This window comes from Lepisosteus platostomus, chromosome 1 (assembly GCF_059453375.1).
Source record: "Lepisosteus platostomus isolate fLepPlt1 chromosome 1, fLepPlt1.hap1, whole genome shotgun sequence".
Classification (NCBI taxonomy): Eukaryota; Metazoa; Chordata; class Actinopteri; order Semionotiformes; family Lepisosteidae; genus Lepisosteus; species Lepisosteus platostomus.
The window spans coordinates 72,683,639-72,827,817 of NC_142611.1; the positions used below are offsets into that span (position 1 = coordinate 72,683,639).

At 37.9% G+C, this 144,179-nt stretch overlaps 4 protein-coding genes across 18 annotated transcripts in view; 3 read left to right on the forward strand and 1 right to left on the reverse strand.

The window, feature by feature from the left end:
* The first annotated feature begins 4,442 nt into the window (after window positions 1-4,442).
* On the forward strand, window positions 4,443-107,188 carry prom1a (prominin 1a). 14 transcript variants are annotated; one of them, XM_088636912.1, is made up of 31 exons: window positions 4,443-4,610; window positions 24,714-25,449; window positions 60,525-60,583; window positions 61,216-61,242; window positions 63,521-63,726; window positions 81,253-81,373; window positions 82,334-82,397; window positions 83,374-83,463; window positions 85,133-85,156; window positions 86,340-86,557; window positions 86,825-86,899; window positions 87,925-87,988; window positions 89,772-89,931; window positions 90,201-90,353; window positions 91,266-91,389; window positions 93,188-93,291; window positions 94,243-94,327; window positions 94,635-94,781; window positions 95,392-95,463; window positions 95,892-95,984; window positions 96,772-96,789; window positions 97,287-97,340; window positions 99,103-99,183; window positions 99,280-99,348; window positions 99,500-99,589; window positions 100,699-100,814; window positions 101,924-101,947; window positions 102,443-102,511; window positions 103,621-103,721; window positions 105,317-105,356; window positions 105,459-107,188. In XM_088636912.1, exons 2-29 carry the CDS (start codon window positions 25,227-25,229, stop codon window positions 103,688-103,690), a joined length of 2,700 nt encoding a protein of 899 aa, XP_088493038.1. In that variant the 5' UTR covers window positions 4,443-4,610; window positions 24,714-25,226; the 3' UTR covers window positions 103,691-103,721; window positions 105,317-105,356; window positions 105,459-107,188. The 14 variants fall into 14 exon arrangements, with proteins under 14 accessions (XP_088493038.1, XP_088493048.1, XP_088493067.1 ...); XM_088636922.1 differs by lacking the exon at window positions 96,772-96,789; XM_088636941.1 differs by lacking the exon at window positions 61,216-61,242.
* Window positions 107,189-109,076: 1,888 nt separating this feature from the next.
* On the forward strand, window positions 109,077-110,914 carry fgfbp2a (fibroblast growth factor binding protein 2a). Its single transcript, XM_088637067.1, has 2 exons — window positions 109,077-109,749; window positions 110,239-110,914. Exon 1 carries the CDS (start codon window positions 109,148-109,150, stop codon window positions 109,739-109,741), a length of 594 nt encoding a protein of 197 aa, XP_088493193.1. The 5' UTR covers window positions 109,077-109,147; the 3' UTR covers window positions 109,742-109,749; window positions 110,239-110,914.
* A 2,598-nt stretch (window positions 110,915-113,512) lies between these two features.
* Window positions 113,513-116,148, forward strand: fgfbp1a (fibroblast growth factor binding protein 1a). Of its 2 annotated transcripts, none has more exons than XM_088637054.1 (2): window positions 113,513-113,660; window positions 115,086-116,148. In XM_088637054.1, exon 2 carries the CDS (start codon window positions 115,113-115,115, stop codon window positions 115,821-115,823), a length of 711 nt encoding a protein of 236 aa, XP_088493180.1. In that variant the 5' UTR covers window positions 113,513-113,660; window positions 115,086-115,112; the 3' UTR covers window positions 115,824-116,148. The 2 variants fall into 2 exon arrangements, with proteins under 2 accessions (XP_088493180.1, XP_088493172.1); XM_088637046.1 differs by lacking the exon at window positions 113,513-113,660 and adding an exon at window positions 114,515-114,689.
* Window positions 116,149-136,586: 20,438 nt separating this feature from the next.
* anxa5a (annexin A5a) overlaps window positions 136,587-144,179 on the reverse strand; it is a 24,198-nt gene continuing 16,605 nt past the window's right edge. The window contains exons 7-13 of the mRNA XM_088637083.1: window positions 143,479-143,558; window positions 143,320-143,370; window positions 140,286-140,379; window positions 139,566-139,661; window positions 138,714-138,772; window positions 137,622-137,744; window positions 136,587-137,098 (exon numbers count right to left, since the gene is read on the reverse strand). Coding sequence (XP_088493209.1) covers window positions 137,036-137,098; window positions 137,622-137,744; window positions 138,714-138,772; window positions 139,566-139,661; window positions 140,286-140,379; window positions 143,320-143,370; window positions 143,479-143,558 — 566 coding nt within the window. The 3' untranslated portion in view covers window positions 136,587-137,035. The remainder of the gene's footprint in view (window positions 137,099-137,621; window positions 137,745-138,713; window positions 138,773-139,565; window positions 139,662-140,285; window positions 140,380-143,319; window positions 143,371-143,478; window positions 143,559-144,179) is intronic.

Genomic DNA, 144,179 nt, shown 5'->3' on the forward strand with positions numbered 1-144,179 from the left:
TCTTGCAGATACTGTACTTCAGCCCTGAAAGAGCAGGATTAGAGATGGTTTACAAGGGTGATAACAAACGGTCTTTACTTCCTTTCCCCTCTTATAAATCTAGGATGTTTGCAAGAGAGATTTTTCCTTAATCAGGAACATCTGCTTGTGAGTCAACCTGAAAGTATCTGGTTCTGGGAAACTACGTCACTTATGTGGGTTTTATGATATTTTCTGTTAGAAAGCATTTCCATTTTAGTGAATTATTTTTGTACTCTTATATGAAAAAGGGATATAAAGACCTACTAGAAAGAATGAATAATGTTGCCATACCACAGTGAAAAGACAATCACAAAGATCAGCCATAAACTAATATATTTTAATATCCTGAGCAAAGCTGAAATGAATAGTTAGGTGTGTATATTATTACTTCTAAAACTATATTAGTGGTTTATAAATCCACTAATTTCTGTCATTAAACAAACTGAATTAGATTTTGATTCATTATAGACCATAGTTTCACAGCAGACTAGAGTCTGGTCTTTGGGGTTGACGCTGTAGTTTTATCATAGGTTCACAACAACTGTTCCAAGCTAAAATAATAAAGATAACCATTTGTGTACTGAATGTTCAGTGAGGTAGAAGATCCTGAGTCATCAAAATGCCCAAAGTAATTTGGATTTAATAAGCTAAAGAGAAACACGGTACATTTAAAAGTTCCACAGTCCATCTTTTTGCTGACAACCATTTTATTTAAAATCCTCCGGTGACATCACACTTGAAAGAAAGGGGAAAAATAATATAACACTCAAACCACAGGCTTTCAGGATTGGATTATTGGTTAGAAACCTATGTGTGTGTTTATACTGCATTACATTTCCATGCAGACATTTATTTTAGCTGTGTAGTATGGTGGTATAGCCTTTATTTCCTTCTGGACTGTTTTAAGTTAACTATCTGGCTTTTGTAAATGGAGAAGGTATTTTTTTTAAAAGAGTATGGTTTTGGATGTGAGTTTCTTTATTGTTTTTTTTTCTTCATTTTAAGGATGTAGGTTATTAGGAGAAAACGTTTTAACACAGAAGTCAGAGCATGGTATGAAACCAGAATACAGAATGTTAGTAATTAGGTTAGGTACAGTATAATGGTAATTGGGCAGCATAGTGGTGGGTTTAATTCCTGGAGTATCCAAAGAGATACTGGTAGGTTAAATAGCTTCTGTTAAATTGGCCCTGGTGTGAGTGTGGGTGTTTTTGTGCCTGTGTGTGCCCTGCGATGGACTGGCTTCCCGTTCAGGGTATACCCTGCCTTGCCCCCATTGCTTGCTGGGATAACCTCTGGCTCCTCCTTGACCCCGTGGATAAAGAGTTTAGAAAACCATGATTCGGAAGGGTGGATGTTGGTAATTACTACAGGACGCGAACAGCTGTGAATCTTCACGCTGCTGCTCAAGTACTGTTCTTGTTCTTGTGCAATCTGTAACCTCATGCTCAACTTTGGGCTTCCCAAGTTTTCTTCTGGATTGTGAGCAGTTCTGAGTTTTACTGCAAAACACTTCCTTACGTGCCTCCACGCTGGTTACTGGGGACAGAGGAGGGTAAAGTTACTAAAAAAAAAAAGTTTGAAATGTAAAGTTACCATTTAATCGAAAAGAGGTCTGGTTGTCATGGTGATAGACGTATCCTTGGAACTCCAAGCCAAGATTATTTCTCCTTGGCAGACTGACCCCCCCCCACCCCCCCTCCCCTCACAGGGCACCAGGGAGACCTCTCACACACTTTGCTCTAGGACTTCACAGCAGTCTTCTGCTTCCAGTGATACTGTCGTATCTACCATGTTGGCCATTGTTATAAAAAAAAGGTTAAACAAGACAGTATTTTAATTACGGAATACTTTTTTCAAGATAAAAGTGAAAATGGGTTGGTTTGAATTCTGTTGCATTGGCGCAATATATTTGAGTTAAATGAGGAAAAACAGATTTATTCAAATTACCTTTCCCAAGGTTTGAATGCCAGGTCAGGCATCCCGTGGGCTGAACACAATATATCAGAAGGTTCATTACTTTGTGATTTGCACTGTAGACAGCGGTGTATTTCAATTGTTTAACTGCCCTTGGAAAAAGAAGTGTTTCTCCATTTTGTGTAAACAGAGCCAAGTTTGTGTAGGGGAACTTTGTCTCCAATACCCTCCTTGGACTGACTACACAATCGTTGCCATGGTGCTGCCTGAGCTGTTTTCATAGCTTGCTATTAAGAGGTGGCAGGATGGAGAGCATTTGGACAAAAGACTGCCTTTTCCATAAATCTCAGGAAGTAGTAAATGACAAATATATTAGCTTGTTGAGCAATAGGAGAGATACTGGTAAAAAAAAATAAAGATGATCTAACCACTTGGAAATGCAAATTAGATGAATACTGCAATTTAAAAGACTCTAACCCTATTTTAGATCAGTTTCCGCTGGAATGCCTTATGCTTATGGATTAACTTCATATTACTTTGTCAGACTAAAACAAAAGATGTTCAAAAAGACAAAACAGGGAGGCTTCGTTTGTGAATATACTGTAGTCTTCCCTCAGTTTATGTAAGGTTGTTCAGAGTCACATTACGAGTGACCTAAGAGGTATCAGTAATGGTTTCTGACCATTAGTTAGAAATGATCAAACCTCCAGGGTTATAACTAATGAAGGCACAAATATAGCCAAATTCCATTCATTGATGATCTAAGACTGAAACAGGACAAGACTCACAAAGACAAAGTGCTTTAAGGATCAACAAATGAATAATCCATTCAACCTTGTGCTCTAAAATCCCCAGAATCATGCACTCACTTTCAGCCTGGGCTCTGGCTGTAAGGTTGCTTTTTATTAGAAAGCTTTTAAAGTAGCTTAAATAGTCTCACAAATGAAACTGGATTTAGTGTACTTTTGAAGCAGTGCTTTGCCTTCTGGCTTTGTAATGTGCTCAAATCTTGATTGATGAGGCATTGGGAAGCCCAGGGAAATTACATACTACAATCCTCTAAAAAAGCAGAAACCATCCAGTTCACTTTATCATTATTATTCTGAGTCTTGTCACTCCTTTTCTGGGGACTATAAATGTCACTTTTCTTAAGCGAACACGCAGCCCCTGGATTGTAAGTGTTTCGTCTGTTTTAAAGTTAAATTAATATCCAGTAAGACTCACTCCTATGCTAATAATAATAATAATAATAATAATAATAATAATAATAATAATTTTCTACTTCAAAGGCGGTAATATTTTCAGCAAATGGGTGGAACAACGGCAAGCCGATGTTCTGTAAATAGATTGATTTAGCATCCCTTAAAGAGCAGGAATCTAAAGTTATATAGTATTGAGTCAGTTATCAAAAAGCCCCATTTTCTTAATTTGTTTTTGTTTTGCATTGTTTGTATTTTTCATTAAAAATAATGAGGAAATCCCAGGTAAACTAGTCATTTGGCATGACCCTCGCAAAGGTAACCCGAAGGTGTAGATTCCTCTGATGTTTGGAATGCAACAGAAAAGCAGAATAATGAAAATCCCCGGTCAGCCTTAATAGAAATTTAAAATTGTCACAGACTGATGAGATAGTAACCAACCCAGCAGTCTTAAGGAAGAACTCATGAATTAAGACTATAACGAGGCAGTGATCTGCAATAAGATTAAGTGTTGTGGCAGAGGTGTGCCACCGAAATTAAAATCACACTTTTTTTAAAATTACCCTACTCGCTTGATTCCGTTGCAAACGTAAAAACGATGAAGACCATTCCAGGAACACCTTTTCGATCAGACAGATGAAATTAATTATATGTATATATCATTCATGAATATACTAGGATGTCATTTTAGTTTGTGAGGTTATACTGCCTGTATTGCTGTGCCGATATATCGTTTGTCTTGAAAAATCCTTCATCATGCGGTTTTTTCTTCTTTAGCCTTTCTGTTATGAGATATGGTGCTCCGTGTGTCGATGAGACTGCAGTTTCGCTAACTTTGTATTAAGCGCTCTACGAACTTGTGCCAGATGTATTACCGTTCAGGTCTGGGTTACCTTCTTGGAGCAGCATGAAGTGAACAAAACAAACCTGAAAACTTTGTGGACCTTCTGCAGTTAAAAACGAATGAAGTAGGTGTTTGTTCTGGGGCTAGTGCTACTGTGCTACATACTGTATACACAGACCATTTTAGAGTTTAATAGCTTTCTTAACGTCCTACACCCTAAATATCAAATAAAAATATTGTCACAGATAATTAAAGATAATAATGGGATAGAGTGGTTTAAAAATGTGTATGATTCAGTTGCATGAGGACTCCTGGCCACAAAAACCCTACACAGCTATCACAGCGGCAATCTGCTTTGTACGTTTCCCAGCGCTTCCCGAGGGGATTTAAAACTGCTGCAGGTGGCAATACGGAGCTCGGTTTCTGAATAATACAGGAGGTCTCTGACGCAGACGACGTTTATTGGCTGCGAGACGGAGAAATGGTTGAGTATTCCGTGCAGTTTGTGAAATTAACAAATCAGACGATGTCAACACTCGTGCTCTGTGTTTGTGGAAGTGGAGCTCTTGGGTCAGTAGTTTTTGTATAAAAAGAACCACGCAGGAGATCCGAGTGGTATTGAAATCAAGGTAGGCGAGCCCTCTTCACTGTGGCAAAACATTATTGATAAAGTAGTTTAAACGCTGTGATTTCTCTTGAGTTCGAAGCTTTTACCTAGGAAATGCAACAACAATTCTTGTGAAAGCAATTACTTTTTTTTTGTTTAGAGGCGAGGGAAATAAGGGTCTTGAGATTTCTCCTTAAAATTACGGTTTCAGTAAATGATGCTCATGCAGTTCACATATCAGGAAAACAACGATATAACAAATTCAATTCGCTTTGGGATTACTCTTTGTAAAATGAATTCGCCTTTAATGCATTAAACAGGTGTTGACTTCGGGCTAATTATAACAGATGGTACAGTATATACTCAGTATTTGTCACGGGAGGAGCTTTTCACCGATGAGAGAGTGCTTTTTTCCCCCATGTGCATATTGTTTTCTGGCACTGAGGTCGGTAGCGCTATTTGAATGCTAAAATAGCGTGGCTTCACGATATATCCTGGTAGTTTGATTTAGTAAAGTTTAGAACATTGAACACGTTTTTCGATATGAACATGCGAACATGCACAAGTTGTTTTTCCCCTCCTGCGGTACATTTAGCTGTAGTTAGCGGAAAGGTGGAGTTGTTTCGCCTTGTTTGATTAAAAAAAAAAACACGTTGTCACGCTACGTGTGAATGCACCAGTCGTGTACTTTTGTATGCAGTCAGTGTACATCTTGTCAGTACAGTGTTTGGGTTTGCTGGAGCGCTGTGCCTGTTTAATTTTTGGTGGCTTCGCAGCTTTGAGCACAGTTATGAATCCTCAATTCTCTTTGATTCATCTAATTGTTTTCAAATGTTTTCCAGTTTTTACGAATGGAATTTGTAATTCCTATCATCCCTGTACCAAATTCCGATTTCAAGAAGTACCCACATTGAGTTATGCTGCCTGCATTGTAACCAATTGAACCTGTGGAAAAAATACACTTGTATTGCGGGAGTATTTGATACATATAATTGTATATAATTTCCACCGGTCTGTTCCGGATAGATTCATCACATTTTTAGAGTATTGAGTGAGAAATAAGTTGATGGAAGGGTATTGTCTGTGCTGAAGTTGGTGGGAAAACAGAACTTTGACTTTTGATATTTCTGAAACTGAATGCAAGAGTCTAAACCAAGCAAGCAGATTAGTTAAAGACACCCTTTGGCATGGATGATTCAGAGCTCAGCTGGAACACAAACGTGAAGACCCAGCAGTCTACCAGAAACAGGATTCAGATCCACCCAGTCACAGTCTTTTGAACCACTGAAATATCAATCCTAAATTTTCACATTTCCCTATTAAATAATTATCAAAGTAAAGTGATCATTTGTTTCGAGAGGACAGTGTTGATTCTGAAGGTGGTGCCCTATCTCACACTGTGCAGGGCAAGATGAGAGCACTGGTTCATTCCCAGCTGCTTATCTGGACTACAGTGGTGCAATCCCTGTGACAGTTTCCCAGACTGCATTCTTCTATTTAATCCTGTTTATCCAAATAGGAAAAGGTGTATTATGAATGAGCTGTCGGTTTCCTTTTCCTTGCAACCTTTCAGAAGGGATAATATACCCCACAAAATCTAAAAGCTGTTCTGCTAATACTATACAGTATGTGTATTTTCCAGAGTTAACGTGTATATTTTGTGAACCTGCCTGTTTATGTGGATATAGTATTTTGTTTTTCATAAATCAGTTAAAATTATTCTGTTACAAAAAGCAAGTGGTTGAATCTGTATTAAGTTTTACATTATATTGTATGAAATCGAATGATGTGCTTTATATGCAGAGAGGCAGCAAAAATAATAATTAATTAATAATAATTGCTTACACTTATATAGCGCTTTTCTGGACACTCCACTCAAAGCGCTTTACAGGTAATGGGGACTCCCCTCCACCACCACCAATGTGCAGCATCCACCTGGATGATGCGACGGCAGCCATAGTGCGCCAGAACGCTCACCACACATCAGATATCAGTGGGGAGGAGAGCAGAGTAATGTAGCCAATTCATAGAGGGGGATTATTAGGAGGCCATGATTAGTAAGGGCCAATTGGAAATTTTGGCCAGGACACCGGGGTTACACCCCTACTCTTTTCGAGAAGCGCCCTGGGATTTTTAATGACCACAGAGAGTCAGGACCTCGGTTTTACGTCTCATCCGAAGGACGGCGCCTGTTTACAGTATAGTGTCCCCGTCACTATACTGGGGCATTAGGACCCACATGGACCGCAGGGTGAGCGCCCCCCGCTGGCCCCACTAACACCTCTTCCAGCAGCAACTTTAGTTTTTCCCAGGAGGTCTCCCATCCAGGTACTGACCAGGCTCACACCTGCTTAGCTTCAGTGGATTGCCAGTTGTGAGTTGCAGGGTGATATGGCTGCTGGCCAAAATGCAATGAGTTAACATGGGAACCAATATCTTCTGTATTTTTAATGCCTGTTAGAAAAGTAAGAAGTTCCACTTTAAAAGAGAAGGTGCTTTTAAGAAACAGGACAGTGCTGGAGAAGCCCCTAGTTAATCTGTATTGGTTTAATCACTCATTCCTTTGTTGTTTCTTTTCTTTGTTAAACTTTTTATTCTGTGCGATACCATGTCAGTATTACATCTATGAATTCTGTTTTAATTTACTCCAAACAATAGCTTTAGGCTGTTGAATGGTATTGGTGTCTTTTTATTTTCCTTGGCGTTAAGGACAAGCTTGATTCAGTGTGTTTTTAAAATGTTGCAAGGCTGTAATTGATTGAAAATTGCTGTGGTTGCAAGGTGGAAAAACTCCACAATTCCACTGTTTTCCCTGCCAAGCCATTAGGATTGAGGGACATTGATGTTGTCTGTTTTCATACTGGAAGATACTTGTGCCTGGTGGGCATAACAAACTATGTAATCTCTTGCTAAAGGAATCCAACTGATCATCTTTTTTTCTGTATTCCTGTAGATAGTCAGTCTAAAGACAACACAAGCTGTTTTGTCTTGATTTCCGAGTGTAAAATCAGAGGGTGAGGGGTAGAGCTAGTTACGTCATTTGAGAAAATACTATTCCCATCAGTCTAGAACAGCACTCCCCTTTTCTGTAAAACACAGATTTTTTATGCATTTTTTTTTGTTCAGTAAACATGGTAGATTGTTGATCCATGGGACCATTACAGTGAAGAGCTCATTGAATCCCTTCCTCCCGATCAACATCTCTTTTTATAAATATGATAAAACCAGCCAGTCTTTCACATTAAGAGCATACTGTATTTACGTCCCATTTCTATTTTGATAAATTAAGGTTGGAATATTGAGGTTAGATTAAGGGTTAGGTTAAGTTTGGGGTAGTATTGGGGTTAAATTTAGGTTTAGGTGGTGTTACAGTCAGAATTATGTTGGTTTAGTTAAGAGTTAGGAGTAGGTTAAGAGTAAAGTTTGGTCTAGAGTTAAGGTTAACAGTTAGGCAGGCTAGGGTATTGACTGTTGAAGTTATTGCAAAACATTAGAGATTGTTTTTGTGCTTTTTACCCTGAGGCAGCCAATCTAAAAATCTCCCCTTAAGTAAATTGGACAATTATTAAGGTCAAGGTCTCAACATTTAAAATCAGATAATAGTAGCTGATAGATATTAAAATGCAACTTAATATAGTCTAGTCTAGTTAAGATAAGATCACTTTATTGACCCTATACAATTTCTTGTATTAGGGAATTTGTCTTTTCACATACCCCAACTTGCTCTCCATGAGACACGCAGACAGGGAGAGAAGCTATGGGTCAGAGTGCAGGGTCAGCCATTGTACAGCACCCCTGGAGCAGTTGGAGTTAAGGGCCTTGCTCAGGGGCCCAACGCTGTGGGATTCCTCTGCCAGCCGCGGGATATGAACCAGGAACCTTCCAGCGTCAGGCTCAGATCCTGCAGGGGATTTAACTGTAAATTCATACCTTCCTCTGACCAATTATTGCTTTCTCTGTATATATCTATATCAGGTTGATTTTTGCTGTGATTGTTTGATGATTTGGTGTAAACGTGTGATAATGAAATGATATCCCTCCTGTATTATTGTAGGGACATTCCACGCTGCTGCAGAAGTGCAAGTTTCCCTACATTTTTGTAATCGCTGTCTTTGGAAATCTTACTATCAAGGATAACTAAATAATTCATGACTTGCAAAATTGATCCAATTAGCTCATTATTTCAAAATCTTATATTTTCATGCGTTTGTTTGCATGTGCTTAAATTTTAGATGTATAACTGCATTCTTCTGGCTAATCTAACAGTGAGGGAATATTTAGAGCCATTCTCATGTTAGTTTCATACCGTGTTGTCTGCTGAAGGAAAGCAGGTGTTTCTTTCAGTTTGTCACCTTCCCTTTACAGTCCTAAAATAACTCCCAGAACTGTAGTTTAATTTCCATGGATCTTATTCAAATCAGTGTATTTTTGTGAGGGATTGGGCAGTTCGGGCTTAACTGGGGCTTTGTCTAAAGCTGTAATTGTTCAGCTCTCTGAACTTTATGCTGCATTCTTATACAAATACCCATTTCTGAATACCATCTCTGAATGCTCACAGCAGTGATTCCTTCCTGGGTGCTTGCCGGTTCTTTGAAAAATGCTTATTTTTCCAGCAGGTGGCATTTGGGAGCTAATGATATTTCCCATTTGCTAAGAACATGAGAGATTACAAATGAGAGGAGGCCATCTAGCCTGTTTGGAAGGTAGTAGTTAATTAATCCAAGCATTTCATCCGGTTGTTTCCTGTAAGATGCCAGGGTATTGGATTCAGCAACACGGCTGGGCAGCTTGTTCCAACTCCCACAACCCTTAGGGCAGGGGTTCACAATCTGGTCCTGGAGTCCCAGACACCTGCTGGTTTTTGTACCAGACAAGCTCTCGGTTACATAACCAAAGTATTAATTGACATAATAATAGAATTAATAGGAACTGTTTGTTTTTAGCTCTTAAATTGGTTTGACATTACTTTTTAATGATTACAATTGTGATTTCATTTTACTTACGAAATGCCAGTATTCCAACCAGGCCACTCATTAGTTCAGTTAAGGCTTTGATTAGATGCTTCAGATGGACAGGATTGAAAACCCGTATATGTGTATGTGTGGGAGCTTCCTCGGGTTATGGAAGTGCCTTCTGTTTTTGAATGCACTTCCACGTATGTTCCATGTGTTTGCAGGTTACACTGTTTATCCTAATGAAATTAATTACGTTGACTTTGTCAATGTTTTTGAGGACTTGTACATGAATCGGTTCTCCCATAGTCTTCTCAGTTCAAGATTAAAATGGTTTCCTTTTTGTAGCCTATCCGTGTCAATGACAGACATTGCTTACGCCCGTGAATGTATCTTGTTTCTCTTCCTTGACATGTTTCCAGTGCTGCAATATTTTTTCCATTACATGGTGACCAGACTTATAGACAGCATTCAAGATAAGGCCTAAGTAGTGATTTTTTTATGTAACATTCTTTGATTGAAATTCTGTGCTTTTAACTGTATGGTCTAGAATTTTGTTTGCCTTTGTAGTTGCTTCCCCACATTGATGATGTAAGTGAAGTGTTAACACTTACGTCTTTTTCTCAAGTCTCTTCCAGCTCTGCGTTTCCCGTTTCGTTTTATTATAATAATAATAATAATAATAATAATAAAACTTTATTTTATATAGCGCCTTTAAAGGTGGCTTCTCAAACTACTTTTGTAGTTAATGTTTCTGCTGCATGATTTATGAGAAGTGTATTCTTCTCTAATTAGGTCCTCCCTGGGTGTCTGTGTGCACTGACCTGTGAGAATAACCATCTCAAGGCCTACTTGTTTTTGTTTTCGTGTTGCCTTTGTGCTTTATTTGGTTGTGGTACCTCTGTGTGTACTTGCTTCTTTGTCCATTCCCTTTGCTGAGAGCTGAAAACACTGCCTCCTTCATGTACACAGGCTTTGGTCAGTTCAGACAGAGTCTACTTTCTGAAATAAGGGCTCAAGATAGGAAAGAGTGAACTTTGACCAAACCTGATGGTCGTTCACTAGATTTGTTACAGGCACTGTGGAACGTGGGGGAACAAAGATTTGAAGATTGTGCGCCCCTCTCATCAGCTATTTCTCGGTATGTTATCTTCAACTACGTAACAGTGCTCTTGCACTCTTTTTGCTCTGTGTTCAGTAGCTCATTCAAACAGCTGCAGTAGCTGAAGCGCGTCGGCCATTTCCACTCTAACCACTACTGAGATCAGATATACTGTACTGCATCATAATGTAATAATAATGTAATAATAATAATGTACTGCATCAGACGACTTCTTTGTTATGCCTGGGTGAAACATCACAACGTCAGCTGTCTTATTTTAAGGGGGTGGTCAGACATGTAACAGACTGTGTTCCATCTTGCACACGCTTGAGTGGTGCCCTCTCTGTATATAGCATGTAGGTTTGTTTTATGCTCAGTTTGTTGCCTTTTAAGAAGAGGCACTGCCATGTTTGTAGGGTTGTCACACAGAAGGAGCTATAAATCTACAGCAGTGGGACCTCGCTGTAATTTTCTTGTCACTTTTGACTTTTGTCCAGTTTTCAGTGGAGTAATGGCAAATGAACAGCCTCTCTTTTGCCTGGCTGTTATTGTTAATTGTAGTGTAGTTAATTGTGAATGTCTTTTGATGTGGCACTTTGTACCTTACCAGGCTCCCAGTGTGATCCGGTCTAGTCAGACGTGTTATAACTTTTACAATGAACTTCTTTTCTCTCAGTTCCTGCCTAAGATTTGAATACACAGCCTTCCAGTTAGTGGTCGGGCATCCTGACCATTGCTTCACACTGAGGAGCATATCATTCATCAGATAAGATCCGGTATTAGGCAGACCCTTACTGTATTAACCATTCCAGATTTTTGTTTCGTTACGTGGGAAATTAGTTTATTTAAAATGTACATCCTGCAGTTACACTTCTTGTTCAAGTTGTAAAATAATGTTGGGAATTTCAGCCTTTTTAAATTGAAGTAATGCATAAATCCTGTGATTTATAATAATAATAATATAATAATAATAAACTTTATTTTATAATAGCGCCTTTAAAGGTGGCTTCTCAAAGCGCTTTACAGGATGACAACAAACAATAAAAAGAAGAATACGCAAGATAAAATACAGTTACAATATATAGAGGAGACCGTGGATGGTGGTACTAAGAAAAGCAGAGGGGTGAAGAATGGAACCAGTTAAGTAAAGGACCGATTTAAATGTGTTAGTCTTATTATTTGCATTTTCTGGTTCATTTCCTGTGTGTTTCTGCTTGATCCTCTGTTTGTTGCTTCTGCCTAATTAATTACTGTGCAAACTATTCGCTCCACAGAAAAGCTTCATCCTCTAGCTGTGCAATCGCTAACGGGCATGCAACGACAGGGATATAAAAAAAATCCACAAAGGCAAATTCTTGGTTAGATGTATTTAGGATTTGAGTTTAGGTTTTCTTTCTCGATGATGTAAATGCATGGGTTTGAAGCTTTATCCCATTACTTCTGCTCTCTTGCTTTGAAATATCACTAATAATTACACCAGTGGTGGCTGATTTGGATCTACAAGCACGTAGCTTCTCATTGTGGAAGAAGGGATGTACAGTATGGCCGCTAAGCATTTACTCCGTCTTCGCCTGGCCTGTCTGTGTTTTGCTAATTTTTCTTGTATTCTGATTCAGTCCCTTGAAGTGCAGAGCAGCTCTCTGCCATCAAGTGTTATTTGCCTGTTAGTCAGAGCTGCTGCTGTTATTGCTGCTATTCATGCTGTTTAAGCTTACAGAAAGACCACGGCATCTGCCCAAAACGCACCAGAAATGGCTTATATTTGCGGGAATCTGGAACAAGCTACCCAGCCATGTTATGGGAAACAAGGCCAGGGTATCATCTTCAACAAGTGGCTGGATGAGATGCTCAGATCAATTAGTAAAGGTGAAAAAAGATCTGACATGATTTTCTTGATTTCAGCCTTTAAATCAACAAAAGCTGAAATTTCAGTAAGGATGTGTAGATGTTGGATATCCACTGTTAAGAAGCTGGGTGTTTTATTAGTGTGATCTGAATGCTGCTCAAGCCCTTCTATGCTGTACTGTAGTCAGTGGCCCACTCAGGATTTGGATCCACATCTGTCCTGTTAAAACCTATTTGAATTACTAGCTTAATCTTCCTTTTGCAATCATAACATTGAATTGGGTGTAAGATGAAAATTTCTTCTGGTCCGTTGTTCTCATCCAGTATAAATGAAAGAGGCTGATGAGATCTTTACTCTGGTAGAAATCTTGTACAGGATCACACAAGCCCCTATAAGATCCTGCAGGATCTTTACAGTATCCTGCTGAAGTCAGCACCCATTTCAAATGGACGTATCGGCATTAACATCACTGGCATAATTAACTGGGGTGTTTTGACTTTGTTTTTTCTGTTTCCCCTCAACCCTGAGGTTTACGCAATGGAGAACTCCTCCATGCTTACTTCCTGTTTGTTGCTGCCGAAAATTTAAAGACTATGGTTAAAATGTGGCAACAGCTTAAATGTTGCAATAACCATGCTGTAAAGATTTGTTTTAAAGACTATTGCAGGGAACTTTAACAGGTGGATGCAGTGCACCAACTTCAACATTGATCACACTTTTCCTACTTACTGTATCTTTAAGCTTGTTTAATAAGAAATGAGCATGCTTCTTTCTTGAATGCTTTGTTATATCAAGTGCTGTTCACTTCTGATCCCTGAGGGCTGCAGCCCACATGGTTTTATAGGATACTTGTAATCCTCAATGAGTCAAGACCTACAGCCAGTGGTAATATAGACCATCGAAGTGAGCAGTTGAGTCAAATGAAGTCTTAAGGAGTCCTGGGATGGGAATCTGAAGATCAGGAGCCCTCCAGGACCAGAAGTGAATATCGGAGTTCTGTAATATTTTTTTTGTCTCTGGTGGGATACTGAATCGGACTGCATACTGAAATCTTTCAATACATGGAAGAAGGGAAGGGACCAGTATTTTTCTTCATTCTACAAATGAAAGTTCTGTGTGAGGGTTTAGCTGTGCCAGATTTTGTATTTGTCTTCCTTTTCTTTATTTTACAATCATTTTTGTTTAATCTGAGAGAATGATCTTTGTTTGCTTTTTTCCCCTATACTTGAAATTTCATTATGAACTAGACTCCCTTTTGATTTATAATTCCATTCTGCTTTATGATACTCAGCCATTCCATGGGTGTCTATGCAATTAATGTCCAGTGCCTATAGAAAGTCTACACCCTCCTTTGACTTTTTCACATTTTATTGTTACAGCATGGAACCATGATGTATTTAACTGAGGCTTTTTGCCACTCATCAACACAAAGTAATCTATGATGTCAAAGTAGTAACATGTCTGGATTTTTTTTAAAAATAATTAAAAATAAAAAACAGAAAATGCTTGAATCCATACATATTCACCCCCTTGCTTTGACACACCTAAATTAACTCTGAAGTAACCAACTCTCTTCTCCAAGTCACCTGACTGGAGTCCACCTGTTTGCAGTTGAGGTGTTTCCCATAATTTCAGAATAAATACACCCGTGTCAGGGAGCTTCCCCACTTAGCGCATTTCCAAGGAATTTTAATTAATTTGGTAAAATGTCTGGATTTTTTAACTTTGAGATTATGGACTACTTTGTGTTAATGAGTGGCAAAAATTGTCAGTTAAATACGTTATGGTTTCATGCTGTAGCACAATAAAATGTGCAAAAGTCCAAGGGGGGCGTAGACTTTCTTTAGGCACTATATATCTTAGAATTTAAGGGCAAAACAAAAGGATTGGATTTGTAAATCTTTGTAAATCCCTTTAATAGCTAGTACTATTCATCGTCGGAATTCAAATTTCCTGGGTCAGTGGAACGGGGGGGCACAATAGCGCAGTGGTTGGCATCACAGCGCTGGGGCCCTGGGTTCAGTTCCCTACCTGGTGTGCTGTCTGTGTCGAGTTTGTGTGTTCTCCCCGTGTTTGTGTGGGTTTGCTTCAGTTGCTCCCGTTTCCTCCTGAAGTCCAAAAACATGCTGGCAGGTTAATTGGCTTCTGGGAAAACTGGCCCTGGTGTGAGTGTGTGTGTTTGTGTCTGTCTGCTTCTTATACATGATCCTTTGTAGTTCAAGGAGGTGGCGGTGTCAGCATGCGCAGGCTGCAAAGGAACAAGTCAAGGTTTATTCGTCTTCCCGAAGCCTTCTTCGGTGTCAACCACACCCGAAGAAGGCTCCACAGCCGAAACATTGTGCTTCTTTTCTTTTCAGCATGGAATAAACCTTTTACTTGTTCCTGTAGATGCTAGCATGTGAAACTTGTCCGTAGTACCGTTCCTTGTGTATGCTGTGCATGGTCTGTTGTATGAACCATGTAACATGGGTTGGGTGTGTCCAGGTGTGGCTGAGTTTTGGATACCCTCTTTGTTTATGCCTAGAATAGGAGACAGGAGTGCTCCTTGCTCATACTGTACCTGCTTTGAGGTCTTGTGAAAAGACCACAATTGTGGTCTTCTGCAACACTTTCAGTACTGAATTAAGTTTCTGCTTTCCCTAGAAGGAGACAGTATAACCAACCTTCTCTTTCAGTATTTTACATCAAATCTTGATTAAATCTTGTGAAGGTTGACTTCAGTATTAAGTAATATACTGTATTTCTTCTTTATTCTTTTATGCTATGTTCCTTACAATTGGAGGATGTTTTTTAACTTAAAAACTCTATATTACGTTTAAGATCTCCCTTATCAATTATTTCAGCTTTTAATGATTTTTTAAACTTTCCAATAATGAACGAAGACCCTTTTCCCTCTACACTTGCTTACAGAGTATGTCTTCCACTGCATACTAAGCAGTAGGTAATGTACCTGGGACCAAACAGGGAGAGGAATGTGCTACACAGACACAGCAGCTGTGAATTTTTTCTCTCCTGTCAGCAAGAAATAAGGATCAGACTGCCATATCTTGGATTGTTCAATTAGTGATGATTTTTCTTTTTTGTTGTGGTTAAAATACTTATAGCCAATATAAAGTCAGAGGTGCTTAAGGCTTGAAAGTGACATTTGTAAAGTGAAAATAGTGGCAGCAAATATTATTCCCTTTTTCCATTCTCTGTCTGAGCATTGTCCAAAGTCACAGTGAGGCAGAACAGATGTGCAATAACTAATACTGACAATTTTTAAAGTGAAGTTTAATGAAATCATTTCCATTGGCTGGGCAAAGCTGAGTTTGTAGATCTAAAAGTCCCAAACTGAATAAACAAGGATGATAAAAAAAATGAATTACAAGGAACACATTGTACTATCGCTTGAAATGGTGAAAATGAGGAATTAAAATAAAGCTTCGTAATCTTTGCGACAACCTATCTGAAACGTAAAGTGTGTGATTTATAATTTGCCATCAGCAGGAGTTCAACTGTGGGTCACAATGTACAACTGTGACACAAGCACTGCGCCTAGACAAGCAATCCCCTATTCATTGGTCTGTGAGCTCTAGATGTCACATGTCATTTCAACTCATTCCACAAATGTTCAGTGCTGGTCAGCATAATGGTCACATGCTCATCAAAACCTTTGTTTCGGGAGCAGCATTAGGGCATTTGTTGTCCTGCAACATCAGCATGAACCCACAAGAAGGGCTGTGGGGTCAAATGACTCAATCAGTGGAGCATCCAGATGTCAGGTTGCTATCAATCGCTACAAATGGAGTTAGATAGCAAATACACTTTGATCTTGGTAAGGTGCTATGACTCAGGGTCTCCCAGATCAATGCCCATCATTGAGAGATTGGATTTGGATGTAACCTCTTTCCAGGTTTGAAATTGCTGGCTGTTAGCATTCCAGGCAGAGTGACAGTGCATTTTCTTACTCCTACCTCCAACATGACGATGTGGGTTTTCTTCCCTTGCTAAGCAAGGCATGTTGTTCCCTTTCAGTATTTTTCTTGATTTCGTTTTTACCGTACTTGATATTCACCTGGGTAAATCATCCCTCATTAATGAGGTGTCGTATGGTAAGTAATTGATGATCAGTTAATCAAAATGACCCCAAAATCATAATCAATAAGCACAGTTTGTGGAATCTAGTTCTCTAAATGCATGCTTGTGTAAATGAGTGATACATGAGTTTGATAAAATTCAAGTAGGTACCGGCGTCAGCATGCATAGGCTGCTTAGGAACAAGTAGAGGTTTATTCTATGCTATTCCATTCTTCTTCAAGGCTCCACAGTCAAAACAGTTTCTTTTCTTCTCTTTTCCGCATGGAATATACCTTTACTTGTTCCTCTACATTAGTTTGATGTCCATTGTTTTGCAATTAGTTTCCTATATCAGAATAAGAGCCTGTGTTCATACCTTTACACATCTTAACTCATTTTATGATGTGCAGCTGAACAAAGCCTTTTTATTATACAGAGTCTCGATGATCAACAAATTATTGCCCAAGGTCTTTTTCCAGGATGCTTCCCGACACAAATGATAGTCTGTAATCCTGGTATCCAAGTGTGTGTGCACCCAAGAGTGCGACAGACAGGTTCCAATGAATACCCAGGAGTGTTATTACTCACTCACTGTGGCAGCTAATCAATTCCTATTGAACCTGGAGTGATCCAGGTTGGATAGAAATAGTAACAAGCTTTAAGTATGATTAAGAGTAAGAAAAAAGGAAGATGTGCACCTAGGCTTTCACTCTTAAAAGGTTTGCATTAATAAGATATTCTTCTGAACACCATTGAAACTTCTAATAAGGGACTGAAATGAATTATTTTCAGATCTCAGCCCACATGGAAGAAGTTTCAAATGCTTTCCAAAACTGGAGCTTTGGGGTCAGAGTGCAGGGTCAACCATTTATACGGCGTCCCGCAGTTGGGGTGAAGGGCCTTGCTCAGGGGCCCAACGGAGTAGGGTTCCTCTGCCAGCCACAGAGTACGAAACGGCAACCTTCCAGCCACAGGCGCAGATCGTTAACCACAGAGCCACCACACCGCCCCATGTACATATTCTGGGAGAATAGCAACCTTAGAACCTTAGACCCTGTTGTAAGCTCTTTCGAGAACAAGACCAAAGCCACGTGTCCTAGGTTACTGAAACACCAAAGGAAGGTATAAGTCAGGTCTTCTCATCTAGTGGTAGTCACCACACCAACACTTAAATGGCTATGTCCCCTGAAAACATGGCCAGGTTAATGTGATAATTAACACAGTGCTTACCAAGCTGAATTCAAGATAGCGGTGAGGTTGACTAGATGAGTTTATTAGATATTAAATAATACAAACAAAAGGCTTATGGAAAGAGATGAGGAACTTTTACTTCTCAAATAGTATTAATAAACTCAAATTCTAAAGGCATCACATTACATTAAATCCTTAAGAAGATAAACATTTTACACTATCCCTATCTAGCATTGAACCCAAGCACAAAGTAAATACAGACCATTTCTTTAGGAAGTGTTCCTATTGCTTACAGTATGTCTTGGATAACGGGGAAAATAAGCATCACCTGATCCGTGTGGATTTAAGGCGAGAGTGCTGTGACCCTGCTCAGGAGCTGATCCAGCATTGCCCTTGCAGCGCAAGTACTATAGATGGGCTGCTGGGTGGAGAGTGAGGGCTATCAAACTTTGCTTCCCTGATCCAGTTGAGCTCTTTGCTACTTCTCCTTGGTACTTGAGGTCCAGTCCTCTTGGGCCTAACGTCTTCCAAATATTCACAGGCCTGACTTCCAAATTGTGGCTCTTGGCTTGTCTGCCAAAATTCTGGTTACCCCCATTCAAACCTGAGATTTGCATATCTCCCCTTCAGGAATTTTTGTTGCTTCTATCAGGAGAGACAGGATAAAATGGCCAGTGTTTGACAACTCATTCAGAAGACGTTAATACACACAAGTTTGATCATTGGATTTCTGACCTATTCATGTTTTGCCCACTCATTTGATACCAAACAAGCATGGCCCACTTCTTCCTGAAATAATTATGATGCCTTATATTGGATTTAAATCAAATATTTTCAGCTTACCCATTTGTAAGGGAATGAAGTATGTGATGTGGCATCACATCCAGTACTTCATGCAGTCTTTTATCAATAAGGAATGAAGGATGCAATTTTATTGTCTCAGAATTCTGATTTGCTACAGTATACCAGCAATGGGGGGGCTTGTATTCATTTGGTTTTCCAAACCTGGACCCTCAATCAATGTGGATGGATCAGAATAATCCATTTTCTAAATCCGAAATCCTTTCACTAATGCTTGTTGCAATCAGAATTCTGACCGTTTAATCGGTTTTATTACAAATTACATATTTAATTTAAGACCAAACAAGTTATATCTATGGACATTTGCTTGGCTATCCCTTGTTGGATTGTGGTTTAATGCGGTATGTTGTGTATATTTTGAGTATAGCCATGTGATTTTTTTCATTTTTATACCAGAAGACGTTCGTGTCTGTGCAAGTCTTCTCTCATTGAGAGAGAGGTTCACAGTTCTTCCAGACTTTGTGGCACCACAAGGAATATCAATGCCCCATTATTCTGACATGTTGCAAGTGCAAAAGTCCAGATTTCCAGAACTCTTTGGTTAAAAATTCTTTGAATAATGTAAAATATAAAAGAGCTCACTTTTAATTTCCATTTGTCACCCTGGGTTTTTGCACTTGACGTATTCTGTGGGGTTATCTGCTTCTCATCTATAAGGCTTTTATTAAGCCTTTATACACAAGTGCCACTCTGGCTTTCTTAAGATGGGATCCTTATGATCAGTAGGCCCCTTACTACCAAAGAGATCATCTAGACGGCATGGCTTCCATTTGTTTGTAACCATTCCTAAGCACAGTTTTTTTTAAATCTTCTATTGGATAAGTGCAAAACACTTTTGGAAATGCCTCTAGAAATGTATAGAGGAGAGATCTGTGCATAGTAATGTGCCAAACATAAATGGTAAGAATTAATCTTGGCATTAAACTTATGGAGGGATTATTTTTATCCTCTGATGCTTTGCATGAATAGTTTCATAATGTATTCATGGACATGAAGACTGTTGCAAATTGCCATGATGCAAGAATCCAACAGGTAGAGCTAGAATACTGATTTAGTTTGAAAATTGTTTTTATTATATCCAAAATGCATAAAAAACAGCAGTCTATGTACTAAACTAGGGTAATGTCTTTGTACCTGAATAATTCTTACTTTAATAATGTAAATCCTTGGGGCTGGTTGAGCTTTGCTGCCATGTGCATTTGGTTATGCTACTCCATGTCAAGTTCAAAGCAACCTTTGAGGAGTTTGAAACTCCTCAAAAGCTAAATGTTAAACTACTTAAGTCATAACACATTGCATACACGTGTGAATAACATATTCTTAGGTTTCTGGAAGCATTGAAGGGTTTGTGAAACAGAAAAAAACACCTGCATTTAAGAGGTCATTCGTGTACGTATTCTGTCATTATTTAATCCATTTTGTGTAGCTATGGGTGTTTTATTTGATTTTATTTTCCCAGATTTTCATATTTTCCTCTGTTTTATATCTGGTATCTCTGTCTGAAAGATGCCTTGAGGCTGAAAGGAGGAGAAGGGGAGATTTGTCATATCGGCTGGTTTGCCTCGCCTCCACACCTCCTTACAGTCTCTTCAGAGCCCACGATGCAGAGCTTGTTGTACTGGGCATAAATGAGAGTTGTAATTAGGGCTGGACGATATGGCCTAAAATGTGTATCACGGTATACTTTTAATTTGGGACGGTAACATTATCACAATATAGAATTTCAATAATTTCAATAGAACATGCTTTAACAGGCGTACAAGACTTGGATATTGGATACTTGGATATGTTTTTATTGCCTGGATTTAACTATTAGTTTATGATTAACTGTTGGTTGGCTACTGTTGTTCTTTTAGTATTTTTGAAATTTCACATTGAACTGCAGTAGTGTGTAATGACCTTCCACCGCTGGCTTTTCTTGTCAATAGGGCAACAACTAGTTAATGACTCAGGCAGCAATGTTGTGGCTTTTCTTTTCACACCGACACTAGAACTGCTTGATTTGGAGCACATTCTTGTACTTTCCTCATACTCGCATACATGTTTCGTCTATAGGTGATAGAAGAGGTTGCTGGCTAAAATTGTTGCCCGACATAGTTTGCAGATAACTGTTTTCTGCTCGTGGTCTCTCTTTTTCCAAACAACCGATGAAGCACCCTTCTTTTCACCAATTTCGTCGCTTGTTCCCGTCTCACTAACGATGCCTTTCTCCATTTCTCCGTGTATTTGTGTTTGCGGAAGGGCACACCGAACACGTGCGTTTGTTTTCACGGAAAAGGGAAGAGACGCCCGCGTGTTTTTATTGGCCGCAATGACCTCAGATGTGTCATAAACCGGACGTCTTAACCACCGAAGGTCAATAATCCTGAACCTATCAGATTTCCAAATATCGGCAAGATTAACATTTTCAGAATTATATAATTGGAGTTTAAATACGGCAGAATTTTAAACTATGACGGGTCAAAAGTAAACATTTCCAAACCTCGTTTTGCGACAATGCTGGCGGTGCAATCTGTGTAAACATCAAAATCTATTCTCTACCGGTATAAATGGTATGACCAAATCCATACCGTGGCACTTATTTCTACCAGTCTATACTGGTTATACTGCCCACCCCTAGTTGCAATAAGAGTGTAGAGTTCTTACTGTACCCATTACGTAAGTCTAAACAAAGAATATTGCAGAGAATATAATGAGTTCAGGAATGGGAAGGAAAGCATAAGTACGACATTTTTAATATTTTTAATAGGTATGAAGCATTTCATAGTGTTACCCCATTAAGTTAGAGTTTCATAAGAGATAAGTTCACTTTATTGGCCATATACAGTTTCTTGTGTTGGGAATTTGTCTTTTCACACACCCCAACTTACTCTCCATGAGACACACAGATAGGATTCCTCTGCCGGCCGCGGGATTTGAACCGCCAGCCTTCCAGCCACAGATGCGGATCCTTAGCAACAGGGCCAAAAGCCTTTATGGGAGTGAGGTAATTGTCCATTCTCTAACCACTTTATCCAGCACAGGGTGGAGGGGGAATCAGAGCCAATCCCAGCTTACGATGCGTGGGAGGTGGGGTACATCCTGGACTAGTCCATTGCAGGGCAGACACACTCACACCAGGATCGGTTTTCCCAGAAACCGGTTCACCTACCAGAATGTCTTAAGGCTGTTGGTGGAAACCCGTTTCATGGGTGATCACTGTGCCATCGTGCTGCACATTGATCAGTGGTCATACTTGTTAAATCGCATTCTTGCATGTGTGGCTTGATTCAATTCGCAGTTTTTCTAATATTGCATGTTAGTACATATTCCCTGCCCACCTGAAGTTCCCACACATAAGCTAAGCTCAGTTAACAATGCAGTTGTGTGGCAGTAGGCATAAGTATTGTAGGCTAAGCTCAGTTCATTTCATCACAGGAAACCTGCGGTGAAGAGCAAGTTCCTGGAGACTGCTGAAATACAATCTCGTACAGTAGGGGAAACATGCATTTGTCAGATGAACTAGAAATTGGCAAAATATCTATGAAGCTTTTTATTTTCCTGCCGTATTTAGTTTCATTTTCATGTGCTAAAAGGTTAAGCAGAGAAATCGGAGAAGCTGCTGATTTTTCCCTTTCCTCGTTATCAACAGGGACACAATCTGATTTTCTGCCGCAGCAGTGAAATGGTTTTGTACTGTATCCATCTTGCATAAATGAATATCATTTCGGGCATGAAATTTTAAAGTTTTCTTCCATGCAGCACAGTGTAGTAATGAATCCCGATATCTGTTTCTATTAGACTTTGATTAGTTTTAAGTCGGGCAGAAATGACATCATAGCACCTTGAAGGTCAGTAATACTGTACTTCATGGATGATGATGAATTCATTTTATACTTTGTTTTAAGTGTTTAACTACCTCCACGCTCCCTTCAGTCAGCAGTTCACATTGTCCAAGCATTGCTGACTCGCCCCTGGTCTGTGTTTGTAGCAGATGATGCCCCTCCATCGATGTTGACCAGAATTTCATCAACCCATCCACGTGCCGCTGGAGAGCGGCGGGCATCGTTCAGTCAGGGTCTTGTGCTTTCCACATGGCTCAACCCCTGTCACGTCCCAGGCGTCTGACAGCTAGGGGGCACGATGCTTATCAGGGCCATTCCAGGGTTTAGCTAGGCACTGTTATCCTTCTTCTGCTGAGCACCAGCCATCTCTGTGACTCAGCAGGATGACCTGGGAGGATTGTTAGACTGCCGTGATGCTTCTGGGAGGCTGGTCATCACAGCCGGGCTTTTTAAAGCTTGTTTTCCAGCTATAGAAGGGTGTTAGCTGTTGTCGTCAAGTGCCAGCTTTTAAAAAAAAAAATCCATATTGTTCCTATTCAGGTGGGTGCTGCACATTGGTGGTGGTGGAGGAGAGTCCCCATTACCTCTAAAGAGCTTTGAGTGGCAATTATTATAATAATTATTATTGTTTCAGCTTAGTTCCATTTAAGCAAAGGTGAATACTTCACCTAATGCTGTGGTCTTGAGACCCCCGACTTATAACAAATTCTATGTCACTTTCCCATTAATCAACAACTACTAGGTCCAGGGAAAACTCACCAGCACTCTTTGGTGTCCAAACGCTGATAACCTTCCCCACCCCACCCTTTTATGGTTTAAATTGAGGCCTTACAGGGTTTAACAGGGTCAATTAGCGCTCTGGTCCAGCCGAATTAACTTCCAACCATCAGCAAAAGAGTCGAAAAATGCAACTCGAGCCCAGAATATAGGACAAAAACAAAAGCCCATAACAGACCCCCCTCCACAGTTTAACCCATATGTTGTCACACTGTGCAGCCCTCACCTTAATGTACAGCACTGGTTTTTGATTATTGCTTTTAGTTCAGAAATCTTGTTTAATGTCTTGCTTGAACTTTTTACTTTTACATTTCAAAGTACCGGTGTTGAGGATCTCTTTGTGCCAAGAGAACTTTTCACATTTGCATAAGGGTTAAGCTTCTGTTTTATAACTTAGATTCAGGTCCGTGGCATGTTGAAGTTCTTAGTCGCTAAAAATGGCCTTTTTGTTTACTTACAATTGTGTTTATTTTACATGGTGTAGCATCTAAAGTACAGTAAACCCTGGTTTAAGTGGACTTTGGATTTAACAGACATTTGCAAAAAGTAGGACTTTTAAAAGTTCTGTCTGTAAAATGAAAAACAGCAGAGTAAAAGCTCTGTAAAATGCAGAAAAGCTAAAAATGAATACTACAGAGGTTTAAAATTCAGGTATATCATTGGTGCCCTGTAGTTATAGGTCAATTGATTATAATGGGTGTGCTTTAACAAACATGATACAATGTATTTTTACCATAAATATAAATGAAATAAAGTGCTTCATTATTTATTCTAAAAGCACAGGCACAATTTTCATTGTGCAATATTTGGCAATAACAGACACCCTTTTACCCTATTAGTCCATCAAGCTTTTTACAGTCATAAAATCATAATGGAATAAAACTTAAGAACATCAAAATATCAAACCAGCTTGAAATATAAAATATTGTTCCAATATAAACGTGTTTTCCAAGATTCTAACATCTTAAGTAATATGGCATAGAGGCTGTACTTGTGCACAGAGCTGGGGTCCCCACTCCTAGTCCTGCAGGGACACCTGAGTCAATCACCTGCTGGTCCTGGACAGTCAGGGGGGACACCACACTGATTTTTATTTATTCTTATGTTTGACATAGAAGTGAAATAGTTTAAAAGTTTAATGCCCCTGTAAAATAACATTACTAGAGCAATAATTACTGCATGGTAGTGATGCCATGGATTTAACTAGACTGAGGGGAGCTGTAGAAATTCTAGCTATCCTGTCCAGGTATTGAAATGTTGTTACACATTATATTGTATTTTATATTGTTTTGCCCTATTGAAATGAAACATAAATCTGAAGCTACTTAAATATCCAATGTACTTTCAAAGTTAATTTCTTAAAGCACAGAAAGTGTGTGCACTCTTCTTAAACTGCATTTAAGAAGTACATAATTTGTCATTTCTTTTGTATAAGCTAACATTCTCCTAGCACACACGGACACTTGAAGTGCTATTTAAAACCTAATAAGTTCTCTGCCTTGGTGTATTTCAGGCTTCCTGCTTCCTATCTCCGATCTTTCCAGCAGGAGGAGTGCTTCTCACTGGAGCAGCTGCTTCCTGTCGCTGCTGAAGATGGTGCATTGGCTCTGTTCTGTTCCCGGCTACTACAGCAGTTCGCTTGTCATCTAGAGCTGAAGAGAGCGCGAGCACACACACACATACGCACACACACATACGCACACACACGCGCGCACACGCACACTCGCCAGCACACATCCTCTCAGCACTCACAGATAGGCACTCTGGGACCGTCAAGCCAAGAGCTGAAGAGGAATAGCATCTGTATCTCAAGCCTACAAGCACCTAACCTGGGAGAGATGTTTACAATGAATTCATCCCAGGAGTCAAGGACTTAAAGTTTACATGCAGCCCTGTCTGTTCTTCAGAGCTGTTTTCCGAGGAAAAAAAACATACAGATCAGCAAGGTTTTTTTTTTCAGCCTGAAAAATACTCTTTTCCTTTTTTTTCCCCCTTTCTCTCCTTTTTTGCCTGCATACAGACAGTCATGATTGGAAAAGCGGGTCTGCTGCTTCTCATGTTCTGGGGCTATACTGTGTCTGAATCCCAAGGTTCCAAGCAAATATCGCAACCGGGAACTTTGGATTTTGGGTTTGTTCCCTCTGGAGTTTACGATACCCATGCATATTATGAACCTGGAGCTATAGGAATTCTTTATCATATGGTGCATGCCTTTCTATATGTGGTGCAGCCCAATCCATTCCCTCAAGGTAAGATTTGTTCATTTTAATTCATTAGTCTTATTTCTGCTGTGATCTGTACATTTTTGCTAAATATCTGCAGGTAAGTGGACTCGTGAGTTACAGAAGCAGAGCTCATTTCTGCCTTTGTGCTGGCCAGAAAGAATAAGGGAGTGTGCTTAATTAGAATTCACAGAAAACGGTAAATATTCAGGCTGTGGTTGTGGCACGAATAGAGAAGCATTTAATTTATCTATTGATTTCAGCATTACCCATCTTGCGCATTATTAGGTAAGAGCCAATGTTAATTTTAAAATCCTATTATAAAACTGCATCCGTATTGCCAAACGGATCCAAGTTTTAAAAAGAAAATTGTACAGTTGAAATCAATCTAAAATATTGACGAAAGAAGGCAATTAGCTCATAATCTATTATTCTGCTTGTAAAGTGTTTGGCTCTTGTGGAAAAATGTTTGAAACCATTTCATTATTATGCCTGGCAGATGGCGGGAATTAAGAAAGCGCATTTAAATGCTAACTAAACACTTTTTCTGTTATGACTGCTATTCATTCTGTGGTTGTTGGATTCAGTGACAGAATGCAGAAGTTGGATTCAGGAAACTACTAACGAAGTTTTTATTTTTTGCATGTGTACGTTTTGGGTTTGTTGTTTTTAAACAAGGGAGGGGAATTTAAGGTCGTGTGGGAGGTGAGAGACGTACAATAAGATTGGCTTTAAGTCTGTGCCATTTTGGGGCTCATAATCAATTAGAAAATCTCGAGATTAGGTGTGGTTTTCTGAGTCACCTGCTTAATTGGGTAATCCTGTAATCTCAAGTGCCATATGTTGCGGTGTTTCTGTTTTCCGGTCAGAGCTCCACATTGCTGTGGAAAACAATGTTTGTCTATAGAATATAGTAACAGCTGTAAAATATGTTTAGGAATTAACATGCAGGGATGAGACTTAAATCAACTGCTTCTTTTCCTTTTGATTAATACAGACCAAGAAATAGATCATTGTTCTATGTAAGATGTTTTTTTTTGTCTTTGCCTGTTTCCTTAAATCAAAGATGGAATGAACAATTATTAATAATTGATCATGCATTAGATATTTTGTGATCCAAAGCGAGTTTGATGGTTTAAAGCAAATCCACTGTTTCTCTGTACTGAGAGTCTGATTTAGTGTTTTAGAATTTACACTGATTCACTCCCACCTCATACTGTACATTGTTTTTCAGCACTGGATTTTTGTACTCCCGAGGCCTCGGTTGCTTCTGCAGTAGCTCTGATTAAATGGGACAACAAACAGCATGCAGAAAGAAAAAAACGTAGCTTAAAATAATCCGTCTGGTATCCCTCTATTAGAAGAGACATGATCAATTTGAAAGACTTCCTCGTCTGCCACATAACGCACAAGGCATTAGAGAAGACTTTTCTAACCCTCCTCCTGGAGAGCCCTGGTCCAGCAGGTTCAATCTCACGCTGAAGTCTTTGAACGCTTTGTGATCATTTAACAAGCTACTTGCATATTAAGTCATTTAGACATAATTTTCAACAGAAAATCAGCCATTAAGGACTAGTTCCTCTAATGTAGCCCTTTGCCCGCTTAATTCATTGAAAACTTTCTGGTTTATAGGATGTTCAGAAACAGGTGATCCAGCATGAAAGAGTATAAGACTTGAATGGTTTTGAGTTCTCCAGAAACAGGGCTGCGTTTCTGAGTTTTGTGTAGCCTCAGTGATATGGGAACAAGGGGGCTGACGCATCAATATTCATCACTGATTTAACACATACATATCACCTCTGCCTCTTTATAGAATGAGTGATTATAATCTTTTTGTTTAGTCTGTAAAATGATTTACTTTGTCTCAAAGACTTTGTCTCTCATTAGTTTGAAACAATGCACAAAGAAATAAGATTGGACATTATTTTAAAGATGTGAAAATAGGACTTATAAAAACTTAATTCACACAAAATGCAAAATGCCTAAAAAGACCTGTAGAGAAATTAATTAACAGTAAAAAGATGTTCAGAGAACTATGGAAGATTAAAGCGAAGCATCACGTATGTGTAATTGGCGTTTTGTTGTAGAGATCTAATCCTCATGTACATCAGATATACTGTAAGAAAAATATTGCATAAATTATGAGCTGTTGTACATATACAGTTTTATTTTTCTATCCATTTAATCTTTATGGAGTAGGGATATCTTCAGTATGCAGATGTTAAATACAGTACTATAATTTAAGTCATTTAGGCTATGTGAGATCTCTGTCCAATAAATTCTTGTGAATTGGGACCTACTGTATTTTATACAGTATATTGGTAGAGTCACATACAGTCAGACTCGTTTATTTTTTTGTTCCAATCTCCACCTTCTCCTAGTATTTGCTGAGTGCGATCTCTTTACTTGTGTGTTTAATCCTCAAATTAGTTAACATCTGGTGTACTGTGCAGCATCATAAACTGGAGGAGATTCTGGAATATAGCAGTTTTTTTTTATAGCAGTGACTATTTCTCACTATTTTCACAGAATGGTATGTTTCGCTGTGTGTGAACGTATTAGAGGAAATCTTGGTCATCTCCATTAGTGACCAGGCGGCGACGTTCCTTCTTAAAGAGAAACGGTTGAAATATCCATATTCAACTATAAATCCTGTTAGAACCAGGTGTGAAATTGTAAAAAATACAGTATATTGGTGAATTTTATGATGGATGATGGTATTTCCAAATTGCCATTTGTAACTTATTTTCATTTTTAAAGCTACTGTATATAGACTATATAAAAAGCTACTGTATTTATATTTTTTCATGATTGAAAACTGCTATCAGGGTTTGGGAAGCTGAGTTTGTGTTTTGAGTGCCTTCATATCCATTTTAAAGTGCACCTTGAAACATTCTATAGAATCTTACAGTGTTCTTCGGGGAAAATATTATTCCGAATTCTTATAGTGAAGGCACAAAAATGGGTTAATCCCATGTAGGGAAACTGGAAAGAGTAAAATTTTTTAACAGTAGATCCTTCCTTAGGTGAGTACAGCATTTCATCACCAAAATTAAATAATAAATAATAAGCATTACAGAGGCACTCAAATGGCGTTTGACTCAACTTTTCACAAAACTTCAGTAAAGTGCCTTTGTTTCATGAGCACAGCCTGCCAGTTACAGTATGTTAGGGATTTTACTGTTGGTAACAGCTGATAACTGATGGATTTACAGCATAGCTCCCTTAGACTTTTTAATGTTGCTAGTTCATTATCTTTTTGTTATTCTTCTGTTTGGATATGACCATAGAAATCTTAGTGTGCCATCATTAATATTGGCAGGATTTCCTTATAAAGGTTTTCTCCCTGCTGTGTTCAGAAAGCCCACTTAAAAATGATAAAAATGATAAAAGCCATTATTATGAGAATACTTCTACAGTGCTTCCTTAATCTCTCTGGAAACAGTACTTAAAACAATTTATTCTTGCTTCATCTTTGTCCTTCTTATTTTTCTATGAAGAAATGCAACAGTGATGAGGTACCCTACAACATATAAATGTGTGTGTGTGTATATATATATTGAAATAGTATACTATGCATACCAATATTTTTTGTCTCATGGATTTAATAATTTCTTGTAAAATTAGGTATTATATTCCCTAAAAATCCCTACGCTGTACAAAAAGTCTAGTGTTGAGTTAATTCTTCTTTGACAATGTGTGATTCTTACAGAATTAGATGCAATAATGTAGGCTAGTGCACATATTATGGCTAACTAGACAGACAAATAAATGAATCCTCTTAAACATTGTGTCATTGCCAGTCATATGTCATTTAGGATTAGTTATTGCTAAAGGTAGAAATTAGAATGAGTTTCTTTATCAATGGTTAGATAGTACTTGTTTATTTGACCCCTGACAAATCCTGGGTATCCTGATCAAAGACAAATGTAAAAGACAGTGTAAAACACAATGTACTCATACTGGAATGCTTAATTTTGACATGTACTGTATCACTACTGAAGACTGTGGATCCAAACAATGTGGGTGAAATACTGTGGAGCAAAACTGTTCTATGCCCGATGTAAAAAGTGATCGCTAAATTTCACAAGAATACAGGATGACTTTTTTTGCTTTTAAGAGCTGTAGGTTAAGCCATCTTATGCTGAACCTAAAAAAGCCCCAACTAATTGCACACTTTATGTACATTTTTTTAGAAAAATACAGGTTAACCCTGATGCTTTTGAAAGTTGCAGAAGTACTAAATTGCCTTATAGTATGAGTTGATCAGATACAGGTAAAGAGGTGGTTTAACCATCCTCTCAATTAAATGTGTTGATAAAAAGAAAAGCCAGAAAGGAACAGATATGTTCTGCTTGTCATGAGTAAAATATCTTCCTCCCATCAGCAAGACGCTGGAGCAAGATCTCAGGCAGGCTAGACAGCAGTGGAGCCAAGGTCTTTTAACTGATGAATCAGGCATTTGTGTTGCACAGGACCAGACCTGAGCTCTATTGATTATTAGAGGGATGATTAATGGCTGAGGGAACTAAGACACTGAATCTTCTATCTGATCCAAAGCCAACATCAGATCAGCATGATGAATTTCCATATGTCATATCTGTTCAGTAAAATGACAGTACACCTGTTACAAAACAGAGTGGCATTTTTCTCAAAACGTGAACATATTGCCATTGTGAGGAGGCTTTGATGTTCTGTATTCTCAAGTGTTCTAAATATTTTAGTTATATATCTGCTGTGCTTTTCAAATATTCATTCGCTTGCTCACTAAATGAATTTTCATGCATCTATTCAGAGCTCTGGCATGTTGAAATTATTGTCCTCTAGACAGAAAGAAACTGTCCAGTTTGCCAAAAGCACCTTTGTGTGCTTCTATGAATAAATAAATAAATCACCTACTTGATTGAAAGACTGTGTTTCCAAAAATAGCTAATCTTTCATGTACAAAGGTCTTGGATTCATCGAATCTGTGACCTGCTTGCCAGTTCAAGATGACAAATTATTGTAGTTTTCCCACAGAGATGAAGTTAAAAGCCTCAGCAAGCAACAGGCCACAGACAAGAGTCTGCACTCTAGCAACCCACAGATAAGTGAACAGGCTGAAGGTTTAATTAAAAGTGAGTTCAATATTATGTGCCTGATATGCATTGTTTTGTAAATGTTTCGGGCATCCACGTGACTCAGCCAGCAAAGGCTCTTGGAAGGAGTTCAGACTGAGCCCGGTAGCCCAGACTGAGTCATTGATTGATACCTGGGATGTATCGGTTACTGACTTTTGCAGCTGAGAGTTCCCTGGTGCCTGTTATCTCACAGTATTGTTAGCGCGAGCTACATCTTCCGGTTACTGCTCGATTAGCTCTGGACATTCTCGAACAGGATGTGCATGGAAAGATCTTATATCTCTCTTACAGAGCAGATTTTAAATGAATGCATAATATTAATATATTGCTGATTTCAAGTTTGGCACTTCTATAAAAAAATTGGCATCACCATATTTGTAAAAATCTGCAACCCTTTCTGTCACACCAAGAGTAACTCTGCCTACAGTTCTAGGTTTGTTAATGAGGCACAATGCAGTAGATCAAACAGGAGAATGTACTTCTACAGAAGGAATTCAAATAAGAGTTGATTGGCTTGCTGTGATGTGCAGCTTATAAAGCACAAACAGTTTTCAATCCTCTATCACCGCATTTTTAAGAAAAATCTCATCCATAGTTAAGTTGTTCTCTCTGTGCAGGAGGCTAGGTTTTTCAGAGTTCAGAGTTTTTATTTTCAGTAACATACTTGGGAATGGTGTAAATTTTAGTTGGAGTAATTTTAGGGTGTGCTACTGTATTAATATATTTTGCCAACTGTTTTTTGACAGTTTAAAAATCAATCTGTTGTACAGATTTGAAGGTGAAACAAAGTAACCTTGTTTTGTAGTATTCTTCTTTCTTTGAGAAACAGAATCGGGTCAGCAACATTTTAAAATATTGAACGATCAAATACAAAACCGGAACAGTTCAAGTACTGGATTTTACCAATTTTAATCATCCAAATTAGGCAAAGCAAGCAAATGCACATGCTTATGTTTATCAGAACAATTCTGATGGTCCTCTTTTGTGGGCTTTAACCCACAAGTTGTCAGATTACTGAACTCTACCCCTACCACAGGCTCACACTGATTTGTTTTTAAGTTGTATGTTATTTAACTCGTGGTTGCTACTGCTGTTCCATGTTTGTTTTTGGTGTTTCCTTAACGTCTTTGTATTGGAGCATACATGCAAATAAGCATTTAATTGCACTTGTGCATATGACAATAAACTGAACTGAATCTGAAACCGTGTGTGTTATTGGAGAAAAGCAATTGGCAAAAGGCATTGGCAAAAAAAAAACAACTGAAGAAATGTTTCAGATTTTACTTCTGAAGAAAAGTGTTTCTGTGAGCTATTCTCATTCTGAAGGCATATCCTTCAGTTCTTGCATCGGTGATACATCAAGGTTTAAAGTCTGAGCAAGACATTGTTTGGATTGGGTCATGCAGAGGAGCCAGTTCATCCGAGAACATCAGGACCACTTTAAGAAACTGCCTTAAATCGCTTATCGCAGTGGCACTCCAATACATGCTTTAGAGAGTTCATTCCAAAATAATTTATTCACAAATGAATCTGAATAAATCTCGGGGGGGTTCTCTATTATGAAGGCTATTATCTGTGGGATGCAAAGATGAATTATTATTTAGGTATATTTCTCATTTAGGTGTGCTGAAGTCTTCTAAAGACATTTTCAGAAGAGAAAATGTCTGCCTGCAAGGTGTGGATCTCTTTCATTTTGCGTTTAACATTGATAAAATATAGAAATGATTAAAGTGAAGAGCGAGACAGGAATGATGCAACTTTCATTGAGGAATTGCTGACCTCGGAAGGCAAATTTCTGCCCTGAAAGTCCAGAGAGTGAATTCAGCTGTGACACTATAAAATCTTCATTTTATTTGATTTGCCCAAGGATATTAGAGAGTCACCTTCTCTAAACTCCTTCAAATCCAGACTCAAAACCCTCCTTTTCAGAAAAGCCTTTACTTAACTGGTTCCATTCTTCACCCCTCTGCTCTTCTTAATACCATCTTCCACGGTCTCCTCTATTGTTATTGTTGTATTGCTGTAATTATAATTGTGTCCTGTCTTGTGAAATTTTCTTATTTATTGTTGTAGTCTTCTTATTTATTGTTATTGTCATCCTGTAAAGCGCTTTGAGAAGCCACCTTTAAAGGCGCTATATAAAATAAAGTTTATTATTATTATTATTATTATTATTATTATTATTATTATTATTATTATTATTTGCCAGATTTCTGTTTGGGGGGAACATGCATGAGAGGTTAGAGGGGGTTTTGAAGAAGGAAGCAGAACTACTCTTAAAATAAAAGACCTATTTTTAGAAGAACTCATTCCTTCCTAAAGTTATGGATTTGATTTCTCTGGAGAAATTTCTCTGGACCAAACCCTGGGAAAGAGGCTAGGATCCTGATGGAATTCATGTTATGTAACCATGACCTTTATTACCCAGTCAGCATGGATCTAAAAACAATGGTGATCATTAGGATCTCATCTGCTAGTAATACATGATTGCATTACCATTGGTGGTTTAAAACCGGACTCCTTCCTTAAATTTAACCTGTACTGATTTGTAGTTTTAATTCCCACACAACTTACTTCCTAACATTAAATACCTCTTAAATAATGCTGCAGTGTTTTGGTTATAAATACTTGGACAAAAAGAGCTTATTGATGGGTCAGAAATGTGTTGTTAAATGTCAACTGAAACTTAAAAAAAACGATGTAGTGCCTCCAGATGACTGTGTGAAAATCAGCTTCTCACAATTATCTTTCCAGTTGCATCCAGCAAAGCCTAATGTTGCAGAGTGAATTAGGCAGGTTTTCGAGAAGCCTCAGAACATGCTCCATATTGTTACAACTATTAAAAGTGACTATGGACGTGCATTTAAGAATCTAGATACAATAGATAACACCTGGCTTGTGTCAACATTTCCTGTTCTCCTGAGTTTCAAAGCACAGAGATGTTTGCTGAGAAGCAGGGGTGCGAGATTCAGTTATCAAAGCAATCTGGAGTTTACCTTGGTTAATTAACTTATGGATAAATCATTAAGACTGTCACCAGCAGTCTAGGAAGATAGCAGAAAACAGGCAGAGAAGGAGGGAAAGAGAGGAGGAAGCGATAGGGAAGATAAGGGACAAGTGAGAGCTTCTTGTTCCTGATCATCCAGAAAGACCAGATTTAAGTATTTGAACCTCATTAAGAGACCTTACTATTAATTATTAATATATTAATAATTAATATATTGATTAATAAATAGTATATTAATTACTATTAATAACATAAATACCATTTTGTTATTTTTTAGGAACTTTGATTTCTTGTATAGCCTCTGTTAAAAAAATGGCCTCTTCTGATTAGTTTGTAAATATTTCCAATAGGAAGATAGGTTCCTGTTCATTTTGTACCATCTAGGTTTACATAAAGATCTAACCATAGGTCGTATTCTGTTTGGTTTAGATGAAGGCAGCTTTGTCTCTTAATTTGGCCTTTGTAGGTGTTCTATAAGAGGTTGAATGCTTGGTGGCAGTCTGGGTTTTTCTGGGTGGTCAGGACGACCTAGGGCTCTTGGATGCCTTGAAGGTGAATTTGTAAACAGTGTAACTTGTAAGTTGTATAACCAAGTGAGCCTAAATTATTACTCTTTTCATCTAAGCTGTACCAGAGAACAAATGACTTGTGTGCCTCTAATTATACCAAACACTGTGTGCCTCTAATTATACCAGACACTCAGGTATATTCTTGGCAAAATGATTTACAAGTTGGGTATGATTAAGTCATTGATATATTGATTAACCCAGGTTGTTTTCACATATTCACCATTTTTGTAAACCCCTATTTTAACTACCATTCCCCCTTAACACACCTGAAAGATTTCCTCTCTATATTCACATATGTTAGGGGACTGAGGAATCTTATAAAACATTTACCATGTCAGATGAGTTGTGGTGTAGGTTAGATGATCAAAGTAGATTGCTATACCATGTGGGATCTGTTTTAAATTTGGGCACACTAAGAACAGAAGTCTCCAGGAAATTGAAGCTGAAGTGATAGTCCCACTAGGGGATTTGTCAGCCTCCTGAGGGATGATCTAAACCACTCCGGTCTATTTCAGAAAATCAGCTTCTGCTTTCACATTGGAGTCTGCGTAGTGTGGTTGAAAAACTGCTAACGGGGATGTAGACTTATCAATATATAGAATAATTTTTGGTTTGTTTTGTATAAGTTTACATTTGATGTACATAATTGCTTTGTTTGACCAAGTGTGCCTGAGTTATTACTCATTTCATCAAAGCTGTGCCAAAGAACAAACAATTCATGTTAATAATTACTGTTATTAACTGGGCTAACCCTTCTAACCAAAGTGACTTGCAGAGGTTATAATTACTTTTTCTATACACATTTTAGTACTAGTTTTTTACAGTTAAGGTTAAGATAAAGGACTGAGATCTAATGCATTTAAATGTACAAATACCGGTGACTCTAATGTATTTGAATTGGCAAATTCAACAGCGATACATTCACTACAAGAACTAAATACACATTGAACATATATTTCCTATATTAATTGCCTTTCTAAAATTTAAAGACTCAAAAACCACAAGATTTTAGATAATTGAGTGGTCTGCACAAATTCTAATACACTGTAATTTATCAATAATTTGGATCAAGACGTATGTCAAGTTAAAATAAAGGGAGTGTGAGAGACTGTGTACATACGCAGTAATTAGGGCTAATATTTAGTGTATTTCAGAGCAGGGAAACAGATTACTTAGTGATCCAACATTGCTTAGAGGCAGGTAACAGATGATCAAAGGGGTATTCTGGTGAATTACTCAGGTCAATTAACTTTGGACTAACAACTATCTTTGGAGTGTTCATCAGTCTTGGAACACAGCCTCAAAAGACAGAAAGGGAAAATAAGGAAAGAGAAGGAGGACAGGGAAGCAGATAAGGAAATGCAGAGAGAAGAAGAAACGGCATCACCCTCCTCTTCCTCAAAGCTTCTACCCTTGTTCTGATCAGCCTTTGAGACAAGATTCTGGCTCAGTCATTTGAACCTTTATACTAGGGAGTTTACTGTCCTATTTCCTTTATAGTAGAGTTCTCTGACTAAAATGTTCTCCTAATTTTGGCACTCCATTTTTAGAATAGAGATTGATCTAGTACCAAGTCATATTCTTTTATTTAGGACTCAGAGTTTTGTGCTCTTTTTGGCCTGTTTAGGTGTTTATTGGTGTTACAGATTACAGGGCTAGCATTCTGGCTTTCTGGGTCTGTAGAACATAGACCTAGATATATGTATATACAGTCGGGTGTGTGTTCTGTAGTTTTAATGTTCAGTGGTCCTGTCCACATTTGTCTCTGGTTTTATTATTCTTTCACCAGAGTTGTGCCAGAGAATATAAAGAACGTGCATGCCATTACTTGCTCATTTTAAATTATTGACCTAATCTAAGATGTTTTCTGAAATCAACTGCTGTTGAACAAGTAAATTTGAATGATCTGAATGCGCATTATTTCATAGGTGTTAATCTTGATTAATAGGAATTGCCATTTTTCCAACTGTTCATGAAGAATAGGGTGGATACAGATTTTGTTAATGAACAACATCTTAAAGTGCATTCTAAATGGCTTTTGAAGCATTTCCAGGATTTTAAATACAAGTGCAAATGCATGCAGCTGGAACACAGAGCGAAATGCTGACAGCTACACATCTGCCACCTTGAGATTTATCATGTGTGACCACTCCTCCCATTCTCTCTAATGTCTTATCCTACTGTAGGAAAACAAAGTTAACAGCCATTTTTTCACAGAAGACAATGCTTTTTGTTAATAATAAATATGCTTATTACTAATTTATGTGGCTTACGCTTTTATCCTGAACAACTTTATCATGCGCTGATTATAGCTAGGTATTTCAACTGAAGCGATTTGAATGAAGTACCATACTCAAGGTCACAGCAAGAGAGCACTGCTGGGATTTAAACCCACAATCTTCATACCAGCCAAGAGCCCTAACCTCTGTTCCGCACCACTGTCTTAGCTGTCTATTAATAAAGTGTAACGTTTGTTTAGAATGAAACATATGAAGCTAGGCTGTTGTAACTGGTGAATCTTGTGACGTACGACTAAATTTAAACGCCATGTTAATATACAAAATAGGCTAAAATATTTTGATGCTCAAGCTCTGTAGTTGTTAAGTAATTTTAATAACTGAGGCATTATTCATTTGTATAACCACTGTGCACAGACCACTTGTGCATTAGCCTTTTTTTAAAGAAATAACTTTAGTTTTTTATTTTAAGGCCATCTAAATGGTGTGTTATGAGGTAATAAATAGTGCAGTAATGCATATCCTATATCTTACAACTCTTGAGGCCACAGGACCGAGTTTTATTTGTCTCAGTAATGTGCTTGATATATAGGTCAGTCTTGCAAATCTGAACAAGCATCTGCCCGCATATAAAGGTGCCAATGGATGGGATTTTGGGAAGCAATTGCATACTAGCACATTTGGCATCGTTATTGCTAATTTGCACCAAGCTGTGGCTGTGCTCTCTTGGACTAGACAGTGTAATTACTGATGAAGTTTAGATCTGCTTTGATATGAAGGAGGTGTCACTTTAGCATAGGGGCCTTTGCACTCAAAGAGCCTCAGCCTGGACACAGACATGTCATTGAATTGTATTAACCTCAAAGGTGTTAGAAGGTAAAAAGACCATTTGTGGGGGACAGGTAAAAAAAAAGTTTCCTTTTGCAGCAGGATGTGTGTCCACTATCATTTCCAAATGAAGTAATTTTTAGTTTTCCCTATTGTATCTGATGTAGGGCGAAGGATGGATAAGAGTTTTTTACGGATGGGTAGGAGTATCATATTTCTAGCCGTTTCTGTGTGTCATTGTCGCTGTGGTAACCAGGTGTTAGCCCCACTAAGCTGATGTTAATCTGGGATTCATTTGCCAGCTTGATGTGCACAGCAAATCTTCAGCTTTGCAAACGCAGCCTCCTGCTGTTCAACTTGACCCACCGGTAGAAGTAAACAAGCAGAACGAGAGACTCTCTCCCTTGATAATGTTTTCCCCTTTTTAAAAATAACTGCAGTTAAAGATGTTTTCTGAAATGCTCACTCTCTCTAGTGGAACTCTGTAATCTGTAAATTCCATATTTGTAAAGCCACAGTTTGAATGGAACTCATATCCTTCCATTTTACTGAAACTTGCTACAGGAAAAACACTTACGACTTTATTCATTCACTTCACTTTTAAAGAAAAATGGTTTAGTAACCGTTTTTCCTTGTAGTTCACAACTGGGACTTTTACACCTCAAGAAAAATTGAGAATTGTAGAATTTTAGCACCCCAAATCCTCTGAAGGAAACCCAATTTGTGCTTCCAGAACTTTTCAGTATGAGGCAGAACAACTTTTAAAAATATTGATTGAACTAAAACATTCATTAGAGGATACTGAGTGAATACATTTTTTTAAAGAGGTGAAAACTGTGTGGCAGTCTGATTTAATAATTTCAAAACTGACTACAGGAATTATGTAAAGGTCATATCCTAGTTGACCTTGCAGAGAGAATTTTGACAAAAATGAGCTGAACACAGGTATAGAACACAAGGATTGCAGACTAAATGTTGGTGTCAATGGTGGCATGAATAATATGAAGGGCAGTGAGTCTTAACTGTCATAGTGGTTCAACTAAATCCCATTTGATCGTGATGAATCGGTTTAGTCGCGTAAGTCTCAACTCTACGTAAAAATACTTTGGTATATAGATTAGGGTACAAACTTATTAGGAACAGGGTGCAGTGGCTTGCACATAGAGGAGGCTCCCTGTCTTTTATTAATAATGATGAAACAATGGTAATATTTGATCCTGAAACCAAAGAAAAAGCTTTGGAGTATGCCTTCAATCCCAGGGCACTTGCCTTTGTTGGTGGTGTGCAGTGCTCTTGTAACTCAAATTGGAGAAATTAAGACTGGAATATCTGATTCGGTCTTGGAAATATGGGGCTGAAGGCTTTTGAGTGACTATTTACATTTGTCACTACCATGTGGCATGTCCTTATGTCTTATAAGGAGCAGAATTCTGAAATAATTGGAATTTCTCAGGAAGTGCTCATTTAGATTCCAGTTCTTTAATTTTGTGCGAACAGCATTTGAGATTAGAAGCAAATATTCTAATAGTACCTCTGATGAAACCCTGATTCAGTTGTTTGCCATAAGATTCAAGGGCCACTCATTGAGCCACAGTTAAAAGAAATGTATTTGTATGTTGGAAATGTAAATGATTTTAAATTGCATTTCAATCCATTCTGTAATAGAGTATAGTTGACGCTCCCTCTTAGGTTAGGGTACATGCATTGTGATAGAAACAATTCTCAGCAGAATATCCACATTGAGAAACTGAGAGAAGGGGGCTTTTGAATATGAAAATAAAATAAATTCTTAGCAAATGGTTGGTTTTACAGAATAAAAACATAAGATCATTGGCAGGTGCATTGAACACGTGCCTAGCATTAACTAATTGAAAGCCAGATGTAGATCTGCACAGCACCACAGAAATAACATTCTGTGAAGGGCTCTGCTGGGTTAAATATAGCGTTCATTTCTGCCAATATAGTACATTTAGAAATGTTGGAGAACAGTTTGGTCAGTGAAATAAGAAAATCTGTGTGAGTAGTTGTCTCGGCACAAACTGAAGTAAAAACATTTGTTTTTCTGTGCCGCACTTGCCCTAAAAAAATGTAATCCTCTGTTCTCCATCACCCCCTAAAGAGAAAGAGGAGAGTTATGGCCCAGTAAAACCCAAGTACCATATGTTTAACAGTTTGCAGCAGATGAAGCCACAACATGATGATAAGCTTACAAATCTTACAAATCTTTGAACATTTTGAGGACTGAAATGGGAGTTCTGTGTAACGGCAACATCTACTTTCTTTCTATAAAAAACAATCTAGGAAGCTAGGATATTTGTTAGGGTCATTTAAGCAATGTTTATTCCAGCAGAGCAGTCAATTAGTATATGATATAACTTTGAGAGTCAGAGAAAAATACACACAACAATATAAATGGGGTTATATAAAAAACATGACCAAAGGCTGATTATACACGTACAGCTTTTTTATTCTGAGATGAAGCGAACGACAGAAACCACTGAGAAAATACAGTAAGACACCAGTATGGTCAGGGTCATCAACAATTCCCTCCCATAGGTGGCTGCACAAAAGTAGGACACTAGTCGCCTCTGTGCTGCACCCACATATAATCCCAAACACATATCTGATGGCACGAAGGGCAGTGTGAGCTGAAAAACCATGGACTGTAAGACACGTCACTTCAGACCCCACACAGTGAATGATGACAACATATAGGTGTGTGGCAAACAACCAGTGAAGTCAACCACTACGTGTGTCCTAAGGGATGTCAAAACAAAGGAGAGAAGGATTTAATCTATTCATCTCCTCCCCACGTATCTGATCTTATCCACAAAACTACTCTAGAAGAGAAAGACATAATGGATGTAAGTTCATCAGAAACTGTTCTCTTCGGTAGAAACCAAAATGATTAAAAGTCCATTAAAACCACCCCTGGATATCCAAGAGTAATCGGAACCTGCCTTGAAATTGGAAAGATGTGTTGAAATAAAACTTCTCAAAAGCAATAACCTCTTGTGCGAGTCAAACGCGGGCAATGCTCTGTTCCTGTGGAGCTGGGCACTCCTCTGTGAGTAGTGTGTCGTAGAGGAGGTCCTACAGTCTTGCAGTTGAACAGCTAAGAAACAAAGTTTTCCATTGGCCATGAAGGACCCAGATATAGACAGCCTCTTGCTTTTTTTAGCCAACAGTGAAGAAACCCTATGGATGATGGCCATTCACTGCTATTAGCTGCAAATTATTTTTAGTTAATTATTAGTTATTTTGTGTAAAAGATTTCCTAGTGGAAGAGGACTAGTGGAAGTGGGCATCTTGCTGTGCATGCCATGCAGTCTCAACAAAGCCCATAATACATTGAATCCCTTATCTTACTTTTTGCAGCGTGGTTTTAAATTTATTTCAAAGGTGCAAAGTTTTTTTTTCCCCAAGTTGTAATTAAAACAGGTGATGCAAGTGACAGTGGCTGATTTTTATTGCTTTTTTTAATCTGGTGCTTTGCAGGTCTAGCTGCTGTGATGTGTGGAGTTGATATATCACAAGTTTTTTTTTTTTGCAGGTTCCTTTTTAGGCAACCTGCCTAATTTTTTTTTGTTCCTTAAAGCAGCTGTTGTATTTTCACGGGAGAGGTTTTCATAGCACTTAGTTAGCACTTAGTGAAAGAGGTACTGCGTTTAAACCTCAGTAACAGGAGAAAGGACATTCACAGACTCCCTAAAAAATGGAAAATGGTGTTTTATGTTCTTGGGTGTACTTTCAACTACATATTTCCAAATGTGTAAAAAATAGCTTTTGGTGATTCCCACTATTGCTAGGAGTTTGTAGATCCACAGATTTTGTAGAAGACTTATCAGCAGCCCATCCTATCCATTCATATCCTGCCATTCGCTACATCTTGACTAACCATCTTGCTTACTGCTGGTGCATCTCTCCTCTCTTTTTCTCAGGTCTCTGCTGAACTATATGTCAAGCTGTTCTTTGAAAGACATGGATGGCCTTTATTTTCACTGTTCTGATACCGTCTGGTTTCAAATATTCATGATTTGCCATTTACTCACATCAAGAAGAGCTTGCCTTTTCCCACCACACTTCTCTAGAGATTTGTTAAAAGAAAACAAAACAGGAATGAGGACGGATTTTTATTTTAATTGGCCTCGTATATTGCGAGGACTGAATATATTTGAGCTATCCAGTAGTAAGTGAAGCTGTGCTGTCCTTTTCACCACTTTATGCAGTTTCTCTCCGTTTCGGTTTAAAATTAGGCTGTACGAAGCTTGTCTGGCAATAATAGATCAAGTGATGGCAGCCCCTGCGGTTCAGTCACACGCCGCCTGCAGCTCCATAGCAGGAAGGAGTATCTGTCCCCAGACTGCTGAAAGATCTAAATGTAATTGTTTCATAGAATAGGCCCACCCTTTGGTTTACTAGTATAATTTTGGTTAGCAAGGATAGTTGTAACCTTTTGTGTGGTTCACCTGGTCTTTTACCCGTTTGTCTTGGTTCCAAACTTGATTCATGTGAAGATGTTTTTGGTTGCCGTGAGCTAATTATTTGATTTTTGTCACATCCTTTAAAATCCTGCTGTTCTAGTCCTTTTTAATTTTTCCAAACTGAATCTTCCTCTTCTGCAGTGTCATCTACGACTGCATGCACCTCGGTGGGGTTGAACCGTGTGTATCGTAGGATGAGGGGTAACGGTGTCATTTTGATTTAATTGGTATCATAAATAAGCAGATAGATGGGTAACTACAGTATAACAAAATGTGTTTTTTCTCCTTTCTCCTATCCTATTTTCTCTATCCTATTTATCGAATGATTTGGCTCAGGTTGTCTTTCTTTTATGATTGTTTAATTTCTCTTAATTTTTCTGGTAGTATCAGATAACGTGAAATCTCTGTACAGTGTGATTCCTGCTTCCTAAGGCTTTTCCCAACTGTGTTAGAGCATATTACACTCTACATCAGTGGTGTAAAACGCCAGCTTTATGAGACAAGAGCTGTAAGAAACAGATTGTGCAGCATCAGCACATGCACTGTTGTGGAATGAAGAGCTCTGGCAGAAGGAAAGAATTTTGCATTATGTTTTAACAGCTCAATATTAAGTGTGAAGTTCTCAAGATCTTTTTTTGGTGGGTCTTAAGGCCTTTGGAAAAGAGGCATTTAAAAAGAAAAAGTGGTATCGCTACACATTCCCAGCAAAGCAGTGCTCTTTCATCTTTGTTAAGGAAGCTGTCCTTCTGATACCTCTATAGTTTATATGCGCTGTATTTTCTATTTCTGTATTTCTGCTTTTCACAGTAGGTAATTGAAATGCACACGTGCAGAAAAGCAGCATCTGGGAGAGCCTGCTTCATAAATATATCAAAGCAAGTAGAAGTGTTTGTGCATATGTAACAGTATCAAGGCACAGTTTGTGTTGAGCTCTTTTAATGTCCTCATCAGTATTATAGCTTCTTGGATAGCAAAACGATGGATCAGGAATCATTTTTAATTTTGTAAAGGAAGGTTCTATAAAATTTAATTTTGGAAATTCCCCTGAAGTTATAGTTCTCTAAATTAAAATCGGAGGTAGAGCTATACATATCTTCGAAAAGGGATACATTTGTGTTTCATATAGTCATCTAAAACTTCATTTCCCATCCTCCAAACATTTAATTTCGCATTGTGAAAGGATTTTGGGCTCCCCTTTCAACTTAAAATTTTACACAAGAATACAAAATCTTCCTTTGCGTTAGGTATGTAGGTTTAGAAGAAACTTAGAAGGGCTAAAATTACTCCAGTATTTGCTAAGACTAAAAATGGAAATATTGAAGACTTAACCAGTAATTAGCTGGTTCTTTGTGCGGTGGGTATTGTGGCTGATGAGACATTTTCCACCGTAGGTGAACATGAAGTAAAACGCATTGCATTACCAAATTTCCCATTGGCCTTTACCAATCATGGCCTCCTAATAATCCCCTTCTGTGAACTGGCTTCATCACTCTTCATGTTCTCCTCCCCTCCAATAGCTGATATGTGGTGAGCGTACGGGCGCACTAGGACTGCCGTCTCATCAAGTGGGTGCAGCACATGGGTAGTGGAGGGGGGGTCCCCATTAGCTGTAAAGCGCTTTGAGTGGATTGTCCAAAAAAAGTGCTATATAAGTGTAAACAACTATTATTAGTAGCAGTAATGTACAGTGTCCCTTGGACTTTTTTACGTTTTGTTGTAAGGTGCCACAGAGCTTCATGAAGATTTTGTTTTCGTGTTTTCTACACCCTACACTGCACACTTTGATATTAAGAGTGTTTTGGAATAGGTGTTTATCAATAGATTTGGCAGCGTTTGACCAGTGTTCTTTACAAAACTGTTCAAGCTTCTTAGGGAGAGGTGACGGACAGCAGTTTTGAAGTGGTTGGGGACAGGGCCCTCACTGGGCGAGTCAAGGATGTTTACCTTTTTGCCTCTTGACAACTGCACACGCTTTGGCCATTTTCTGTGGATCCCTGTCATGCTGAAAGATGAACTTCTGTCCCAGTTTCAGCTTTCTTGCAGAGGGCAGCAAGTTTTCTTCAAGGACATTTCTGTATTTTTCTCCATCCATTTAACCTTCTGTCCTGACAAGCCCTCCAATCTCTGCCAGTGAGAAATGTCCTAGGAACACTAGGTCGCCACCACCGTTCTTCACAGTAGGGAAGGTGTTCTTTAAGGTAGTGTTGTTTTGGCTGTTGCAAATGTAATGCTTTGCATTTAATCCAAAATTTCTATTTCACCTTATCAGATCTGAGTTATTTGCCACATGTTTTGAGTGTGATTTTAATACTTTTTTTGTTTTTGTTTTTTCTGCTCTGGCTTCCATCGTGCCACTCTGCCATAAAGGCCAGATTTGTAGAGTGCTGGGGATATTGTTATCACAGGCACAGTCTTGGCCTTGATTTTCTGACCATTCTCCTTGCCTTCTCGTCCAGTTTAGAGAGGCTAAGTAGAGTCTTGGTGGTGCCATAGATCTTGCACATCTTAATCGTCTTGACTGTGCTTTTGTAAAAGCTCCTTGGTACTCATGGTTGAATCTTTGCTTTGAAATCCACTTCCCAACAGAGGGAACCTGCAGGACCTGCTGAAAGCATCCTGAAATCACGTGAATCACTGCACTTTAACACAGGTGCAGGCCAGTTAATTTGGTGTGTTGTTTTGAAGGCCATTGGCTACACCAAAGCTATTTTTTGGATTGCTATTGCAAGGGGCAGGTCCACTTACATAACCAGACTATTTCAATTTTTAGTTTTAATTAAACATCTTTAGAGTATTTTGTCACTAGAATGTTATTTGTTAGGATTAATGAATAACTGTTTTAATACATTTTAATAACAAGTTATAAGGCAGGAAAAGCAGAATCTTGAAAGGGGTGCACACCTTTTATACACAGTGTATATATTCATACTTCATGATATGTTTCTACATTATTAATATTAAATATCTTTTAAGATAGCTGCAAAGTTAAAGCCTGCTTAATCGTATGTTGCCACAACTGCATAATACAAATTAGTACAATTATTTGTGTGTGAGGACTGGGAATACATTGTTCACAATTCTTTTGTGGTTTTGTCTGCTTAGGACACATTACTACGTTCAGTATTGTAGAAGAATGCTGGAACAGCGAGACTGTCCATTGACATTCCTCAGGCAAACGGACCCGCCTGACAGCTCTGTTAACTAGCATGTAGAGGAGGAAGAGTTCACATCATGTGTTTATAATCCAAACTACATGTCTCCTAATGTTTTTCATTGTGACTGATTGTTTGGAAAGTAGGTAATGCAAATATTTTAGGGATATATTTTATTGAAGTTAAAAATGAAAGTGATATTTTGTAGGGTGCCCTCCTGCTTTAAATACTACTACATACTTTGAAGTGTAATGTCCACAAGTTTCTTGTCGGTGATATTCCAGTTGTCTCCTTTCAGTCCAGTTTTTGGTTCTGCCTTTCTTAACAACATTTAGGCTTCCTCTCATTTTTGTTGTTTTTAAAATTTGTTACTTTATTCCTTTCATTAATAAATTAGCATATTTGTCAGAGGTGACTCTTATCACTTCACACAATGCAGACGTTTCCCTTGGACTCCTACCTTGTTGCTGTCAGTAATTTTTAGCTTTTACTGTAGCTCCCCAGCTGTGCCAAACAGCACCAGTCTCTCTTGCTGCATGTTTTCTCCCTGAAGGGTGTATGTCTTAGTCCATCAATTTCTGTGGTATCTGTCAACGGCTCTTCTGTGGAGATGCTGTCTGAAGGGATTTGTGTTTTTTCTCTAAGAATTGATGGCCATACTTGTTTTTTACATGTACCTTAAGTGTTTATATTTGGTGGATTGTCCTTGATGGAGATTTTTTTCAATATTATCAATTTTTTTTTGTTAGAAATTCCTTCCAAGAATGAAGGCAATAACAGGGTTGCCAAGATCATGCAATGTTCAACTGAGAACATGAAGCCCTCCTTTACCCAGAGAATTGAGCATATAAGAAAACAGTTGAGATCAGTTTGTTTGCTCTTCTTTCTAGTCTTTTTCATCTCATTCCTCAGTTTCCTTGAAGACAGAGCTGGATCAGCTTCAATTAAATAGATAGGCATATTTTTTTATACTTTCTTAGCCCTTTGTGCAATCCTTTTGTGTAAAGAAGTGCCTCCTTTTCTCAGTCCACTGTTTGTGAAAAAGACCACTGTGTTGATTTTGCCAACGTCTTTGAGGGTATTGAATACTTGGATCGTGTCCCCTCTGAGTTTTTCTCTTTCAACTCTAAAAAGGTTCAGTTCTTTCAGTCGGTCACTTTTGGAAACTGTGTAGAACAACACCACCGATGTTGTTAAAGCCAGCACCATCTCTTTTGTCAAGAAACGAGTGATTAAGATCCTTGGATTCATTAGCCATTGAAAGCTAAACATAGATTGGTCAATTTGACCCTTCTTGTTTGCAGGCTTGATGTTCTTACTTTTCTAAAAATAATCCATTAAACATCCATGATAATGATACATTTTACACATAGCTTATCTCTACCATTTACTTGATTAACGATCTGAATAGATGTTGTATTGATCACTGCAGGAGTTGGAGAGAACTGATGTTGTGGTAATTATCCTTTAATTGTGCAGCTCTGGGGTTCCTAGGGGAAAGAATTGATTACTGTTAATGTGTTTAAAGGATATACCGTGTAGGTCAATTTATATCTGATCTTGGAATCTTAACAGCAAATTGTTGTAAATGTGCCTGAATTTGCTGTCATTTTAAACTCTAAAAATAGCATTTTTCTTTCTTTCAGCTAGGGGAGGACTAAAAGGAAAGGATGATAGTGAAATTGAAACACAATAAACAACAACTAGTGAAATACGGTTTCTATATATATATTAAAAAAAAATTATATAGGTTCTCGCAAAAATGCTCTTCCATCCAGGGTTCGATTCTGGAAATCTGTGTGGAGGTTTGCAAATTTTTTGCAGGGGTTTATGCAGTGTGGTCTGGCTCCCTTCTGCCCTATGAAAACAAGCCGTCCGTTATTTAACATCTTTAAGTTGTTCCTGTGTGTGCGCGCCCTGCAGTGGACTGGCTGTCTGTATCTAGGATGTATCCCCACCTTGTGATTTGTGCTTTCAGGATAGGTTGTGTTCCTTACCAGGAACTTCAGATAATGGATGGGTGAAACAGTTAATCCTTGATTGTCATAGTGTTGTACTTTCCAAGCAAATGTGCAGTCAGGTTAAATTAGTTTTGCAGCCATCCATTTAGCGGTTTCTAAGTTAGCCAAATGGTTTTGATTAACTAGGAGAGGCCCGAGGTTTATGCCATCCACTAAGGTTAAAACTCCTGGTTGTATGCGTTAAAGATGTGCTCTTTCATCTTCCAGTTACTGAATTTTCTCCTACATTTTGGAGCTTGTGAAATTCCTACTTCTATTTTTATTTCTGCAACAGCTGCATCTAAAAAAAAGTGTGAATTGAATATATTGAGTTTTAACCAGTTATTTAATATTTCAGTCTAAATATGACAATTTGTTATTATTTAATTATTGTTCTAGTTATTGCATAGGTGTCTAGCAATGAACAGATTTTAAAAACAGTTGGTAGCTGCAGTAGTAGCACACCTAACCTATTCATAAAGGAATATTCCTAAAGTTTTTTTACAGTGTATTCAGAAATCATTTGGATGTCATTTCAATTAGCTTTTGAGTATATCTCAAAACTAAACCTTGAATTTTAAAAAATCACAATCGGAGATTGTTTCTGCTGAAGAATTAAAGATCTATTTTGTTTTCAAAAGTGAGTTCCCTTTATATTTGCTAAAACCACTTTTATTAAATATGAACAAGGAAATATTAAATATGAACCATTTTTGTGCCACAGTATTTATGAGGAAGGGTTCTCTGCTTGCTTGAAATTGAAAATCCCCAAGTAATGTTCTTGTTACTCTTTTGAACAGCATTTCAACATGATCTCCATTTGAAGGAACATCTCCAAGTTTATCTCCATTTACTTGCTCATGAATATCATTTGGCAGGTTGATGCATTTTTTGACAGCCTAGGAATACTTTGTGTTGCTCGGTGATTAATGGTGAACCCTGTCACCTCCCCTTAGCTTTCAGTCCTATCCTCAACACCTCCCTTCACATCAAACAGATCGCTTGAAAGAGGATTTCCCTCCCAAGGAGAGAGGCTATTTAATTGCACAAAACCCTCGTCCCTGTCTCTTGCACACCAGGTTTTTTTTTGTTTAATCTCTAAGCTCTCTGGATGTGTTTGCACTGATCCAGGCTGCTGAGCAATGATGACACAGGCTTTGAAGAATACTTAAGCAACTGGTATTTAAAATAGATTGAAAGCAGCTTCCCCTGCATCAGAGAGGTTTATTTCCATGTGAGCAGCGGTTTATGATATTGACAATCTACAAGTACAAGTTTCCACCTGAATGGCTCTCCTAGAGGATGTTTTCTTTTGTTGTTTGATGTTGGTTAGTCCAGACCTGTGCTCCACACTGGCGGTGAAGGCTTGATTCGAGGCGCTCTCGACATCACTTTTCCAGATGTGATACCCCGCCTCAGCTGTACTCCTGTGAGCGTACAGTACATGTCCGGTGCGTGCCAGCAGACCCTTTCCACACGAGCGCTTCTGCTGCTCTATTTCTTCGACAGCTGTGCGCCCCAGCTGATGCCAGCTTCTGAAGGGGACAGTCATCCAAATTGCTGCTGCTTAAGTCTGGAACATCTCCTTAATGTAGGAATAATTTGAGTCAAATATCTTACTGCAGGTTAAAACGCTCTATAACACTCATGGGATTTAAATGTTTTTTTTTTATGACTGCACTGCTTCCTTAGGTATAGTAGAGAACTGAGCTTGCAGTCCATTGAGCTTAATGCTTATCAGAAGGATTATGCCTTTCCTAGTGCTTGGTTCCATGCTTCCATGATACAGGGTTAGTCCTCGGGACTAGTTCTGAATCCAAATTCAAGCAGGTACTTGCAGGACTCCAGTCTACGATCTAAACTGTGAAGCAAAATAGGTTAATAGCTGTATCATTTTTTTAAGAGTCTGATAAACTGACTTTTTCATAGGATACATTGAACAGCAGCAGGATTCATACCCATCCTCAGACTGAGCAAGATCAGACCTTCACTATCCCGGACAGATAGCACAGATGCTACCATGTCCACCCCCTCACCCCTGCCCTCACCCCATCTTTTCCGATGCTCTGGGTTTTAATAAGTGTTAAGGAGTGGTGCTGCCCTAAACAGGAGTTATAACTTAGACCATCTGGAAAATACTAAAAAAATAGCATTGTCTGTTGTGGGGTGGAAGCCTAAACTTCATACTAGAGTTGTATGCAGGTCTGTGAAGGAATTACATACAAAAAATGAATAGCGTCAGGTCAGAAGATCTGAGCTTCACTTGACGTGGTCCTCACAGGGCTCATTGGGTTTCAGGATCCAGTAAACTCGCTTCCTGCAGCCTGATCCTGTGCCAGGAAGAGAAAACCTTCCACTGCTCCTACTGTTCTGCCGTCAATTTTTTTCTGCATCTGCGATGCCCTTGCATATGACGCAGAATAATTCTGTTTTTGCCAGTGTTACGTATGGTACCAGACTAAACAGGTTTTATTTGCAAGCTCAGTTGTGTTCAATTGTTCTTTAGGTTTGGTTTATGTTTCTTGTTTATGATTTGTGAAGCAAAAATCATAAAAAAGTTAAAATTAGAATTCTATAATTTGTGATAGGGGATGCTTCTCTTCTGTGAACATGAAGGTGACTGATAAGACCACAGTCTGACAGGTTGAGCAGGGGTTGTCTTGGGATATATAGGGTCATATCCTGGTCTGGTCAAGATGAGCTCTCCAAAACTTTCACATTGCTTCCCCTGTCTGACACTTTCAGATGTTAAAAGTGCAGGGCTCTTTCTCTGAAATTCTTCTTCTGTCTGGTTCAGTCAAGGACTATAATTCCCCATTCATATATATTGATGTTGCATTGCTAGAATTGTGCTTTGCTAAAATATGGTAAAGGTGTAAAAAAATAGTAAAAATCAATCTGTTCAAAGTTATTCAGAAAATACTGGTTCTTATATGTTGATTTTGAACCCAAAGGTAATCTCCTTGAGTGAATTTGTAATCAAATGGTTATTTTTATATGTGCCTAACTCAATATTTATATATTTTAACCAGGAGTTAAAGATAAGATTAAAAGTATCCAGATTACAAAAGTTACAGTAATTCAAAGTTGTTCTTCTGCTATATATCAAGTAGTGTGTGTTGTGCTTTCAAATATCTCTGCATATGGCAAGTATGTGCTATTAAACAAGTGGCTTTATTCACATGTATTAATTTGGAGGTATAATTGCAGAGATTTTGCTCAGCAAGCAAAGCTCAGGTGGTTGCCAATAATTACGAACACTACATGAAACCTATAGAGTAAAAGAACACGGGTATTAAAGACATTGTCCGTATATTACATGTACAGTATACATGGTTTAATAATTCTATTAGTTAATAATGTCCCTAGGCATTTCAGTTATAAAACCGAACAATATTTGAATTTTCTGTGTGCTAATTTATCTGCTTCATTAATTCTGCTGTTTTGTAGCAGCTACTGCTCTTTCATGTGTAAATTCAGTGCAGCAGATGATGTTCTGTATTTAGCAGCAGTCTTCACTGTGTCAACACTGATAGGCTGTAACCGTGGAGAGAATCTCACACATATTGCAAAATACAACATTGCTCTCTCAAACCGCTTATGAACTCCAGACAGCTCTTGTAAAGGTGCACTGAGTTCTAGAGACTGAACATTGCAAGTCCATTTCAAGCTATGCTTCGTCTCGTTATTTAGAACAAATATAAACTCTGATATTTATACTTGTCTTATTTATTTGCTTTTTTCATTTAGGAATTTTTTCACTGTTTCCGGTAAATACACAGTATGTTTCCTGAAGTAATCTTGTCTTTCGTGATTCATTAAAAACACTATTTGTTTTTCACCTTGTGATTTTTTCCCCCCCAAATCCTTGCTCTATGTACTACATGATTTATTTCCTAATGTTTATTAAGTCAGGCATAACAACGGCTATAAATAAAAAAAGACCTACATGACTACCCTTTATGCACTTTTTTGTAGATGCAGTACTTAATAGGTGCTAAAATATTTAACTTAAAAAAATCACAATTGAAGCCGTTTTCAATAATTACGGTGTATGTTCAGTATATTTTTTACAGTTCAAATCCCAGAACCATGTTTGATTTTTATCAAAAGTCTTCATGAACATCTATGTACATATACCCAGTCATGTGCTCTATACCTGTGAGGCTACCTGGTTGTACTCCAATCCCACCAGAATTCTACCTTAAGATATACACTGCTGTACTGGTGACATTCTTTGGTTTATAGGTACTGTCTCATTATTTTAATCTATTTACTACTTGTTTTTCTGTTTTAGTATATGATGTATGTTTGCTTAAAAATGTAAATTCAGGTGACTTACTGACATAAACTGTTTTTGTTTATCTCTGCTTGAAGTGTGAGAGACAGACGGTGCTAATGCACATTTTAACATCAATAGGAAAACTCATCTGTTCTGGCAAATTAAAAAAAAAAGATCCTGTCAGTCTGTATTATTAAATTGGCTTCAGTGTTTTCAGCTACAAGCTGATTCCTGCAGATTTCGGGCTTCAATTTGGCTGAAAACGGTGAGGAAGATCTCCGAGTTGACCCAAACATTTGTCTTTGTGTAATAGTGTATGTGCACTGACTGATATAGCACTTTTCAGATTCTGGACAAATAGGACAAAGTCACCAATTTGAGTGACTTGAACCTAATTATTCAAATAGTGTCTGAGAACATTTTCCTTATCATAAATGTAGGCAAGGTTGATGCTGTATTGCAGTAAGAATTCATTGACATCTCATTACCTTTCCTTATTTTTGTTTGAATCAATTTTGCACATTTCTTGAACTTTCAGAAAGATATTAACTAGTGTGGAAGCTGCTGTACAATAGCTAAGTACATTTTTATCTTGGATATATTAGAACATTTTGATTAGAAATGTTAGAATGACCTGTATTTTTGGTTGTTGGCATGGGAACCGTAGCACGCTGTCCCATAAAAGATTTAAAAATACGTCAATTGCCATAATTATTTTTTTACAATGCAGTATGTATCTAACGTATTTTTTAGGACCATAAAGAAAGCAGTAATTTATTGTAGGACAAAGTATCAGTCCCTAGGATGAGCTTTCAATCGACTGGCAATGTGTGTTATTGATAGGAATACTATGACACAGCAGGATTTTAAAAATAATGTGCCTTATCATAAAGTAGAGATATCTGTACTTAATGCAATATTTGTATACGGTTACAGTACCACAATTTTGCAATTAAATTTTGTAACATGGCATATAGCTGTAGTTTGGATATACTGTATGAAAAAATATTGTTTTTTTTTTCCTTTAACAGCGGTATATACTGTATATTGTTAAAAATGTATGACCCATGTTTTATGGCATGCTTTCTGAAATTTTGACTCAGTGATGTACGTTCTTAGAGCTTTTATGCCTAAACTGTTTTCCAGGTAGAGCAAGCAACTGCATCAATTATTGCAATTATTTCACATTCATAGGATCTTCAAATCAGCTTTTTCTGGTATATAGCTCCCATTCCTCATTACCCAGTGTGTTCAGTTCAAAATTTCTCTTCAAAGCTCTAAAGCTTTGTACACCGAATCCCCACAATACTTAGTCACCTCTCCCTGTGCGCTAAGCAGGGCTTTATGCTCTGCTGAGATGTATCTTTTACTAGAACCTTCTTACAGGTACATGCATCTGGGAGCCTCACTCCACAGCTCTGGAACCCACTTCCTGTCAGTCTGAGAAATTAAAACTCTTGTACTATTTTAAAATCCAGACTAAAGACTTATCTGTTTAGTCAGGCTTTTTATTAGTGTATTTTCTCTCCTCCTTCCAGGTTTTTGTTTTATTATTTCTCATTTTTCTTTTATGTCTTGTTTTACCCTGAAGAGCCCCAAACACTATTGGTTTACATGGACATTGAAACAAAATCCTTGTAATCCATTCTGTATTATTAAAAACAAAGCACACTTAATCCTGAATCCCATTATCCCCATTGCTTTTGTAAGAACTGTTTGTGTTGCTTGTAGAGAGAAGGTGATATGATAGCAAAACACTGTCTAAATGACATGAATAGGACTAGCAGTGTTATTGCAGGAAGAAAATGTTCATGGACTGCAAGTCGTATTGGGATCAAAATGTGTGGCTGAAAGTAAAAGAACAGCTGTAGGACATGCGGTCGGGTTTTTTTTCTAGGAAATTAAAAGTAGAGCCAGAGAAGTTCTCCGTAGCTGATGGACCTGTGTCTTTACAGCCTGATTTATCGGCAGCTGTGTGTTCCTGATTTTACAGGAACTGCTGGTTGCCGAGCACAGCAAGATGGTTACTAGAATGCAGCTAGCGTGGAAGTATGGTTGCAACAAACCACAGGAGTTCACTTCTCAACCTAAAATCATGATAAATATCATGCAGTTGCAGTCATAGTTTGGATAGTTTAGTCGGCATCAATGAGTGATCACAGTCCAGTGATCTTATGTACATAGTATTCTCGTATAAGTCATGTTACTCTTCAGAGATGCCCGTGACCTGGTGTGATTTGAGTGGGAGAACATTATCTGTTTAGTGTCAGGGTTTCTGAAGATCCACATCATTATGGCTAGAACCGGGGAGGAGGAAGGTCTTGAAATGGTTTTGAACTTGGAGTGGATTAGGAAGACAATTTGGTTGAGAGCAGATTGTGACTGCACTCTGACTGTACTCAGGAGGATGGAAAAGGATTAATTTTTCCTGCATAAAGTTCGTAGACACTCTTTTGCCTTGTTAGTGAAATCTGCCCATGTAAACATGCCTGACAAACACCCCAGTCCACCACTGCATTTAATGTATAAAGGTTGTATTAATACAGATGCATTAAAAGTAATGATGAAAATAAAAGTTACCATTTTTAATATGTGCTTTAATACAAATAAATAATTGGAGCAAGAATTAAGTTTAGTGGCCCTAGAATACATTTTCATATGAGCAGACAAGTCAGTTAATATAATAGGTGCCAGACTCAAATTCCACAATTAAAATACTCCTCTGTGGTTTTCTTGAGTTTGAAGTTGTATCCACACTATCAGAGATGTCTTTTCTCACATAATTTTAAACATCATTAATCCACGGTTCTTCCCTTTAATTGAGTATGTTTAAAAAAATATATGGATTTTGGATATATATTAAGTGCTGTTGATGTCCGTTTGATTAATTGGTCCTTCATGACTATCGTACAACTCAACTAAGTGTTCATGAGCCTCCTGGTCGACTGTCAAGCCTGGTGTAAATCAAGAAACAGTAACTCAAAGCAGCCAATATCCCTACTTAAGAGGACGATGCCTCCATGCCATTGTTATTCTGGACAATAGACCAAGTCGTCTCAAGTAGACTCGCCCACAGTGGAACCAGGTTCTCGTCATTGATATATGAAGGTTTGGTGCAGGCCACTCTGATGGGTGTCAGCTTCCGGGACACAGACATGTTTAATAGTACGCTAGTTGTTACTGTAGAACTCCAGTCGTAATGACTGAAGGTTACCCAAATGCTACAGCTGACATTACCCTGCTTGCATATTGCATGATAAAATACCAGTAGGGCAATACTGAGCCTCATTCCACGGCTGTAATAACTTTTTCTGCATCCCGAGAATGCAAAAAAAAGTGTAATGCATGCAGTACAACATAAAACATCCAGTGGTTCAGCTCCCAGGTGGAGAGACTGGTGCTGTATTCTGTTTTATCAGATTGTTACAGCAAACCCAGGTGTCTAAAGGGTTACAACAGTTTTTCCAAAACACAGTAAATTGTGTCCCTTGTAAGTCACTGTGGATAAAAGTGCCAGGCTAATTAATGGTCATAATGATTTGATATCTTGTGAACACTCCAATGGGATTGGAACGCAGCACTATAGTGCTGGTCCTGTGGAATAAAGGAGACAATGTGGGTTTTGTGCGTGCTCCAGCTGCTATACAAGGAATACATTTTCCTTTTAAAAAATCCAGGTCAGCAGCAATGCAGTATGAAAAAAAATAGAATTACTGGTAGTCTTTGAGAACAATAGCAGATCTGAGAATCTCTGTTCATCTGCAATCTTTTCCGTTTCAGCAGCATATCGTTTTACATTTAATGAATCACTATGAGCTAAATTAGGAACCAGATCTGATTTGTAACAATGTAGCTTTCATATCAAGGTCAAGGATTGATTAAAAACATTGCGTGTATTGAATGACACCGAGTCATAATCCTGATTAACTGGGCTATTTGGTGGATTAATTTACAGGAACTATTTGCTCCTTTATTAATAGAACTGTAGAAGGAAACTATAGTAAACAAGATAAATGGTTTGATGAATTATCATTATTATTGCCATTTTGGAGTGTATTCAGGAGATCTGCCACTAAAACTGTAATAGGTGGAAATATAATGTGTTTGTTGTCATGCTCTTGTTTCACTGTACTCTGTGAGCTCAGCATAATTTGCAGAATATTAGGAATGTGGTTTAAAAACGAAAAGAGACGAAAATAAAGTAGTCTTTTAAAGTCTTGAAGGTGCCATACCAATTTAGGTCTTTGTGCACTGTTAATCTCCTTTCCAGTTATTTGACAGCATAAGGATCAGCTGTTCACATCTGCTGAAATGGGTTATTGCTGATTATCTTTTGTTTTGAAATGCACAGACTGGTGAGACGGATAGTACTCGCCTATTTAAACTATTTAAACGCCTATTTATTCTGATTATTCGTTTATTTATTATTTGATTCATTGTAGCAGACATATTCTGAGGGAAAACAAATGTTTTTAATGTACCCCTCACTCCAACTAGTGCATCTGAAACAGAATAATTTCCTGGAAAAAAAAACATGAACATATGATTGCTGCATGTTGAAGTCACTCTTTTAGAATTGTTTGCACAGCAGTTGCAGAATAAAAAAGCCATCTTAAGATCCACACTGCCCATACGAGCACTGCAAGTAACCGTGCAATTCTGTTTGGGATCAATAATGAGGTTTCGTTTTTCTTAAGATGCAGTAGCGGAGAGTGTGATAGAGCAGGTGACTGTGGCCTGACATGAGATGATGGTGCTGCCTCCTCCTTGCATGTTTCAGCATGGCACTAGTGCTTGTTCTGGGGCTCTCTGTACCGTGGTCCCAGGAGAGTTTAGAGCTCTATAAATACTTCTTCCCAGAAGAGACTTTTTTCCAGGGCCTTAGCAAATGACTGGTAGATAGTTTGTACTGCTTGACCTTGATTTCTACACACGTGTTTCCAATTTAGTGAAGGTCCGACCTACTCATTCTGTGGAATTGTCATACCCTTTTAAGTTTTGTTTCCTGGAAGCTGAAATTATTTTTTATAAGAATGCCAAATTCAGAGATTTCCAAGAGGTGGTAGATTTTCATAATTGTGTTGGTTAACGGCTAACACAGTTTCTGTAGTGTTTTATAAATCCCAAAATACACCATTAAACAATGAGAAAGTGCTGAAAACTGGTTCCTCTGACCGCTAGTACGCTGACTTTGTGTTTTTTGTACTGAAAGAGAAGTGTAGAGTGTACATTCTGATTCAGTTTTGCAGTCTGGACTTCATTGGAAGGCGTGTTCCTTTTCTAATTTCTTTCAAGAAGGAAGAAGTTTATGGCTGAATGAGATCTTTCAATCCAATCACTTCAAACTATCAAATTTCTTATCCTTTTATGTAGCATCCCAAACTCAGAAGCACTTTGGTCTGATCACTTCCCAAAAGATTCACAGATCTGTGATCTGACGAATGTGACGTCTTGCCCTTGTCTTTTTTTTTTTTGCCTGGACGTCAGAGGAGTGTTGGAGCAGAGAAACTTGAGCTGAAGTGATCTATTAGTGAATGGTGGAACATATCAGTGGTATAACTTACCGTATACTTCACGTCAGCCCTCTAACATACTGTAAAACATGCCAGTTTTTCCCTTTGTCTCTATCATTTATCTTTTAATACTAAAGGGCTATGTGTAACCGAGCAGGAGGGAGTATAATTCACTTCCCATCTCAAGCTAATGTATAGGTCTCATGGTCTAGCCAGACTAAATTACACCGGGGAGGACCACAGTTATGCTCCTGATTATTGAGCGCATATGGAGAACAAAGTACCTTACAATAACACTGGGGGGGAAGCTGTAATTTTCCCACACTTTTGCAATGAAAATAAGATTCATAATCTTAGTTATTACCTGAGCAGTTCTGAAAATTGGTACTACTCTGCAATGTAGAACATGATTGTTAACATTGGTATTAAGTGTGATATCTGTACTAGAAGTTGTAGTTTTGGTGTTCAGGACACAGCTTTGATTCTGTATTCCTGAAATCATCGATTCTACACTACTCATTAGTTGAGTGCCTCCATTTTTTGGTCAAGTAGTATATCCCACCTCCCTCGTTGTCTTGTGGGTTTCGCAGTCGAGTCGGAAGAAATCCACGAGGTAACAAGAGCTACAATATATTTGAGGTTGGAAGACGGACGTGTCTACTGTATCATAAGGCTGAAATATATATCACATTTTTTATCAGAGCCCAATACATTTCTGCTTTATAATATGCAGAGCGGAAAGATATGGAAAAGCAATAAGCAGAGTGTAGTATTCCATAAGTAAAATGCTAAGCAATGTAAATGTATTGTATACAGTGCATAAAAGGGAGTAATGCACTATTTGGAACAATTCTGTCTACAGTTCAAGCCTGTCGGGGCTTGGCAATGCCACTCTGATTTCAGAAAACATCAGGAGGATGCTCAGGTGCCAGACACCTGGAGCCCAGGTGCTTTTTTGACTCGACTTCCAAGCACATATGGCAGGTTAGCCTGTCAAATTCACTCCCTCTAGTGGCATATTTTAGTGAGTGGTGTTTTTCAAGAATGTGTGGATGAAGTCGACATCAGTGATTGTCATCCATGGTTCTGAAGGGTCCTTGTGTCTTCTGATCTATGTTCCAACTAAATTCTCAATCTGTGCGTTACCCTTAGATTGAACTTCCTACTTGATTATATCTTTTCAGTATATTTCTGCACTTATCCTTCTTGGTTTCAGAAATGCTCTATTGTGTTTGTGTGTTCCTGCAGAGAAATTCGCACACAGAGCTCTCCCCATTCACTCCTGAGCTTGCTTATTAAGTCGTTTGTGTAAACTGCTCTCAGTAGGAGACAAATTAAAGACGTCAAAACACAGATTAGAAAAGATGCATCAAACCCATCATAAAAAAACAAGTATTCCATTCCACACACCTGGACGAGAGCTGGTACAGTTTATATCCCATAATTGTTTCAGGGTTGATACTGATTAATAACCACATGCAAACTCTCATAAACTGAAAAACATCTTAATTAGCTACAGATCAGTTAGTCTAAATTATTAAAAACTCAGTGGCCTTTCACTGAAAAGGGTAGCCTTTTCATTTTCTCTCAAACAATAGCTTTGTTCGTTTTCTGTAAATTGTAACCAGATAGTGTGGGAATTTATCTTGGCTCTGGTGGGAAAGATTGTTTCTTATGGCCTCATGTTTGTTATAGAAAAACTGCTACAATGACATGACGTATGAAAAGCAACCGATATCATGTTGACTACAGAAAAGTACAGTATATTTGCTTTGGTTCTTACAAATAATGGAAACTAAGCTCATTTTGAATGTTGCCCGTGCCTTTAATTACAAGCGAAAAGGGTGTCTGCACATATTTCTGATTTTTATTTTGAAGAATGAAAATTTCAGGAACATCTATATAATGGAATATATGAGCCATGTATACAGATTTTACTGTATATGTAGCCATTAAACAGACAATTTCTGAAGACCTGCAACAATTAAACTGATGAGTTGAACTGGTAATTAACGTCTGGGGAAAATTCACCCTGATTTGAGAGCGTGTTTGTGTCTGCCCTACAATGGATTGGCATCCCATCTAGGGTATACTCTATCTTGTGCCTGTTGCTTGCGGGATAGACTCAGGCTCCCTGGTGATCCTGTATTGGAAGAAGCGTTTAGAACATGAATGGGTGGATTGTTGGGGTAATTTGGGGCAAAACTCTAAAGACCGATTAGCCTTCAAGAACCAGCATTCCCTTAACTTTAAGTAAATTAGCTTCTCGCTAATGCATCAATAGTTAAAACGTGTTCCTAGTCTTTTAAAAACAAGTGATTCAAAATGACCTGTAAGACAAAGTGGAGGGTCACTTTCCTGAACCAGAGCTGGAATCCCAGGGTCTATACATTACCTTCGAGTGTTCCGTGTTTTCTGGGTTTATTTTATAAAATACAAGTAGCACTTATTGTGTCTTCCCTTGATCCCAGTGTAGTAAAACATATTTCCCTCTAAAGTTTGGAGGCTTTTTGTCATTATTAACAATAATTATGTAAAACATTGTAGTGTTAAACTGGGCAGGAAATAGCCGAGTTACATAGAACATCATTTTTTGTTCTCTGACAGAACTCTCATGGTACAGTAACAGTCACGCCAAAACTTAAACTATACAAATTATTAGCTTACAAAACTATCCAACATATGCCATATACAGGTATGCACAACATACTGTAATCTAACCACACCAGAAATAAAACCTTAAGTGACCCAAAAAAAAAAGTCTTAATAATGTCTTTCTCGGTATTTACTCCACAGGAGTAAGTCTGCCTCTAAAACGCGAATGCCCTTTTCTCCCTATTCTATCAATACATTGCTAAAATAGGAGAGATGTTTTTAGCCTGAGGATTTCACAATAAATGAAATCACAACTTCCTAAACTAAATTAGACTGCAAGGTCTCTTGTAATAATGCTCATATTAGTTTATACAGAATCTGATTACCAGTCTGATTAGAAAAATGATCTCTCAAGTCATAGCTTTGGAGATGATGAATGATGTTGATGAGTGAGCCCTTTTTTCTTTTCAGTATTCAGAAGAAGAAGAGAGTAATAGACTTTGCTCCTATGGAGATCTGGTTTAGTGACCTTACTAGGAACAGATGTCACTGTTGATGATTCAAAGTGAAGCTAACCTGTGGAAATTATCAGGAATACCCTTTGATCATCTGTGTCCTCTGTGTTTACTTGCTTACCAGCCCAGCTACATAAATACTAACAATATCCCTTGTGCCTTCTGAGTAAGACAATCAACCTTTGAAGAGTAAACTTTCCTTGCCTTACTGAAGCGTAACGTAAAGCGTCAGGCCACAAAACAGACTTGTGTTAGCAAAACCATCCCGAATACCACATGTAGTGCTGCAGACGTGACAAAAGGCTAATGGGGAAAAAGGGTAACTTCTTTCTTGCAATTGCAAAGTGTCCTGTCTGGTCCTCAACCCACACTGTGCATCCCAACAGTCAAGTATAGTGGTTTCAGCATTGTGCCGTAAGGATGTTTCTTCCCATCAGGGGCTGGAAAAATGGAACAAATTATGGGCAAATGCTAGAGGAATACCTGTTTCTGTGTGCTTTAAACTTAAAATTCACCTTTACGCAGAACAATGAAATTGTGCAACATTTGTTTTGTAGAATTTTAAAGGCTTATTTTTGCCAAAAATTTGCAAGCATGAAAAAGCACCTTTGTAATTTTTTTTCTTAACTGATGAAGTCATGGCTGTTATTTCAAGAGGGTGATGACGATTGTAAGGTTAGATTTGTCCATGTGAGATTTTATGCTTTGCTATGTTGAAATGTAAATGTGCAGTAGATAAAATAATTATTTCCCCATTGCAAAGTTATCAATGTGTGGTATGTTTTTCTGTTTAATTTCAGATCTTGTCCTTAAAGTAGCCAAGGACAACTTTGAATCAATCCAATCAGAGTACCAGAAGGTAATTGTGTGTGCTTGTCTGTGTGGATGATGACAGGGGAAATTAATTGTTACTAATTGTGAAGAATTGTAGAAAATTACACTTGAAGGATTATCTAAACTAATTGAAGCAGCAGTTGTCACTTCTATAGACCAGTAAATTAATAGATATTTGTTATATGGTGAGGTTTCCAGTATTGTGAAAAATGAATAATAGAGATTTTTACCACAGGCAAAATGTCTTTCTTCGTAATTGTTTTCAAGCTAACAAATGTAAGTAATTTACTGGACAGACTTTAGCACTTCAATTTTGAATTTTGAGCATTGGTGGTTTATTCTTAGAAGTAGTATTTTATTATTATTAATCAGTTGTCTTTGATGCTTTAAATCTGAGTCATCTGTTCTTGGAAAATAGAGACCATGTCTACCAGTAGACTCATGCAACTGACAGAGAAATTATGATTTTGAATGTCTGTTTCTGCACGGTAAGGGTTATCCATTGTGGGTGTATGTTTCTCGGCAATCCACTCAATTTTGTTTCATGATTTGTGTTCATTTACCCTTGAAACTCTCTCATTCACTCATTCCCACGACTTTGTTTTCTGCATGCTGCTCCGTCATTACATGTTCTGTCCATCTGCTCTGGTGCATCAGCCAGAAAACGTTGTTCTGACACTCCAGGTAAACTCCCACGCCACCCCTGCTCCTACCCTCGCATGCAGCTGCTTAATCTCTCTGAGCACATCTTTGTAGCCATTCAGCTCTACACTGGGGAACTGTCTTAATAATAAAAAGTGTGAAATGGGAAGTAAAATTTTTTTTTTTACTTAACTTTCCCATGGACAAATGGCACAGACTACAGGCAACCAAAGAGGCGCTTGGTATACTCAAGCTCAAATCACCTAGGTAGTATTTTGCCTCAGCCAATAAGATCAAACAAATGTTTTGCGGGAGAAGACATTAATACTGGGCATAAAAAAAAACTTTTAAGACACAATCCCCACCGATGAGCAGAAATATTAGTACTGTACATGACTTGCAGAAGCATGCTTATGGAACACCTGCCTTGTAACAGAATTGCCGTAAGCATGAAATGAGACAATCTCGAGAGTACAGTTCAGGTGTTTTACAGCTGCACTTTTATTTTCCTCAAGCCACCTGCAGGGGACCTGTATTCAGAATTACCTAGTGCATCTTCTTAAGAAGTTAATTGCAGACAATCCAGTTAAATAAAACCATTTTCATTACTTTGTGAAACTTAGTTTATTTCTTGGTGGTCTAGCTTTCTTGCTGTTACCTGAGAGGTTAAAAGGGGTTATTCGTGAAACAATCTTTATCCACATTTTTTTGAACAGCTGAAGGATGGCAGCACTAGCTACAGTATACCCTAACCTTTTGCCTTTTTAACTCTCTTACACACACTGGGTATATCTGCATGTAGATATGCATATCTGAAGTGAAATTGACCAATCTTTTTGTGCTTATCAAAGCTTTTTATCAGAAAAATAAGTAACAGCTATAATCAATATTTGAAGTGAGACTTATGGTAAGCACTATTGCAAGGAGTCTCAGATTCTTTGCACTACAAAGAAATCTATAAAAAATAGAATGCTTCTGTGACCTTTTTAAGAAGAGAAACACTATACCAACCAAAAACCAGTTCAGCAGGTTTTAAGCTCTGGCCTCTGAAGTCATGCATGGTGCAGTTCAGTATTCTGGGTCTAGGGCAGTGGGTTTCTGCCTTTCTGTTGGCATGGAAAACGTACCTTCAGCATGCTTTAGCAGCTTCTAGATCTACATTAGTTGACTTATCATACTGCAGAGATTTTCAACAAATAGTTCTAGGTGCCTCTCTTGTTTAGCTGAACCAGTAAAGGAGCCTACACTGAACACCACTTGAGCTCAGTGTGATAGACATCCTGGGTTTTAGCCTGAGTCACCCGCTGACTAAAACAATTCCCTGAGCAACAGCACACACTTGGCTGAGGGCTGTCAGAGATGTCAAAACATCATGTGGCTGGGTTAAGCGCTCTCATCGGTGAAGGGATGACCCTACACATTCCTAGGCTACCAGTTTAGCTTGCAGTCAGCACCAGCTCTCCTGTACAGCACTGTGGCACTTGCAGTGTGCTCAAAAAGTAACACTGCCGGTCTCTCCAGACTCTCTGTACAGCATGGCTGCATTGCTCAGAGGTAAAGAAACCATCATCAGGTCCACATTGGGTGGGTAAAAAATTAAGAATTCAAAACTGAGTTCTGTTTCAGCATATAATTAGGGGCTTATAAAAGGTCTTGCTGTGGGATTAATGTAGATGAGCATTTCATTTGAATTTCTTTTGTTATGCTCGTACTTTACCACCCTAACCACCTCATCCCTAGAAAAAGGCTGCTTTCACTAGATCATAGATAGCTTAATTCTGGTTGAAGATTTTTATTATATTGATCTAATAACACCAGTTAAATGGCCTTCAGTGTTATTTGATTTCATTGTTGATGGTAATGTAGTATTTGAAAGAGATTTTAGTTTTAGTTTAGAATTAGTTTGGCTTTCAGGGTAGGATAAAACATTCTGTGCAAGACAATATAAGAATAGGCAAACTTTGTAGGTTTTCCTTAATTCATGCAAGAACAATTTTTTTTTGTGCTTTGCGCTGTTGATTTAGTGCATAGCATATCCATATAGAACTATGGGCTGCAGAACCCCTTAGAAAACTTCCCCTCACCTAGTTGGACTACTGTCCTGACATTTATTTTACAAATATGTATTTTGACAAATTGCAACTTTCAGAACCTAACAATCCTACATATAGCCCTGCATCTTAGAGATGTTTGCAGGCTGTGTGCATTGCTATCTCCTGGAGTATCCCAGGCTCAGAAGCTAATCCAAGATATTGTTGGCCTGTTAATTGCCAAAAATAAAAATCTTAAAATGTTCTCAAGCTCTCTCTTTTGATTACAGGCCATCTACTATGAAATCGGTTTCATTGTGTGTGCCTCTCTGGGAGTGCTGTTTGTTCTTTTGATGCCTCTCGTGGGGCTGTGCTTCTGCCTGTGTCGTTGCTGTGACAACTGCGGAGGGGAGATGCACCAGAGACAGAAGAAGAACGCGGACTGCCGGAGAGGCTGCTTCGCCACCCTCCTCTTGAGCACATCTCTCATCATCTCGTAAGTGAGCACTTCAGGCCCGCGCAGAGGCAAAGGGCTTCCCGTTTCTCACTGCAGCAGTAAAGATCGCAAAGACAGTGGGGCGCAGGCTGAAGTTTGCACACAGGTATCTGACCAACATAAACAAGTTAAACATTGACAGTTTTATCACCTCTGAAATGGATAGAATCTAACAGACTCCCCGATTATAGATTCTTACAAGGCTACAGCCTTCAGACCCTTCGAATGTCTGACCATGCAGAGATTTCCATGTTGAGAGTGAATTATTACTAGTTGTGGGCTTTAAAGCTGTTGTCCTTCAATTGGTGTTTTATGTAAAAATAATTTGTTTTCATGCCTCTCAGTATCTTCTCACAAATGTGGTGTTTAATACCCTTTGCTTTACTGCTTGATTGAAAGGCTGTACTTGTAGACAGTCCTCAGGGTATCACAGCTGCAGGTATAAACACTGCTTTTCCCACAGAAACCTACTGTAGTAATAAGTCTCTTAAGAAGCTAGAGAGCCTGATACTGATTTTAATGACAGGCTTATACTGCACAGTGAAATATCTTCCACCAGTATGATAGCAGAGGGAGATGATGTTAAAAGGCAAGAGGTCAGTTCTCATTTCTTTTTGTCTTGTTACTGTAGAAAGGAGTTTATTCATGAGTTAGTGAGTGAAGAATAAATTGAACCCAAGACCATTTGATTTTCAGCAGTGTTTTAAGACAGTGAATCTTGGAAAGGAATGTTAAAATAATGGTGTTATAGGAAACTAAATGAAACATCTGTTCTATTTAGTATGTAAAAGTATCCTATGGAGTTTACAAAGCATTTTACTTCATTTGTAAAAAGGAGAAGTCACCTTCTGTTACTATTTTAAAAGCACATTTTGGATTCAGCTGTGCTGGTATGAATACTTTTTTGCTGCAAAAGCACATTATGTGAGTTTATCAGTAGTATATGTATTATGGCAATACAATATAGCTATATTGAATTTTGTTTTGGACCTCAGTTTGGTTTACATGTTCATGGCAAAAAAAAGTTGTTTAAAGCTAAATCCCTCAAATACCAAGACTGCAAATACACTGAAATGTTGATTTTTATTCCGGAACTTTGTAACATGGCTTATATTAACTAATAATTAACTTGTAGTTCAGTAATACGCTGCTTATTTGAACTAATCTGATCTGTTCATCTAGTGTAGGGGTCTCAGACCCTTCTAGAGCCTAGAGTCTTCTGGTTTTTGTTCCACCCACATTCCCAGTTACATAGTTGGTCTATGAAATAATTAGATTCTGAGGTAATGTATAGGTAACTGTACTTTTAATGAAGTAAATGAACTGCGTGATCAGCTCTAAAAGCCCTATAAAATCCCACATGTACGTCTACAGCTAGGTTCATTTTTCAATTCACTAGTCAGGAAACCCAGAGACTCTTGGTGTAGTGTAAGAATGAAGAAGTATTCCTGGAACCCACTGTGCATTATTTTGAAACTCAAATTCACGTTCATGTTAAACCATGGTCTCCCCTCCCCACTTACAGTTACTGTTAAAAAGCAGTCCCTTACAGTTACGCATTATTGACGTTAGGCATTGCATTTTAAATTTAGTTTTGAGAAATTATTTAAAAATGTTGTCAGGTAAGGTGGTATGCTGCATGTAGAGAGTATTTTTCTGATGTATAGTAATACATCATCCTGCAAAAGACCATTTTTACAAATTTAACCTTGTAGCTGTAATGGACTACTGTTTAAAAGTAGTTTTCCCCAGAAACAAAATTATTTCCCAGCAACAAAATTATTCATGTCAAATGTTAAGACTGTTACATTATGCTTTTGTGTTATTTGCAATTATACAGATATCACATAAACTACAATTGCGCTAGTTTATTTAGAATTTGTGGCAATATGATTATCATCAGGAAAACTGCCAAAATGATTTTCTCGCCTTCATCTCTCTGTTATAGGGAACTTGTGTTGATTATCTTGGTGCCATATTGCCTGGTGTTAATGACTGTCACACAGTGGAGAAGGATGGTTATTTTTGACTCGGCATGCCATATGTCTCAGTTTTGGTTTTTTAAGGATCGTCCATTTAAGATCTGAGAAAATGAAAGAATTTGCAGTTGGCATGCCTCTAGTGTCCATTAAAATGAATTTAAATATACATTATTGATAACTATGTGGTTTGACATGTTCTTTTTTTCCAGTGGTAAAAAAGCCAAATTTCTTAAGAATAGAATTAAATGTTTTATAAAAATAAATCATTCGTTTCATGTGTATTACATCTGAAGGTGCTATAAATATCGAAGGGAGCTCACACCCACACCTGGAGTGCAGACACAATGAGGTTATGAGCTAGCAGTCCCACTGCACTGCAGATCAGGTGGAGAGGAGAGGAAGTGCATCACCAGTTGAATTGGGGACTTGATAAGGCCAAATTGTATAAACCAAGAGTGTTATTTAGCCATTACTCCGGGGATGAAGTCTCTAGTCTTACAAACTTACAGCAGTTATGAGAGCCAGTCTCTAAACTGGAAATCCAGGTTCCATTTACTAGTCCACCAACAACTTGGTTTTCTTTAGCAATCTCTCATCCACGTGCTGACCAGGCCCAGCATTGCTTGGCTTCTGGTTCGAATAATAAAGTTTAGCTAAAGGTTGTGCCAAATTCACTATTTCTCGTTAAAGCCATTTGCAGAGTTTATTAATGAGTTAACACCCATTCCACTTGAATTGGAAGTGACCGACAGGTACTGTACCTACATGATGGTCCATACAGTATATGAGCAGTGGTTCACAGGAAGCTGTACCAGTGTGCAAGCATATAAAAGCCACAGAACATGCTGCTGTAAAAACATTTGAAAAAACTGTGAATCCATGACTGTGTGTTTAATCCATTTTCATCTGACATCATCCTGACCAGAGGGCCCAGTTAAAGTTCATTAGATTAATTCTGTTTGGGGAAAAAGTGATTAAAATAGTAAAGAGGTCATAGACAGTGTCGTCACTGTCTTTCACGTGATTAATGCAGGCTGTCACAGTGCAGGTTGATGAGAATCTTCAGTCCAGTAATCTCTGAAGGCTGTCTGCAGAGACTGTCCATTGCAGTCGCCTCACGGAATAGGATAAAAAGGTCAACCTGTTCGTCCTACTTCTGTGTCATTTACTGTTGAAAATATGTAGTTCCATTTCTGTTTTGTGCAGGTGCTGTTCCTTATCAGGCAGTCATAGCAGCAAAAGAATGACCTGCTCACTAAAGTTTACTGCCAGTCATTGTCCTTGTATGCTTATACGTTCTTCTGAGAGCTTGCAACTTGAGTACTTCAATGGAATGTACAGTATATTTTGAATGTGATGCCTTGCTTAGTTATGCGTTTTCAGTCAAAACATTTTTAATGTTTTAAATATGTGTTCAATATTTTGCATTTGGCAGTGTTTCCTTTGAACCAGTTCTTCTTTTTGCAAATTAACATAGTGACTTTTCTTGTGCTAATCCCCACAGCAGTGTTTTTAAAAAAAATGTAGCTGATTACCTTAAGATATGCAATCTACATGGCATCTTTAATTCAGTGTTTCATCTCGTGTAATACTAAAACTTTGAACTAGAGTTCCCATGGGCAGTAGTGCAATTCAGGGCCTAATGGTATTTTTCCAGTTTTGCTTAAGGCAGTAAAGGATGTTATTCATAGACTCCTAACTAGGATATTTCAGCTCTCTATAAGGATGGGAGATCTGTACTGTACCTACAAATTAAAAAACTACAAATGTGACTCCAGTTTGCAATAAGGGGGAACAAATCTAAGCCAGGAAACTATGCACCAGTGGGTCTTACATCACTTTTGTTACTGAAAACAATAGAACTGGACAAGAAGGATACATTGCACAAGAATATAATTTTAAGAAAGATCAGAGTAGATTTATTAAAGGTTGTCGATTCTAGAAATGACTAGAAAAGTCACATTCTACTCTGTTTGATGGCACGTGGGAAACAAAAGGATTGGTTTCTTGCATTTATACATTTTAATTAAAGGATTTATATAATTATAGATAATAGGGTCATTTCCAGGGACCATATTTGGGATAATACTTTCCTAATCATCCAACAGTCCACTTAAATTGCCTTGTAGATACCTTATGAAGATATCTAGTTCCCTGTGTATTCTTCGTCCAGAAGGGTGTTGTAGACATGTTTCTATATGTGTACAGTAGAATTTGTCCAGAAGTTGGTCAATTCTGGAATCAGGTCTCTTCCTATTTGTAGATTATTCTAAAATAGGGGCAGGTGAGGCTCTCGTGCTAGATGGTGACTCCAGTGTGTGACTCTCGGCAGCGAAAACAGATCTGGCTGGCCAGGCTCATTGTAGTTAAGATTTACTGCTGTGTTTTGAGCCAGCTCATTCTCTATACTGTTGTCAAGGTATCATGGACTGATATGAAAGATATGGAACTTTCCACAGCTGAGTTCTGGTGTGGTGATAGTCTTGTTGCATGGGGGTGGTACTTTAGCTGTTTAACTGGCTCATAGGCAGACATTTGAAGGAGAGTGTCACCGAGAGTGTTGTGTGAGGAGGTTTTCTTCTGGAGGTGGAGGATATGATTATTTTTAAGCGTTGTATTCAATTGTGTGTAAAACTAATTTATTAAAAAGTAGGATCTTGTTTAACCTAGAACACTTCGAGCATGTAAAAAGGCCAGTTGATAGCACTAAAGCGTACAACATAATAAATTGAGATTCCCAGAGACCTTTTGATAAATCCGTCATTCAATTTAAATAATCTTCACATTAATGAACATGGATGGATAGATATCTGGTCAAATGGGAAACATTTTAAGGGGAATAACTTCTGATTGGGTCTTTGAAAGCATTAGTGTGCTGCTGAACTAGTGCTGTTCCTAGTCTATAAAGCAAGAACGGGATGAGAGGCAGCACAGAAACAGCATTAAGCAGAAAATCATGGTCTGGGGAAACACTGGACAAATTAAACTGATCATCGACTAGTGCAAAGTGATATGGGGTACAGTGTTATAAATACCATATGGGGAATCTGAGATGCAGGAATGTATTTGTGAAAAAGATCTGGGTGTTCGTGTAGATTGTTCCCCAGTACGTCTTCAGCAAAACCTTGGAAGGAGGCAATTAAAAAGCAAATTGAATGCTTATGTAGCAGGTATTGAGGAATTTAAACCCAACAAGGCTAGGCTCGAGCTTTACAATGCACGGAGATGCTTTAATTTTGAATATTGTTGGGTTCTGGTCACCAGACAACAAAGGAATGTACTATGTCCTTAAAAAGAGTTCATAGAAGACCTACAAGAATGATTGATTGTCTCAGGGAATTATTATATATAGATATGTTCAAGTAAATCTCTTCAATCTAGAATAAAGGAGATTGAAGGAAGATTTTATCCCAGTGCACAAAACCCTGAAGGATAGAAGAGGGGTCAAACTAGGGCAGAATGTCCCTCTCTTGCCACAATTGGAAACTGAAAGGGAGTTCATAATTACTTATAGTTACATAGTGCTTTTCTGGACACTCCACTCACTGCTCTTTACAGGTAATGGGGACTCCCCTCCACCACCACCAATGTGCAGCCCCACCTGGATGATGCAACGGCAGCCATAGTATGCTCACTGCACACCAGCTATTAGTGGGGAGGAGAACAGAGTGATGAAGCCAATTCATAGATGGGGGATTATTAGGAGGCTGTGATTGGTAAAGGCCAATGGGAAATTAGGCCACGACCCCGGGGTAACACCCCTACTCTTTTTGAGAAACGCCCTGGGATTTTTAATGACCACAGAGAGTCAGGACTTTTTAGTAAGAATGTAGATTGCAAAATTTTACATCTCATCTAAAAGACGGCACCTATTTTACAGTAAAGTGTCCCCTGCTGGCCCCACTAAGACCTCATCTAGAGCCATCCCTAGTTTTTCCCAGGAGGTCTCCCATCCAGGTACTGACCAGGCTCACAACTGCTGAGCTCCAGTGGGTTCGGTTAGGATAGAGTACAGGAAATGATTCATTACACAGTTGCAGGTATCTAGAACAGTTTTTGCCATCTGGTGAATGAGGCTCAAATTCATAGAAATACAGTGCCTTGCGAAAGTATTCGGCCCCCTTGAACTTTTCAACCTTTTGCCACATTTCAGGCTTCAAACATAAAGATATAAATTTTTTATTTTATGTGAAGAATCACCAACAAGTGGGACACAATTGTGAAGTGGAACGAAATCTATTGGATTTTTGAAACTTTTTTAACTAATAAAAAAATGAAAAGTGGGGTGTGCAAAATTATTCGGCCCCCTTGCGTTAATACTTTGTAGAGCCACCTTTTGCTGCGATTACAGCTGCAAGTCGCTTGGGGTATGTCTCTATCAGTTTTGCACATCGAGAGACTGAAATTCTTGCCCATTCTTCCTTGCAAAACAGCTCGAGCTCAGTGAGGTTGGATGGAGAGCGTTTGTGAACAGCAGTTTTCAGCTCTTTCCACAGATTCTCGATTGGATTCAGGTCTGGACTTTGACTTGGCCATTCAAACACCTGGATACGTTTATTTGTGAACCATTCCTTTGTAGATTTTGCTGTATGTTTGGGATCATTGTCTTGTTGGAAGATAAATCTCCGTCCCAGTTTCAGGTCTTTTGCAGACTCCAACAGGTTTTCATCCAGAATGGTCCTGTATTTGGCTGCATCCATCTTCCCCTCAATTTTAACCATCTTCCCTGTCCCTGCTGAAGAAAAGCAGGCCCAAACCATGATGCTGCCACCACCATGTTTGACAGTGGGGATGGTGTGTTGAGGGTGATGAGCTGTGTTGCTTTTACGCCAAACATATCGTTTTGCATTGTGGCCAAAAAGTTCGATTTTGGTTTCATCTGACCAGAGCACCTTCTTCCACATGTTTGGGGTGTCTCCCAGGTGGCTTGTGGCAAACTTTAGACGAGACTTTTTATGGATATCTTTGAGAAATGGCTTTCTTCTTGCCACTCTTCCATAAAGGCCAGATTTGTGCAGTGTAAGACTGATTGTTGTCCTATGGACAGACTCTCCCACCTCAGCTGTAGTTCTCTGCAGTTCATCCAGAGTGATCATGGGCCTCTTGGCTGCATCTCTGATCAGTCTTCTCCTTGTCTGAGCTGAAAGTTTAGAGGGACGGCCAGGTCTTGGTAGATTTGCAGTGGTCTGATACTCCTTCCATTTCAAGATGATCGCTTGCACAGTGCTCCTTGGGATGTTTGAAGCTTGGGAAATCTTTTTGTATCCAAATCCGGCTTTAAACTTCTCCACAACAGTATTACGGACCTGCCTGGTGTGTTCCTTGGTCTTCATGATGCTCTCTGCGCTTTCAACAGAACCTTGAGACTATCACAGAGCAGGTGCATTTATACAGAGACTTGATTACACACAGGTGGATTCTATTTATCACCATCAGTCATTTAGGACAACATTGGATCATTCAGAGATCCTCGCTGAACTTCTGGAGTGAGTTTGCTGCACTGAAAGTAAAGGGGCCGAATAATTTTGCACGCCCCACTTTTCATTTTTTTATTAGTTAAAAAAGTTTCAAAAATCCAATAGATTTCGTTCCACTTCACAATTGTGTCCCACTTGTTGGTGATTCTTCACATAAAATAAAAAATTTATATCTTTATGTTTGAAGCCTGAAATGTGGCAAAAGGTTGAAAAGTTCAAGGGGGCCGAATACTTTCGCAAGGCACTGTAGGTTGACAGACTTTTAGGTTCAGGTGGCTACTAAGTGGCCAGATGAGGAGCAAGAAGACCTCCTCTCTTTTGCTTCCTTTCTTATGTTATTATGTTTTTTTGCCATTTATTTGTGGTTAATCAACAAAAGGCACAGGTCTATGGTCCCCTTAATCACACACTTTACTGGTATAGAATGTAAACAACAAAAAATCGTTATGGAGATAAAAGCTGAAATTTGCTTAGTCGTTAAACAATGAGTTTAATTTAGATAATTAACCTGCCAGGTAAGGTTGTGTGTATCAGCACTGCTATTTTTACTCACAAATCCTTCTGAAGCTACCAAATGCGTTGACTTTGCCACTAAGCCTTTAATAAAAAGCTGCTCACCTGCTAATTTACAATATTTTATTTTGGAATTATTCCAGAAGATATCTTATATAGAGTACAGTGCCTTTGTGACTAACAGCACATATGATCGATACCACAATGTGTTTTTTTTTTAGAAGATATTAATGAAAGAAGGCTTGATCCTTCTAGCCCTGGCTTAAAGTCTTTCTAGGAATCTGGACAGCTAGAGGAAGGATTTTTTGAAACTGTCTGTATGAAAGCCAAATTTTCCCTTAATCCTGAATCAAAGCTGCGATTTATTAATGCACTCTTGGATTCAGTCAATCTATATTTAATTTTAAAGCCTAGGCAGAAATGCTGAAGCAGGTAAACGTGGAGCAGAAAAAAGAGACATCTTTGGAAAAGTTTGTGTACCTAGAACTTTCAAAGTTTATCCTGCCATACAATTTCTGTTGCTGTATCTTTCACAATAGTGTGAAATTATTTTAAGGCCCGTACAATCCAGTGTGATTGCACGAGAAATGTTTCAGTTAAGAGGAGGCTGTTTGGCTCTTCTTTCGCATTTCATTTTTATTAGTTTATCAAATCATGTTGATCTCTAAATTTAGTCCTCTTTGCACCTTTCTAATGACATACCTGGCTTCTTCATTGCTGATGCTGGAATTGCTTTGACTGAAATTAAACAGAATTTAAGACGCCAATAAGAACTAAAAATAGGTCATTACTTTCCGACAATTTCAAATTGTTTCCCAGAAAGTTTTTTTTTGTATTCTAAAATGTAAAAGGTTCTGTAAATACACATTGGTACTGAAGGTTAACTATACTAAATATTTATTATTGCACAGTTCATTTCACAATCAGGGTTGTTTTTAATGTATGTATTATTATAGTTTTGCACTACTGCATTAAATCTAACTCTAACCTGAGGTTAATTTATTTTCCATAAACTGGTTTATACTGATGAAACTACGTACACCTCTTACACGTTTTAACAGAGCTCTGATCAATACTCTGATAACATTTAAAATCTTTTAATGACAATGTTTTTGTGCTCTCAAGTACCACTTTATGTTTACAATTGTAACTCTACTTATTCTCAAAATACGATTGATATTCTTTACGAAGCCCTCCATTCTTTTACATCAGTTTCCTTTTTCTAACCAAAGCAGATTTGTTGCTGAAATTGAAATGAAAGATTGTCTCATCTAAATTATTGGAACTAATTCCAAGCAAAAATGTCAATATATATATATATGTATTAATTCATTAAGAATAGGTGGTAGGGGAAGATCACATTTGTGAAAAGCTAGCATATAGGTGTATTTAGGTTAGTATTATCTTGTGCAAGACTATTTACATTTTTATAAGCTATTAAGTTTAGTCTTTTCAGTATAGAATGTAGATTATTGCAACGTTTCGGGTAAAGTACAGTGGAATACATTCCACTGTACTTTAGACTAAATAAGACCCAAGGTCTTAAATGTGGAGATGATTCTAAAACTTGGCTAGATGGACACTTAAACATATTGTTCCTACTGATCTGGTATTAAACACATGGGTGTTTGACAGAAACCGCCCTCGCTCACTCTCTGTCACGCCCTCTGCAGCCAGAGGGCGCTCTTTCTCTGTCCTGTCCCTAGTTTCCAGTCTGCTGTCCTTCCTGTCCCTCTCTTTCCCTTGGGCTATATATTTCCGGGTCTTGCACTCTGTCCTGGCTCAGCATTGACGTTCGGATGTCCTGAGACCCGCCTAGCACCGCCCCACGTCCGCTCCCTGAGGGCATAGGTTTCTATACGGCATTCCTGAACTCTTTGCACTAATGAGCCCGGGCCTTTTTCCCGTCTCGCCACTACGCATATGGGTCTTTTCCGCTCTCCTACTCCCCACGGTTAGTCCCTTTGGACGTCCGTGACACTCTCCTGCCAAGAGGAGAATATGTCTGACACCAGTACACTCGCCTTCAGGGTGAGCAGCACAGTCAAGAGGACGCAAGGGTCTGTCGCCATTTTCCCAGCAGTGCTGAGAGTCGCAACAGATACTTCGGATGTAGGATGCTAGGATGAGATGTACAAGAATTTGTACATTTTAGTTTTGTGTATCTATTTTTCCAAAACAGTAAATAACATGGTGGACACGATATTCTAATGCTCTTCTTCTGTGTGAAAGTGATTGCTTCTGTGATGTGCTCCGGGTTAAAAAATGCAAGGTACATTTGTTACAGCAAAGAGATACTGAACCAGAAATAGATTCTTAATTGGAATTTTGATGAAAGTCATGTTTAGTTATAAGTCATCTTTGTTCCTGTAAACTTGTATTATTTTATGCCAAGAATCACGTCCTCTTTCTGTTCAAAATCTGCCCATTTTGCTTGCCTGTTTTTTTCACCCATGCAGTGTGAGCAGAATTACAGCCAGCTGTCGACCTCTTTGTGGAGAGAATTATGGCTCTAGAGGTCTGGTTTTGCCAGTAATACCTTAAGACAGCTGAATTAAAGTGATTTTGGTTTTATAACTCTGTGAGTTTATTCACCTCCTTAATGCTGACTTCTCTGTACATCAGTGGCAAGATATGTTTGACCAAAGACAGATTTTGGTAGTCAGCACATCCATCATAGTTTATACTCTCATATACAGTAAATTATACTTTTCTAATCTTTATTATTAACTGTAAGAGTTACTAATGTCATCATCATTTAATTTGAGAAAATCTGAGAATTTTCTAGGTTTACCTTAAGACATTACTAGTTGTTCTTAAAAACACTTACTTCACATTCAAAATAGTGCATGCATGGCTTTCTAGCAACTGGAATGATTTCCACTTTAAAGTCACGAAGACTTGGTTAGTTTTGCGGACATTTTGCAGGTATCATTTTACATTTTTCTATCCCCTCAATGGAAAGAGAGAATTTATGTACAGTTTTAAAGTCAATCCAATAGAAAGATGATTTCAACGGAAAGTGCTGATTTAAGTTTTGTCATGATTATGGTTAGTGATGGTGTGGCTTTAATTAGCATTGATTAATATTGGTCTGGGTTTTTTTGAGAGAGGTAACCTTGTGCAAACAAGTTAATTTTGTTTTATGGAAAATATATTTTGTGCTCAAGAATTCCTGTGGTATTTTGAAAGTAGTACATTACATCCATAACAAATCATACAGATACAGTTATAAAGTAATCTAACCGCAAAAGTGCTATTTAAGAGTACATTGATAAGCGACAAACTTAATGTGGAGATCTTAACTGTTCAGTCCTGTTTATATATTAACTTGCTTCTATTCAAAAACACTTGTAAGCAATTTTGAAACGAACCTTATTCTAGACTTTTGTACACTTTTCTGAATTGCTGAAAAAATGTTTTAATTTAAATATCTACTCTTGATTCTGATTGCAGTCTATCTTCTGTTTTATGATTTGTAATGCTAAATTTCTTCTTTAATGCACTCAGTAGTGCCTAGACGTGAGAATGTGAAGACTGATAACTCATGTTTTCCTTTAACCTGAATATCTAGTGAGAATCTCAACACTTCATCAGACAGTGGAGCTGTGAAGAGCAGTTGAAAAGCATTTGAACAGGGCGATAGCATTCAGCTCAAATCACTTACTTTGAATTAATTTCCTGAGAAGTTTGTGGATCATGCATTACCGGCCACTTGCTGTTGGTCCCCTGATGAGAACTGTTGCTCGATATGCAGCATACTGAAACAAGTGACTTCTAGAAAAAAAAGCTTTGTGTTACTTGCGTTGTGCTGATTTTCATGAGGCTCCACAGGTGCTTAAGAGTGTCTGAGACTCTTAATCTCTTTGAGATGTTTCTATTTCTCTGGTTGTTAAATTCAAATGTACTTTACATGCATAATTTATAAAGATCAGTTTGAATCTTTTTGTCCAGCCAGTGTAACACGGCTCCATCATACCAAGTCTGTTACAGGAAGTGGAATCTGTATAGTGGCAAATCCTCCCATGACAGGAGACCCAGTCTTTCGGTTTCTACTTTGTCTGGGGAGTTTTACAACATGGCTGTGAAGCCATTGGTACTGGAAACGGATGTCTGTCAAAGTGCTGGGCAGAGAAGGACTTTAGTTAGGGATAATACAAGAGGACTGAGCCTGTTACAGAATGTAATGTCATCCAGTCAAAACCTGAACAGCACAGAATTGTGAAAAGAAATCAAATGTTAACATGCTTCATGGAACGTACATGAAATTTATGCCCTCAATTTATTATCTTGATGCTGTACAAGTTGTGGTGTACAGTACTCCTTTGTACACTGTCAGTACAGTGATATTAAAATAAAGCTAGTAATTTATTAAACAATAAGTAGATTTTATTTGACCCATCTGAGTGGGCTCTGAATGTTACCTCATTGGTTTCTATTTAAGAATTAGTAGCTGGAAAAACTGACCTAGTTTTTTAAAAGAATAACAAGATATCAGATATTGATCTTACTTTTTTTTCTCCTCATGAACAATGAATGAGAAATGAAGACTCAGGATGAAACTGAATTTAGCTGTGAATTATTATTCTTTAGCAGAAGTTTGCTTTGGAGAGTACAAGTGTCTATTCAAAGTCTTATGACTGCAAGTATGCAGTTTATGTGCTGTCAGATGTCTTTATATTGATTTGTTTTTGTTGCCTTAAAATAGCAATTGAATAGATTCAGAAGAGCGTTTCCTGCAAAAAGGAGTAATTCTGCTGTGGCTTCCAGCTATTTTCAGGCAAAAATATGCATCTTTTGTTCTGATGACACTCTTCACCAATAAATCGGATTCTTAGCCAGTAACGTTTTTGCTTACAACAAGCTACAAAGACGGAAAATCCTAAATGTATCAATTTCTTTGTGAAATACTGATAAAATGTTAAATGTTCAGGTAAGCAGTTGTAATAGTAGTTCTCTGCATCAAATTACCAGATTCGAAGGTCAGTCTCTGTCATTTCATTATATTGGATTTGTTCTTAGCGCTCTGCTTAGAAATGTTGGTGTGATCTTGATCTGCTTTAAACTTTGATCCCCACATTACAAGTACCGTTTGTGCATCTTTTTCCTTTGTAGTGAAATTGCCCTTATCAGGTTCTGATCCTGCTTGACCTGCTGCTAAACTGATGCTGAGAGACCTCGACATGCTACTGATCTATCTAGGAATGACAGCTAGTATGTTTTTTCTTACTTAGCTTGCTCCTGTCCTCCCAAAATCAGTTGGGTTACTCCTCTGTTGCAATCGTTGCTCTAATTTTCTCCTTCAGTATTTTTAAAATGCAGAAAAAGCATGCCTTTACTTTTTAGTTTTTAATTGGTGTCTTTTTAAAAATGTTTTGCTGCCCCCCCCTTTTTTTAGTCCTTTTTTTAATGTTGATCTTCACTTTGTACTGTTCCTTGAGTTCAGAGATATGAAATCTATAGAAATATATCTGCTTTATAAATCAAAGCACAATTTGTTTTGTGTATAAATGTAATATATAGGCGTTCAATTAACCAATAAATATTCCACTTGCATGTCTAAATTTTTGCTTAAGTTCAAAAGGTTGTGCTTTGTTTTTAATTTTTCCTTTTCTTGATATTACGATGCATTATGATGAAACGGCATTTGATCATCTGGCATGGAATCATCAAGGCTGTTCAAGAACACTTTGGTTTCTGCAGTTAATTTATTAGTATGATCTGTTCTGAATGTAACAGTCCCAATCCAGCTGCTTATGTGCAGACTGTCTCAGTGATATTGCCTCAGTTTGTACTGGGCAAAGATCTGCTCCTTTTTATCATTACTGTTTGTTCTTTCTCTAGTACAGGGTGTTGCATTAAATATCGCCTCCATTGCTTTCTTTTTACTCTAGGAAAAAGCAGAGGTAAGTTCTACACCTGAAAATGAAAAATACAGAAGACCCAACACGCTGTTGGCTGTAGAGTCCTGTTCAGGTGTGCGGGGGTATGACTGCAGGAGCAGGGATAAAGAGCACAAAACGTAGAATGAGGGAGAGGGGGGCTAAAGAGATGTAACTCTGGAGAAGTCATTCCAGGGAAATGTGAAAATAAATGGAGTTAATCAAGGACGGCTAGATGGTAGGTGTGAACCTTTTTCAAGGACAATTTTAGTTTCTTCCAGAGTAGGAATCTGGAGAAGCCAGCTCCAGGGGTGAAAGTTTCTTTTCTTTTTTTTTTAGTGTTAAATGTGAAATTAACTTTGTTCCTTTGCTACTCTCTCATGCTGACAGGGCTCTTCACCCTAGTCTCATTATGGCAGCGTTATTGTAGAGGGTAGAAAATTCCTTCTCCAAGCTGTCCAGTTTCACCAAACATTTAGACAAGGCACCCAATATGGCCTTTATCTACTTTTGTATATGCCGCTATTTGTTCTTCTATTAGGCGCTATTGAAAGTTCTTGGAAAGAGATGGGAAAAGAGCTGGGTGAATGGACTGTTCTTTGTGACTGCTCTAGTCTTCAAAGCACCTTTGTTCACTTGAGACGGTGTTGCTGACCCTGTTCCTCTGTGCGGACAGCAGGCTTCCAGATATAAATCTGAATAAAGAGAGACTACAAAAGGCCCTTTGTGACACTGCGTTGTGGATGGCTTCTGTGGTACAGTTCCCCTTTTTCTCTTCAGCAAGGACGTGCTACGTATCAGCATACTTGTCAGTCAACAGCTGAAGAAACTTCAGCCTTCTGTTCCACTGAGCGCTAGCAGTGGAATCAGCACAAAAGCAATTTCCCTAAAGATACCATTAATCGTTTTTGTAACAAGCACACATGCTAGACAGGCAAGTTATTCACTGTGTTGTTTCTCAAGGTAAGTTCTGTATCAGTAGTTTCTAATTTACGCTATTAAGCCATCACTTTATAGACCTGTAAATGTGAAATGTTCTAGCTTTACATTTTACAAGCAAATGACCCCATTAATTTATGAAAATCTATGTGCTGCCACTGTAAAAAATGTATACAGTTTGCTGGATACGTTAAATAAATCAAAGCCACATTACATGTAGTCACAGTAGTACAACAAGTACAGTCCCATAGCTTAATCCATTTCAGTGTTGTAAAATGCCTTTTGAAGGAAGCTGTGCATGAAATGTGCAACATAAAATTTATCATCACCTTGTACGCCCATCTGAGGAAGGCTTTACAGCTGGAATGGTTTTTACTTCCATCTCTGTGTTGAATTTACTCGTTGCGTTGGCGCTTTGGTATTGTTAATACTAGTTAATTTTCATTTCATATGCAAATATAAAACACTACTTCTGCTGTGTTGAAGCTTTGCACCTGACTTGACAAGCCTTTGTATGCAGCAATATTAAACACTGGCTGGCAGGCAAATTTGAAAAGTAAATGTTAACGGTTTAATCAACAGCAAAGCAATTTGAAGCACTCGCAAGCTGACGGATTTCATTTGTAATTCTGACCTATGATTTTAGAACCACTTCTAATTTCGTAAAGAAGGAAGTGGGACCTGTAGAAATTAGATAACCAGCTCAGTGATAACAAATAAAGTTGAATTATTTTCATCATTAAGCAATCATTTTGTGTTTTTGTGTGCAGTTTTACAGCTGGATAAAGGACAGGCCTCTGTTTTCCTCTTCTTTACTTTGAGATTTCCCAGTCCATTGGCTTTGGCATGTTTGCCTAACAAAGGATTTGAGTGTCTAGTGGAATTCTTTGTCTCTTGTTGCTCGGTAGACCTGTGGCATCACTAGATGGGGAATTTCTGTAACATATTCACCACCACTGCAGTTACTGAGTCAGCACACATGCTCACAAAAGCAGGACCTTCAGAAGCTGAAGTGTGAGAATGAATAATTCCAACTTCAAAAAGAGCAAAGAAAAGCTACATCTGTATCCCAGAACACTGTTGTACAGCATGGCTATCATTGGCATAATACTGTCAGGTAGTGCACTATGTGAGAGACATTTAGCCCTTAGCACAGGGGTGTTTTCTTCTCACATTCTCTTAAAGTACCATTGAACAGTCAAAGCACTTTAGTCAAATGTACTGAATCACTAATACATTTTAGCTTAAAGGAATTTGTGATGCTCATCTGATATGCAGGTTTTTTCAGTATACAGGAGACAGGTTGGGTTGCAACACTTTGATTCCTTATACTATAAATAACTTGCCTCCGGGTGGTCTGTGTACACAGAGTTTTGAGAGAACTTGTCCCTTGCTGTAGTGTAGAACCTTAAGTTAATTCTAAAATTACTCTTTGCAGAGACAGACATATGTTGCACGTGACATTTCGGGAATAACTGAAAGGCAAAAATAGCCATTGTGCCACGTGTGGAAATATTTTGTAGGTTGTAATGCATATGCCATGATCACATCTAACCTCACCCATTCATGGCAGCAGCAGAGAGTGGCCAGGGCTGTCATCAGACTATTAAACCTTCTTGAAAAACTGCTTGGATTCAGAGCACCATAGAGGGGATGAGCATTCTCCGGAAGATAGCCTTTTTCGTAATTTAACTTATTTTAAAATCTTCGCTTAACTATGGTGATCAAGGATTAAGGAGCTTATGACTCTAATGAGCTTTTTCGAGGCGTTTAATGAATCAGAAAGGTGATTTTGTTTCATACTTCGATTGTAGAATATTAGCATTTCGGCAATCTCATTTCTCGGTCAACCTATTTATGTCCTGTATTTTGGAAAACATTAAATATTTTTAGCTTTTGAGTGTTTTGAGTGTCCCTGTATTTCCCTGTATTTGCCAGGCATTCTGATATACCTCTTGTTTCAGTGTTTTTACTTTTAGGTATTTGTTGATTATCTCTTTTCTGGTTTGCATTTTAAATAAGAAGTACAGTGACATCTGCTGGCCGGTTCATGTAACAGTATTCAAAGAGCTACATAATACTTGAAAGAATAACATCACCATCATGTTTTAAAATGTATTTTGATGCATTGCTGTATAAAACAAAAATATTGTAAGTGAGAGGTTGCCGTTTGGCCCATTTAGGTGCTAATTAGGTGCTAACTAATCCCAAGAATCCCAAGAAGCTCATCCTAATGTTTTTTTCAAGACACTGGATAAAGGACTTCAGGATCATTGTCACAGTCACTTACAAGCTCTTGTCACTTACAAGTTTTATCGAAAACAAATCTGTTTTGTAAAGGAAGACTTCAGTCCATGCAGTTGGCGTTGCAGTGTTTTTTGCAAGTGTAAACCAACAGGATGAATTTTTTCAGTATTTCTTGCGGGTTATTGATGAGGGTCGGTTCAAATTCAAAAAAGGCTTACATGTACCACAGAGCAGACAACTAACCACTGGTTATCAAGGTTTCTGTATTATTTTAGGGTTTTGGGTTGTATTTGTACGCTACAGTTAGACGTATTAAGAGACAATCTTTTTTACCAAATGATTGTGTTCTGCCGATATCCAAAAAAGAAATTCCCTGATCTTTCTCAAAACATTTTAACGCATGCATTTTTAATCGTAGAACAAACAATGCTGATGTTCAATTCTTGTAATTCCTGAAAATGAAAATGTTTGCTTTTTTTTCCCCAGAGTGGGCGTTTTGTGTGCATACGCTGCCAATCAGAACCTCAGCACTCAGCTAAGGGGTGTTAGGAGACTTGTCAACAGTAACTTCAAAGATCTGAAAATGTTTGTCAATGAGACTCCAGCGGTAAGGCCTTACAGCTGTGCACTATTGTATGCTTAGTTTTTGTACATTTTGTAATAAAACTTTAAAATTACTGTTTAGTGAACATATTTAGTACAGTGTTGGTTTCATTTGTTCATGGTTTATTAAAGGTATCATTTAGTAGATGCCTGCCTGTAACAGTTTATCAATGAATGTGGTTTCAGTAAAACAATTTTATTTTTTAATTGAAGTATAGCTTTTTATTTCCTCTGGGTTTCACTTTTTTTGTTATCATTATTTCCTCACATATGGTTTAAAAAATGCAGGGATTATTTCCATGTCAGCAAGAGAGCTATAGATAGATAAGTACTCTTATTTTCACCTGAGGAGCCTCATTGGCAGATGATCCTAAGCTCTTCAGCCTAATAGAACTTAACCCCATGTATCCCTAACCATTCTCTCAAGTTGCCAACTTGTAGACCTTGCTGTGATGATGTCCCAGATTGACTTGCAGTGCTTTTATTAACATATGACTTCTTTTTCAGTCTGTTCTATTTTGTCATTTTGTGCAGAAAAGTGTGCATTAAGTACATTACCCTAGAACAGACATTACCAGTGGGTGTTCTCCTCCCCCCAAACACAGAAATGATCAAAATAATTACCAAAGCCCTTGGTTTTTTATGTTTAATGTGGACATTGAGCACATTTAAATGTCCCTCTGAAGCATACACAGTTCATCTCATTTATTGACAACATTAGATTCTTATTTCCCACGATTTTAAGGTCTGAAGCCACTGTCTGTTCAGAGTGGAGTGCCCCTTAGTAAGCAACTTTATTTCTACTTAGTCAATAAAGGAACCTAACATTTCAATCCAGTGATCTTGACAAACAAACCCAGTTATCCTCTGCTATATTTTCCTTAACGTTCATTGAAATAAGATTAAAAATGTATTAAAGGGTAGTGTTTGTCTCTGTTTTAACATCAATTTGTTTATATTTCAGCAAATTGAGTACCTTTCTGCACAATATAATACTGCCAAGAACAAAGTCCTTTCTGACCTAGATAGTAAGTAGACCTCTTGCGTATCTAATAATAGAGACCTCTTGCGTGACATAATTTCTTGACAAATGTTCATGTTCCTGTTTCTGGATTGTGTCTTCAGGCATTTTTGGCAGTAAATGACTACTGGATTGTTACTGAGTCCTCCTGCATGGAGTAACCAAAATTAAACCAAGATATTGTAGAGTATGATGTGTTTTCATTTGTCTTTAGAATATATTTTTATCTTTGCTGTTCATGAAGTGTTTTATATATGTCATGTATGTGGCTTTTTCCAGAGGCCTCTAAGCTAATTCTTTCCATTTGGTAGTGGCAGCTGGTGGTTTTGTACAGATTGGTACTAAACTTTGAATTGTGCTTGGCAGGTGAATAATAGAAATTCTCCTTTTGTACAAAAGAGTGATCATTTATGCACAAACATGTTTAGAATAAATGTTTTTAAAAAAAATAATTTTACATTATAAGCTCATTGACCTTTTGAACTTTACCATGAAGGACAAGGTGAAAATGTTAATTTAACCTTGACTTAGTAAAATATATGAAGTAAAAACTTAAAATATATCTTTTTTATTCCAGTACATTTTGCATTAGTTATGATTTTTTTATTTTTTTTATTTTAAAGGAGGCAGTGTTATTCTTAAAAGACTAGCCAAAAATCATGTTCTACAAACACCTGAATTTAAATAGTTTACAGGAGACTGCAGTTGTCTTCCTCCAGTTCCCATGCTGTTTATAAAGGTTTAAACAGGCCTATGGAGTTATAAAATAAAAAAGACAGGGGTATTTCACTTTTTGGAGCTAATAAAGAGAGCTACCGATGCAGAAAGAGATCTTGAAAAATCACTGCTCTCACTTCTTCGCTAATCGGCACCAGCTAACAGTCCCTTAATAATCCTTTAAAACCTTGCTCGTTACATTTTTCTGTTAATTTGCAAATTTTTTGCATAATTTGCAATTTGGATTTTCTCCTCATCCTCTCCAGATATAGGCCTGTTACTCGGCAACAGCATCCACCAGCAGCTGGGAAAGGAAGTACGTCCTGCACTGGACGGGGCATTAAGTATGGCTGGAGGTAAGATATTCATATTACATATTACTAGTCCACTAGTTCATTCTGAAACTTGATTCTTCGTGGAATTTGTGAATTGTGTGGTGCTCTCATTTCACATGACATGTTGAAACGACTTTTATCTTAAAATTTGATAGCTGTTTTATTTTGCTTTGCAATCAAACTGACTTTTCAGGGATTTGGTTGTCGTTTTTGTTGCAAAGGAAATTGGCATGTGGAACAACCTAACAGGTCTAATCTTAAAATACCTTTAAGTTAAAACAAACCATACTTTAGAATTTGAGAGTGATTTGATCATTCCTTGATTGATTGGTTTTTAAAGTGAGCTCAGTTGGTCTCCTTTATATATTTGGAGTTAGTAGGCCCTTGAATTCCTGTAAATGAATAATTAGATTTCAGAAATACTTTATAGTATCTGTCCATCTTAATGGTTTGTATTTGTATTTTGCAGTTCCTTTTAAAAAGTGTATTGAAAAATCGGTTTTTATCTTTGACATCTGAATGTGCTGTTGAAAGAATTCAATAAGCAGATCCATGTTATTTTCTTTAAACATCTTTTTGTTACCTGTTATGCAAACTTGAATAAAGTTCTCAATTCCCACTAACAAGTAGAATTGCCAAACTGCCTCAGAGGATCAGCAAACAGAAGGCAGTATGGTTTCCATCTGTCAGTCTGGAGCATTTCTAACATTTCCTTTCCCATGCTGAAGTCAAAAATAACTTTGTCTTGGCTTATTTGGTCCTTTACTGGAACAACCTTTCTTATTCATACCACCATCTTGCTGTGCCTCCTGGTGCCAAGTTCTCCCATCTTCCTGTCATATTCTTATCTATCATAATGGATCAGATAACAAAAGGTGTAACACGTTCCTTTTCCTCATTTTCCTGCTGTTATAATTGAACGTAATTCTCCATTTTGATACACTTTTAATACACCCAAGTCTCACTATAGGACCGTGCAAATGCAAGGACTGTAATACCACAGCTGTGCATCAGATCCTTCTTTCTGACTTGCCTGAAAATTTGTCAGACGTGGTTTGATTTTTATTTCAGAATGAGGTTTTCTTAAGCCTGTATTTGTTTAATATTCATTTTCTAAAGGTAAAATCTGTTGGTTTGTCTTACAAAGATATCTCAAATCGCCCAGAGCCAAAGAGAAATTATTCCGTCTATCTGTCCCTTTCGCTCATATCCTTTGGGCATCTTGAGCTCTGCCCATACTCGCTGATAGATATCTGGCATCTCCCTCTAGGTTGTGTGCAGGTATACAGTACTAGGCAGTAACAGAGAGTTTTGGTTAAGACTCTGGTCAACCTCTAAAGTACTGTGGGATCAAAACCCAGGTGGGACATTACTGTCATACTCTTGAGCAAGGTACTTCTCTCTCATTGATCTAGAAAGTGCCTTTCTCTATAAATGGATCTCTAGATCATCAGTGTAAACATTAAACTTGTTAAAAACCTATTAAAATAATTCGTAATTCTTAGTTTCCTTGAGCACACACATTTTTATATTTTGCAAGTGTAATTGGAGTCACTATGGATTTTTACTGTTGCCTTCACGCACACTCGTTAAAATGTAAAGAACTATCCCACTTCATATTCTTTTCTTTTTCATTTTCTTAGTTTTTCCATCATTTCTTCAATTTTTTTCTTTTCCTTTTGGCTTGAAGTCAAAGTGGAAAGGGCTATCAAAGGTAACAGTTACTGGAACCCGACAAGTGCTGTGAACTGTGAACCTACTTTTGTGTCATTTTTAATGTGGTGTCGTCTTGTTTCAGTTCTTCAGTGCGTGACCAGTACCAATTACAAAAAGTAGACAGTTTCTATTGATTCCTATTTCCCACTGGGCTGGTCAAAACCCACCATATGAATTATAGATAAGAGGGAAAATATATATATATAAGCTTTATAGTCTTTATTGTCATTTTAAGTTTTAAGTGTACACAGCAGTTCAGGATTTTAAATGGTGATCTGTTCCATTCAACATGTACATGTGTTTCTTATTTAGACAATCCTGAAACTTACTAGCAAGTTTCTCTATGTAGCATGTCAAGTCTGTGATTGTTAGATGTACATAATTTTGTTGAACACTATTGCAACCTCAAAGGCTAGAATCCTAATTTCTAAATTTTGACTCCTGAATTTATTTGTTTGAGGTATTTGCATACTTCTGAACAGAGTTGAAAACTGCACATATAAAGAGCAAAAACATCAGTATTACTTATCTGATTTGAAAAAACACACATTTCCCTTACCTTTCATAAGTCTGTTGACAAAACAACGTCTTACTGATATTCTCCAGCAACGAAATCTTCTGAATCTAAGAGAAATTGAAGAAATTAAAATAGAAATGACAAAAATAAGTCTTGAATTAGCCTAAATGTTTTTAGTTCATACACACGGGCACAGAATATGCACATTTATTCCCCTTTTGCTGTTGCTTTAATGGCGTGCTGCTGTAAAATGGACTGATTCACAGTGTACAGTATGCAATGTGTTTGGTATTCGTCCGGAGAGGGGCAGATGGTGATGAATCCTGATGCTTGCCAACATCCACAAATATGCACATCTGGTACCGATTGATCCCTAATTGATTGTTATGTTGTTTTTCAACCAAAACGATAGACACAAAATTATCTGTTCCAGGATTTTTTCCTTTGACAGATGTTTTTGTGTTGCTGTAGTGTAATAAAAGCCACAACCATAGTTATGCCCATAAATGAGTGCTAGTAATTAAGGCCCTTTGCATATGGAATCGCCAGTGGCTGTTCGTGATGGCAGAGATGTGGTGGGTTTTGACAGCACGGCCCCTGACTGTCGCGAGCTTGCGGTTGAGGTGTGGAGTCTAATGCTCTTTGCCTGTCCCGCTGTGCACAGCGATGAGGGAGACCAAGGAGGCGCTGGAGAACGTCAGCGTCTCGCTGGAGATCCTGCAGGATGGCACCCAAAAGCTGCATCTGAACCTGAGCCACGAGAGATCCAGCCTCAGCAACACCCTCAACGACCCCGCCTGCTCCGCCCCCGGCGTCTCTGACACCTGCCGAGCCATCAGGGGCACACTGGGGCAGCTCAGCATCAACGCCAACTTCTCCGGGGTACGAGCTTGTGGAGTCCCCGATGTGTGACTGTCATCACACAGTACTGTACTGCCTTTGCTTCCTGTCCCGTCCTTGAATCAGGGATCAGGTCCTGTTTACAGGCTTAGAAGCCCTCTGCAAAGACCAAAATAATACTGTTAATTACAAATCAACAAAAAACCCTAGTTTTCTTGGGCTTGTGTAAATTTCCTTTGTGATTCATTTAATATCTATATTTAACATTAATTTTGCAATCTTTTAATTAGAATTATGCATATTTTTCAGCTCCCTGATGTTAATACACAGCTAGTAAATGTGAATAACGTTCTCAAGACTGACCTCAGCAACATCGTTCAAAAGGTGAGCATTCTTTCACTGGTAAAAGAATAAATGAATCACAACCTTGACTAATATCTTACTTGAGCCTTCACCCATGTTTTATTTCCTGTTTTGTTCATTTAAATAAATTCCAATGATGGGATAGAAAGTCTGAGCATTTTTCTTTTCCATATTCCAGAAAGCGATCCACTTCACAGTAGGATTGGGGTGTTTAAAAACTGCAAGGAGGCAGTTGAAAAGAAAATAATATTGTCAGCACAGGAGCTTTGTAATCTTCCAGCTCTTCATTCTCTTTATGCAAATTCAATTCTAGGTCCTTCACTTCTCAATTGTCCATTGGGCATCCTCAATTGAGTTTGTACCCCACTCTTAACAATTTCACTGTTCACTCTTTGATGTCTTTTCACAGGAAAAGGAAAATTCCTTGCAAGTGAATATGTACAGATCCGATTGTTTTTTGCACAACATGGTAGAGAGCTCCCTGCCTGTAATGTTAACTTGCATTGAATTGTACAGGTTTTTGCTGAATAGTTTTCTTCTATAGAGTATTATATTGATTATATGTTAATATCATTGGCCACTTTTTTATATTGGGCCTTCTGACTCTAATTTGTGGACTGTTTTGTCCACACATCTTGATTTCTTTGTGTTTTGCATGATTTGTTATACATAAAGTACGTATAACTTTTTGTAAAGCTGATCTGTGTATTCTTATACATTAACGTAACCATCTTTGTTTTGCTTTTACCTTTTCACCTGTTCCACACCCATGATGTTTTGATGTGGCAAAATCTAGAATATTTCCAGTAGGACTTTTTATAAACTGTTTCTTAAACGTTTTTTACCACTAAGCTGTTTTGACATAAAACCGTTTACAACCCTTTTCATACAGCATACCAGTAGATGTCCAATTTAAGACTTGCAGCTTTTCCTTTCAGGACTGAAAAACAAGATGGAATGATGGTTTACGTCTTTGTATTATGCGAGTGTAATTATACCTTTCGTATATGCGTTTGATATTTACTTGTTCTTGTATCCCCTGACAGGGCTATTCAACATTTAATGACACTCCAGGCATGGTGAAGAACCAGACAAAGAATGTTGTTTCAGGTAAGTGAAATGTTGTCAATTTGTATGTTCTTGTTTTCATCGGGGGCTTTCAGCACAGCACGCAAGTTGTAATTATGTAACACCTTAAGATTTCTTCAGCTCCTTCTAAAGCAAGACATCTGGTTTCAATTGTATTCAGCCACAAAACACCTCGCCTTTTCCAAATAGCAAATTCCTCTTCAGTTTGACATTCCATCAAATTATTCTTAGATTTATATGCTGCTTACTCCCTGCTTTCTGCTGGATACAGAGAAACAAAACATGTGTTCCTGTATCTTAGCCTAAATTCCTCAGGCCCAGTCCTTTGACTTCAAAGTTGTACCATTATTATTAGTTGTATCATTGTTGCTTTGTCATGGGCAGTGATCACTAGCACTGACTTCTAAGAGTACATTTCTTATTTCTGATATAAAGACATGCAGGCACAAGCATATTCTGCAAAAATAAGTTGGAAGACTGTGATTGAGATCATACAGTATGTTATATGTAATAACCTCAGAAAGTAGAGAACTTCACCTTGACTTTGAATATTAACCTCACAGGATTAGTGCAAATCCAGTAATTGGAGATCTGGGACACTCTTAACAATGGTTTAGCGAATTATTTTGTTGTTGAAACAATCATTTAATATTTCACCCAATCATCTTTGGAAAACAAATAACACAAAAAGATGTAACCTGGAAATAAATGTTGGTGGTTAAGATATTTTAGACAGTGTGGAGAAGTGTTTTTTGTAGGTTGTGGATTCAAATCCTTAATGCTCTTTTACCCTTGAACAAAAATGATCTTGTAAAATGCCCAGTTTTATAAATGGTTACTAACGTTTGTTGCTTTCAATAAGAGCCAAAATTATTACATGACAGTAATTATTAAACATGCATAATGTAATATATTTAGTGATTTTAGGGAAGCAAAATCCAAACTCTACACTTTTTTTCTCCAATAATACTGTCCTTTGTGCAACTCAAACCAAAGAGACTCATATTTTGTAACAGACAATGTGAAGTCTTTCCTGTCATTAAGTGCAAATCTTTTAAGGATAAAACAGTGGTTTGTGTTGGAGTTTAAAAACCTGGTTTGTTAACTTTTGAGTAACTGTTTCATTTAACTGTATTTTGTGTTTTTGTTTTTTGTATTCTGTATTTGTGGGACCTTGTAAAAAATCACAGCCCTGCCTCGTAAGTTTCTTCGCATATGTTAACGGAGCTGTGATGGTGTTATGCGTTAGCATGTGATTATGCAGTCCTGGTGTTTTGTCATCTTTCATTGCACCCTTCCACTGACATCAAACACAAAGTGACTGGTATATTCTGTAGAATACTAGGAATGTCTTAAGTACTTTGTGTGCAAAATATGGTACTTAGGCATAGTCAAGTAAAATGTATTGTTTTATGTTTTTTTAACTACATCTGTTATATGCGTGTTAACATTACACACGCATATATCCTGATTGTAGTAGATCCATAATTTAAGCATTATTAGTTTGTTCTCCCTTAGATCAAAGTTCATTCACTGCATGCTAGGACATTATAGAAGTTCTTCAATATTCTTCTGTCATTTACATGTCCCACATTTCTCACTACAGTACTTCTGACAGCAGTACTGTTGTATTGCTCTATTCTGCAATGTCATTCAGTGAAGCTGGTTTCATCCCTGCTAGTGTGGTATTTCCATCCTTCTGAGAGCTAACCCCATTAAACCCAACTAGTCTTCCACTCTGTGGTATGTATTATTGATAGTTCTCATCTGGCAGCCGGTCAAGACCAGTGCTTTCTCTTTGCAGGTGTCAAGGGTATGCTGGATAGCATAGGATCCAATATCTCGAGCTTCTCCAAGCAGTTCCCTATCCAGAGCACCCTAGTCAACTTCACCCTGTACATCAGCCAGAGCCAGGCAATGATCGAGAACTACTACCCCCAGATTGACCAGTATGACTTTTACAGGTATGAACAGCATTGGCTCGAGAGACTTCAGCTTTCCCAGGGTTTTCAAATCTGCCACGGGAAACGTGCCTTTTAAGGACTTTGCTTGGTTCTCAGCTTGGGGATATGAACCTTTTGAGCTAAATGGGCCTGATGGGCCAAAACCCATTTTGTAATTTTTCTTATGTTCTTTTTGAACATAGTGCCCCTTAGCGGTTCCTTAATTTCCGAGATCGCTGAAGGAGTCTGCACGCTGTTGAACTGTTTCCCTTCTTCGCTCCGTGCTGCAGGTGGCTGGGCTGTGTGGCGGCGTGTTGCATGGTGGCTCTGATCCTCACCTTCAACTTCCTGGGCCTGCTGTGCGGCTCCTGTGGGCATGACAAGCAGGCATCCCCCACGACCAGAGGCTGCGTGTCCAACACTGGGGGCAACCTGCTCATGGCGTGAGTAACCCCTCGGTTCAGCTCTGGATAACAGCTAGCAATTCTCTCCAAAGGCAAGAAAACCCAACTAGCCGAGAAGTCCCGCAGTACCCCTTCGCTGCTTTAAAACAGTTTGTTTTTAATTTCTGTGATCCCTGTATTTGGGGTGCTTGAGCGCGCAGTTTCACGTGTATGTGATGGGAACTTTCATTTCTGGGTAGAATTACTTCATGCAGTGCCCACTGGGTGTGCGGGTTCAACTACAGGGCTTTCCTGAGCCACATGTTCGGAGATAAAAATAAGCGTTTTGCAGTGCTTTTAAAAATGTGCGTCAGAGCCTTCAGTTCACAACTTTGAGGAATCTCTTCAGATCCAATGTTGAAAATGTTGAAAGCAGGAATTCTATTCAGAAATCAAGCGTATCGGGAAGAATGGATTTATTAATATTTGTTCCAAAAAGGAAAATGATTTTTTGATTGTTTAAAGGAAAAGGGTTATTTCTACACTGTTCCACCTTATGGCTACAAAAAGCATTTGTTTCTCACTTATTTTGCTTGCTTGCTTGCTTGCTTGCGAGTGACCAGTTTATTTGGAAGTAGCAGAATAAGTGGCCTGTTGTATATTGTATCTGATGTTAATTATGTGTGCCTTCGTTTAGATTGTTTTCAGATGTATTCCTGCTGTTTATATAGACCACCTTTAGATCCTTAATATGTGCATGCTGCTAACAAACAGCTCTTTACATTCTCTGTTGCAAGCTCTGTTAGTTTGCCAGGACTGCAGTGATTAAATACATAGCTTTAATTAAATGATATTAGCAGTAATACTAGACATTAATGAGGGTTTATGAATGGGAAAAAGAAAGAGATCTTTCAGTACTGAAAGTGCATTTTTGTAATCAGTTGTGAAACCTGTACCTTATTTTTCTTGCAGTGGTGTTGGGTTCAGTTTCATCTTCTCCTGGGTGCTGATGATCGTGGTGGTGATCACCTTTGTTATTGGGGGCAATCTGGAGAAACTGATCTGTGAGCCTTTTGAGAACAGAGAATTATTTAAGGCAAGTCAAAAGAGTTGGCGCAGTTCTCCCAAGCTTGTTTTACAGTTCAAAGGATCAAATGGCATTTGCTGTGAATTTGCAGAAACCACTCATTCACTTAGAAAAATTGCTGTGCTTTACAAATGCACAAAAGAAATTTTCATTTGAACAGGTATTTTTAAATGTATTTGTGGCACCTTGAACCCTATTAGAGCAATCACATTTTTAATAGAGTTTTTTATTGGTTTTATTTTTTTGTAAATGCATGCTCAAAATATGGGAAACTTTTATAATGTATTTTTTTTAATTTATGAAATTCTTTAGTATAGTTTTAGGAGATAAAAACAGGCACTGTGATCCCCGTGTGTGTATAATATATTGTTACCATTACCATTAGTCCTAAGCCTGCATGTATTAAGACTTAAATTCACTTCCTCTGCATCATCATAATTCAATAAGACAATTTCAGAAAAAAATATATTTAGTGCAGTTACTGTAGCTAATCTGGTACACAACAGTTTGACTCTATTCACAACGCTTTGGAAAGATATGAGGAGCCAGCGTACTAGTTTCTGATTCCTGTCAGAGTCACCATTTCAATGATATATTGTAAATATACTTTAAGGATGCTTTACAACAGCTTTGAACCTCTGTCTCTGGGGCTCCTCTTAACCAGTAAGCACTAATCATACAAATTCCTGACCATACACACAGGCATAGTGGCACATGAAACTTCTCAACCATGACACAAGCCTGCATGCTCTTCAGAAGGATGCATGTATACTGTTTCTCTGACTGGTGAATATTCAGTAAATGCAGGAAACAAGAGAGTAGGGTGAAATCATTCAATCAATTAAGTACAAATTACCAAACAGTCCACAAAATAAATTTCTCTCATTTGTTCGTATAATTTGTGTGTTGTCCTGGAATTCATTCTTTATGCACAAACACACAAAAAAAGGTGTCTTCTCATTTTTACACCAAGTCCAATATTTGGAGATTTTTAATGGCAGTTTACTGGGACTCATTAAGTATTAGTAATTAGTAGTGGTCCCTTAATTAGTATTGCTGATTCAACATGACCATGACACAGAAGTATATTATGTCTCTTTTCCTCCATTATCAGAAACTCCCCTTACCACAAGAGCTGAGTCCCGCAGTGCTAACTGCCACACTGTCATGCCCTCTCGTTATTTCAGTTTCAAAGAAATAATAAGAAATCATTGACTATAAAAACAGCATAGCTCTGTAGCTTGTTTTTTGACCCAGTGCTATCTGCTGCTTGGCATGGACCCTGAGCTCTGCACTTCCTGTGGCCTGTGCTTGTAACATTTTTGGGGTAACAACCAAACACCTGCATTATGTTGTGTGACTGCAGAAATCTCGTTTAAGAACTTATTGAGAAGAGGACCTCACACACGCAGCTTGAACCAATCTGCGTCTCCAAAGCCATATGAACACAGTGTGAGGAATCGGTCAGCAGCGTTTTCTCTCTCCACTATCATAGCAAATCAAACTAAAAGGTGATATTTAACAACAACGTACTGTAGCACTTCCAACAGGAATGGATATATCATATTACTTGAAATAACACTTTTTAAGTGGTTTCTGGTAAGCAAAGTAAAAACTGCATTGACTTTTTATAGGCGTGTAGCATATCAAATTAAAACATGGAAAAAGGGGAAATGCATGCACATTGTAATATACAAATCTCATATTTATTATAGAAGGACAGAAATCTTCATACGAGTTAACTACTATTAGATGCATTTAGTCCACTCCATAACTACTGACCATGTTTTTTTTTTCATTTTGGCAGGTTGTGGATAGTCCTTATTTGGTCAATCCTTCCTGGAAGCATTTCATCCCTGGTTTTCTGTATCAGAACCCTGAAATAGATCTGACAGTGGAGAAGGTTTACAGGTAAAATGTACTGCAGAGATACAGTGACAGCTGCTCCAGTAATTTTTAGATTCCTGGATAAAGCCAAAAATAGTAGATGGCGTGAATTACATCCTCTATACATCCATTCATCCTGCAACACAAAATGGCATTTTCTCTGCATTTAATGATTTTATATCATTACACTTTAATTAAATATTTTAGGAACACTGCCAACACGTGCCTGATATTCCCAGGTGTTTCACACAGAGAGAACCCTTTTCTGAAGTAGCAGATCATAATATAATAATACATTACAATTATATCCACATAAGCAGAAATTTCAGTATGAGTATGAGCAGATATAACCCATCTGTGTGCTGATAACTTTCTCAGATAATGTCACAAAATGAAGCAGTGTTTCTCGGTTCATGGGAAAGTCATAATCGTGCTGAAAACCTGTATAGAAATCACAGACACAAGTGTGAAGGAGTGAAAGTAGATTTCTTACCATTTTCTTTCTAGAACTTTTATGTTCCGTGCAGCTACTTTCCCCATTACAAAACCTTCCAGTTATTTCCGTCTTTGTGAATATTTTCAGGGTGCAATGCCCATTGCTCGTTTCCAAATGGTTTTCTTTTGTGTGACCTGGGGGTCAGATGTAGCAGTGTAGTTGTAATATACATCAGGATGCTGTAATGTGCTGTGAAAGACTTGTGTGACAGGATATACACTACAGGTAAAGCGGCTTTGAATTATGTGGTGCAAAAGGTGAAGAACGTATTAAGATTTAGAGAGCAATTCCACCTTGTTCCACTAGATGGGAGCATAAGAAGAATTTACTCTTAACCCCAGACCTCAGAAGCTGAGGTCCAGGCACTGACTCTAGCACTCATTGTTTGTCCGAGTGAAGCTTGAACAATGCATTTAACTGTAAATTGTGTAATTGTTTTTTTAATGCCTAACCCTTTCTCTCCCCCCTCCCAAAACTAGCAACTGCAAAGAGAATAAAGGCATTTACACAGCTCTACAGCTGGACAATGTCTTCAACATCAGTGCATTTTTAAACACTAGTATGGTAGGTATTAACATTAATCTTTCCCAACTTGAAATCGCATTCCATATAGCAATACATAGTATGGGAACTTGATATAGCATTAATGCATGAATGAAGGGGCATGTCATGTTAATTCAATGAATGAACACAGTGAATGCAGTATCCCAGTGTGGGTCATTTGAATTCTTTCAAACTATTTTAGTCGATTTATGAAAAAATATTATTTGCACACTGTAATATGTAAAGCATGTGAAATACATGCCTATAAAGATAAATAGTAATGCACTAGGATTAGACAGATGCTGCATCTGAGCTGTGTGTTTTTCAGTACACCAAGGATGTGGTGGACATGTTTGGTGATGTCCATGTGGATCTCAGTGATATAGTGCTTCTGGAAGCCACAGGAAGGGAAAATCTCCTGAATTTTACAAAGACTGGCATCACCAGTATTAGCTATCCTGCTTATTTAGCCGAGGTAAGTACTAATCTCACTTGTCCATCAATCACTTGCTTTCAATACGGAGCATGTTTGAGACATCAGGCATAAATAGCACAGTATAGAGAATATACAATAAGTCCAGATATAACAGAGCAATTAAATGAAAGAGGCATTAAGAATCAATAGGCATCCAAAAAGTGCGAGATTTAAAAACATCCACCGCGTTTTAATATGGTCAGGACCAGCTTTCTGGTCACAAGACGAGGTCTGTGTGAAGTCACAGTAAGGATCCATGTGTCAGCTGAACAAAGTGAGCGAACTGGGACATTGAGGAATCAAGTAGACGTGTCTGACAAATCACATCCACTTACTGTCCCATCTCCTCAAAGCCCAGCATCATTTAGTTCTTAAACTTGTGCTAAAACCAATTCCTTTTCTTGATATGCTGAACACAAGTTACGCACTGTAATTACTTGACTAGTGCCCTGCTGCTACCCTGAGGCCTGCACTAGAGGTGCACCTTAGAGAAAACAATGCTCCTAGAAAAGAGAAATGATTTTGGGCAGTCTGACATAAAGATATATCGCCTTGAAAATCGTTAACGCAACCCACACAGGCACCTATGAGTGTGTTTGCTTCTTCGCAGGTCAACAAAGGAGTTACAAAGGTGGATTTATTGGCATTTGCGAATGACTTGGAAGCACAGGCGGACACGCTTGTAAGTTGATTCCTAGTGACATAAGCGTTATAATTCGTTATTTCCTCTCATGTTCAGTGTTCGGCGACCCTGATTACCAAGTTTTTCCCCTTCAAGGCAGTCGGTAACTTTTTTTTTCAGATGACAAAAATTCACAGCGGTCTCGGCAGTGGTAGTGCCTGTCATTCAAGTTGGAGTGGGTGAACAAGCTCCCTATTCATTCCACAGAATTCCTAATGCAGAAACAGGAGACCTTCAACACGCTAGGGATAAATGAGGCTTTTAAAATATGTAGCAGAAAAGACTGTAAACCCTGTACCTAGGCCATGTATTGCAGACCATAAGGATGAAGATGCTGTGGTTTCTTCTTTCTTTTGTTCACAATGGTGTTGTGAGGGTAAATATGATTTCCTGGTATTAGCTTTCCCCATTTGTAATTTGTCTTTCAGCCTCGGGGAGCTCTGGAGAATGCCTTGAAAGGTCATGCAAGCAGCATTCGGTTGATCCATGGTCAGCAGGTGGTTCCAATGGAACAGGCAATGGTAAACCGCACTGCCTCTGAAGCAATGTCTGATAACACAGCAGTTTCAGGACAGGATTATTTCTGTCTGGAGTCACAAACTGGTTGAATTGCTCAAAATCTACTAGCAGCCCCAGTAATCGGTCAGTTCAGATTGTTTTAGGATTAAGGTCATAGCCTCAAATACACTTGGCAGTGAAAGCATTCCACCTACTTACTGTTCATTTAAAATCAATGCTCTTTCCTAAACCTCACTCTTTTAGTGCTGCATATCGGGCTTCCAATCATTATTTTTCAGACAAGGTGCTAATTAATTCCCTAGAGAGGCAGCAATGAGCAAACATTTTTTTTAAAAGTGCCAACTACAAAAATAACCAGGTAATTGGAAAGTAGGAGATGGTAACACTCATATTGCTGACAAAATACACTTTTAGGGATTTTTATATTATAAAGTGACTGCAGTTTCACACATTATGACCTCTGACTGAACAGTCCAGTCCATTTGTTTTAAATGGAGAAATAATGGACAACTTATTACAACTTGGAGTTGTAATTGTTGTAAATAACATGTTTTCCCTGTAATAATTTAGATGAAAAGGTGAGACATACAGTATGTATATAACACAATTTTAAATTATTTTGAACTCTGTAGGAGGTAGGCAGCATTCCCTGTTAATGTGGGAATACCTTTTTCTGAAACATCCTCGCTCTTTCATGTGTACTTTTTTTGTTTTCTGGACATATGAAGCTGTCTTATCTTTCCTTTTCAACTTTCCTTATCTTTCCTGTTGTCTTAAATGGCTGCCAAGAAATACGTTAGAGCACGGGTAAGAATGTATCACTGATATTTCTCTTTATCTCAAAAGTTATGAACCCTGAAAAACTAGCGACCAAATTACCACAGTGTATAGATTGAGACGAAGTAGACTAACTGTTTTCTTGATTTGTGCAGTGGAATACACGTTCACTTTTTAACTGAATATGCAGAATCTTTCAGCTCAGTGAATCGTTAGATTAGGGAACAGACACCTGAACCTCTAGCTAACAGACAGTCCCTCACTGTTTGTGTGCGACGCTGCAAGTGTTTGATCGTGATAATTCAAGGGCAATCAGTGCCTCAGCATCAGCAGTGTATGTCTGACATGGCCTTAGTACCACTCTGATTTATTTTGTGTTACTGAAAATTAAACATCTGATATTTTAATCCCACTTGATCACTCCTGGTTTCAGTTTATTGCCATTCATCGCTCACCTTAGGAAACTGGAAGGTATTTTTCGTGTGTTTTACGCTATGGTTTTGGAAACACATTTTTATTTTTCACAGAGCACTTTGAATCAGAGCATCCGACTGCTTCAGAGGACTGCATCTGCTCTCCCAGTAAGTGACTGATCCAGAATCAACTCATCCTCACAAAGAGGGAACAACTTCCTTCTGCAATTAATCGAGCACCCTCAATGACATTGACAAAGTCAGCCCCTTGTTCAGACACTACAGTTTAAAGGGGAACTGCAGTCCCAATTTCTCAAACCATTTATTAAATCTCGGTAACAAAATAAATTCTTTGATGGTGTAGAAAAATCTTAAGCACAAAATTGCAAACGCCATGTTGTCACAAAATTGTGTTCAAGTTCCCACGAATTGTGACATGAAACAGCCCCTTTCTGCTCACCAGTCACTGTAATCACTAATGTGATGCGATGTACAAGCAAATAAATACAGATTGTGCAGTAGACATTTCACAGCAGAAATGTTCCGCCACGATCTGCATGCAGAGTTAACAAGTAGCATTTGTAAGCAAAACCATCTTGAAATCGAGACCAATATTTTTATTGGATTAAAAGAGATGTATTCACAAGTCTGCTTGTTTACAATGTAATGGGGTCGCATACTGTACGTCACCGGGAGTCTTGTTGTCTTGTTGCCTCTGCGCATACCTGGAAATTTTGTCCGTTTTGTGATTTTTGTAAATTTTGTAAATTGGAGGTTTTACAAGTTACTGTGTACATTTTACTTTTATTGTAGTTTGAAATGGCGTTCGTCAATTTCCGATTCTTTCTAACCAGGAAATATAAAAATAGCGTTGCAGTTCCCCTTCAGAAATGAACCAGAGGACACAAGTGCAATTATAACTGAGAACAGCAGACATGCTTTTACACAACTAAAGTGTTGCAGGAGTTTGGAACAAGCTACTCAGTCATGTTGATGTACTGTAGCTCATACACTGGTTTCTTTCAAGAAGGAGCCTATGACTTAACAGCCTAAATTGGCTCCAGGGTAACCAATTGTCCAAATGGAGTCCACCTGTGTGCAGTTAAGGTATTTCACATGAAACGCCTTCCTTGCACCCATCATATTTGCAAAATAATAAATACATCTATTTCTGCAAATCCGCATTTAATAAATATTGTCCCAAAAGGAAATACATCTTGAAGACAAAGGAGCATTAAAAGCATATCCAGGTTAGGGTTATAGAAATGCATCAATCAAAGAAAGGGTGTAAGAACATTTTCAAGGCATTGAATATCCCCCAAAGAACCAGAAATATATGGAGAAGATATCACAAGTTTTCAGATATCCTTGAAAACTGAGTATCCGGATGAGGAGGGTGGACACCACCAAGATGCCTGTGACAACTCAGAAGGAATTGGTCTTCCACAGCTAAGAAGGGTGTAGCTGTGCATACGACAACAATGACCTGGGTGCTTCACTTAATCTGGGCTTCATGGGAGAGTGGCAAAACGAACGCCATTCTTGGGAAAAAAACTCAAACCTCAACTATAGTTTGCCAGAAGGCACATGGGAGACTGAAACCAAGCAGAAGAAGATTCTATGGTCAAATTACTTTTGATAGCCACTGTATATACTCCCCATGATAGTCACATTTTCGGGCCTTATGATGATTTACTGTTCACAAAATAGACCGTTTCTGAGTTAAAGCCTTTTCCTGTGTAATGGATCAATCTTATTTTGAAACACATTGCCAGAATGATTTAAGAAGTAACTGATAGATATGACACCGATTATACACAGTTTTAAAAATGTAACTTGTCTGCAAAGCACCGAACTTTAAATTATTGAAAACACTTTTATGTTTGAGCTTGTGTGCCTCAACACTCCTCCCTTGCCTCTTTTTCTTTAGAATGCTGTCAACAATGTGATTAGTGCTATCGATGCAGCACAGTACCTCATCACACACAACGCCTCCTTCGTCGTTAACCAGGTAACGCCCGTAGAATCGGCTATAGCTCTTAATTTTGTAAAATATATTTTGTCATTTTAGCTGAGCTTTGTTTTCTACTTTGTCATCGTAATGCAGGAAACAGAGAAATACATGGAGACTATAGTGGGCTACTTCAAGCAATACATAGAATGGGTCAGGTTTTCTGTAAGTATTGCACTTTTTCAGAATGAGTGCCATTCGCTCTATCCTAATTGTTGGTAATTCCCTTCTGATATGTTTTCTTCCAAGTGAGCTTCAGTCCATTTTGTGCGTGGTGAAGTTATAGTTATGTATCTTCTGTTTGTTGTTTTTTCAGGTGGAAATGGAAGTTGCAGCATGCAAGCCTGTTAGCAATGTAATAGACACGGTGGAGATCGTATTTTGCGGCTTTATAGTTGATTCCTTGGTAAGAAACAAAGTATTTAAAAACGCACTAGTAAATATCAGAGTGGTTCATATTAAATCTTCAGTAAATGTTCAGGGCAGGATTTCCATTTTCTGTGGCCAGGCTAATACAACATACTGCCCACTTAATCGCACCTGAAGAAGGCTCCACAGCCGAAATGTTGTCTTTTTTCTTTTGGTTTCAGCATGGAATAAACCTTTACTTGTTCCCATACTGCCCACTCAGCTATACCTGTGACAGGGAGTTCTGGACAGAGATATACTGTAAAATCTAAAAGCCAAAAACAGTTCTCTATTGCTGAAGCTGAATTTTATTGTTTAACGTGTGTGAAAGCTTTTACCAGGAAGCCCAGAGCAAGGGCCCCTGACCTTTGACAGCCTCCTGTTTTCAGCCAGATGTTTTTTTGTTTATTCATGTTGCACTGGAATTTCACAGGTACTTAAACTAATTATTAAAGATGCTCTGCGCTGTTTAAACCATGGGGTATCAAAAACGAGTAGGAAGAAGGAGGGATTGGAATAAGCTTACATAAGATTTGCGTGGCTTCTGTCTTAGACTGGGCGGTCAAGGAAAAGCTAAAGAGAAGACACATTCCTGTTTAAAATGTATTCTCAGTTCCAACTAGATTTTTAGTCAGGCCATGTTTTCCTCCAAGTTAAACAGTTCTCTGGTAAAACAAATCTAAAAAGCAGCAAGTCACCCAAAATATACCAGATTTAAAGGTTTGAATTCTTAAATAATATTTGTCAGAGCAAGAGCACAGTGGCAAAGCACTGTGGGATAGAAATTTGAAATTCACTTGGAAAATATTCCTCTTTACATATGATGGGTGCTACAGCTTGGAAGTCTTTTTATTTGTGCAGATATATAAAGCCAGCCCAAATAAGGCCAGTGACTCCTGATTCTCTTCCAGCTCAGATGCTGACAGGAATATCCTTCATGCGTCTCTTTTTAATCTAACTAACCTTCACATTCTTTGAAGTTGTCTTCTAGGGACAGTTATTATAATAATAATAATAATATTATTATTATTATTATTATTATTATTATTATTATTATTATTATTAATAATAATAAATAATAATTTTCATATTTTTTTCATTTTTTAGAATGCATTCTGGTTTGGCCTGGGTTGCTGTACAATATTTTTAATTCCAAGTATAATTATTGCTGTGAAGCTAGCCAAATTCTATCGGAGAATGGACACGGAGGACGTGTATGATGAGTAAGTATTGTAGACTAGCTTGAGGGTTTTTGTTATTGTTTTCTCACATTATATCAGAAATGTGTTTATCGACCATGTTAGTGGTATAGTTGTGACACAGATGTTTTAATTGTGTGGATTGTGTATGGATTTTAAATGTAAATTAAACAGTTTATGAGAAATTATTTTTATAAATAACTCTTTGTGTTGGACCTTGTGTATTCTGTTTTGTTTATACCAATTTTTTTCTAATTTATACTGGAATATATTGATATTCTAAGCACAAATTTACTTGTGCATTTCAGTACCAATATGCCCTTGGTCAATTGGATTTTTGCTGCTTTCCTTATACTCTTATGCATGTAAAAAGAAAAGAAACTTTCATACTTTAAGGCAGGCTTGGTTTCTGTTCTTTGTGGTTGTTATGACATTTAGATAGTATTGTATTATGTATAGTATTATGGATTAATTTAAATTTGAAGACTTCAAAAATCCATGATCTACAGTTTAGTAGATTTTAACCATATTTATTGCCACATACAATTAAGGATATGGTGAGTTTACAATCTACAGAGGATTTCTCCCCTAAATGAATAATAGGGCATATAGTGTAGAATAACATTCGTGCACCTGTTGCATGACCTGTTAATAATCGCGTGCATGCATTGTTACCTCTGAAGTGCAGTTATTTCACCTTTCCCTGCTTTGTGCCTTTGGGTTTCCTCATTGTGTAGCTTTCCCTTGTAGTAACCAGTCTTTTCTTCTCTTCCTTACAGTTCCTCTGTCTCAGGGACTTGGCATTTTACTTTGTGATAACCATTTCTACTGGTTCCATCTCTTCCCCGTTCTTTATCTTTTTTTTTCCGCCACTCTTTGCATCCACGTACGCACTTTGCACTTTAAGAAAAAAAAGGCAAATTGGTCAGAACAAAGCTCCCATTCCTCGCACCTTTTCTTCATCGCATTTTTGTTCCTCTCCCTTTTAATCAGAAAAATAATGCGACAGCTGTCATTCAGAGCTCCAGCACAAAGAGTCTTGATTATATTAACAGTCCCGTACTGTGCTTTCTCTGGTATGGCTCTTATAATGAAGCGTATTGTTAATATTTTGCTTCTTTGTATCTTTGTAGTGTTGAGACTATACCCATGAAAACGTAAGATTCCTTTCCATTTTCTTTTATTTTTGCTCTTTTCACTACGAAAACTACAGGGCTCTAGAGGTTTTGTAAATATAGATCTAAAAAATTATTTTGCACTTCATGTTAACATTTTTGGTGCTGGGTTCAACGTTAAGCTTTTGAATAGCTTTTTGGTGGAGAATGTGGCTTTTTGTGTACTGTAATTATGGGTCATGACAAATTGGCTGTTGTTGGAAGCAAAAGACTAGTCATTTAAACACTTAATAAGCAAGCGTTGATTATAGTTTATGTAAATTAAAGTTCATTTGTACAATAACATGCGAATATTTATACTTGGCTATTTTATACACATTTTCGTACAATTATTACATTTGTACCCCTCGCCATTATTTTTAAATGAGTGAACGCTTTGCTTTTATTACCCTGTCCTTTATTGTGGCTGGTGACAGCTCGTCCTGTGCTCCATTTGTAACTTTTGTTTCCATTTTTATATTTAATGTTTTGTTACAGTATGGAAATTGGTAATAATGGTTATCATAATGAACATTTGCAAGGTATTCATAACCCTATAATGACCAGGTAACCCCCGCCATGGAAAGATTTCATTGCATGCGTTTGGACACAGTAGCTAGCCGGGGGCTATTGAAAGAGGGTGGAGAGTATCACAGGGTGTGGGAAATAAGTGCATGCTGAAATACATCTGAAATCTGAACATCTGGAGCTCAGGTGTCGTGTTAATAACACTGACGTCTTTTGAAGTGTTGTTATTCCGTAATGTTACAGTGCACTGGCATGATCAGCATGGTGTGTGAACCCTTACTAACAAACTCATCTAATTATCTATACCATGTTAGATTTTTTCAGTGCTTACATTTGGAAACATCTTTTCTGGAACTGTAGCCAGAAAAGAAAAGCTCACATTTTGCCCAGATAATCAGTAGCTTTTCTTGCATGTGCAGCTCTGAGCTGTGGCTTTACCAACCATCTGCAGTCAAATCTTTCTCCTGTGCGATACCTTCATTAAACAGCTTGATTTCAAATTCTTTCATTGGGTGGCTTCAGCCACCTTCAATTTCCATAATATATGGTTACAGATTTCACAAAAGCTCAATGCATGGTTCTGTGCAAAGTAAAAAGGCCTGGTATTTACCCACCTTTGTTAACTGAGAAGTATCCTTCCCCAAATTATCAGCCAAGCTCATTATTTTATCCAAATGCTGGAAACCATCCCTTCTGAAATGAGCTTTTGAGTCCGAAAATTGAGATGCAGATGACTGCTACACCTGCGTGTTTTAAAAGCATCTAATTGAAGCCTTAGCTGGCGAGAGCTCTTTGTACAATCCTTCTCCGCCTTCCTTTCTTGCATGAAACCTGGTTTCTTTCTTTCTCAAATCATTACAGCTGTGTAAGCTTTAATTTTCATTATGGATGCCTAACCTAATGAAGAAGAAATTTTAACCTGCATTTTTGTGACACCTGCACATACTTTGGCATGCATCTGTCCTTCACTCACTAACTATGGGAAAGCTTGATAGGAGTTGATTAAGACTAGAAGGCCAAGCATTTAACTGAAGCACTTCACCCTGAATCACAGCATGATTGAGAATTGTCACAATATATTTTGCGTTTCAGTCTCGTATGAAAATAATAATGTTGCCTGGACTTTTCACATGTTTTCACATTAATAGCGTCCATTCCTATGACACTATGACTAGATTCCCTCGGGCCTCTGCACCTCCAAGGCAAGCAGAGTGGTGAGACTAGCCCAAGTTTTACTGGGTTGAGCAAGGTACATAAGAAAATGTCTCCTCTTCCGCGTCTCTCATCTTTTTTTGTCAGTATTGTCATCTTTCATTGTGGATTCTTTTTCTGCCTCCATCCTCATTCAGGAAAAAAAGTGCAGGCTGAGCAACTTGGCTCATCTCTTGTCACTCTTCGTGGTTTATCAGTGGCTTGTAGTTTGCAACGTCCCCATGGAATCATTCTCACCTTTTCATGTGGTCAAACGCTGGAATGAAATTTTCAGTGTTTTGACACATGAGCATCGTTGTGTGAGAGTTTCCAACGAACACTTGTGATGTTGAAAGATTTAATATAGGTTGATTTTTATTTCTAAATATAAAGTATGATATACAGTAAAAGTAAGTGTTTGCAACTTCTGGTTCTGCAGAGCTATTAATTGGAGAATGTACTACAGTATGTGTAAATACGATGACCCGAATAAGAGCTGAGATAATGTTAATTAAATTAGTATCTACTTAAATAAAATTCCATAATTTTATTATGGAATTTTAAAATTTCTTTGAAGAGAAATGTAATATAGGAAAAGAGACTATTATTTTAGTTGAAATTAAAAAAATAACTTTTACATTTAACATTTAACATTTGCCTTGTAATTTCTGATGTTCTGTGTTTTTGTCTTTAAACTGTTTTTTCATGTTTTCTAATGTAGTCATTGAATACATCAAGATTTCACAAAACTCAACAGAATGACTTTCACACCTACAGCTGCTATGTTGCTATATTTATTCCAATAATGATGTTTGTATTTGTGTTGAGGCAATTTTTCTGTTACTGTAAACAAACAAGTGTGTTAGCAATGTTAAACTGCAATGTAGATTACTCCACTATACTTTTTATCTGAGTCTTATACCTGGTCTCAATTCAGCCTGAGACAGAATGATGGAGTTATCACTCCCCTCATCACCCATTCCCATTGTCTCATTAGTCTGCTTTAATTTCTCTCTGCTGTCACACTGCATGTTCATGCAGAGCATGTTAACCATTCTTTTCCAGGGTTCTCCAACCTCATCGACCACTTGTAGATTAGTGGACTTTTTCAATATTTAAATTGCACAAACCGTGAATGGCAATTTCTAGACTTCCCATATATCTTATTAGATTGTATTTTATTTTAGCTTATACCAGAATAATTTGCATTTTACAAAAGTGTAGAAGCTAGTATTAAAATCGTGTTTCAGTTTGGAGATGACTTCCATAACAGAACCTAAAACAGATTGCGAAGCAGACAGTCATGCTAACCAGTGATGTTTATCAAATTGAATTGATGTAGCCATCTGCGTAGTCACTAAGTCACTCTTTCAAAGTATTTTGTTTAAAAGTACAACTTTAGTAGGAACAGAAATTAAATTAAAAACATTGAGGGGGGTATGTTTAGATGCTTGTTGAGTAAAATCAACAAGATAAGCTCTGATTTACAACAGTTACTTCCTTAATTCTATGAAGCAGTTGAATCTGAATCCATAATATAGGAAATACATTTTGAAAATATTCCCACATTCATTGTGTGTACTGACCTGTGTGTCCATTAAGAAAAAACGTTGACCTGTTTTTGTTCATTGTTTAATTTTCATTTTGTTGTAGTTCTATTGAAAATTGGTAGAAGACGCAGGCATTCTTCGTGGTAAGTAATGACGTCCACGGTTAAAGAACTTTTCTAGGGGCGACTTTCATTCACGTTTTTATAGTCATACGTAAACTTTAACCTAAATTGTTGTTTTTTTAGGATCTTCAGTTTTCAGATCCTGTGAATTTCGTCATTCAAGAAGAGATAGCACTCAAAGGATGTCTACACGAGGGGCCAGTATTTTTAGACTACTTTCTCCCTTTTTTGACACTTATTACACAATCTGTACATTTTATCAGCACTCTGAGCATTGCACTTATTGTATGCACATTCAACCACCTTAAGACAAGTGACCAAGTAAACAACAATTCTGGTGGGTTATTTTTGTTGTAAAAGTAAAGACTCTTTCATTTTCATACTCAAACTGGTGAAACTTGAATCTCAGTTGTGTAGTGCCATTGGACACACAACTTGTCGTTACACTTGTCTCCCCATTCAAACATTTCATTATCTTTTTTCAAAAGAAAAACAATCTCTAATTCTATTTATGTGTGCAATACCTATCAAAAATAAGTGTACATTTTATATGCTGGCAAAAACTTCTAAAAAAAATAAGAGTTTCTATGTTTTTTAATACTTTTTTGTTTGCTTCTTGCAGTTTGTTACAACAGTAGCCTTGCTATCATTGCATTGATATCTGGCAGTGCTATATTGATTAAAAATACTCAGGCTATCTGGTACAAAGTTTACTACAGACAGCAGTATCCCTTTTGACACAAATAATCTAAACCACTATATTTTCCGAGCAATATCAAGAGCATTTTTTGCAGATTTTTGGGAGGATTCTGTGTGGGTATTTTTTGTCACTGGAAAGGCAGGCTATCAGTTCTTATTTTTTTTCAATCACTAAAAAGTTACTCATGAATGTGCGAGATTAAGTATGCTGGCAGTTGCTGAATTGTTCCCTAGACGCTAGATACAAGTTGCATGTCGGATATGCTCTTTCAGTAAAAGGTTTGATTTTTGTTACACAAATTTACATTTTCACCTAGTCATAAATAACAAATAGCATTCAGAAACAAATGTATTGAATTTTGTTGGGAAAGAAAGTTGTGTTGGCTGATGGGATTCATTTAAGCAAAAGTCTTGCTTTAATAATCCATATGAATTCCTGGTCATGCTTAATGTCTTACCTATAAAAACAAATGTGGAGAGGGGAAATGGTTAATTACCTAATAATCACACTTCTGACCTGTGAAAAAAAGAAATCTGCTGTTTGAAGCCAAAATTTTACAGTAGAGCTCAGGACTTTGGGAGTAAAACTAGTCTGAAAGATGTCAGAGAATTTAATGGACTAGCCTGATGGTCATTCATCTAATGTCTCGCATTGATTTTACGTTTAAATTAAAAAAGACACAAAAATATTAGGACATTTAAAGACCGTCACTGTTTGCTTTTAATCATTGTCTTGTGTATTTACCCGTTTATTCATGATGTTACACAAAAGGCAGTATGTTACCTTAATTCCAGTAAGATATGCCATAAATGAGTGCTAAAGAGTAAAATTAAAACGTTTTTCACAAATATAATTTTATAGGTGCTTGTAAATGTACATGTGTTTAGAGTTGCATAACTTTTGTGAAATAGCTGTTTACAACAGTGGGATGATAGCTACCACTGGAAATGTATATCACTGGCTAGCTAAAGGTGTAAAAATGTGAATAAAGATTTAAATTCGGTAAACCGTGTTTTTTCATATATTGCAAGTACAGTAAGATATTTTTTAGTTGGACAAAAATAACATTGTATATAATCTTCACCATTGTAGATGATGTTTCTATTTTTAACTCTCCAGATTGTACCTGTTCAATAAAAACATACTGACAACACCCAGCAGTTTCATTTGACTGTTTCCTCCACTGATAACAGATACAGTAATTACTCAGTTACTAATAATGTGCCTTAATATTTGGTGGACAATGGTTCCAGTTATGTTACTGGATGTTTTAGGGATTCTGGTCTACAAAACCTTCATTTTTATTATGAAACTGAGGCCTAAATGATTTAATCAGATATTTTAAACATACTGTACATAAGAAAATAAAGGTAACAAATGAGAGGAGACTACTCAGCCAGCCTAGCTTGTAAGCTTGCTAGTAATTGATTTGACGATTTAATCCAGTTTAGAAAAAAAAAAGGCAGGGAGTCAGCTTTAATACCCAAGACTAGGCAGTTTAACCCAGACTCGCAAAACCCTTTGTGCAGAAAATTGCCTCTATTCTCTATTTCAAAGATACTTCTGCTAAGTTTACACATTTCTTCTGGTTTGTGTTCCACTGTTTGATTCCAAAGAAGTTCCTTGGGTCAGCTTTGTCAGTGCTGAATGATGAATACTTGTCCTACAAGGTCCCCTTGCAGTGTTTTTTTTCCCCAAAGACTAAATAGGTTAATTTCTTTCATCCAGTCATAGCCGGACATTAAGTCCAGGAATGTATCTGTATCAGAATATCAAAGAATTGAACAGCTACATTTATGTTTATCCTTTTTCTGAATGAACCAAATTAAAAGGCAATTACAGCACTGAATAAATCCGTCAATTCCTGCACGGTGCTGCTACTTAGATGTATAAAATTTTTTTATACCTTATAAAGAACCTTGAATTTGTGTTCTGCTTTTGCGAACACTGATGCGTTGTAATGTGCAAAGCCATGGGGGGAAAAAAAGACATTTTTGTTTCCACTGGAAAAAAAAAATCAAAATTCTCAGCCAGATGCTTTGAAAGGACAGGAAGAGTTCAGGCGTGTGCTCTCATCAATCATCTACTCCAGTTTCCTTTAAACGGCGCTACGCTACATAGAAGGTAAAAAAAATAATCACACCTCCCAGTTTCACTTCGCGGTGTGGCGTGATCAGTTCGTCTCCTGTAAACCTGCAGCATGTTAGTGAATGGAAAGGACTCCTGGCCTCTCGGTTGGCTGTGCTCCATTGCTCCAGTCTTTGATTTTGCCCAGTGCAGTAAACCTGCTTCGGATGTTTATATTCTAGATTGTGCCGCTGACAAGGCAGCCTTTCTCTTTGGAACAAGTTAATTCTTAAGAAAATAAAATGTCAAGAAGCTTGTACCAAGTTAACTTTAAAATGGTTACCTTTAACAATGTGTTAAAAGGGAAAACTTTTTATAATAAATAATTCATGTACCGTCCTGTACTTGAGCTCACAACCCCTGTTAGATCTAGTATTAGATAGTATTATCTTTTTTTAAAACCATTGAGAAACCCTGTTTCCTTTGACATTCAACAGCTTCATTGCTATACAGGAGCATTTCACCTATGACTGCATTTCAGGCAAAAGTGAAGGAATTCATTTGTACAGTACAACTGGGTTTTTTTCCCCGAGTCACAGATATCAAGTCAAGTATGCTTCTTGTACTTTCCAGCTAGCACAGGTTTAACGTGCTCCAGACGGAGAGAAACAAATTTCATCCGTTTATAATACCACAACAACTAAACTTTTACAGCCTCTTGACAGCAACCGTATGCTACTACCTGAGCTGTCTGCATCACTTTGTACATTACAAATGTGCTTTTAGGTATATAATTAGTATTTATGTATTTATGTCTAATTCAGGTGATGTTTCATTAATGTTTGCAGTTTATTTGACTGGATTTCTTATAGTCATAAATTGCAAGCACTAATGCCTGCCCTCTTCAGGGACTAACATGGCGGGTTACCTGAATGACTTCTTTGTGTAGCGAGGTTATAAATAGTGCGGGGAACCTGCAGTCAGTTCTGTTCAGTCCGAGGTGCTTAGGGAGGCTAAAACCTAGACCACTGCCATCTAGTGCAGCATGAAGGCCTGGGCTCGTGCAGTGTTGTGTGTTGCCTGCTGCGTGTGGCTGGCTGCCGGACAGAGCAAGAGAAGCGGTGGGGAAGAGCTAATCCGCTTCAGCACCAAGAGCAAAGATGCCTGTGCCATGACGGTGGGTGGCCAGGGAGAGGTGAAGCTCAGGGTCGTGTGCAGGAACCAAGGCAAGTCCTACTGGTGCGAGTATGTGGGCCAGCCCTCCGTCTGCCGCTCCTTCAACGCCAACCCCAAGCAGTACTGGAACCAGATCAGCTCGGAGCTCAGGAAGACGACCCACGCCTGCCAGGGGACCGCCGTGCTGAAGCCCAGCATGTGTCAGAAGGCCCCCGCTGACGCCCACATGAAGCAAGTAGCAGTCGGCCCCAAGCCGGCGACGCAGAAACCGGTCAAGACTGCTCAGGAAAAGCCCGCACAGTCAAAACCAGCGAAAAAGCTCCCAAAGCCCCCGAAAACCGCGACAGCTCAACCCACTCTGGTGCCCAGCAGTGAAGCCGATGCCAACAAGATGGCACAAGAGTACTGCTGGGAATCCCTTCAAGGGGTCTGTGCTTATTTTATCAACCTGTTCAAGGGCTAAATATCCAGGTAAGGCACACTGGGAAATGCACATTTCATTGATTTAAACAGCAATGTTAATGTTTCCCCCAATAAGAACAACAAAATATACTTTTAAAACACCATGTTAAACTGGTGTGAAGTTCATTAAAATGTCGGTATATTCTTGTTAAATTAATATAGTTTATATCGATCAACAGATTTCAGATTGGTCTTAAATGTTGTAGCTTTTTTTAAGAGATTTTTATTGCTGTAATATGACAACAAATGAAGGGTATTAGGGTACCTTATGTCTCAGTGGAGTTAATTTGAAATTGCTACTTTTGTAATTGATTTTTAGTTGAAGCTATGCTCATCTGAAAGTATTCATATTCCCATACCGAACAGCTTGTGAAACAACCCTGAAATCTGCTTTTTAATATTGTTCTTAATAACCTTCAATTGGGTACACCGTCTACAGGATTTTTTAGAAATACAATGTAATGAGTAAACTCTGAAAGACTGTTTTCTGTTTCGTAGGTTAGATTTTCCTGCAAAGAAGACTTCAAAGTGCAGAGCTATTTGTAAACTTAGGTCGTTTTTCTTGAGAGGAAACAGAATGTTTTGCTTTCATTAGCATAATCTCATTCTGTTTACAAATATTGAATTTTGCCTGTTCTGTCAATAGAGTTTTTTTCCCCATTATGTGTTGCTAATGATCCGTCATAAGCTCACCCCTGCGTTTCCACTCATTTCAAAGCTGTCTGTTCTATTGTCTGTCTTTATCTCCTAATAATCAGTTGTTTAAATCATACCGTATGTTAGCACAATGCAGTAGGAGATAATGGTTCAGTCAGTCAAACTCCTGAAATCCACAACCTAAAGGTTTACAGTCCTGGTGAGTTGCTAACTCTAAACATCTTACCTAATATACTTAAAGCCCTCAATGTCAAATACCAAGTATATTCTTAGCTTTAGTCTGTTTCTGTTGCACCACACTTTATGTGCTTACTGTGTCACACTGTGTGAATTCATTCAAAGGGCCGTGTCTTCTTGGGTTAGTATGACGAACAAGAGCTTATATTACTTCTGCTGTGGCATTATGTGTGCACCTTGACTCATAAGCTTTCTCCCAAAGTTCTGTGTTACTTTATAAAGTGCTGTTGTGAAAAAATGGGAAAGAATTACAAACACAAGTAAATCAAATAAAATGACAGTGTGGGTCTGTCTCTTGTGGTTATTCCATAGCTGCCATGACTGATTTTCTTACACTGTGGCTTTAGTGGAGACATTTTGCATTACTGGACAGAGTTATAAAGACGTGCTCTGTTGAAGACACAGAGCAAGTAAACTAGTGGGTAATTTGCCCGGAAGGAAAACAAAGACTTGTGTGTTCTAATTATATTCTGCAAGTTCATGATTTTCCTTCATCTGAAGTTCTTGCCTTCATGGAAATAAAAATATATTACTGTGTCTGCTGTTTTATTCATTTAGAAATTATTTTCTTATATACTCTACACAAAACTTTGGCTATACTGAAAATCTGCCAAAATGCCTTAACCCTAAACATTATTTGTACATACCTGTAGCAAAGAATTGCACTGATTATGATAACATTATTTTTTCTAATGTCATAATATATAAAATGTGACATTCAGTTTTATGTCTGGTTTTATAATTTGTCCATTACTAGCATAACATAATTTTCTGCCTTTTGGAAAACTGTAACACTATATCTCCACTGTGTGGAGCTACTACATTTGTCAACAGAAAAATACAATGTGTGAAACGACACTAAAGGACTTGAAAGCAGGCCTTTCAAAGGCATTTTAGAGTGATATACAGAATGATTCTAGATATCATGTGTGCAATGTGAATTAAATGTCCAGAACTACAGTGCTTTTTTTCCCTCAAACTCTTGAATTTTTATCAATGCTGGCCTGTATCATCATGAGTGGCCAACACAGGTCCTGAGTAGCCAGGAGACTGTATGGATCATCTTTAAATTGTCAATTTCTAAACAAACCTTTCATTTTGACCACTTATGCAGATGGCTTCTCAAATAATTATCAGAGCGATGGTTGGAAATGAAAACATGAACACACTAGAGAGCATCCTAGTACAAGGACACAGCTCCCAACAGATCAATTGGGGGAAAAAGAAAGGATTTCCTAAAATGAGTACAACAGACATGTTCTTGCTCAAATAAATAAAAAATTTATTTCATTACCACAAAATTGAAAGCACAATTGACAATAATGAGAAACTTCTAGACCATAAAAGAAAATTAAGAAAGAAGTCAACAATCATGCTTTAGGCAGTGGAAAAACAAAGTTCTGATTTAAATATTAACATGAAAGAGATGTAATTCATGTTCTTGTCATGTACTTCTCTGCTGACAATTTTGTTATTATATTGTAACTATAATTAATATTATTTTATTGTAAATAGTACAAATTAATAATTCAGAAATGAATAAATCCACAGGGCCTGATGGCATCTTACCACTTATACTCAAGAAATAAGAGATAAAGAACTATTTCAGCAGTTATCAAGATAGCGGTAGTACCCAAGGACTAGAAAACTGCTACTGTTTTGTCCAAGAAGGATGGCACAACAGAATCAAGTAATTACAGACCAAGAAGTCTTACGTTTATTGCATGTAAGGTAATGGAAACAACTATAGGATTACCCACATCAAAATACTAGGGAATTGTCAAAATGGATTTTGAAAAGCTAGGTTCTACCCAAGTTCTTTTTTAAAAGCATCTACAAATTACACAACTTGACCGGTATACATAATATTGCCCTTCACTTCAGAAAGCAGAAACATTTTAGCGCAAAATATAAATGAATACGAGTTATTACAGATTGAAATCCAATTGACTTATTCTCATATTTAATGAGGGACTGAAAGTCAGGTTTAGAACAGATAGAAACTAAACAGAAGTTGAATTCCACATGATATTGAACCTTTCCTTACCCCTGCAACAGTAGAGTACAACACAGATTATCTAAGAGCAGTAACATTAGTCTGGGTTCATGATTTTTTTCTCAACCTGCTGATTAGGCCATTGTACAGTATGTGTCAATAATACTGGGTCAGGTGAGGACCCGCACACGTGTACACTATATTCTGTACTCCTCTTTGCCCAAGATGCGTGGAAGTGTATTGCAAGCAAACATGTAGTCAATTACGACTGTGATTATGTATTTCATTACTAATTGTGATTACAGTGGAATGTTGTGACTGTAACTAAACTTTAGCCCAGCTACCTACAGTAATACACCTTTATCTGCATATGCTTATGTTTTCACAAGTTTCACAATTTGATTAATCGCCACTATCTTATCAACTGCATATCAGAATACATTTGCTTAATGACAACGGCATTAGAAGCGGCTTAACACCTTAAGTCTAACCGCAAATAGAAAACATAAAATACAGTATTAGTCTAAATTAGTTTTCAAATGAGTGCATACAGTATACTTAAGACGTAGAGCACATCTGTATACTATGTCTTACATTGTTGTAGTGCACTTCATGTACAATAATCCTTTCTTTATGATTTAATTATATACGGTACAAAATCAGCGCTAACAAATATCTGTCGAACACGGAAAACATGACTTGGCTCGGTTGTATGTTGCTACTTACAAGTCGTTCAAGAATCTTACAGTAATGTCTTCAGCCCTGCAGAGCGACCCCTCTCTCTCACTCTTTGGGTACTTTGTCGCTGCCGACATTCAGAGAAATCGTCGTAATTGCCTTTCTTGGCCGTTTTTGTACTTAGTTTTGGTCTCATCTCTCTTAACGCTCAGTTTGACATCTATACGCAAGGCACCTGAAACGTAAGGGGTAGTGTGGAGAACGAAACCCGTCCGGGACAATCGCGGGGAAAGTAAAGATTTTGGATAAAGTGCGAGGAGTTACGAGTGTCCACAGCTTTCACCTTTCAAAGGTAAGAGTTTACTCATTTTTATGTATTGTGCAAAGTCATAAATGATTATGTATTTATTTCACCACACATTTACATTTTCATTTCCTACCAGTGGCAAGTTGAAAAGAGGCTGCATACAGGTTCTGTGGGCTGAAGTTGTTCGAAACGGTAGCCTTGAAGTCGAGTGTTTTTGACACCCAGGACTAACACGAGAAACAAGTTAAATAAAAGTCTAAAGAAGCAGAATAATTAACTCATCAGTGAGCGCTGGAGACGCGGAGTTCAAGAAGAATGAAAACCGATAACACGTCCCCCCAGGACCAGGGGTGAGAACCACTATATTAGAGGAATTTATATATATTATATATAACTATATCTCGTCCACCATATTAGAGGACGAGATTTCTCGTCCCTCTAGGGACGCTTTTACTTATTGGGGAGAGTTTCTACAGAGTAAACTTTTACCTTTAGAAAGCGCTTTGCGACGTTTAAAGAAATGTCAAAGTATCCCAGTGCTAAACCTCTCAGTAGGAGTAGGATCCGGAAGTTTCTAATTCACTTACAAGTCACATGCAAAACCTCGGGCTCCCCGAGCCGTCAGGTGGCAGGTGATACTCTCCAGCTACCCTGCGTATCCAGCGTGCCTATACCTTGCGCCCTACTTTACAAATCCTCGACCTCAAGCGCTTTTAAGTCGTAATACCCCCGTTATGTATAACCGGAGAAGCGACGTGACATCAAAGCTGCTTCCAAAAAAGGCATTTTCTTTCATGTTGTATCATGTTACCGTAATGCCCGAATGACGGCCACTTCACCCTTCTTTCATCTGATGTGTAACAGCTTGTTTGAACACCACAAGCGATTCGGCTCCAGCATTGCGTGGTATGTGCTGAGGAATGAAAGAGGATTCCGGAATCGCACTGTGTTGTAATATCTGGCGATCGGGAGGTACCGATAGGCGTGACATTGGTGTATAAATTACACCGGCGCGCAGACCAGGTGTACTAGATCAAGTCCATCTTACTCCTTGCCTCGCTCTCCCACTGACGGGTAGGTCGGCTTTCAACTAGTACTTCAATGTTTAGCTGCGTTTCTTTCTGTGTGTCGTGTTTCAATTTCTCTCCCAGATTCTATGGCTACGAAAAATTGAAAAATAAATATATATTTTTTAGTTTCTTGCGAAACGAACGCAAAATAAGCTCAGTGCGTGAATAACTTTGATGACAATCAGTATATTCTTGAATAACTACAATATTTTTTTTTATTTTAAAATTTCTCTCAGCACAAATAGTATGCATAATTAGAATAGCATAGTTATATATAGTGTATATACCGTGATAATGCGTAAGGACCAAAGCATGACATGCCATCACGCAATTAACGTTTTTAAAGTCTTGCTGGTTTGGTTGTGTGTAGTTTTTGTAACATTCTTATTTATTATTACAGGTTTATCGCCAGACGTCGGACGAAAACATGAGGTTTTTTAAAAGTTTTGCTCTGGTCCTGGTCCTTGCCTGCATCGCTCAGATGGTCCTGGTAGCCGAGTGCGAGAAAAAAGAGGAAGGCAGGAAGAGGAAGAAAGAGGGCAAAGAAAAGCCGGGCGGGAACGCTCCAGCGCAGCCCGAAAAACAGCCCTCTGCCCCCACAGACAAGAGCGAGCGGGGTCAGAAAGCTCAAGCGGGCAAGGTGATGAAGGGCAAGTTCCCGACCAAGGACAAGGCGCTGTGCACCTGGCTGGCCACAGGAGGAGACGTAAGCACCCTGAGCGTCAACTGCGGTAAGGGTGACGCCAGTCTGGCGTGCGAGTACACCGCCAAACCCTCCGCCTGTCCGCAGTTCGCTTCCAACCCCAAGTCCTACTGGAAACAGATCACCCGAGCGCTGAAGAAGCAGAAGAACCTGTGCAAAGACGCCACGGCCCTGATCAAAGCGGGGATGTGCAAGAAAGCCCCCAAAGACGCTCATTTCAAGCTGAGCCCCAGCACCTCGTCGCAAGCGGAGGAAACTCTTTCGAAAACCAAGGAGAGCCGCGCTAAAACTACCACAGAGGGGCCGTCTGCGACAGGCAAAAAGAACTGCCCAGAAAACACTGACCAGAAGAAAGTGGCCGAAGAGTATTGCAGCGAAACCTGGAGCTCCCTGTGTAATTTCTTCATCTCCATGGTACAGAGCGAGGACTGCTGAGACTGTGTAGGACACTGTCGTGGATGTCAGCGCCAGTGACATCCTTAGCGATGTAAACGGCTTCTTGCAGCCGTTCTTAAGAACTTTTTATTTTTTCTATCGATTTTCACCTATACAGTACATTTTTAAATGTATATGTGGCGTTATATGACAAATATAAACTGTACATATGTTATGCTTATGATGGAAAAATGCACTGTTTTTAAATTAATTTTGGCACATTGTCTTTTTTTTCTACTTGGTTTTCGTTTTTAACTACATAAACTGTACTTGTGTATTTATAAATTTTGTAAAAATTCAAAAAATAAAAGTTTTTTTTTATTTATTCACACTTTGGTGGTGTGTTTTAGTGATAAAAGATCGGCTTACATGTATAGCCTAGGGCACCACTGTTGCCTCACATGAGCTCTGTTCTTGGGGTGCTCTCTGCATGGAGTTTGTATGTAGATTAATTGGCTTCTGGAAAGCTAGAGATCAAAAAAGCCGCCGATGCATATATTACTTACAGATCAATTAGATTTCATTTTAAAATCCAAATACAGTACTTTTATCCCTCATGGAGCAGAATTCTAAAGATTGAACGTATTTCTTGCCTTATTCATCAATAATGGGCAGGTGGCCAATAAGACAAACTGGACTAGGGCTTTGTCATTTTTCCACCTTTTTATGATAAAATTTGATAAATGTAATTTATTATTGGGTGGGGGATATTTCAACATCAGATCGAGAGAGCCTTTATTAATCCTAGACCCTCATACTTATATAATGTAGGCCACGTTTTTGAGATCTGTGAAGGTGCTGAACAACATGTGTCTTGAGTTTGAGAAACATACTTTTGATCATGCACACACAAACCACCTCATCTCTTGGAGATATTTAAGTTTTTGGTAGAATTTCTAATTTCCAAATCACCTTACATTGGAAAAATAATAGCACTTTACATTCCATCATATTCTTAAAACTATTTCCTTGTAGAGTTTAAATTAGAAAAAATGAGATTTTAATTTTTACTGAATTCACCAGCAGACAGCATCACTAATATGCACATTGTAAGGAAAAATGTAGGGCGGATATCTCCCAGAATGACTGGAAACTGTAGAGTGTTTTTAGAACTGACCCCCTATTCCTGTTTTGTGGCAACTGCTTTTATTCTGAACATCAGAGTCACAGTTTCATAATATTTAAATTGGAGGGAAGTGCACCTGCTTCTTACTTTGAATTATGTCACCCACTTCTAAACACACGCACATCTTGAAGTCTTTAATCTTCCTCTGTTATCATTGAATTGTCTGATTATCTCAACGCTGAAAGAACCGGATATAAATTCCCATTTGAAATGCATTTATCTTGAAACATTTTTGTAAGAATTGTTTTCTCTTTCTGCATGATGTTCCTTTTAAAGGCTTTAGCTGAAGGACATGAGTAGTTTGTTGCTGCTTGACCAAATCAGCTGAAAGAAGTTAATAGCATCAAAACGTTATTGGGTAGCTTTTTCCATACTCCCACACTCCTGTAAAACACATTAAAAAGGGCATGCTCTCATTTAGGAGGTTTGGTATTGTTTCTTTTGTCCATTCCTCTTCGAATTCCCTCTTACTGGAGTCCTGCTGAATTTTGGTAGAGAACTGTTTCTACATTTGTGTCCTCAGTCTAGAAACAAATGCAACCGAGACAAAGCCTTTTACCGCATTCTAATTCATTAGGCACAGATCTACATCTTTAATGGACCCCTATTTACTCTCATTGAGAGAGTGTTTCCTTCAAGCTTCTCACACACTTTCTGCTGCTCTTGTTTTTAGTTCTTCGTCTATCCATTTTTAACTCTTCTTTTAATACAGGGTTGCAGAGGAGTTGGATCCTATCTTAGCAAGCAATGGCCGCAAGGCAGGGTACGCCCTGGACAGCACAGCAGTCCATCACAGGGCACAACCAGACAGACATGCACACACTCACACCAGGGCTAGTTTTCCTAGAAGCCAGTCAACCTACCTGAATGTGTTAGGACTGTGGGAGGGAACTGGGACACTAGGAGCAAACCTAGAGGAACACAGAGAACATGCAAACTCCACACAGATAGCATGCCAGGTCCTGGATTGAACCCTGGGTCTCAGTGGGGCAGCAATTCTAAACACTGCTGCAGTGTGCCACTTCTCTTTCTTGCTATTACGAAATTAAGTCTCTGTAGATCAGCTGAGACCGATTATTGAACAAATCTGTGGTAGAATCTTAAGGCGCTGCACAGTATCATCATAGATATCATCATTATACTAAAGCTAGGAAATACACAAAATCAGTGAAGCATTCAATATATCCAAAATGATCTTAAAATGTATTTACATAATTTATCTAATTAATTTAATGTATCAATTTCTGAATAACACAATATAACTGACTAAAAGACTTGTGTTAAAAAGATTATTTTTTTTTACCCCAGGACATTTTATGTGATACCGTATTTCAGAAACTATATTGTTCTAAAGCTTTATTTCATTTTATTTTTTTTATTTTGTGAATAGTTTGCAGCATTTCCTCACCCTCTTGTCATTATTTAATATGCTTTTTTCGGCTTCAACGTCTTAAGTGTAAGCCATTTTTTGCTGAGAATACTAAATGCAATTACAAATAATTAAGTTTGCTTCCATTTGTGAAAGTGAGGGAGGGCGTTGTACATTGGAACACACTGTGTTGGCTTTTGGCGTGACTGTAAGCAATTTGTGCCTTGTAAAGGTTTCTTTTGAAGCAGAAGTTTACTGTAGTTTGATTAATAAAAACAGCTGCCAGGTGGCGTGTTAAGAAAACTTTATCTCACCTTCTTCTCCTTGTGTGTGTGAAGCCCTTAAAATTGTGTGTGAAGCCCTTAAATTGCCTAGTAAATGTACACAAGACTACCACTAAAACAGAGATTTCATTTTAGAAAGTATATGTTGTAATTATCAAAATATTAGAATCAGTCCAGTGTGTTTTCTAACTTTTTGTTTTGCAGAAAACATTTGATTAACCATCTTTTATAAAAGCTTTAAACCTGAAATTTCCTGAACATGTGAAAGCACATTCCAGAATTAAATGCACCATTAGATTTGTTGTAAATACTGTTCATTCTTTCCTCATTCCTCATACTGTACATCTTATAGGTCTTGATAAGATAAAACACCAATGCATCCAAACTGTAAGTGAATCCACTGAACAGTTAAGAATATGGAATTTATCTGTTTCTGTGTGCAGATAGATACTTAATTAACTGGAATAATACGTACACCTCTTTCCATACAAAACAGCATCCCAAATTACCCAGTAGTAAATTACTCTTGTCACATTCCTTTACCTAAGCTTTCATTTGCATTTAAGCCTGTAACTTTACAAATGTCTACTTGTCTTAGGCAAGCATGCACACGATTTATAATAGTTTCAACTCAAAAGCTCTTTCATCACAGCAGGATTAGAATAACTACAATCACAAGAAGAACATTTCTTTGAATCAAGCACCTAATTAACCATTTTTCTTTCCTATGTGCATTTTTCTAATTAAATTTCCATGGATACCAACAAATAAGGGTATCCCGGATTACTGGACAGTTTGTGTTTCACGTGATGCATTTGAAAGAAAATCGTTACTTATCTGTGGGTGGTCTACTGTTCAAGACACATTTACAATTGATACTCTAAATCCATTTGAGTGCCAGTCCTTTTAAGACCTCCTCAGCTAAGTAATCCATATCCACAAATTCTAGTCACACTTACCTTAGTTTCGTGTAGAGACCCCCAATTCAGTGTCTCCACAAACATGAAGAGTCTAAATCTGAACCCCTCAAGAATTTATGCAGCTAGGTTACAAAAGTTCCACTGTGCCACAGATGTATGCCAGAGCCCCAGAGTTCCGATTCCTAGTCTTACAGTGCCTTGCAGAAGTATTCACTCCCTTCCAATGAAATTGAAGAACTACAAATTAGATCTACTCATGTTGGTCAATGTATGTTCTTAACCAACACTTGACAGGTCACATGAACATGGAAAGATGATAAATGACTGCGTTTTTTAGATAAGGTCGCTCAGTTTACATACCTGTTCTATCTCTTTCCTTCTTTAAGATTTGGGAACAAAAATCTTAAAGAAGATTAAATTTAAAAAAAGACATTGTTAGTTCAAAATTATGACTTGTCCAGTAAATGAGTATTGTAATGATTAGGGGTTATTTGTATTTGTGTCTTGCCTGTTGCAGATCCACACTGTTCCACCACTGTGTGTCGAGTTACCGACCCTGAATGACCTCTCGGTTAAATGGAGCCTCACCTGTTATAACAATCAGCTATAATTTGTCATAAACATATTCTATTTAAAGAAGACTTTTGTAAAACATCTTAACCAGATAAAAACAAAAATGACATGGCTGGATTATTACAACATAGTAGAGTTTACTGGACATGGTGACTTGGCATTCAGTGTTTTGATTAAGGAAAAATAAATATGGTACTGATGTTGGAATAATGATTATCCTTTTTTTCCCAGTTTCAGTTTATAATATGCAGAGTAATAGCTCACTAAACCCCTACTTTAATTCTGAATGCAACATGGAGCTTCTGATTTGTAAATAAATTAAAAGTGAGTATTTCACAAGGTGTGTTCTGTTTAGATCTAGAAGATTTGATTAGATTTGAAATTAGAAATAAATTTGGCTAAAAAGACATGCACTGTCAAAAGAGTTTGTTTTTTTTAATTTGGGTGTATTCCACTGTACTAGTGCAGTATAATGAAACAGAGTTTACAAATTGGTTTATTAATATTATTCATGAAGAATGTAATCATTGAAGAAGAGTCAGAACACATCCTAGGAAACAGGGCTTTATAGATAAAACAAGAAAGTACTGTAGTTTAGTTTCCCAACTGGAAGCAATGATTCTGTAGCCCTGACTTTCCTATACCTACACGACAAATCTTGCGTATGATATACAAATCGGTGTATGAGGAGCACAGTGTAACAGAGACTCCTCCTGGACAGAAATATGAACCTGTATTAAAACGCTAAAAACCACAAATAGGAAGTACCTCTTTATCAACAGCTGGTTTGCGAACTGGAGGTATTGAATCCCCAGCCTTGAGGTGATTATTAGAATCATTATATCAGGCCCAATAAACCACGTAGTGGTTAGGATTGGAATTGCTAGAACAAGGAAGATTGAAGTGGTGAAGAAAGTTACAGTGACTGAGGTGAAAGATATGATTCAATCTACACCGCCTAACACAATAGTTGCCATTTCTCTGGTTTACCATTTTCAATCTCCCTAGCTAAGATGTTAAAAATAATATCAATAAAGGTGAAACAATAAGGTCAATATAATGTTTCTCACCCATTCTAAGATCTTATGGCAACAAAACCCTAAAACATTCTCCTTCACTTTGCAAGTGAAATATTCATTGCTGCTGAAACTATTGAGTTGATCCCTTGTTCCATAAAGTTTTGTTCTAATTGGATTTGAAAGGCTTTGGTCAGACCCACCTCCTACAGAAGTGTAGGTATTTCTGGAATTTGCTACTGGCTAAAAACTGACTTGTATAGTAATTGTTTATTAAATAAGGGCACAAAAAAACTAACCTTAATGCAAGAAACAACATGTCTCAGTTCCTTTGTGTTTTATAATCTCTTTCAGACTTGCAATGGAAAAGTGTGAAAATGTCAAATCAAGACAGTATGTTTTACTACACCAAAACATAGAAAGCCTTTCACAACCGAATGTTATATTTTGGAGATGTTATTAAACTCTACTTTGCAATTCGGGATTCCAGTTTAGAAATGTAAATTGCCAGGGTTTTAACCATATAAAATAAGCACTAGGTCCTGTTTAATTTATTTCCTTAATTTCCTCTTTCCTTTAAATAAAATATGTCCTCAAACTGTCAAAAAAGTATAACTTTTTCTGAAAAGTAACCACTTTTTCCACTCCTGTAGAGTAGAGAGGAGATTATTGCCATATGTACATGTATATTGGAATTCAAGTTATACAACCTCTTAAAAATTAGAGTTTACAGTATTGGGAATTGTTTGTTACAGAAGTGTAACTACGAAACAGATTAATACATTAGTAATAAAATGTATGACAGGAAACAAGAAAACACTCCAGGACTGAAATGAGCAACAATTTGTTCACTGTGAGAGAGGGCTCTACGGTTCTGTCAATACAAAAGTGTGCATAAATGTCTCTTAGAAACCACAATTGTAAAACACTGATTTTCACCAAGAGGTGAATCCTGCTAATGATGACCTTCACTCAAATTCAATAAATTGAAACAAAAAAAATTGTATTTTCTTGTAAAGGTCCGAAAGAATGTGTGTAAAACTGAATGCTTGTGTTGAAATAAAAAATATTTAGTGAAAATATTAGCAATTGACCTAAAATCGAATGTGTGCAGTGATTTAATTTAAGCATCTCTTACAAATTTGTAATAGTGCCAGATGTTTGGGATCATTGAAGCTATGCAGATATTTCTGGAAGAACTTGCTAGGGTAGAAACACTGTACATTGCCAAATACCTGTCTCACTGCAGGAGTAAGTGGTGAGCTTTTAACAGTAACCCCATTTGGCAGCAAAGTACTATTTTTTCAAGAAAAAATTCAGGGTCCAAATGCTTGTTGAATATTGCTATCTAAACAAGTTTTTCCAATCTATTAGACATTAGGCACATATTCACCCACATTCCAGCTGAAAGTCCACTGTCTGGGTTTTGGTTCAAGTTGAGAGTGTATTGCCTGGCATGACCTTAATGTTTTGTGAAACAGGCAATATCTGAGATCTTTCTGTTGGTCTGGTGATTCTTATAATTGTTGCATTTTTTTGTACTGTATGTGCAAAACCTGTGATTATTAATAATTCTGTAGAACATTTAATTATGAAAAAGCAACCAATGAGCTATTATAAATCACTCTGCAGACTTCTTCAGAATAAACACTGATATATGAACGAGAGGACACTAATGAAACTACATGGAAGTGGATTTAAAACTGAGGCACTTCTTTGTGTAAAGGGTAAAAGGGATTCAAGTGATGTGATATTTATTCAATTCTAGTACTAACCTTTTAAAAGGCAGAAAGTGTACATCCACATTAGTGCAATGTGTTAATAAACCGGCCTTCACTGAATCAAGGCACCGATAACTATAAATGGTGTTATTGCATCATCAAACAGGTACCATAAAAAGTGAGATCATTTGCAAACCTGTACCATGAGGCAAACTGCAAGTCAAATGGTTTCCCTGATTGTGAGTAAAAATTAACTTTATATTATTTTCTTAACAACTCAACTACCAGCAAAATGAACTTTGCTCCACAACCAACCTCCTCTTGATGTCACATGGCTATAAAACTGCACTTTTGCATCAGTCCATTCAGTTTTCTAGTTTGGCAAAGGCATACAATACTAAAACAGGCCTGAACTTGGTTTGTCCAAACAGATCTTGTGAATATGTAAAGGTGGACCACACAAAATCCAGTTACTTTAGCCTTTGGAAATGTCTTCAGATCATGCAAATAAACGTAGTTCAAATGAACGATACTTCAAGCCGGGGAAAAAAACTTCAAAATCAAGGATATTTGAGTTAATGTTTAGAAAATAAATTCTAGTATACGTTACAGTATAACTATTATAGTTATTATAAGCTAAGTATTGTAAAGTGAAGATGATATGAATGAGGTAAATGACTGTTCAGAAATGTTTCAAGTAGGTAGCTACATCAGCATGCACAGGCTGCAAAGGAGCAAGTAAAGATTCATTCCACGCTGAAAAGAAAAGAGACAACATTTCGGCTGTGAAGCCTTCTTCAGGTGTCAAGGCTCCACAGCCGAAACGTTGTGTTTCTTTTCTTCTCTTTTCAGCGTGGAATAAACCTTTACTTGTTCCTGTTCAGAAATGCTGACAGCTTTATATCTTTAGATCAGAGAATTTCGGATGCCCCAAATTTCCAGAATTTCACTGCCACCAAACCACTACTGCTATCCTTTAAACAGGGCAGAGTCTTGAATTTGCTCTTGTCTCAAAGTGTGTTTTTTTCTTGACATTTTTGTTATGGCTCAAAATAAATAGCATACTACTTGGATATTGTGATGTGCTCTGGGCTTCTGAATGTGACATGAGGGACTATAGTTTTGTTGGTATTGATTGATATTGTTGATACAATAAATTGGTATTGGTCTCTTTATCCTCCAGAGCATGGGATTTTGTAAAAAAAAATGTAATGTTTTTCACATGTTTATTACATTTATTCCTTTCAGGGTGATTGTGGTTAATTTAAGTTATTAAGTGAGTTATTTTTCCTTGGCTCTTAGCTGCAATATACAGTATTCTGTGATTATAACAGTCTTGTGTCCAAAAACAGGATAGTGTTAATCACTGGACCATTATTACCCAGGTTTCCTCAAATTAAATATCACGATACTTGACATCACTTCCAAACTTTCTGCTAAGTGAGTGACCATTACTTGTTTGTGAAAGACACCTATAGTTATCTAATGTAGTCAAATAAGTTATAGTTGCACACTACTGATTGAAACATCCATTTTACATGACATTAAGAATGTCACACACCCTTCATATTTAAACAAACATAGTCTGACTAAGACGAACTGTTAACAAATCTCATTTGATTAATTTCACATGAGATTTTCGTAAAGTGACTCAGTTTCTATGCTGTAGCTTTGCTTTGCTACAACCTAATCTAGCCACTCCCTCAATTAAGACCTGTTCCTACACCAGCTGCATTCTGGGCTGATGAGTCATGAAGCATTGTAAGAGTACATCCTACACATTGCGCTTTTCATTGCCTTAAGCACTTGGATTTCCAAAATGGTGTGACTAATGCATTTAACAAACAAAGCATGCACTACTTTTCATTTGATGGGAAACAGCAAAGAATAAATGTTTGTTTTTGTAATGTGTAATAATAATTAATAATTTCTTACACTTACAGCATATAGTGCTTTTCTGGACACTCCACTCAAAGTGCGTTACAGGTGATGAAGACTCCCCTCCACCACCACTAATTCACAGATAGGGATTATTAGGAAGCCATGATTGGTAAAGACCTGGGGGGGAAATTTGGTCAGGATATCAGAGAAACTCTTTTCCAGAAACGCCCTGGGATTTTTAATGACTACAGAAAGTAAGAACCTCGGTTTAATTTCTCATCTAAAGGATGACACCTTTTTACAGTATAGTGCCCCCATCACAATTACTCGGGCATTAGGACCCACACAGACCACAGGGTGAGCGCCCCCTACTGGTCCCACTAACACCTCTTCCGGCAGCAACCTTAGCTTTCCCAAGAGGTCTCCCATCCAGGTACTGACCAGGCTCACACCTGCTGAGCTTCAGTGGGCTGCCAGTCGCGAGGTGCAAGGCGATACAGCTGCTGACATAAAATGTAAAGTATAAACTATGCTGCTTTACATCTTCTTCCACGCCTCATAGAAGCATCTTTCCGATACTTTCTGCTGACTGAAGCAAGTATTCTCAGTCAAGACATAGTAGAAGAAATTCACATTTAGCACACCATCTTAGACTGTACTTACAATCTTCCATTGTACCTGGAGGCAGGTTGAAAAAATAGACACCCCCTCAGCAAATACATCTTTTATCTCCTAGATCAGAGATTAAAATGAAAGAAAATATTTTATCTGTACATTTTTAAATCTGATATATACCTACGCAATAAGTGATTCTATCATGCATCACACTGTATTTTTTTAAACAATCTCAGTGTCCTGCTTTCACAACATACCTTGTTTGTTCCTTAACTTTCAGCCTAACAAAAGAGCTTTTTTGTTGTTGTGCATTTTGTAATTTCAACACATTTTCAGTTATGATCTTCAACAAAAGTCTCTGCAAGTATTAAAAAGCAAAAGAACATACTGTATGGGAATAAACAGATACACCCCCACATTTTTCATTCACACAGATACTGCGAAGATTACACTCGCACGTAATATATTGTCCAAAGTCATGCCACTTGGTCAGTTAGAAAAGAACTCAAAACTGTCAAATGAGAGTACAGAACAGAGTACAGTCCAAATAGCACCCAAAAAATAATCTAGTCAGTCAGGGGACAAGGCCGACTTTCTCTCTATTTCTCGAAATGTTAAACATGATTTCTCCTTTCTGACCTGCCTGCTGCAGCAAAACATATTACTGCCCCATGAAGTCTTTTAAAAATGATGTATCGCTGCCCATTTTTGCTGTCGAAATACTAAACTAGTCGTCTCACTCAGGTGAGGTACAAAAAAACAAAGAACCACTCATAGGGTTTTAAGCTTCTTTCACAGACTCTTTCTTAATTTTTCAGTATTTAATCAAATCTAATGCAACGACACCCTTTAATTACTGGAAATCAGTGCATTCCATTCAATACAATTCCTGTACTCTGGAATGTTCTGTCACCTGTGCCAAGTAAACTGATTATATCACGTAGCCACAGAGACCAGTAGTTTACACTTCTTAGGCATGCCACTACCAGGCAAAACACGTTTTTTCTGTTTCTTTCTTAAAGCCCACGCAGCAGGGGGCTGGAATGGTTTCCTTTGACAGTGGAGCGTGATTGGAGTGAATGAGCGATCATGCCATTCAAAAACCAATAACAGTACAAACAGCCTAAACCTCCTGATTGTTGGCAACTCCTTGCCAGTGAGTAATTCAGCACTTTCAGAGCTGGATTATAAACTGTTAGAGTGTAATTAGGTGGATTTTCATTTAATTTAATTAAAATACAGTTTTAGTTTATTTTATGTAAGCTTCATGTAATCAATGGAGTAATTTATTATTGTTTTGTTTTTCAACTTCCCACGTGCTCAGTTTCTTCAAGAAACTGGTGTACGCTCAAGCATGGTTAATCCCACTTTTGGCAACACATTTTTAAATGATCGAGGTTATTGACAGCATAAAAAACTGCATGTATGCACTATGTCTGCACCACTCCAGTAAAGAACCACATTTTTGCACTTGGGAAAAAAACCCAAATAACAGAAAAAAATCATTTTTCTCATTTGATTCCTAGTCCATAAGAACCAATATCTCATAAAAGCCATCATTTAAAGGACTGTAAATTGCCTTGAGGGACTTTTAAAATTTACTTTATCTCAGCAGAAGACTCTTTGAAATCTGCTTTGTTCTAAATTTGACATCCACGTACAGCAGTGCTGATCAATTCAGTCCCTGAGATTCACTAGCCGTCCAAATAAGCAAGTAAGCAATTCTAACAATTGGTACGAAAATATATCATTTTTTAAAATTAATATTATATTCTTTGGGGGCACAGTGCCACATTGGTTAGCATTGCTGCCTCACAGTGATGGGTCCCGGGTTTAGATCCAAATTTGGAGTGCTATCTGTGTGGAGTCTGCATGTTCTCCCTGTGTTCATGTAGGTTTCCTCCAGGTGCTCCAGTTTCCTCCCACAGTCTAAAGACATACTGGTAGGTAAATTGGCTTCTGGAAAAATTAGCCCTGGTATGTGCATATTTGGGTTTGTGTCCGTGTGTTGCCTGTGATGGATTAGTGTCCCATCCAGGGTGTATCCTGCCTTGTTCCCATTGGTTGCAGCGATAGGCTCCAGCTCCACTGAAAGACTGTACTGGATTAAACAGTTAAAAAATGGATGGATGGAATGTTATTGCCTATAGCTCTTTCTATTAAAATACTGTTGATGTTCCTGTTTTTATCCTTGTAAAATACAGCAAATGTATACATTTACATGGAATCTGTAACAGCTTGCTCAGACTTTACACTTTGTAAGCCCTAGAATGATTCTTTAAAAAATCAAGGCCAAACTATACAACCAATGAAAGCAAATTCTGCCATTTTTATCACCTTTAAGTTTCCAGACATGTAAGTGATCTTGCTTACTATCTGAATGCTTTTTTAAATTATACATTTGTACGACTCACATAAATATTGCATGCTGAGCAGTAATTGTATATCCTGATGTAAAATATTCTCCTGAGGAGGGATACTCAGATTAATCAACAGCAGTTTAACTAGAACAGTCGGAAGTTATTAATATCATATTTTTAAAAAGAGCTCCCTATAGAGAATGCTTCAAAGGTGTCTTCAAAGGCTAACTTTCAGCAAAATAGCATTTCCCTGCCTCTGAGTACATGAGCAACCCATACGGGTCTGATTTAGAAATCAAACTAATTAGCAAGCTCATTAAGCTAGTAAAACCTGTTGAGAAAGCACTGTATCTTATTTTACCTCAAGAATCTATGTATGACTAATGCCTAGGAATACCCACAACATTCACATTCAACATTAGTTGTTAAACTTTCTTTTTTAACAGTGTTTGGATTATTTAAGGCTTTGTTGAGGAAGACGTTAACAGAATCCTTGAAAACCTGCTGGTTAACGTTGTAACAGTGGGTTTTTGAGATTGTGTTAGAACACTCATAAAGTCTTGCACAGGAAGTGACACTCCTGAATCCAGAAGTGGTCTTTTTAATTCAATTTGTGTCACTCCAAGGTTGCTCTCAAAAGCATCTTAGATTTGCAAACTTTAAATTCCACCGCCAAAGCCAGACTTCACAGAGAATTCATGAAAAGGTCTGAATTTGGAGTATTAAAAAATGCCAAAAACAGGACTGAATAGATACACACTAAACGCGCCAAAATATATTTAACAGCATTTCAATACAAAAGCCTTTTTACAGGACAAAGAATGACAGATTATTAAAAACTGAAATCTGCTGGGTGCAATGATGAAAGGTGTGTGTCTTCCCTAGTACTAGTATCCTGCAACACTAGGTTTCTTTATAAAATTCAAAGTTTATTGTTTTATTTTTCTCGCTATGTGTACTCTAACATGGAATAATAAATTGCATTTCTCTCTACATTCACACTAAATAAAAGATTATCTCAACAATCTCTTGAAGTTCTTCGTTTTAAAAGAGTCAGTTGTTTCTACCATTGAAGCTACTGGAAGCCACCATACCTGAGTTTAAATGGACTGATACAGGACATCACAGAGGTGTGGAGGTTTCTGGCCATAGGAGCAGATCCCTCTGTCAAATTCTCTATGAGCTCCTAGCAACTGCAGCTGGAGAAGGGCACAGTCTGCCTCAGACCTGTGATGTGGAATGAAATGGAACAACCATCTTTCGTTAAAGGATATTTTATTCGCTTATGAATGCGTGTGCTCATGTTCATTTAATTAATCAGCATTATTTACAGCATTGCATAATTTTGCTTTCGCCTTACCTGACATTAGCGGTCCCTCTCAATTTGCTTTTCCTGGATGTCTAAATTCTCAAAAGTGCCAGATATTGTTTTAGCCTCCTAAGGCACATTTTTTTAATTGCCTTTTCAGGCAGATCTTTTTAATTTTATGTCTCAAATTAATTTACTTTATCTGGCCTTATTCTTTTATTCCTTTTACCTGACCTAAATAATTAGTTTGAATAGCATTTAATTATCGTGTCTTGCACAGTTTTCACATTTTGTTGCTTTAAAGCTTGCCATAATTTCTGAAGTAGCAATGAATGTGTGTTTTGTACACAACCTGCCCCACAGACAGCAAGAAGTAAATAATTCATTGAAAAGAAGATTGAAGTCTTTTATGAGGCAAAAATTACCTTATTAATTGAGTGGCCTCTGGCTGTGTGCACTAACAGGGGTTCTTACCATTGCAGAATAAAAACACCTGACTCTGGAAAAGGGTTTAAATAATATGAATATCTCTGTGCGTAAAGTCTACTCAATCAATTAGCAAGAAATGGAAGGCAACCGTGTCAAATACCTATCAAATAGAAAGGGAGTGACCATGAGTGGAGCAGCAAAAATAATAAAGACTGGTAAATGACACTAAGCCCGGTGCTTCTGGTTACAAATGGTTCAGCTTATATGAAATATTCAAGAACCTAATTTTGCGTTTTACTTAAAACACTGCACTCAGATCTGTTCATTTGCAGCTTGCTATAAAGCAGCTTTATCACTGTAGCACACTGATAACCCAGTGTACTGTATGTTTTTGTTTATCTAAAGTTTTTTAGAATAGCCAATTTTAAGTATGGTTACAGGTAGGACAGCATAGTGGTATTGCAGTGAGCACTGGTTTACCCCAGCTCTTTGTCCTGTTTGCATTTTGTCTATATGGGTTTTCTCCAGGTGCTTTGGTATCTTCCATTCTTCCAAAGACACACTATGCTAACTACACCCTGTCCATCTCTGGGTTTGCAGCAATCCTTTCCAGAAATAATGTTTCTGACATTTCTGGCTGAATGGTCAGGTTCTGCAAAAATGTCCCCTTTACTGACCACTAAAAATATTTAAAGCAATCCCTGTATACAATTACTGTATATGTGTAACTAAAAAAACACAACGTTCCTAGAAATCTTTTTTTTTTTTCTGACAGGAAACACCCATGAAAAAAGCACAAAAGAAGGGAATTCTTCTTTGGAGTTTTTTAACAGGAACATGACTTAACGTGTTTAGCAGAGCAGGAGCGGGCAGAGAGGATTTCTACTCATCCCTTTTTGGTAAATATTTCTCATAAGGACTGGAAACTTTAAATGCTTGCTGTAAAAAAACAAGTAAATATTTATGCACCCTGATCTTTCCAACAATCATTTGGTGCTTTGCTATCTATATTACAGTGCCTTCATGACTTACTTGGCATTTTAAAGAAATTCAAAACAACAAGACCTCCTATATTTTTGTGTACATAAGAAAACATAGCAGAGTTGTGATTTTTTGGTTCCAGAACAAAAAAAGGCAAAAGAAGAGGAGAGAAACATTTTGATGCTTGGGAGGTCTTGCTCAGCTTTATTTAGGGACAGCCTTATTCAGGGGCGTAAAATACTTTGCTGTAAAACAAAGTGTGTTCACCTCCCGCTGTTAGTTGATAGAAATATTTAACATAACCATACAGAAAACACATCACAGTTAAAAAGATAAAATTGTCTAATATTGTGTACAATATTGGACACTATAATTAATTAATAATAATTATAATTAATTGTTTACACTTATATAGTGCTTTTCTGGGCACTCCACTCAAATCACTTTACAGGTAATGGGGACTCCCCTCCACCACCACCAGTGTGCAGCCCCACCTGGATGATATGACTGCAGCCATAGTGCACCAGTACACTCACCACACACCAGCTATTAGTGGGGAGGAGAACAGAGTGATGAAGCCAGTTCATAGATGGGTATTATTAGGAGGCCATGATTAGTAAGGGCCAATGGGAAATTTGGCCCGGACGCCGGGGTTACACTCATACTCTTTCCGAGAAATGCCATGGGATTTTTAATGATCACAGAGAGAAACATGAACCAAAGGAAAAAAGTGAAAACTACACGGAAGTGTTTAAAACTAAAAAAAGAGAGAAAAAACACAAGGGGGTGTGGGAGACTGGAAAATCACATGAACCTAAATGCCTTTGAAGTACAGATCCGGACTTCTTTGAAGAAAAGAGCAGGATGAGATTACTGCAAAACGAGCATAAATAGACTAGATACTTCCTCTCATTTGTAATCTTCTTTATGTTCTTAACCTGCAGATGTTTGGCCAAAACATAGCAATCACCTACACCTGATTACTGCTAATAAGAAAACATGTGCAAAGTCTAGGTCTTTCAACGGAAACTAGGCGAGACTGCTGGAAACAAGAACAATCTGTCCCTGTCTAACACTAAGGTATTTTGTGACAGGACTTACCTGTCAAAAGAAAAATAACGGTGTCATACAAAACCATTTTTTCCATCATGTTACATCATTTGACATGACCATTGTGACCATCGACCATTGTCACGAACCTCATTTTATGACAAACATTTTTACATTTTGCAAAATATATGATTTAGGTCAACAGTACATGATGCATCCTGTTTTTGTTTTTGGAAACTGATCAAAGTTGCCATTAAAATGTTAGCACTTGGATATTTAATACTAAAGTGAGCAAAGCTGTTAAAAACTGTAAGTGGCAGCAGTGTGATCCGAGTACAGCTGAACTACCAATATTAATGCATTTACATCTGTGCTTCATCTGTGCTACTGTACCACTAATAATTCAAGACCTAATCAGAACACCCACAGACCAATAAGAAAAAAACCACTAATAGCATTGCAAAGAACATCCATTATCTAAAATAACATTTTCATTTGACCAAGTTCACACTTGAACAGCAGCACCCAAAGGCTAATTCTGAGGTGTTGCAACCTGTGAAACCAAGTTTAAATACATGATGAAAGTGTTTTACGTCTTGATATACAGTCAATAAAGAGGTTGATGGAGAACCACCCTGTGATGTGTCCTGGAGGCAAGCTGGAGATTTATAGCATTTGGAAATGGCTGTGCATTCCAAAGCTAGGCTCTGAACTGGTTGTGATATTGTGCTGCTAATGAAACTAACCTCCTACATTTGTATTATAGCTATATTCACAAATTTCCAATATTGTGGTTTAAAATTGAAGATTAATAGTGTCACATACTGTAGCACACCCTTTAATTTGGCCCAGCTTTGGGGAACACATTTTTACACCTGTTGTATCACAGTGTGTGGTTGGGGTATCACTTATTAACTATACATGTGTAAATTAGGTCACGTTCATGGTGAGGGCTGTGCTTTGTCAATACTTTTATTTCCTAATAACGAACTTGAACTTGAACTTTATTGCCATATGTAACCGGTACTGGTACAATGGAATTCTTACTTACAGAAAGTCTCTCGATTGTAAAACAAGTGTAAAAAACAAGACAAAGTGCAAACAGTGCATCAAGACAATGTACAAACAAACAATAGACAATGTGCAAGTAAACATGTAGACAGTTTGAATGTAAACAATACAGACGTGTAAACAATGACTGGAGATGTGCAATAGATAAGAAATCATAAAGAGGTAGATGGTGATGGTGTAGGTGTGGTCCGAGGGGGATGGCTAAATGTGTTCGCCAGTCTCACTGCTTGTGGATAGAAGCTATTGAAGAATCTAGTGGTAAGTGTCCGTATGCTCTTATATCTCTTGCCTGAGGGCAGTGGGGTGAAGAGCTCATGCCCGGGGTGGTGACTGTCCTCTGTGATGGCCAGAATTCTACCACGGCAGCGGTCCTCATAGAGCTTTTTAATCTCGGTGAGACCGCAGCCGATGATCTTCTGGGCCATATTGACCATTCTCTGCAGTGCCTTTCTTTCTCGCAAAGAGGTGTTGCCATACCACACGGTGATCCCGTTGGTGAGGACGCTCTCAATGGTGCAGCGGTAGAAGTTCACCAACACATGCATTGGCATCCCCCATCGCTTGAGGCACCTCAAGAAATAAAGGCGCTGCTGAGCCTTCTTCATGATAGAGTCAGTGTTCACAGTCCAGGTTAGATCTTTAGAGATGTGAATTCCCAAAAACCTAAAGCTGGTGACTGTTTCCACTTCCGTTCCATCAATACTGAGTGGGCTGACTGTGACCGTATGGCCTGTGTCTCCGAAAGTCCACTATTAGCTCTTTCGTTTTCTTTATGTTCAAGTCCAGGTTATTGCTATGACACCACCTAAGCAGCTGTACAATTTCATCCCTGTAAGTGGACTCGTCATCATCACTGATCAGTCCTATTATAGTGGTGGCATCGGCAAACTTAATGATTGTTGCTGTGTCTTGCTGTGCAGTCGTGAGTAAATAGGGAGTACAACCTTGGACTCGGACAGCAGCCTTGTGTGGTTCCAGTGCTCAGGGCGAGTGGTGTTGATGTTTTATTGCCTATCCACACCACCTGTGGTCTCTCGATAAGAAAGTCCAGCAGCCAGTTGCAGACAGAGTTGCACAGACCTAATCCCCTGAGCTTTGTCACCAGTTGACTGGGTATGATGGAATTGAATGCTGAACTGTAGTCCACAAACAGCAAATTGTGATAGCAGTGGTGCAGCACGGTACCAAAACACTCAGCATGGCTGCCTTGCAGTGCTGGGGCCGTGGGATCAGTCCTGGGCTGCTGTCTGTGTGGAGTTTGTATGTTCTCCCCAGGTTTCAGTGGGTTTCTCCAGTCATTCCAAAGACATACTGGTAGGTTAATTGGTTTCTGGGAATACTGGCCCTGGTGCGAGTGTGCGTTTGTTTGTCTGTCCTGTGACGGACCCTATCAAACAGCCCCCTAGCAAATCAACACAGATTTTAGAGAACTGTTTATATTTTAACCTCTTTTCCAATCAGCCTCTAACACCCTAACATCACTTATCACCAGGTGCAGGTACTTTAACATAAAATGAAAATCTCCCAAGAGTTTTTCTTGCAAAGACAAGGCCATTGATTTTATGGAGTGGTTTCACAAACGCCCTGGTTACTTAAATTAGCACCAGATAGTCCAAGATTTGTAATAAACATGAAACCATAGGTATTATTTTTATAATGAGATTTAGTTTCCAACAACAAATGGACAATTACTTTTAATCTATTACTGTACTTTGAGCATGTCTTTGCTATAAACAGCATAAAATATCAATTACCATTTCTGCTTCATTCTGACAACAAAAAGAGCCTTCTTTTCACGAACTCTGGCACACAACTTCTGAACTACTGTTCAGGTTGAGAAAGGCTTCTTGGCAATCAAATAGAAAAAGGGAGCAGACATCTGGGTGTGCTCTGAACATCTAGAAGTCTGCTCTCTGTTCTTTTTGTACCTGAAAAGAGGTCTGTGCTGTACAGAACAGTAGATGATACTTGCTTCCTAATGACCATTCATCATAGAGCCTCACCTGCATTCTTACTTTGTAGAAGGTTACTGTTTTTGTGGGTGGAGCTGTCGGGGCGGTTTCCTGTGGACTGATATGGTCTGACCCAACTTGCAGGTACATCGTGTCTTCTATTGGCTGGGCATGCTAGATCGCAATCAATGACAAACACTTCAAGGCACACCCCAACAATGAAGACTAGCGTGTGTGGGTGCCAAGGGAAGTTACAAAGTTCAGAATGCCACCTGAATTTTTTTCTGCCCGGTGAATGTCTCTATAAAATCAAGCCAGGATTTCCTATACACAATCTCTGTTCGTATTAAAGAGTATCCCACGAGCCCTTATTTTTTCGACAATGAAATTTTCTTCGCCCTGTGGTGGGATTCCACACAGGTATTAGGATATACAGAGTTGCATCACTCTTTTAATTTTGACGAGCTGGGAAATATACTCACTTCCTTCACATATGCCAAACCTGCCTAAGAGTTTGAACAACCTATATTCAGTACTTAATCTGAGGAAACATCTTGTTATTGGCCAGCTTTCTACCTTGTTCTGGATTAGTTAAAACATATATTTTGTAAGTACAGCATCACATCTAACTTCCAGAGAATCCAGAGCCATCATTCTAATTTGTAGCTAACTCACGTCATAATCGTATTATAATCCCTACCATTTGCTACTGTTTACTGATTCACACTGCTAAATTTTGATTCTGAAGAAGCAGGGCTTTAAAAATTAAATTAAAGGTTTGAAAAGAAGCTAGATCAATCTGACAAGTACTGTAGTTAATAACCAAAAAAACAAGTCACTTGAACTGTATTCTAAAAATCTTCCTGTGACATAATATAGGCTAGAAATCCTGTTTTAATTTTATTAATTCATTTCAGTTTAATTTGGGCCAACGTTAATCTGCCCTGCAGATCTGTGAAGTGGCACACACATTTAGAATTTGTTTCTAAATGTCAAGTGCAGGTGTTTGTCAGAAAAGTTAAAACTATGCTCCAATGACAGTAAAGTTATGAGAAGAGAATGCTAGCCTCAGTGTTAAACACTGCAGCAGTTAGCTGTCCTTTTCACTAGAGGTCCAACTTTTCTACTCTGCCTGCAAAATGGCTCTCCAGTCGAATTAATATGCAGCAATATTCTTAGGACCACGGCTCTATGGCACCACCTAGTGGCGATGTCTTAGCTGATGGACTGAAACAACGGTCATGTTTGGCTGTCAAATCAACGTCTCGATCACAAAAGAGAACCGGTCTCTAACTTTTATCTTCGAGGACCACTTCCATTTGTGATTCAATATGATCATAAAATTAGATAACTGAAGTAATTCTCCATTTAATACTAGATGCTATTTTTGTAACTGGTATTCACAGATATAACCAGGAAAATCATTTGTTACAGGCGTGGCCAGTTCAGACTTTTTTAACTCAAGCAAGATGCACCATAGGTGAATCTTGATTTTTTTTAAGTGGAGGCCTCTGGTAATAGCCATCTATCCAAAAAGGACAATACTTTTCATTAGAGCTCTCACTTCTTAACAGTGCTGAGAAGAAAACCCAATAACTACTGAACTACAGGTGACAGCAGGGGTACCAGCCTGATCTAGACAGATCTCTGAAACTGAGATAAGTTGGTTTTGGCCAGTACAGGGATGGAAGATGCAGTTTAGTGCTGGTGAACCAGATGGCAGCTGGTCCAGAGGTAAATGGCAATTAACAGTATTCAACACCTTGGAGAAACAGACTGCTCACATCAAAATGAAAACTCACCTCCATTCTCATACCTTTATTCCCATATCATTTTTGAGATGTTTTCTTTCGGAATCCCTGGAAAAATGCCGTCATGTGCAATGCCAGTATGAGCTAATAAGATTTTAATTTTTAAGTAAATTCGACTAACAGGGCAAATGTGGTTCATTAAATAGTTGTATGTTTTAATTACATGTTCATAAGACTTAAGAACAACTATTTGTACTTTTCTTTTTTGCATGCACATTTTCAATATTAGTAAAGGTTTACTATCTTATAGCCATCGGTTTTCTACTTTTCTTTCAAGGATCACAATGTCAGCAACTGATTGAAAACATTTTTAATTTGTTGCATTGCCAATACAGTTTAATATGACGACTGCAAGAAGCACCACAATTCAGAATAGAAGTGACTTAATTTCTTCATTTAACGTTGGAAACAGAGGAAGGAGGGCTGAACCTGAATGTATTTCATGTACGTGTATATTAAAAGAAGAATTGAAAAAGAGTGCCGGAAAGGAAAACATTTCACTATGTTTATGACCTCTAAACCAAATGGTTTATACTGCAGAGTGTCTGCAGCTTTAAACCATTTTGTACACTTAAAACATGACTTCATATTTTAACAATCTAATGCTAAACAAGCACTGCAGACAGACTAAAATGAAAAACAGAAACAGAGCAAAAATGTACTATGCACTTTGGTCCATACAATGTGCAAGCAATGATATGCCTTCAATATTGCTAAGTGTCATTTACTATTATAGTAGCTTCCTCATGCATCATCACCCCCACAGAGGAGGAGGAGGGTCTTCCTGTAGTCCCCAGAAGTGTCATTCTGAAAGACAAATGCAAGGTGAGCATTAATTCTATGAATCACACTGTGCAACTGTATGGAGAGATCTGCAAAGTAATGCCAAAAGTAAAACAGTTTAACAGGACTAAACTAAAGACTCTTGACAACACTAAAAGGTAAACTATTATTTTGACAGCAGTACTTACAGTAGTACCTTTGGGTACCGATAGGCTTCTATAGTCCCCGAGGCTACTAGTGTACTCCTGAAGAACAGTACATTATTGAATGTGTGCTTTGTTGGATTATATGTAAAGGAACACTAAGAGGTATGAGTAAATGTGACACTTGTGTTTGTTGAAACTCTTATGTCAAACACTTTGCTCTGCTGTTTAGAGCAGTTTAGAATGGCATCATTCATTAACCAATCCATGACTCAGTTTGCCTTTTGTTCTTATTTCATAAATGGTATGAATAAAACTGAATATAGTAAAGGTCTCATACCAAGGAAAACTGCTACATCCTTTATCTGAACTTTAAGATTTGTAGCTAGGCTAATCTGTTTTACCTGAATCATTGAATGAAGAGATGTTGCAAACATCTTTCTGAACTGAGCCCTTATATCCAGCATATCTATTTCACTTCTGGACACCATGATCTGCATCAGCGTTTTGTCATCAGTCCCGGCTCCCTGAATAATGGAAAAAAAAATAAAAAGTGTTCGGTTAGAGCAGGTGTAGGAGTCACTAGAGGTTAAAGAGACATCTAAGGATTAGTCAAATACTTAAGCCCATTCTAACACCATTTTGAATATGATCCATCTATTAAAGTTCTGCTTACACAACCTCTCTGCTCAGTGAATACCTACATAGGTAATGCCTACAGAGCATAACCGTAAGCACTAAGTCCCGCAGTCTAATGGACTCACAGGGGGCAAATCTTTTTAAGTTTTAGAAGGAATGCTTTCATAATTTAGCACTTCACAGGTGACTCTGATTCTCCAAACTGATGTTAGAAAGGAGACAAAATGCATGACAAAAAGCCAAACCAGAAAGAGTAAAAAACACCACCTGGTGGATTTACAAAAAAAACATAAGCAGTTCTACAAATATATAAAATACTCCTGTCCCTAAATTTAGTCTAGGGCTTATTGGAGAGGAATCCTGTGGTGAAGATGGATTGTACAGATTGTACAGATGGATAACTGACCGGGCCCATCTTGGCTTTTCTTTCCTACAGCTCACAGTCAGAAAACTGTGTGCTGAATAAAGTCTTTTTAAAGCCCACTTTAGTGAAAGACTAGTTGGGAAAATTTCTAAGAAAATTCCAGGCTCAGGCTGTCTGCTACCTTGTCTTCCTTGAACTAAGAATGCAATTTATTTCATTATCTTCAAGACAAAGCTGATTATCTCCATCTTGCAGTTTTAGTTATAATGAATCCACCTTTAAGATTAGAGGCGCTAAGCACACGTCATTTTTAAAATCACACACATACAACCATAAAAAACATACCACTTCTACAGGTATCCTAAACTAATGTCAAAGCACAAATATATTAAAAATACTGGGATCATGAAGTTACAAATGTCTGATTCATTAATGTGAAGTTTTTAATTCAATTTCAGCTTAAAATCAATACAGGTAACTAGAAAGTATTTACCTTCATTGCATAGTAGAGACTTTCCGCAAAATAGGCAGGTACACTCCTGGCGCATTTGACTACAAGGGAAAATGTATATTAATGGATACAGAAAATAAATACTACTCTATTTCTTATTCATAATAATTGCAGTTCAAGAGAAACAAATGGCTTGGAAAACAAATTTATTTTGTCCAGTTTTGTCCTTTATTGTATGACAAATGTGTCAATATACCAAGAGAATTTAGACAGGTAGACTGTGTAAATTGCAAATATTCCTTCCTCAGCTGTTAGTAATTTCATCATTACATGATGCTCTTGTTGAGTATTTTAAGCTTAGACTTCAAAATTAAGAATATTAAGAACTTTTTAGAAATTTTCTCATTTATACCTATGAATTGACCATCTGCTACTGAGTTGGTGGCCTGGATTGGTTCAATTGCAATGAAGCAAGGAATTCTGAGTCATTTTGAACCCATCCAAGCCTGACACTACTCAGACAGCTGTTCAGAGGCCTTCTGGATACACATGACTACAAACAGAGGTCCGATATGAGCCAGGCTTTGCCAAACAAAGCATCCTGCACTTACATTTTACCCAACGAGACAACTTGGAGCAAACAGCAATTATTGCCCCATCTTTGAACCTTGAATAGGGTAAATGTAATTCTATCGTAACTACAGACAAAAAAATCTTCCACAACTATAGTAAAAATTACAAGTTATGGAGTCTTAAAAACAAAGTTGCCTGCCAGTCCTGTATTGTCAATATTCAAAGGTCTTAACACTCAAGGGAATGAAAACTGCGGTAGGCACTCATTGTATGAAATGTGTAATAAAGTTTGCACAGTGCTGTGCAGAAACTTGTTCTTACCAACAGCCAGCAACAACCCCTGCAGACTCCCAGAGGTCTCTCTTTTGATGCTTTCTTCAATTTCATACCCAGACAGTTTCATGTACTGGTCAAACACTGAAAAGGATATAACAGAAATTGCACTTCAATTGTTTTTATCACGCATCAAATACCCGTGTGACTCAGCAATGACATCACAGGACTTGCGTTTAGTGACTTTAGTGAATTACCAAGAAAGCTCAGAAGCTTATTAAATGCAATGGATTGAATCTCAAATTCAAGATATTAAGATTCCCAACATAATCACTACATTAGGAAAGTGTCTTTAAAAGTCATCAGAAGTATGAAGAATTCAGACTTGCTCCTACACATAAATTGAAATCTAATCACACAAGTTGTACTGTAAGTACAAATTTGTATAAGATCTTTCACTAAGCAACTACGTCCAGGGGAATGACAAGTTAACCTGAAAGGGATTAAAGTAACAGCAGTACCATAGACAATGGAAGTCAGTTCTGTTATGTCAATTCATTACTGCTTTTTGAGATCATTACAGGAAAAGAAGGGAGTTTCAACAGAAGGTGCAGCACAACCATGAGGGTACAGAAATGACAAACCCGTTCTACAGTAAAACAGAAATTGTAACACACACAAGCACGTCAGTATCTTTCATCACCACAGGTGGCAGAAGATAACCCCCCTCACCTCACCCCCCAGAAGAGCAGGGCTTCCATTCCTCACCTTTCCTCAGGTGTTCAGCGCTCCTGTTCCCCAGGATGGTGATGAACTGGTCCTCATCAGTGCCGTATTTTTGTTCCCCAGCAGCAAACAAGGTCTGGAGCAAAATAACATCAGGTTTGTCCCCGGCCAGGACAAAGTTCCATATTGGTCGAGCCTCTTAAAATCTGAGCTCGCACCTCAAGAAAGCTCAACACATTTCTTCGTTCTACCTTATAGTGTGGAATTAGCCCTGAATTGTCCCTTAGCAGCCAGCGTACACAGATGCAGTTCCCCACTCAGACCCCTTAATTTAACAATGTTCATTGACTTAATCTCGTGCCATCATATGCAGTTAACTAAGCAGTGAAACTGGTGATCAAAGCAGTAATAAAAGCAGAGGAAAGACAGCCCACAATACGTGCCTCTTTTCACAGGACAAAATATAGCCGCTTATTTTCCTTCTCCTGTTTAAAGTTACTTATTGATAATTCCAAGAAAATCTTAAATTGGCTCTACATCTTTATACCAGTTTCCTAATGATGCTGCCAGTATGTAAAGGAAGACCTTACATTCTAAATTTACAATTGAGGAAACCTTTGCCAATTCCAGAAACATTTTAACAGCTTTTAAAGCAAACCAAAACCACAAGAACAGTCTAACACTCAAATTAATTTGGGTTTTACATGTAACATTAGTAATTTTCTAACAGCATGTTCTTAAAATGACTCAGGCTTCATTTTGCTTATAATATTGCACACAAAAATAATCCTTTCCCCATTTTCACACTGGGTTTCATTTCTTCTCATCATCCTCAGATTCCTGCTCTCTCACTCCCCACACACAACATTTTTATTGTACTTTTCCACAAACTCTACTTGTTCCTGCTGATACAGCTCCTACCTCCAACAATGATTTACAGTAAATGATGAATTCTTTCACCACAAGATGGCAGTACGAACTAAGCAAATTAAATAAAGATTGGGCGTGGAGCAGTGTTCAGTGTTCTGTACTAGACCAGACAAACTGCTACCATCCCGAATTAGAAAATGCTAAAACTCTTAACACAAAAGCAGCATGGAGAGCCATGACTGGAACAAGCTCAGTGAGCCAAAACAATCGTTACATTTAGTCATGTAAACCCCAAAGTCAGAGAGCAAAGGCTAATATTTTCCTAATAGCATAGGAAACACCATACCATAATACCATCCTAATACTGCAAATACTATAAGAAATGACTCAGAACCCCATGTTGAGAGGCAGGGTCACATGTGTAATCTTACTCTGGCTTTTTAAAATGATCTGAAGCTGCATGAGGCAACTGAAAATCAGTTGGAAACTTTCATGTGGAATTATTACTTTGCTTGACGACTGTAACAGACTCTGAATTCCAACGTCCTAATTTCAATTTAAGACGATTTTACAAGCCCTTTTCAAAAACTAAGCACTGTACAACATCACACAGTATGTGTATTTTATTGCAATATAAATATTTAAAGCTTGAGTGAAAAGGTAGGTCTTTCAATGGATTTTGACGTCAGCAGTGTTTCTAATGGATTTGGGGCTGCACATAAGAAGGCTGTATTGCCCACTGTGCGGAGCCTGTTCTTTCACTACAGTAAGAAAGCCCAAATCAGCAGATTGTGGATTTATCTTAATTATTGTAATAGAATTTTATAAGCCCTTTTAAAAAATTAAGCAGTGTACCGCTGCACAAAGTATGTGATATTAATATAAATATAGTGTAAATATTTAAAGTTTGAGTAAAAAGATAGGCCTTTAAATGGGTTTTGAACATCTAAGCACTGTTTCTAATGGATTTGGGCAACGAGTTCCTCAGATGTGGAGCTGAACCCAGGAAGGCTCCCTTGCCCACTGAGTGGATCCTGGGCTTTAGCAGAGAAAGAAGACAAGTCAGCAGATCTTGGATTAAGAGCTGGACTAAATCCTTAAATCTATAATACATTCCCTCAGTTACCTTAAACACATTGAGGTGCACAGTGTTTGTGCAATTTGTCGCAAAACAAATTGGTAGAACTTGTGACAAGAAAAATGATTTTCCCCTCACACTAGTGCCTCCAGCAACAACACTGCTGACACGACTGAAAACCACTGCTGCTTCATAACCCATGATCTGCTTTAGCACGCTTCTCAGTATCCCAGGAGCTGAGCTCTCACTGGGAAAATGCAGCTGCCCAACAGAATTAATGTCTTCAATGACAGTACTCCATGAGGGCTTGCAGTTCACTCCCAGTTCTGTACTTTTAGCTAGCATTGGCGATCCTGTCGGACCAGAAGCTAATTTAGAACATCCCAATCTGAACTGTATAGAGCCATCTCCCCCTGCAGGACTAAATCTGATCCTTCTCAGACCAGACAGAGCTACATCAAGAAAACACCCCCAAGACAGAACCAGAGCTTATGCTTTATGTTATTCTGACATTAATCTTTTAAAAAAATGCATTGCTTTAAAAAAATAACCTAAATTAAAGGGATTGTTGATTGGAGCTGAAGTTTTGTCCTTGTTTTTAACACTGTGTATTGTGCGTGCACAAACAAATTTGTTTAACAAGGTGATTTTGAGCAAACAAAGCTTTGCAAAAGATTCTTTTTACACTTTTAATTCGCCCATTTAATTATGGACAAGACGTCCATATCATTTCTAGTATATATGGTACAGGCGGCAGGGTGAAGCAGTGTTTAACTGGCTTCAATAATAAAATAAAAGCTCTGGTGTGAGTGTGAATACATTCATGATGGTGTGCTCCAGGCGATGGACTGGTGTTCTGTCCGGGGTGTATTACACCTTGTGCCTGTTGCTTGTCAGGTTAGACTCCAGCTTTCCTCCACAGCCTTTTTACTGGAGAAAGCAGTTCAGAAAATGGATGGATATTCTGCATTACATTCGCAGGGTGGATACAGTACAGTGGAACTCACTGGTGCATAGTGGCACAATTTCAGACAAATCAAACCAAAACACTGTGGAACATATAAAAACATTTCACTCTGTAATTACCCCCCTGATACAAACACCCGCAGTAGGGGGTACTCTGTTTACCTTGGCATCACTTTCAATACATCCAGCGTTGACTCCCTCCTGCCTGCTTGCCTGAGGACAGACACAAAGACAATCAGCTCACAAAAGCCTAGGAATGTGGAACACTGGGTTAGAAGAGATACAGATTACAATTCGGATGAGCTCGGGTTCAGAGCATACCTGGAGTAGAACCACCAACATCCTCCTGAAATGCCCAGAGGTATCTCCAGTCACATCTTCCTCAAGGTCAGCATCATACTCTGGAACAGTGCAGTGGTGCCGAAGATCATGGTCATTAAACCCAAACTTTGCCACAGCAATTTACTTCACAATGTAAAATGATCTGGCGAAGTTTGCAAATGAGAGCACCAAAATTTGGACTTGTGCTATACAAGAGACGTGTTCAAATCCAGTCATGTACTAAAACTGCATGACATAAAGAGTTGAGAAGAACTGCTAAATGGCTCCAATTAAGATAATTAGTTAAATTGGAGTGTTAATAACAGACTGAAACATACAGTCATTGTTCAGGACACTGGACAGCTACTGCAGATAAGGTTTTCAGTTTTAAAACTTGAGCGAACTTCCTTAAATCTTCCTACATTACATTAAACCTGTACTGAGTTAATAAAATGATATATAGCCAGCTACAAAGCAGGATGTGTACGAATGTAATCAGATATAAGACTGTAAAATTCATAGCAGACTAAGCATGGGCAAGATTACTGCTGATCAGATAGTTTTCTAATTGTAGCTGAATGCCATGACAAAAGCTTTGCTTTCCAAGTAAGCACTGTCAAAATCACAATGACACAATGGCACAATGAAGTAAAATAGATACTGCTGTATTTAACTGACTTCATTGACCACACACACTCCTT

Bases quoted from the DNA above. Each gene is read 5' to 3' on its own strand.
- prom1a (XM_088636912.1), top strand. From the start codon at position 25,227: ATGATTGGAAAAGCGGGTCTGCTGCTTCTCATGTTCTGGGGCTATACT. The intron at 63,727-81,252 runs GTAAGTGAGCAC...TTTTTTCCCCAG, and splicing joins AGCACATCTCTCATCATCTC to AGTGGGCGTTTTGTGTGCAT. The intron at 86,558-86,824 runs GTACGAGCTTGT...CATATTTTTCAG, and splicing joins TCAACGCCAACTTCTCCGGG to CTCCCTGATGTTAATACACA.
- fgfbp2a (XM_088637067.1), top strand. From the start codon at position 109,148: ATGAAGGCCTGGGCTCGTGCAGTGTTGTGTGTTGCCTGCTGCGTGTGG.
- fgfbp1a (XM_088637054.1), top strand. From the start codon at position 115,113: ATGAGGTTTTTTAAAAGTTTTGCTCTGGTCCTGGTCCTTGCCTGCATC.